Raw genomic sequence first — 140,058 nt, forward strand, 5'->3', positions numbered from 1 at the left:
TAGATCAGACACTCACTCACTCACCATGGAACTGTAGAACAGCTACTTGCTGGAGGTTCCAATGCAGCAGCAAGTGTAGGTTTCACCCAACCTCCGAGTCTCACAATTCTAATATTCTCTCTTTCTCGGCTGCCAAATAAGTGGACTGTTTTCTGGAAATGTGGAACGTGTGTGTGCAGTTTCACAGCCCTGGTTCTTCTGATTCTCCCAGGAGTGCCATCAGCCCTGGTCCCTCTCCTTCCCTTTTCCCTTGTTGAAAAGAAGGAACGCTTTCACACTTCAGTGTGAGCCCCTCGTGTGGGGAAATGAATGTTTTCTGGTGCCTTCTGAGGCTGGGTGCTGCTGGAACCTGTAATCACTGGCCATCCTTTATCACTTCATTCCTTCCCCGTGGCCTCTGCCCCCTCTCAGCTATTCTGGCAGCTTCTACACATTGTTTCCATCTGCAGCTTCTCTCTCCCTCCTACTTACACTGAAAATGCAGGGTTCAGGGCATGAAGTTCATTTTTTGTTTCATTTTTCTGGTTTCTCTTCTGTGACTTCCGAGAGAAGCAGGGAGGGTTGCTGTCTAACATGCCCATGTTCATACTAGATGTCTGGTCTTCCAGGGTTTTTTTTTCCTTTTTCTTTCTTTTTTTTTTTTTCCTTTGGTTGCACCACACGGCATGTGGGATCTTAGTTTCCCGACCAGGGATTGAACCCGTGCCCCCTGCAGTAGAAGCATGGAGTCCTAACCACTGGAGCACCAGGGAATTCCAGGATCACTTTGCTGTACACCAGAAACTAACACAACACTGGAAATCAACTATACTTCAGTTTTAAAAAAAATTTAAGGAAGGGTAGAAAAGAGAGAGAGAGACCAAAGACGGGAAAAAAAAAATGCACCAAAAAGTCAGAGAAGTTATTTCTAAAAGAACTCCAGGTGATTTACAATATTCTTTTTAAAATTCTATGTTTTCTAAATATATATTACTTTTACAACGAGGAAAAACTATTGAAAAAGCAACTTGCTCATTATTTTCTCCCACTTGACCCTGTTCTTATTTTGTTCTCTGTCTCGGTGGATGGCAACCCCTCCGGCCACCACAAACTGGGCAGGAATCCCGAGTCATCCCATGCCCTCCCTTTCCTTATTCCCCACCCCAAATCACTTTTGGCCCTACCTCCTAAAGAGCTCAAACTCCCCCACCCTCACCAGGATTGTTGTAGCTCTCTGTCCTCTGGGCTCTTGAGTTGGTTCCCATATTCGTCTCCTCATCCCATCTTGAAACCACCTTCTGTATGAGCTGGACCACTCCCAGCCTAAACACTTCCATGGCTCACGGCAGCCGCAGAAGAAAAATCGGTATACAAGTGCTCAAGGCCAGCCCCAGTCTGGCCTGACTCTACCTCTCCCAGGACACACCTGTCACACTCCAGTGTCTAGGTAGCCTGCATTCTGGCACAGTACCTGGAGGTAGGAACAATCATCAAATTATGTAATAACTGGCACACAACAGACTCCAAACAACCAGAGCACATGCCGGCCGTGCCAGCTGCGGTGGGCTGACTGGCTCTTCCCTGCTGGGAATGGAACAGGTGTAATGCACGAAGCGTACAGGAAGAGATTCAGCCTGGCACCCAGTTCCAAAGAGAACCAGTTCTCAGCCATGCTAGAAAAATGATGATTTGTCCTGGTTTAGGAGTGTGAAAGGGTAGGAATCTCAGATTCCTACACGGCAACCGTGACAATATCCAATCCGTGTTTTGATTGTTTGAATAGCATTCGGTTTGAATAGCATTTTCTGTGTCACCTCTGCACTTTCACTATTTCCTTGGATTCTTTGGTCACCTGATCAAGACAGCTGGAGCAGATGACAGCCCTGTGTTGTAAAAAGCGGAGGGTCTGTCGGGTCAGGGCTTTGTTTGGATACTTTTCCAGTGAAGCTATTCAAATTCACACTCCACTCATCAGTGGATGAAATCAGTCACCTGACTGCTGTTAATATTATTATTTGTTAAATCCTTGCTAATTTTGGAGGCATCTGCTTATTTGTAAGATTCATCTTTTTCTTCTGTGTATCACACATTTTGTGAACTGTCGCTTCTTTTGTTTGGCCCATTTTTCCCTTGGGGTTTCAAGTTTGCTCTGCCTTGAGAGCATTAGTGCTTTACATCACCCGGGATCTTATTAAAATGCATGCTCTGATCCTGTAGGTCTGGGGCTGGGCCTCCTGACAAGCTCCCAGTGACGTGATGCTGTTCCGTGGGGCCCCTTAAGTAGCAAGGTCTAGATAACACCCTCTCCCCAAACCCCACCATCAGGAAACACCCTGCCTGGGTACTGCCTGTCCTTCAGGCCCCAGCCCGGCCTCATCTCCCCCTGGAAGCCCTCCAGGTCCCCCTGAGATGGGATAAAAACCAAGCACTTCCCCCCTGATGATGTTGGTCAGCTTGGCCCATGTCCTGGCCTGACTGTCATCTGCCAGGAAGCAGGCAGTGGAGGGGGTCGGCACTGTTTCACCAGAATCCTGCTCTGTGCCTGGCTTCCGGAAGAAAATAACTTTTCTGGATCCGTGAATGAATGGTTGCCTGCTTGTGTTTCTCTGTGCCTTTTACCATCTCACTAAAACATTTTGAATCCTCAGACAGTAAACATCTTAAGTGTAATAGGTGTGTGTGTTGAGAGCCATTTCTGTACCTGCGCTTGGCAAAAACCTGTCAGTTTTCGGAATTCCCTGGCGGTCCAGTGGTTGGGACTCCGGGCTTTCACTGCTGAGGGCCCAGCTTCAATCCCTGGTCAGGGAACTGAGATCCTGCAAGCCATGCAGCACGGCCAAAATAAAAAAGAGAAGAAAAACACATGTCAGTTTCACTCTTGGAGAGCTGCTGTGAGCTTCCGGTGAGCTCACCTACGCCCTCCAGCCCCTCCCAGGCGTCCATCTGTGGACCGAGCAGGGAAAGCACTTTGAACTTTTCTAGCCCCTCCAGGATGGAGAAGGCCATGCGAGTGGGTCACACGTGCGGTGGCCCGGGCGGCTGGTCTCATGATTCCTGAGCCAGTCGGCCTTGCGTCACTCATCAGTAAGGCCTGTGTTTCCCTCGTCCCGTGAAACTAGCTCACGTGCTGAGCCTCAGGCCTGCTCTTCTAAGGCTTCCATGGGGCAGCTATGTGACCGATGTGGGCAGGGCCCCTCTGACAATCCCCTCCCTATAAGATCCGGATGCTAGCGGCCACCTGACCATGGGCACTCAGGTTTGCATGACACAGGCTATGCTTATCTTTCTGTCCCAGCACTTGCCGTGTTGCCTGACAGGTAGTAGTAACTCAGTTGATGTTCTTTCATTGAATATATGAACAAATGAATGAATGAAAGCATTCACTAAGCTGAACTCTTCAAAGCAATAGGAGGTGTGAATAGCAGCAGTTTTTAACATCTTTAAAAGAGAAGAAAGTGAATCCAAGCAACAGAACTCCACCCCCCACCACGAACAGCAAAATTGAGGCTTTCTTGTGGGTCCTTTATTGGGGATACCTCAAGTAGATTTTTAAAAAGCAGGTAAATATACAGTCAATCAATTCATCACGGGGAGAGGAAGAAGGAAGAGGTATTCCCTGCAGCTACGGTTAAAACAAACACGGGGCTTATCTATTTGCTCGGTCATTTGTCCAGTCACTGAAGAAATATTTAGGGAGTGCCAGCTGTGACCGGGTCCTGTCCAAGGCCCTGGGGATTCCGCTGTGAACGGGTCAAGGGCCCTATCTATCGTCGCGGAACTTGTGGTCTCGCAGAGAGGATTACACTCCAGATGACAAGCCAGGTAACATGAAAATGCCTAAACTAGAGTAAGTCCCCTACACGTGAACGAGTTCCGTTCCGAAAGCACGATCGTAAGTCCAATTTGTTCGCAAGTCCAGCAAAGTTAGCCTAGGTACCCAATCAACACAATCGGCTATAGAGTACTGTACTGTAATAGCCCTATTTGCAACAGTGCCCAGGTTGAATAACCCTACATACTAACTCAGTAGAACCTAGTTCTGTCTATACCCTGGAGCTACCTAGAGTTCTTCTAAAAATGTCAGTTCCTGGGCTCCTTTCTGGACAATGACATCAGAACCTCAGGGGTGAGGCCTTTTGGTTCTGCAGATGCGCCTTGTGATCCAATGTGCGTCCCCAGCTGAGAACAGCGGCCTCCACCAGCATCGACCGTAATGGTGGAAATCGTGGGCTGGGGAAGAAGGCTGGTATTTGGGGACTTTTTACATTTCTTGCTATTGCCCAGCATACATTTTTTTTCTAACACCGGCTGCCAGTGGCAGGGGGTGGAGCGGGGAGGAGCCTGAAGATAAGGCGCTTTTTGTGGTCTGCTCAGTGCCAGGGCCTCCCTCTGCGTGCTGGTGGTTTCCAACTCTGCCCTGGTGCCCAGGGAGCAGGCCAGGGCTCTCTTCTGCTCCCTTTCCAGAAGCCTCACTGGCCATTTACACTTGTCACTATTAGCTTCAAACCCCACAGGAACTGCAGGTGAGTTTTCATTTCATCTTTATGAAAACTATGGAGGTAGAGGGTTAATAATAATCATCAACATCATGCTGTCTTACAGGTGAGAAAACTAAGGGCTAGAAGAATTAGGGGAACTAGTTGGAAAAATGCCAGAGCTGGGATTGGAACGCAGAATTTATCAATTCAAATCCAACACAGTCTTCACTTTATTCCATTGCTTTCCAGAGTCCATTTGTTCGTTCATTCATTCATTTGTTCAGAAGGCAATGAAAATTTGCTCTGTACCAAGTATGGTTTTAGTTGTTGGATAAACAAGTCTTAGAGAGTTCCTGTCCTCCAGTAAGGGGAACAGATCATCGGGATACAGTGTGATAAATGCCCCCGGAGGAGCATCATGGAAGTCACAGGTCTGAGTAAGGGTCTGTTCATTCATTCACCGCTCTGTTAACATCTTGGGGGAGAGAAGGGAGGAAGGTGATGACCATGTGAACCCGAGTCAGTGAAAACTTCTCTTGTTTCTCTCCTTAGGAAGAAGGCAGACATTTTTATTAAACGAGTTTTTAAGTTTTTTCTTGTTACCTCTTGAAAAACATGCGTGTGTGTGTGTGTGTGTGTTTAACTACTTGTCACTCCACTGGTCACTGTTAGACTTCATGAGGGAAAAGCAGCTTTTGGCTTTTAAAAGGGACGTTTCCATCACGAGAACAGAGTAAGCCAGGTTCCTTGGCACAATCGCTATAAGGCTATGCAACCAAGGAGGTTTTGCTTTGCATTCCTCACCAGGTATTCTGACTTTTTTTGCCGCCCTCTGAGGTCAAGAACTAACTGTGAGAATGATTTTTATGTTTTTATTTCTCTCAGGAAACCTCTCTTCTCCAGCCAGATCCTGTGTTGATCAAACACACCTTAGCTGTCAACACTGATGACTGCGATAATTGGAGATCCGATTCCTCTTCCTGATCCTGTGGCCTGAACTTGAATTACAGTTACTGCTAGGAGCCAAAAGCATTGTTTTATGGAATAAATGTCCATAAATACAAGCTTATTATCACTCCCAGTTGAATCCAGTTCGAGGCCCTTGAAGATCAGGCCTTCAAAGAGATAAGATTTGTACATAACACATAGGTGTGGAGACATTGCCATGGGCAAGTCACTGAACCCATACGTATCAACTTCCTTATTGGCAAGATAAGGGTTTGGAGAAGACCCCCCATAAGAGGTCTCCTTCCAGCTCCCGGAAGGTCGTGTAACCCCAGGTTTGGATTATCACTGCTTGTGTCCCCCCACCCCCCGTTCATATGTGGAAGCCCTAACCTACAGCATGATGGTGTTTGGACGTGGGATCCCTGGGGGTAACTGGGTCTAGATGAGGTCATGAGGGTGAAGCCTCCTGACGGGATCAGTGTTCTGATAAGAAGAGGAAGACACGCCAGAGGGCTCTCTCTCTCTCAGACACACACACACACACACACACACACACACATGCACTCTCGGTCATGTGAGAGGTCAGCTGTCTGCAAGCCTAGAAGAGAGAACTCACCAAGAACCTAATCTGCAGGAACCTTGATCTTGGGCTTCCAGCCTTCAGAACTGTGAGAAAATAAATTTCTATGATTGAAGCCCCCCCCAGCCTGTGCTATTTTGTCACAGCAGCCCCAGATGACTTACACAACTGCACTGGGATTAAAATGCTCGGAGGGAGTTGAACTAAGTGAAGCCTGGACTTTTCACCTGCTCTGCATTTTCAGAGGCATCCATCCGTTCAACACATATTTTATTCCTGAGCGCTTCCTGGGTGCCCCACCTGTGCTGGGCGCTGGGGACGTAGAGAATAAACACAGTCCCAGCCTGCCAGGATCCTACAGGCCAGCAGGTGCGACAGCCATGGAAAGAAACCATTAACCCGGCTTTATAACAAATAGAGAAAAGAACCGTGAGGGGCACGGGTCAGGAGAATGAAGGGGAGGTAGGGAGCATTTTCACAGAAACATTTTAATATGGAAGTTAATTCTAAAGCCCTTCAACCAGGGCTCCTCATACTTTTTTTTTTTTTTTAATGAAACATGATTATAAAGGGACAGAGGACCAATTATAAAGGGACAGAGGACTGCAGTGGGGAAGCCAAGCCCTGACGTGAAGAAGTGGCGAGGATTGTGCTGGTGGACAGAGCACTGAATGGGGGCTTCCTGGCTGAGGGAGCTCATACACTTCATACCTGAAGTGGGCCATTTCCAACATCCAGCCCTTTTATTTTTATTGAAGTGTAGTTGACTTACAGTGTAGTGGCAATCTCTGCTGTACAGCAAAGTGACTCAGTTATACTCATATAGACATTCTTTTTTTAATATTCTTTTCCATTATGTTTATCACAGGATATTGAGTATAGTTCCCTGTCCTATAGATTAGGACCTTGTTGTTTATCCATTCTCAATGTAATAGTCTGCATCTACCAACCCCAAACCCCCAGACCATCCATCTCCCTCCCCGCTTCCCCCTTGGCAACCACAAGTTCATAGCGACACAGGCCTTCATCAGAAAACAAGAAAAATCTCAACTAAACAACCTAACCTAGCACCTAAAAGAATTAGAAAAAGAAGAACAAACAAAATGTAGAGTCAGCAGAAGAAGGAAATAATAACGATCAGGGAGGAAATAAAATAGAGATTAAAAAAACAACAGAAAAAAATCAACAAAACCAAGAGCAGGTTCTTTGAAAAGGTAAACAAAATTGACATACCTCTGGCTAAGCTCACCAAGAAGAAAAGAGAGAGAACCCAAATAAAATAAGAAATGAAAAAGGAGAAATCTCAACTGATACTGCAGAAATACAAAAAAACCATAAAAGAATACCATGAACAATTACATGCCAACAAATTTGACAACCTAGAAGAAATGGACAACTTTCTAGAAACATACAGCCCACCCTTTTTGAACGCACTCCCCTTCGCCACGGGAACTTGGCTGTGGGCATCCCACGGAGCAGCCTCATTTGGTGGAGCAATTTCAGAAAACACAACCCCAGGCAAGCCTAAGGGAGTGGAGGGGCCACCAGGCAGGGCCGCCTTAGGAAGGGCGCTGTGGGCTCCTGCTTCTCCCTGGGGTCTACCGGGCAGGGAAAATGGTGTGGGCCCAAGGGAGCGCGTGGAAGGGACAGGAAAGGCGGTGACGGAACCCGGGGAACACGCGGGGAGGTGCGTGGGGGGCAGGAAAGGCGGTGATGGACGCAAAGGCCACACCCACAGCCGGCATCTGCGACGCAGAGAGGCTGTAGAGATGAGCGTTGCTTCACCTGGCGTCCGGCGGGAGGGGAAGCCCGCGCGGATTCGACGTGCGGCCCCGGAGCGGCGGGAGAGCCCGTGTGGACCCGGTCACGGGTACGCGGCGGTGGCGGGGATGGCGTGGGCGCGGCACCGACTGCTCCCAGCGCGCGGAGACCAGAGGTGGCCACGCGGTGAGACAAGGGGCGCCGCTCCGGCTCGGGAGGGGCCGGGGGCGGGGCGGGACGGAGGCGGGGGCGGGGTCAGGGCCGAAAGGAGACCCGGGAGGGGGGGCGGGGCGGGATGCTGGGCGGGACGGGACCGCGGGGCCCGGGCCGGGGTCGGCTGGGACGCGGGCCGCCATGCAGGCCGCCGAGGGTGGGAGCGGCACGCCAGGGGCTCTCAGGGACGAGCCCGAGGGTAGCGGCGCGGCTGATTTCCGGGGACGGAGAGCCTCCCGTCGGGGATGCCCTGCAGGGGTCGGACTCCACTCCCCCGGGCCTCCTGCTCGGCGCGTGGGACACCTGCGCCCGCCTCCGTCCTCGTCCCCCGAGGGGGCCTGAGCGCGAACACCACTTGACCCAGGACCTCCCGGCTGGCTGCCACCTGCGCCCCCGACCCCACCTGAGCGGCCAGGGACCGCGCCCCCCAGCAGAGGCTTCCAGAAGCTGCCGCGGGGGAGGGCGAGCCTCTGCTGTTCCCCGAAAGCATCGGCAGGCATGGGGATTCCCGGGGGGGGGGGGGGCGGGAAAAGCGGAAAGGAGCGGTGGCAGCAGGTAGGGGGACCAGTGAGGGCTGTCAGAGTGACGTCATGAGAACCGCGTGGCTCGGGGGCCCCAGGGAATTCTGCGCTGGTGACTTCTGCAGGGTCTCGTCCCTCCCTTTTTTCACTCCGTATATCTTCGGTTCTCCAACAACTCCCCGAGGAAAAGTGTTCAAAACGTTGCGATTCCAAGCTTCAACCTGAGGCGACTCCTGGAAGCGCCCCGGGCCGGGTGGATGTCCGGAGGGCTGCGATCTGCACAGGAAAAAGGAAAAGAATAGCGGGTGCTGTGATCCCTGCGGGGGTCCAGGCAGTATGCTCTTGGCTTGATAAGGGGTGATTGGGGTTCAGGAAAGGAGAAGGGCGGTCCTACACAGCTGAGAGCTGTGAACATGTTGCAGCTCAGTCCATCTCACCAGTCTCTGCGTTTCAGAAATATTTTCCGTGTCGTTCCATTTAGCGGTTTTGGACTATTACGTACATATGCTGTTGAGATTTTTTGTTTAGTTTTCTTTCCCGAAGGATTTACATTTTTTCTCTTTGGAATATCCTAGGACAGCTGTCATACAGTGTTTCTTTGGTAGTCCCTTACGTTACTTTTTTCTAAATCAAAACTGAAATGCAGCTAGATTTTCTCTTGATCGCTTATGATAGTGAGAGACAAAATGACCCATGAAGATGATAATATCAACCATTTGTGGGATGCCTCTCCTGCATCCAGCATTGTTCTAGGTTCCTTCTCTATTCTGTCCTCTGAGGTGTTGTGCCCCCTCCCCCGCCATTGGCTCACACCCCAGACCACCCAGCTGCTGAGGGACAGAACTAGGACAACCGAGTCAGTCTGGTCCCGTTTCCATGCTCTTCCTCCTAAAGATTTCAGCCACTGAAGCCAACAAAAATAGTTTCATAAAGAGTGAAAACCAGCAACAAAGGAAAGGAACTTGGGCGTTGGGTTTTTGTTCTTGTTTCTCACACGTCTTGCGCTCCAGGTGGGGTGCGTATAAGCAGAGAACTGATTCTCAGATGGCAGAAGGTCGAGGAGGGAGAGGCATGGCGTGTGGGTCCCACGGCCTCTGTGTGGTCAGTGCGTGCATGTGCATTTCCCCTCGACCCTCGAGGACCTGGTGACCTCGGTTTAGATACATCTTTATGAAAGGGGGCACGACGCTTCAGGAAGGCGGGAGCCCCGACTGCAGGGTCCCAGGTTCTAGCTGAGTGGCTGTGGACGACTATCGTCCACCTTGCGCACTCCAGCTGCCTCACCCTACAAGGGGGGCGGCCGGGGATCTGGCCTTGAGCACAGGATTTCACACTGCTCAGGGGGGCTTACAGCATTACCCACGCCAAGGACTAGACAATTAGATGCCCCTGTAAATTATAGTACTGGTGTATATTACACTTTTGGCCAGAACTTCTTTTCCAGTCTCCAGATGGGCCCTCCCTTCAGCAAGTGGGCAACAGTCACTCCAGCCTCCCCTAGGAGCTCGTCACTCCCTTCTGTATCTATCACTCGAGTTCATGAAAATCGGGTGCTTTTTCTCCCCACAAACGAGTCACCTGTGAAGCCTAACTTCCGCTTCAGCTTCTCACTGTCTCGCTGTGTCAACCACGGCAGCGTGATGATGCCGAAAACATATAGGAAACATCTTAAACCGTGGGATAAAAACACCCCCAATCACAATTACAGGGATCAAAACAGTCGAAAACTTTGGACTTTTCCCAATACCTTAAGTGTTTCAAAGTGGATTTCTGCAGCGAAGGGCGGGACCCAGCTCTTGGTTTCTGCAGGCAAAACCTTTCCCAGTGAAAACTCCAAGGTCACCACGGATTATCTGCACAAACACATCTGGGGCCTTTAGGAGACTGTCAGAGAAACAGTCTGCAAGTAACAACTTGACAACAAAAACAAGACCTGTTCCAAGTGTCCAGATGCACCGCTCTGGACACACCCACTAGTCCTTCCTACGAGCAGTGGCTGTTCATAAAGAAACCCCGGGTACGGTCAGCGTGGGACCTTCACGTGTGCGTTACCATCTGGCCCATCCAGGTTGCAACCCAGAACACAGGGGAGCAGCCCAGAATGGTGAGGGAAGGGAGGTCAGAGGGGTGTCCTTACACTCTCGGTTCACCGTTCCCGGCTTCTTGTGGCCCCATTCAGACTCAGATGTCTACACCTTCTGCCAAGCCAGAGTCCACAGACCCTGGATGGCTCTTCCTCCCTACCCATTGCAGACCAGGAAGCTGCTGACGGAGTTCTGATAAGGAAGAGGGTTGAAAGTTTTCGCCCAGGAGGTGCCTTCCCCAGCCTCGGGCTTCTTCCCTCGCCCTCCCTCTTCTTGCTCCAGGGCAGCCCGATGTCCCGCTTGTCATCACCCCTAGCATCCCTGGCTCCGGCGTCCCGACATCACCAGTGCCTCCCCACAGCACACTGCATGACCCCCTGCACAAGAGGCTTTACAGGTCACTGTACGTACTCAGCCCCTCTACCTTGCAGAGAGTTTTCCTTTGGTCCTGCTCCTGTCTGCAGGTGGGTCCTCCTTAGGACCCTGTGTTGCTGCTTCACTTTTTATAACTTTGCACTAAAAGGTGAGCTGCCTAAGACCCAGATCTTTGTCAGTTTTGTCCCCTGATGCATTTGGGGGGCTTAAATAGTGCGTGACATCTAGTAGATCCTTCATAAAACATTTGGCGAATTGAGTTGGATTGAACTGAGACCTGTAACTCCGCAGAGCTGCTCTGTCTGGGTTTCTGGCCCCTCGAGAGGTGAACACTTCCTCCCGCAAGGTTGGAAGAGCTCTGAAGGGTCAGCCCTTCCACCCTCCTATGGCCTTACAGGATGTGTTCCAGGACATGAAGAGCCTTTGCTTTTCTCGTAGTTGATCAGCTGGCCAGGGTCCTGAACTTCGCTCCCAACTCAGCCGAGTCTCTGGCTTCCTCAAAGCCCTATAGGACCAAGTGCAACATGCATAAATAATGAAATGTCCGGGTGCCTACTAGCTGCAGGTTGTCTGCGCTGGTACATTCCATGCCTTAGCTCACTTAATCACAGCAGCTCTGAAAATGGTGTTATTCTTACCATTTCACAGGTTAAAAATAAAACCCAGAGGGACTTTCCTGGTGGTCCAGTGGTTAAGACTCCACACTCCCAATGCAGGGGGCCTGGGTTTGATCCCTGGTCAGGGAGCTAGATCCCGCATGCCGCAACTAAAGATCCCGTGTGCTGCAACTAAGACCCGGCGCAGCCAAATAAATAAATTAATTAAAAAAACCCAAAACCCTGAGGTTTAAGGATATTAAATTAGTGGCTCCAAATCCATTAGTGCAGTGTGGGACACTGGTGGAAACCCAGGTCTGTCTGACTCCAAATCCAGCATCTCTGGCCCTTTCATTTCTAAAGGGTCTGCTCAGTATTTTAGTCAGACAGCTTAAAGCAGCCATCCTCAAACTTTTTCATCTCAGGACCCCTCTGTACACTTAAAAGTGACTGAAGACCCAGAAGAGTTTTTTTTCTGTAGGTTATGCATTTGAAATTAAAAGTGAGAACATTTAAAAATACGTGTTAACTGATTTAAAAATAACACTAGAGTATTTCATGTTAACATAAATGTTTTTATGAAAAATAATTTTACTTCCCAAACAAAATATCTAGTGAAAAGAGTGGCATTGTTTTACACTTTTGCAAATCTCTTTAATGTCCTTAGCAGAAGACAGCTGGGTTCTCATAGCGCCTTTTGTATTCAGTCTGTTGCAATATGTTGTTTTGGTTGAAGGACTGGCAAAACTCTGGCCTCACATAGATATGTAGTCGGAACAGTGTGGAGTATCTTAATATCCTTCTCACATAATTGTGGACATCCTTCTTTGATACTATGCCAAAATCCAACAAATGGTAGTTTCTTAAAGATGAATTGCAACGTAGAATCTGAAAATGAATGTTTCTTACTCTGTTACATGAAAATGTACTGGTCTATTTGACACTTGGAATGGGTCTTTTGCCCTTGCATGATTTTTTATCACTCTGCATCCATCATTTGGAAAATGCTGGTTCACTGAGTCATGCAGACCTTCTCAGTGTACGGTGGAAAGCCCCACCATACACTCCTGGGAGGATGAGAATGGAAAAGGCAATTAATGTTATAGTGTATACGTTTTGACCTTGCAAATTCCCTGAACGGTCTCATGGACCCTCCAGGGGTCCCCTGACCATACTTTGAGAACTGCTGGTCTGTAGTATAAATTGAATGGTCATTGACCACAAAGCCCTGTGAGAGGACACAAAAGAAATAAAAAATTAAATCCAATGATCCTAACACTTAAAAAGAAAAGTATGTTTAATTCAGTATGTGAAATTAAGGAAAGGCAAAAAAAAAAAAAAAAAAAAAAAGTCAGTGAGCACTTAAAAGCAGTAAGAAAAACCAAACACTCTGGGTCTCATTCTCTGTTTGTGTACATATGCGTGAGTAATGATGACCAATCCATGCAGCTACTCATGACCCCAAGTCACACCCATGCCATGGCTCCCAGACCAGCCTCCTGTGAGCGGAGCGTAGCTGGAGAGTCTGGGATGACGAGAAGCATGTGGGGAAGAGAGGCAGCAGCGAGGAAGAGAGGCTTGGTGGAGGCCTTGAAGGAAGAGCAGGATACAGTGTAGTGGGGGAGTGTGTCCAGGTTGAGACAGGACCACAAACTGTTCCCTCCAATCTCCCTGAAGAAAGGTGAACACAGCTTGCAGCGTGGGCAGCCAGTCAGAGCCAAGGGCAGGCTTCAGAGGGGGGCAGGCTTCAGAGGGGGCCACTCCGGGTCTGAAATGGCACTGGACCAGGGTGGCTTGCATGTGCTGCGTTGGCCAGACTGAGCTGTAAATGTGCTTCTATGGCACCGTCCAGCTCTGTCATCTCTCCCCTACAATAAACCTACTTCATTGAAGTATGCTTTATATGCGTAATATACACACATGGCTCTATAGCTTCCACCCAAATAAAGAACTTATCCATCGCACCAATAAGTTTTCCCCGTGCCCTTTCCTATTGAATATCTTTCCACCCCTGTGCTCAGAGGAAACCACTATTCTATCTTTGTTCACCACAGATTAGTTTTATCCACTCTTGAACTTCATCTAAATGTAATCAGTCATTCAGTAGGTATGCATATTGTTTTTGAGAGTTATCCATGTTGTTGCACTTATCAGCAGTGCATTCTTTTTTTTTTTTTTTTTAAATCAGTGAGTATTTCACCCTAAGTATACCACAATTTGTTATCTGTTTTCCTGTTGATGGACTTTTGGGTTGTATCTGGGTTTTGACTATAATCTTCTGTGGATACTGTGAACACAAATGCATGCAGTTTGTTTTCTAGGGGATAGCCTTGGGATAGAGTTGCTGCGTTGTATGCTAAGTGTATGTTTAACTTTATTGGAAACAACAGCAGAATACACATTCTTCTCAAGCTCACATGGAATGGTCACCAAGATAGAACACATTCTGGACCATAAAGCACACTTTAACAAAGATAAAGTAATAGAAATTGTACAACATCTGTTGTCAGACTACGATGGAATTAAACTAAAAATAACAGAAAGATATCTGGAAAATCCAAAAATACCTGGAGATTAAACAACACACTTCTAAATAACACATGGGTCAAAGGAGAATTCTCAAGAGAAATTTTAAAATATTTTGAACCAAATGAAAATGAAGACACAACTTATCAAAATTTGTGGAATGCAGCCAAAGCAGTACTTAGACAACATTTATAACATTGAATGCATGTATTAGAAAAGAAGAAAGATCTAAAGTTAATAATCTAAGTTTCTACCTTAGGAAACTAGAAAATGAAAAGCAAATCAAATCCAAAGTAAGTACAAGAAAAGAAATAATAAGAGAGCAGTAAAATAGAAAATAGGAAATCAATTAAACCAAAAACTAGTTCTTTGAAAAGATCAATAAGATAAGCCTCTTGATAAGCCTCTAATCAGACTAAGATAAAACAAGAGAGAACATAAATTACCAATATCAGAAATTAAATTGAAACCATCAGTACAGATCGTATGGACATTAAAAGGATAATAAAGGAATACTGTGAACAACTTCTATGCCCACAAATTTCATACTCTAGATGAAATGGATGAATTCCTTAAAAGACACAATTTAGCAAAACTCACACCAGAAGAAATAGCCAATTTGAATCAGCCTATATTCATTAAAGAAATTGAATCAATAATTAATAACCTTCCAAAACAGAAAGTACCAGGCCCAAATGGGTTCACTGGTGAATTCTGACAAACATTTAAGGAAGAAATTATAATAATTCTCTACAATCTCTTTCAGAATACAGAGGGAATACTTCCAACTCATTCTGGGAGGCTAACATTACCCTATTATCAAAACCAGATAAAGACATTACTAGAAAAGAAAACTATAGACCAATATCTCTCATGAACATAAATGCAAAATTTCTCAACAAAATATTAGCAAATAAAATCCAACAATGTATAAAAAGAATTTTACACCACAACCAAGCAGGCTTTATCTTAGCTATGCAGGAGTGAATCAATATTCAAAAATCAATTAATGTAATCCATCACATGAACAGGCTGAAAAAGACAAATCACATGATTGTATTAATAGATGCAGAAAAAGCATTTGACAAAATCCACCACACCCACAACACAGAGTTCATGATTAAAACTCTCAGGAAACTAGAAATAGAGAGGAGCTGCCTCAACTTGATAAAGAATATCTACAAAAAAACCTACAGCTAACATCGTATTTAATGGTGAAGAACTCAAGGCTTTCCCACGGAGATCAGGTACAAGGCAAGGATGTCCCCCTCACTACTCCAGTACTGGACGTTCTATCTATTCAATAAGACTAATAAGCAAAAGAAAGAAAAGGTATACACATTGGGGAGGAAGAACTAAAACTGTCTTTGTTCACAGATGACATGATCATCTATGTAGAAAATCCAGAAGAATCAACAAAAAAACTTTTGGAGCTAAGTGATTATAGCAAGGTTGCAGGATACAAAGTTTATCAATTTGACATAAAAATCCATCTTTTTTTATATATCAGCAATGAACAAGTGGAATTTGAAATTAAGAACACAATACCTTTTAATTAGCGCCCCCCAAAATGAAATACTTAGGTATAAATCTAACAAAAGGTGTACAAAATCTATATGAGGAAAACTACAGAACTCTGATGAACAAAATCAAAGAAAAACAATAAATGGAGAGATATTCTATGTTTGCAGACAGACTCAATATTTTGAAGATGTCAGTTCTTCCCAACTTGATCTATAGATTCAATGCCAACCCAATCAAAGCCCTTATTTTGTGCATGTTGGCAAACTGATTGTAAAGTTTATTTGTAGAGGCAAAAGACCCAGAATAGCCAACACAATACTGAAGGAAAAGAACAAAGTCAGAAGACTGTCACTACCCGACTCCAATACTTACTGTAAAGCTACAATAATCAAGGCAGTGTGATATTGGTGAAAGAAAAGGCAAATAGATCAAGGGAACAGAATAGAGAGCTCAGAAATAGACCTGCGTAAGTATAGTTAACTGATCTTTGACAAAGGAGCAAAGGCAATACAGTGGAACAAAGATAGTCTCTTTAACAAATGGTGTTGAAACAACTGGACATTCACGTGCAAAAAATGAATCCAGACACAAATCTTATACCCTTTACAAAAATTAACTCAAAACTATAAAACTCCTAGAAGTTGGCATGGGAGAAAACCTACATGGCCTTGGGTATGGTGATGCCTTTTTAGATGCAATGCCAAAGGTACCTTCCATGAAAGAAATCATTGATAAGCTGGACTTATTAAAATTGGATACTACTACCCTGAAAAAGACAATGTCTAGAGAATTGTAAGACAAACTGCAGACCTTTAGCAATCTGGTGAAGGACTGTTATCCAAAATATACAAAGAACTCAAAACTCAACAACAAGAATACAGACAACCTGTTAAAGTGGGCCAAAGACCTTACCAGACACCTCACCAAAGAAGATATACAGATGACAAATAAGCATAGGAAAAGATGCTCCACATCATATGTCATCAGGGAAATGCAAATTAAAACAAAAATAAGATACCAAAACACACCTATTTGAATGGCCAAAATCTTGAACACTGACAACACCAAATGCTGACAAGGATGTGGAGTAACAGGAACTCTCATACATTGCTGGTGGGAATGCAAAATGGTCTAGCCACTTTGGAAAATAGTTTGGCAGGTTCTTACAAAACTAAACATATGCTAACCGTACAGTCTAGCATTTGTACTCCTTTGTACTTACCCAAAGGACTTGAAAATTTATGTTCATACGAAAACCTGCACCCAGATGTTTATAGCAGCTTTATTAATAATTGCCCAAACTTGGAAGTAACCAAGATTTCCTTTAGTACGTGAGTGGATAAAGAAACTAGTATGTTTAGACAATGGAATATTTCAGTGCTAAAAGGAAGTGAGCTATTAAGTCATAAAAAATATGGAGGGACCTTAAATGTATAGTACTAAGTGACAAAAGCCAATCTGAGAAGACTATATACTGTATGGTTCCAACTACATGACATTCTGGAAAAGACAAAACTATGGAGACAATAAAAAATCAGTGGTTGCCAGGGAGTGGGATGGAAGGATGACTAGGCAGGGCAGAGGGGTTTTAAGGCAGGGAAATTACTCTGTATGAGTCCATAATGATGAATATATGCCATTATACATTTGTGCAAACGTGTGCAAAACCGAGAGTGAGGTCTAATGTAAACTAGACTTTTGGTGTTTATGATGTGTCGGTTCATTGTAATGATGTGTATGTAGGTTCATCAGTTCTAACAAATATACGCTCTGGTGGGGATGTTGATAGTGCAGGACAGGAGATATATAGGAAAGTCTGTATCTTCCCCTCAATTTTGCTGTGAACCTAAAATGGCTCTAAAATTTTTGTGTTAATTAAAAAAAAAAAGACATCTAGTATGTGTAGGTCCCAAGACTTCAAGGTGTGGTTGAGACCATCCTCTGCTCCGAATGCCTTTCATTTGTAACCCTTGTTGGAAGAAGGAAACCAAGATTGGTGAGGTTGGTCTTTATTACCTTTAATTGGATGAGTCCTTCCCTGTTTCTGATCTTCCCCCTTTCCCAGGGTCCTGTAGATCCTCCTGTTTCCTGGGCTCTGCCCCTTGCGCGGCCTTCTGGCCCCTCATCTCAGATCAGCTTCATAACCCCACTCCCCTCGCAGGGTGCTGCCGCCTCCTGACTTGCCGTCTCTTACCGTGGAATCAGTGGTTTGCGCGTTATCCACGTGTTCACCAGAGACCTGTGAAGAAGGCCCTCTGGGTCAGGCTCTGTTCCAGGCGCTGGGGTCCCAGAGATGTTCACAGTGAGGCCCTGCCTTGGTGGAGCTTATATCCTGCTGAAGGAGACAGACAGTAAACAGCCCCCCAAACAAGGAAAAGAGTTTGGATGGGGAAAAGAGCAGTGAAGAAGGGCCATGGGGAGTGACGGGTGGGTCCAGGGAAGCCCTCTCGGAGGACCCCCCTTTGTGTGCAGATGTGACCGTCAGGAAGGAGACATTGATAGCCTCAATCACCGGTCTCAAGGGTAGTCTGAGGGCCTTTTGATGTCCTCTTCTCCGTATCTTTTACATCTCCTGCTTGTTTTCCTCTTTCACTGTACCGTCCTTCTAACACCCCAGCATCCTGGGGCTCTCCACCAGTCTGAACTCACCATCTCACTGTACCCCCAGGGATGCGCCCCCCCAGGCCTGTGGAAGCGTACCAGGAAGCCACATTTTACCCAAGGGCACTTGTTAACCCCCCGAGTTAGAGCTAAGGAGTCTGACAGTAGACTCTCCACACTAAGTAATCGGGAGCCCAACTCCATTGACGTAGACGTTAACCTCAAGTGAACAGCTTGTGTTGAGTTATATCCTATTTGGAATTGACTGGGTTGTCCAGGGATTCTCAAGCCTTGAATATATACAATTTTAAAAGATGGTCCCGGTGTGGTAATGACTCAGACCCCTAGCAAAAGCAAACACAAATCTTTTCTGGAGAAAATTATTTTCACTAGCCTCAAGACAGTCCTCTATATAGTTTTTAAAATGCACTCTCCAGTGCACACCCAGGAAAACAGCTTCCAAGCATTTCAGACAAATCAGGATCACCAGAGGTAGGCTGTTTACTAGGTAGGCTGATTATGAGTAATGAACTAAAAGCAGTCTTTGAGATGCCTTCAGGAAACAGAATTTTATAAAAAGTCATTAACAGCTTTGAAAAAGAACCCAATAGAATTTCTAGAAATAAAAAAATACACAGTAACAACAGCAACAAACTCAAGGGACAGGTTTAGCAGCAGATTCCATAGAGCTGAACACATAATTAGTGAACTGGAGGGAAAGTCAGAAAAAGCTACACACGGAGCAAATAAAGACAAAGGGTGAGTGACGTTAGGGAGACCCGGTGATAAGGTCTCACAGCTGCGGAAGGAGAAGAGGGGAAGTTCGTTTCCAAAAATTTCTGGACATTTCAATGCATTTAATCTCCAGCTGTATGATAAATAAGAAAAAACAGAATTGACTTCATTGTAAAGACGTTAAATCTAATTATGTAAAAAAAATATTTTTAAGTCTTAGCATTTTATGTGCTACAGCTTTTTGAGATGGAGAATTAAACTTAGGAAGCAAGGTTATTCACAGACACAAGGAGATGGAACTTAGGGACCATGACTATTAAAGTACTATTATTAGAGGCCCTGGAGTTGTCCTGCTGCTGTGATTTAAGCGAGCAGATAAACTCACAGAGGGAGTAAGTGTGGAGTCACTTGGAATCCTGGAGAATCCTCGCTCACTAACTGATGAACTTTGTGACATTTGATGTTTCGCTTTGCCATTGGCAAAATGGTTCAGATGTCTTCCCTTTAGCCTATTGTGCGGTTGAAAAAGATTTCTCAGTGAAACGTCCGGAACAGAGCATGTCCCGTGGCGGGGGGCTCCATGGCTGGAGGGCGGTTACTGTCACAAACAGTCAGCTGAGTTCAAAGTGCATGTGGAAAGTAAACATGAACTTATTTACAAAACAGAAACAGACTCAACAGACTTAGAGAACAGACTTATGGTTACCAGGGGGGAAGGTGGGGTGGAGGAGGGATAGATTGGGAGTTTGGGATTGACATGTACACACTGCTATATTTAAAATAGATAACCAACAAGGACCTACTGTATAGTACAGGGAACTCTGCTCAGTACTCTGTAATAACCTAACTGGGGAAAAAAAATTGAAAAAGAATAGATACATGTATATGGATAACTGAATCACTTTGCTGTACACCTGAAACTAACACAACATTGCTCATTAGTATACTAATTACGAATATACTCCAATATAAACTAAAAAATTTTTTTAAATATTAAAAAAAAAGTTCATGTGGAAAGTAAACACGCAAGAATCGCTAGGAAATACCTAAGCAGAAGGAAATAAGGTAGAAAGAACAGAATATAAAGTCAGACATGGACACGATTACACATGGGACTTAATATGAGGAAGGAGCATTTCAGATCAATGGAGGGAGATTTTCATTCAACAAACAGGGAACAACTGGCTGGCCAGCTGGAGGAAAATAAGTTTGGATTTCCATCCAAATTTAGTCTAGAGGGATCAAATATTTTAATTAAAAAATAAGAAAACATGGGGAAAGGGAGGGAGAAAAAGGCCTTTCTAAGCAAAACAAAGCTCAACAAACTGTAAAAAGAAAAATCAAAAATTTTTTAACTGCCTAGGGGGAAAAATTTCGTACTCAAAAACAAACAGGGAAGAAGATTTTTTATTACCTACAATAAGGAACTAATAAGTATAGGATTGTAAAAGCTATAATACACAATTTAGAATTATATATCCATAGGTACAGTAGATGTCCCTTTGTGTAGAAAGCAGGGGCACTTTACACTATATTTATATATGCGAGGGTGTCCCTTCCCTTCTCAGCTCCTTGCTGTTTTGGTTGCTTCGCATCGAAGTGTTTTAAGGAAAGCCTCTTCTTTTTTTTCTTTTTTTTTTTTAAACACTCCACACTTCCAACACAAGGGGCACAGTTTTGATCCCTGGTAGGGGAACTAAGATCCCACATATCACATGGCATGGTTAAATAAAAAACAATAAAAGAAGAGAAAAAGAAAAAAAAAGAAAGAATGCTTAATTGAGACCTCAGAGTACCATCCCCTGACCAGCCGTGCCAACTTGGATTGATTTGTAGTGACTGTGGACACTGTATTGAAAAGGGTTCTATGATTTCATCCAGACTCAGTGGGAAAGATGCTCAGTTTGGAACTTCCCTGGTGGTGCAGTGGATAAGACTCCACTCTCCCAATGCAGGAGGTCCAGGTTCGATACCTGGTCAGGGAACTAGGTCCCACATGCATGCCGCAACTAAGTTTGCCTGCCACAACTAAGGAGACTGCGAGTCGCAACTAAGGAGCCCTGGAGCCACAACTAAGGAGCCGCCTGCCACAGATAAGACTCGGCACAACCAAATAAATAAAAATCAATCAATTAATTAGTATTAAAAAAAAGAATCTTGTAAAAAAAAAGAAATGCTCAGTTTCATTAATGATATCTGTCAGGGATAGGGAGGAGGTAGAGTGCAGTGGGAAGCATGGATCTATATGCCATCCATGCTATAGATCAGTGTCACCTGAGGGCTTGTTAAACCACAAACGGCTGTGTTTTAATAAGTCTGGGATAGGGGCCCCAAAATGTGCATTTTGGAAAGCCTCTTCTTAAACGGCAGTGCTTTCCCAAAGTAAGCAAGTAAGGTGAAAATCAAGCAGTAAAAAATTATCCTTGAAAAGCCTTTTTTTTTTTAATTTTAAAAATATATTTATTTATTTATTTATTGGCTGCTTTGGGTCTTCGTTGCTGTGCGTGGGCTTTCTCTAGTTGTGGCGAGCGGGGGATACTCTTTGTTGCAGTGCGCGGGCTTCTCGTTGCGGTGGCTTCTCTTTGTCTCAGAGCACAGGCTCTAGGTGTGCAGGCTTCAGTGGTTGTGGCATGTGGGCTCAGTAGTTATGGCTCGCCGGCTCTAGAGTGCAGGCTCAGTAGTTGTGGTGCACGGGATCAGTTGCTCCGCGGCATGTGGGATCTTCAGGACCAGGGCTCGAACCCGTGTGCCCTGCATTGGCAGACGGACTCTTTTTTTTTTTTAATATAAATTTATTTATTTATTTATTTTTGGCTGTGTTGGGTCTTTGTTGCTGCTCACGGGCCTTCTCTAATTGCATTGAGCGGGGGCTACTCTTCACTGCAGTGCGTGGGCTTCTTGTTGCGGTGGGTTCTCTTGTTGCGGAGCACGGGCTCTAGGCGCGTGGGCTTCAGTAGTTGTGGCACGTGGGCTCAGTAGTTGTGGCACACGGGCTTCAGTAGTTGTGGCTTTCAGGCTCTAGAGCGCAGGCTCAGTAGTTGTGGCTCACGGGCCTAGTTGCTCAGCGGCATGTGGGATCTTCCAGGACCAGGGCTCGAACCCGTGTCCCCTGCATTGGCAGGCAGATTCTTAACCACTGTGCCACCAGGGAAGTCCCTGAAAAGCCTTTGAAATGAAACATGCACAAACACAGCTGGGGGGCAGGGGAGTGGGGTATGTCAGTGAATGCAACATCCATCCGGGTCTGTTTTGGCAAAATCTCAGGATTACCAGTAGACAAGCCCAGCAGTTCTTCTAGGAATTTATTTATTTACTTGTTTCACATAAGTGAAACATTCTATGTGAGAGGTTTTCATTACAGAGTAGTAGTCCTAAAAAAAGGTGGAAAAGAAACAGCTGGTAAATTGTGGTTCATCCTTGCTGTAGGATGCTCTGCAGGTGTGGAAAGAATGAAGAAGAGCTCTGTGTACACAGGCAGCTCACTCTCCAGGGTATCTGGAGAAGCAAGATGTGGGTCAGAGCGAGAGGACGTTACAGTTTGTTAAAGTGTGGGGGGAAGATACTCTTATTTGTTGAATATGTACAGAGAACTTCTGGAAGGACACCCAAGAAATGAATAACCTTGGTTCTCTATTGGATAGAGAGGATGCAGGAGTAGGGAGGTGTTTTATCACTACCTACCTTTTAATATACGTTTAAAAATTGAACTATGTATATGTATTATCTAGTCCACAAATTATTTCTCGAGGCTACTATAATCAGAAAAAAAAGGCTAACAACTTAATAGAAAAATGGGCAACGTATGTGACTAGATAGATAGTTCCTGGAAAAAGAAATATGCACAACATAGGGAACTCTACTCAGTGCTCTGTGGTGACCTACATGAGAAGGAAATCCAAAAAATAGGGGCTATATGTATTGCTGTACGTACAAACTAGCACAATATTGTAGAGCAACTATACTCCAATAAAAAAAAATAAAAAATTTAAAAAACAATAAAAAATTAAAAAAAGAAATAGACACAAATCACAAATGGCTTTTAAACTTATGAAAGAATGCCAAGGCCATCACTTTAATGAGAGAACCAATTAGAACAATACTAAGATTTTTTTTTTCAATAATAGATTAGTATAGATCAAAAAGTTGGATAATACGGTGTGTTGGGAAGGGTATGAACAAATAGGCATTCTCATATGCTGATGGTGGGCGTGTAAACGGGTATAACTTCTCTGTTGAGCTGTGGGAAATATCTGATAAAATTCAGAATTCACATACCCTTTAATTCAGTAATTCACTTCTAGGAATTTGTTTTAAATCCACCCCAATATTTATGCCAAGATGGATGCACAAAGGTGTTCGTTGCGGCATTATTAATAGCAGAAAAGACTGAAAATAACCAAAAATGTCCTTCTGCAGCCTATTTAAAGAATAGGTTCATGCAACAATAAAATATGTGGTTAAAAGATCCACAATCCAACAGTAAAAGATGGTTCATCAAACAATAAAAGAATAGAATAATAAAAGAATAGAACAATAAAACAATAAAAGAATCCAGTGGTAGACTAGAATACAGGAGTCAAGTAGAGCAGGCCAAGTCTGTGTGTGCTTATGTACTATGCTCTCCGAGATATTATAAATAACGTAAAAGGTAAGTTGTGAAATACCATGTACAACATGATATCTTGTGTGTAAAAAGGATGAGGGAAATATATATGGGCTTGCGTAAGCAGAGAATAGCTCTGAGGGCTTTAGGGACAGTGGCGGTCTCTGAGGAGGGAACTCTGGACCTGGGGGTGGGGGGCACGTACCTGTGGAGGGGACTCCTATGAAACAGGCTTGCTGTGGGGCGAGGGGCTGTTAGAGAGAGGAGAGCTTTGAAGATAAGCCAGTGGCCCAGGGAAACATGAGGTTGGGAGGGGGAGTGAAGCAGAGGGTATATTATTTTTCAGTGCACGTTTATTTTCAAAATTTTAAAAGTAATGTGGCTTTATAGTATGCTCAGGGAAATGCAACAGCTTGTTCATTTTTATGTGTTTCCAGTCTTTTTATATGTATCAATGTCCACTGGATGTTCCTGCTTTTTCACTTACATGCATTTCATGTACATTTTTCATGTGTATTACAAGTAATGTTTGCCCCTGATACCTATCATTTTATACACTGAGATATCACCCACATCCTTCAGGATGACTACTATAAAAGTTTTAAAGAACAGAAAATAGGGGGCTTCCCTGGTGGCGCAGTGGTTGAGAATCCGCCTGCCAATGCAGGTGACACGGGTTCGAGCCCTGGTCTGGGAAGATCCCACATGCCGCGGAGCAACTAGGCCCGTGAGCCACAATTACTGAGCCTGCGCGTCTGGAGCCTGTGCTCCACAATAAGAGAGGCCACGATAGTGAGAGGCCCGCGCACCGCGATGAAGAGTGGCCCCCACTTGCCGCAACTAGAGAAAGCCCTCGCACAGAAACGAAGACCCAACACAGCCATAAAATAAAAATAAAAATAAATAAAAATAAGCAAAATTAAAAAAAAAATAGAAAATAATGTGTTGGTGAGGATGTGGAGAAATTGGAACACTTGTGCACTGTTATTAGGAGTGTAAAATGGTGCAGCCACTATGGACAACGGTATGATGGTTCCTCAGAAAAATTAAAATAGAATTACCATATGATCCGGCAATCCCACTTCTGGTATATACCCAAAAGAACTGAAAAGATATTTACACACCCATGTTCACAGCGGCATTATTCACACTAGTTAAGTGGTGGAAACGACCCAAGGGTTCATCAAGGGATGACTGGAGAAACAAGATGTGGTCTATCTATACATGTAATGGAATATTATTCAGCCTTAAAAAGGGTTGAAATCCTGTCACGTGCTACAACATGGATGAACCTTGAGGACATTACACTAAGGGAAATAAGCCAGTAGTAACAAGACAAACAGTGCATGATTCCACTTATATGAGGCATCTGAAGCAGTCAAAGTCTGGAAAGAGAAAAGAGAATGGTGGTTACCAGGTGCTGCGGGGAAGGAGATGGGGAGTTGGTGATTAATAGGAGCAGAGTTTCAGTTTTGCAAGATGAAAAAGTTCTGGAGTTCTGTTGTGCAATAATGTGAATATCCTTAACACTACTGAACTGTACACTTAAAAGTGTATACTTTTTAATTTGGTAAAAGGTGATAAAGTTTATGTTACGCACTTTTTGACCACATTTAAAAAAAAAAAAAAACTGAAAGCAAACCCAGAGACAAAAGCTCCATCTCTGAAATGAAGTGAACTCAAGACAAAGGTGAGATTCTTGGCAGATGAAACCAACACTCCCTTTAAAGAGCTGATTCATGTGTTTAATGTAATTGCTAGGAATAGTTGGAGAATGACTCCTGAGTATTGCTGTAGAGCAGCTCAGAAAGGCATCCACACTGAAGCAAGCCACGCTCGGGCCGGGTACTGTTCTGAAGTCCCGGGGAAGGATTCCTAATTGAGACCCCTCTCTTCTGTTCCCTCTGATTTAGAAGACAGCAGGCAGAGGGTGGCCTAGAAAAATAAGGCCACACCGTCCACAGGGCATGTGTCCCCAGGCCCCCTGGATGGCACCGGACGGGAGCTTCTCAGGAGGCCAAGACGGCGGTAGAAGGCGGGTCCCAGCCAAGCCCCCCCGTGACACCCCAGGGTACTTTGCGTCACGGTGGAAGCCTCTGGGCTTTCTCGGGGGAGCAGAACTGCAGGAGCCAGTGGACACCGAGGGAGGCGACCCTGCCTCTCTGGAACTCTTTTTCCACAAAAGTGACCAACTGCCCTTGGAGCCTTAACTTACCCTTGGGAGCCTGAGGCCTCTGTGATTACAGTGGCTTCAAAAGCTCTGTAAAAGCTGACGGATGTCTGCAATGCAAGCCCACATGTGGCGCGGAGAAGCAGCTGTTTGGACGTGGGCCATCTTCGGGGAAGCCTAACTCCCACCAGAGCCCGGCCTCCTGTAAACCCGAGGACCTGCAGGCCCGCCACCCTGACCACGGGGCCTGGGACCTCGTGCCGCCCTATGTTCCCTGATCAGCCAGGAGCACAGGAGGAAGCCCGCTGGGCTGAGCAAACAGCAGCGGGCAGGAAGTGAAACAGCCGTGGAACTGGGACCTGGACTTCGAACCTGGATTTCCCTGGGACTTGGCTTTGACGTCTCAGAGACTCAGAATATGCCTAATATGCCTATCTTGGCGGTCACTTGACTTTGTGAGACATTCGATTGGGGTCTGGGGCCGCCAACCGTAAAGGGACGACGGCGTCCTCCCTTCAGAGCAAAACCCGCCCGTTGTCGCTGGTCCCCAGGCAGCCTGGACCGCAGAGCCGGAGCTCGAGGGCGCCTGCAGCGCACCTGCCCCCGCGCACCTGCCCGCCCTCCCCGCCGCCGGCCTGCCCCGGGGCGTGTCGCCCAGGGGTCCGCCCAGTCCTTGCGAGGCTGCCTCGGTCGCCCTGAGCTGCGACCCAGGGTCCGGAGGGTCCGGAGGGTCCGGAGCCGCAGCTGGAAGATGCGCCCCGCGGCTGCCGGTGAGTGCGGGAGGAGGGAAGGGGGACCCGGCATGGGAGACTCGCCCCCTCGCCCTACCTGGCACCTGGCACGCTGAGCCAGAGGTGGAGGCGGCACGGGGCGGGAGGGAGGGTCCTCTCTTAGACCTGGGGTCAGGAAGGCGCCACGCGAATCGAGCAGGGGCAAATCGGCTGGGGTTTCCCGCCGCCCTCCTGCCGGGCGCCACCGCCCCAGCTGCGTGCAGGGCCGGAGTGCGGGCAGATCAGTGCCTGGCGTTTCGCCTGGAAAGTAGGTGTTGGCTGAGCGCAGCTAGAACAGCACCCGGTGAGTCCCAGGGGGAGAAGGCTCCCTCCCGCCGAGCGCAGGTGCCGGCAGGGGCGCGCCCCGCCCCCATCTCCGACCTCCTGGGCCAGGGTGGGGGCTGCCGGGCGCCGGTTAGAGGCACTTGTGGACTCCAGCTGGGGCTCCTCGGGCTGCCGTCAGAGGTCATTCGCCGCAGGTCCACCTGACCTGCCAAGGAAATGATGAAAAGTGCGGAGACAGGGGGACAACCCCTTGTAAGTCACCAGCCTGTGGGTGGGTGAGAAGTGGGGACTCATTAGCATGGACTGTCCCATTGTGCCTTATTATAACCGTTCCGGTAGCATCTTTTTATAAGGCTTCCCCCCGCCCCCCACACCATTCTATCAAACTACTTGAGCCTGAGAAGATTTGGGGGAAAAAGCAGGAAGGAGGAAAGAAAACCTCCGACTCTTTCCCGAGCCGGTTCATCTCCCAGTGGCTCGCCTTCCTGACGGTGGCCTCCGTGTGCCTCTCCTGCCTGCCTGCCTGCCTGCCTGCGTAAGCAAGGCGCTCTGGGGTCCCCGAACCGACGGCCTCTGACACACATTCCCTTCCTAATTGGTTTTGCTGTTTCTTCCTATAATCTGAGGCATCTGGATTCCTCCCAGGGCAAGGCAGCGTATTGTGCAAAAATTAAAAGTTCCAAACTGGGAAGTTCTCTTGGCCTCTCTGGAGACGAGCGCCCCACCTCTCAGTGGCAGGTCATTGCCTCCAGGTGTGTGATTGACTCTGCGGTCTCCTTCCTTCCTAAGTGGCGTCCTGGTTGTGTGGTCACACTGCAGAGAGTTCTGAGCACCCCCTTTCTGCTCCATCCCCAATGGGTAGGAAAGCCAAATTTTAAGACTTTTTATTTGTGTAAAATATTCAAGTTTTCTGCAAAACCATTTATTTGTGAACAGTACTGTCTCTGGTAACTTGTGTGCATCGTAGGATAAATGCAAGGAGATACATCTCTCTTCTCTTGGGAGAAAAGATCTCCCTTAGGGCACTGACTTTCATTACAGCTATTTTGGAAGAATTGTTTTCATTATGCCTGTATTATATACTTATCGTCCAATTTTACTGCTCACTTGGTGGAAAACGCTGAATATGATCAGATGACTTTCCCTGCACCCACAGCTTTTCCGCATGCAGCCTAGCGATTCATTTATGAGCTGTGTGGTCCTTTCACATCGAGGTTTGAGGTCACACCAGGTTTGCATGTATCCGGGTGCGTGGCTGTCAGAGAAATTACTCACAGAAGCTCAGGGCCACATCGCTTTTGATTCTGTGAGCTCAAGATTAGGTAACGCTCGTGGCAGCAGCGTTTCCCTCGATGCTTCAGTCAAGCCCCAGGTCTGTCCCAGGTAGGGACACAGCTCACAAGAAGGACATTCAGACTAAAGGGATGAAGTAAATTAAGCCACCGCCACCCTTCACAAGCTGGAGGAAGCTTCCCAGAGCAGTCACCCTAATTCCTCAAAATTAAGGGCGTTGGCATGTGAACTTTGGAAGGTGGGTTACCTTGCAAACCTGCTGAGGTGTTCAGCTGTGACACTTCCCAGCCCTACTGCCAAAAAGCCTCCGTCAGCAGGACAGGGACAACCGTGGACACTGGGGCCAGCAGAGCCTGGAGCCACGAAGCAGCTGCACCCCAAGTCTGGCTTATCCACCCCTCAGGGACGAGAGGTGCAGGTGGGGCCGCCTCAAGGCGGGGGAACGTGGGTTCCTGTGGGGAGGTGACCAGTGACAAATCTCATCACCCACTTCACGTGGAAGGAAGTCCCTCCAAAGTGTGTCCTTATGGGTTCAGAACGGCCCTCTGCAGCGCCCCTGGATTGGATGGGAGGGGGATCCCGGAACCCCCCCTTACCTGTAGCCTGCCTTCGTGTACACTGGCTTCAGGACTGCTTTGTCCTCCAGCCCAAGTGAAGTGTCAGGGCCAGCCTGAGACCCCCAAGAATCTGAGGGTGGAGTGAGGGTAGGATACACACACATGCGCCCTACAAGAGAGCCTCTGGGGAGGGAGTTCCGGCTTCCTACCTGTGCTCGGGATTGGCCTTTGCTCTAATACTCACGGCGCCTGCTGGGTGGAAGTGCTTAGGATGTGTCCGTGGGCTGATGTCGACTTTATTACCTTATGAGAAAAGGCCGGATCCTGGTCACAGAGCCACAGAAGGTTCGCGGACTCTGTGTACTTCCTCTGCCTCCCCCCTCAACTCTGAAGCTGCTGGACCCCTTCTTCCAGGGCAGCCCTCCCCCCACCACCTCCAGAGCTGTCTTAGCTGAGTCCCTGAACCCTCGCCTTTCCCAAGACAAATCCTCCCCCGTGCCTGCCCCATCTCGGGTGCAGGGTCCACCGCCAGCCCGTGCCCCATCTTCTCACGCTGAACTGGCCCCAGTACGCGCTGCTGGGCCTGCCTCCCTCCCTCCCCGAGCTGGTTCTGACTCCAGTCAAGGCTTCCGCAGCCACCGCAGGAAACCTGGCCTGGGGGTCCGCCGCTGCGCCCCTCACCCGTGGCACAGACGCTTTGTAGCCTTCCCAGGAGCCCTGGAAAATGTCCAGGGAGGGGTGCCTGTGGTCCCACAAGCCCGGGGTTCACAGTGCTCCTTGTGAGGACGCGTGGGCTTTTATTCTCTCCTCGTTGTCTTCCCTGTCACTTCCACCCATGTGTCCTTGTTCACCTGGGGACCAGACCGTGCCTCCCTTGCATGCGGGGAGGAAGGTATCTGAGAGGTGACATCGTGCTCCCTTTCAGTCACCTCCGAATCAAAAGCGACTCTTCACTCAAAGATCTCACGTGTGACATTCAGAAGATCTGAATAATCTCTGCTTTGCCAATTTTCTTCAAATACGACACTTGGATAAAATAGTCTGGCTGTGATTCGACACACAGGACACTGCACTATTGTCTTTGAACCTGAGGCTCTTATCGATGCTGAATCCATGTTTCCAGCAGTCAGATCACACTGTTCACTCAGGGTGCCTCCAGCGGCGTTTTCCGGAACATCCTGTGACCCTCGCACCATCCTAGGTATGCGGGCACAGACCTGGAGGGGAGAGCCATGGTGGGCAGCACCGACAAGGCGTGTGAAGGGCTGACCTGAGGGTGCCTGTGCAGGCTTCACCCAGGAGGCCACAGAGCCGCACTGGAGTCCTTGAAGGAGGGGACAGATGGCCAGGGGTCTGGAGGAGAGCGCCCTGGGGGCAGAGGGACAAACTCGTACCCAGGGTACAGCAGGGAAGGGCAGCCACGGCGGCGGGTCACCACGGCTGGAGCACAGAGCACACAGGAATTTCCAGGACAGCACGCCGGCTTCACCTGCTGTTCTCATTGTGTTTCCTGTGGCTGGTTTTTCCGGCTCGGAGATGTCCCTCCATCCTAGGAACCGCAGCGGCCCGCGCTGTCTCAGGCATTTCCCAGCAGGAAGCCATCTCTGCATTACGTTCTAACCATCTTAGGGACTGCATAGTTTGGCAAAGAGAAAGAAATAATTGATGTTGAAATACGCACTTGAAAAAAGACCGAGTGGTCCAGGTGAGACAGAGGCATCCCATTTCACCAGGATGACTACCTAAGCTAACCAGCCGCCCCCCAAGCACCAGCAAATACTGACCCGATATAACCTAACCAGTGGGGGGAACCTCTAGGTGCTAGGCATCAAGAGAGCCTGGATCCAGGGCTCAACACGGCCGGACTGACAGACAGAGGTTTGCGTTTCATCACCGCCCGGAGAGAGAGGACGCCCCGGGCTTGGTGCTGGAAGGCTGCGGCTGCACGCTTGGAAAGGGGGCCGGGGAACACCCACTGGTCTCTGCTCAGGGCTCTGGGCGGGGAGACACCAGCCCTCTGACACCAACTGGGTGTCCAGCCATTCAGGTCAGCTCCGACACTCAACACCCACAATAAGCTCCAGAGCCCAGGGGTTAAGGACAGTGCTCTCCACGAGCTGCCCTGTCTTCAGATGCCAGCCACGGGCTTCGGGGGCCGCCCGCACTTCTGACCAGCTGGCTACAAATCTGGGGGTTCCCACAATTCCTGGGGGGTTCAATAATTTGCTAGAACAACTCACAGAAACACTGAAAGCATCACTCTGCATAAGATTACAGTTGTATTCTAAAGGATACAAGTCAGGAGGACCAGCCAAATGCAGGGACATACAGGGTGAAGAGGAGTTCCGTGCCCACAGCCCCGGGAATCAGGGCGCATCCCCCGCCTGGCTCACCAGTGTGTTCCCCACCAGGAAGCCCCCCAAGCTCCTGAGTCCCGAGTTTCATTGGGGGCTTGTTCTGTCATTGGTCACAGGACAGCTTGCCTGCCCTCTCCCCTCCTGGAGGTCGGGGGTGGGGCTGAGGTGTGGGCTGGGTCTTTCTGGGCTGGCTGGCCCCTCCCCGGAAGCTATCCTAGGCCCCACCCTGAGCCACCTCATTAGCATAAACTCAGGCGTGGCCGAAAGGGGCCCCTTATGAACAACAGCCCACACTCCTATCAGGAAATTCCAAGGGTTTTAGGAGTTCTGTGCCAGAAACTGGGATACAGATTAGATAGTCTTTATTCTACCCCTTTGATAGATAAGCACCCAACACGGGGAGCACGTAGGTTCTCTAGCAGCGAGAGAGAAGAGCTGAGATGCTGCGGGCTTGGGGAGACCGAGGCTGTAGAGATGAAGCAGAGTCTCTGGAGGTCACCCCAGCAAGACTGGCCGGTGGATCCCACTGAGGGCTGGCAGGGGGACGTATGGAATCAGGAAGAGGCCTGGACATCTGACCCTGTCCTGGGCAAGAGGTGGGGCAGGAACAGATTCGGGGAGCCGGGGAGAATCCAGGGTTTCATCTGGGACGTGCTGAGTGTCAGGCCCTGCGAGACATCCCAGGTGCTGAGAGGGGTCAGCAAGGGGACAGCTTGTCGGGAGCTCAGAGGATGGCCTGGGTCTCAGTTCATCGGGGATCCTGCGGAGAGACCCAGGCTGCACCGTGTGAGCGAAAAGCCAGCAGAGACAACGTGGGAGACACCCCCAGCCCGCCCCGGGAGGGTGGGTGCTGCCCAGGGGGGACATGGACGGGTCAGGACCGTCCTCGGGGGCCTGGGGCTGGCAGCCTGGAGGCTTTGGAGGCCTAGACCAGCACAGCTGCCCTGAGCCGTGGGTGGAAGGTGAGGCCTGGAGGCTGATCCAGAGGACGGTTGTTTCCAGATGCCTGGCCTGAGAGGGGACAGAAATGAGGCAGCCGAGGAGGGTGTGTGGTCAGGTGGGCGGGCTCTTCCTCTCCCCTCCCCTCCCCTCCTCTTGTTTTACCCTCCTCCTTCCTTCCTTCCATCCATCCACCCATCCGTCCTTTTCTTATTTCTTAGGACTGGACATATCAGTACACAAACGCTGATGGGGCCATCCCTGAGGTCCCTTTACGCAGGGCCTTGGGCCATCCCTGAATCTTGGCAGTTTTGGTAATCCTGCACAGTCCTGATCTGTGAGCTATTTAAGGAGTAAAATCTGAGAGACCCGGGGGCAGATTGTCTGTGAAGGGACAGAGCTGTCGCCTAGGCCTCCTGTAACCCAGGAGCGGGGCAGTGCCTCTTCCTGCAGAATTGAGAGGCAGGTTCTGGAGTCGGCAAATTCTCTGCAGGGACTTTCTGCCGCCAGGAGCCTTGGGTGTCCCCGCAGCCGTGTCTCTGAGGATACTGACAGTCTGGGGACCTTTTCCAGTGTCACGGGGCGGTTGTGTGCTCACGGGCACCAGGTACCGTCCTCAGCACTGCTGACACAGCAGTAAACGAAACAGAGCTGCCCCCGCCGCCCCCCCAGAGCTTCCCCCGCCGCCCCCCCAGAGCTTCCGTCTGCTTCCAGGAGCTTCCAGCGGCTCACGAGGGAAGGGCCGCTTCTGTCCTTAGGCCCCTGTCAGGGCCGCCTGATGAGTCCTTGACCTGAGCCTTTGAGGAAGCTCTGAGACTCAACACAGCAGCAAATAGGGAACCTCAGCCTGGACCGCTTTCACATCCTGTTCTTGGTACCCGTTCTTGTGGCCCCACTGAGTGGCCCCGGGCCCTCACCAGCCCACCGTCTCCCAGGGTGATTCCCCTCAGGGCATCCTGCTGACACTGGTGCAGGGATGCCATCCAGGGAAGGCCGAGGAGGAGAGGGTCCGGAGGGGAGGCGCCCGACGTGTCTTGTCTCATCTGTCCACAGGCACCCTGAAGGCAGTGTTCTTCATCTTCGCCTCCCTGTGTGCCTGGTATTCTGGGTACCTGCTGGCAGAGCTCATTCCAGATTTGCCCCTGTCCAGCGCCGTCTACAGCATCCGGAGCATCGGTGAGAGGCCTGTCCTCAAAGGTGGGTACCACAGTGGGGTCCAAGCAAGGACTCCCAGCCCAGCTGCTGTGGTGAGACTGGGCCCTGACCTCAGCTCTGCCCCTACTGGCCATTTATGTTGATGATGATGGGGAGGGGGAAGGGGAGGGAGAGGGGAGGGGAAGGAGGAGGGGGAGGGGAGGAGGGGGAGGGAGAGGAGGAGGGAGAAGGGGAGGGGAGGGGGAGGAAGAGGAAAAAGCCTCTCTGGTAGTTCCCATACTATTCCAAGGTAGGTACCCCTCCTCATGCCTCATGAGACCCCAAGGCAAACCATGATGTTAAGAAAACAAACTTTATGGGCAAGATGCGTTAAATAAAAATATGTGTTGGAATTAGGAATGAAGTAAATATAAAATATCCACTAAAAATTACACTGGAAAATGTGTGGGACCCTAAAGTAGTCATCTGCATCCTTTTTCACAATCTCATGGTAAATAAGTGTGCTAGTGTATTTTTAACACAGAAATAAACTATACAGAAGGAATTTGCACAAGTATAAAGAACTGGGTAATGATTTTAAAAATTTGTAAGAAAACCATTTAATTACCTTTTGTGTCCAGGAAAAAAAAAAAAAAGAACTTTCCAGAAATCAACTATGATTGGTGTTTTCATTTTAAATAAGGTTTTCACAGTGAATTTGCTTGTAATCAGATAGATTATTGCATATGGACTGTGGACGAGGCCCAGTACCGCGGGGGAGACCCCATGTGTGGAGGGCATGGGAGCTGCCCTCAAAGGGCTTGCTTTCTCATTGTCTCCATTTTTACACAAAAGGTGAACTTGGTCCTGGTTACAGGCTTGCCTCTAGGAGCTGCCTCTGACCTGATGATTTTAGAAGGACTCGTTTACATGGTTTCTGATTCCCACCAGTGGGGGCCGGGGAGGACCTGTCACCCTCCCCCGTGACTGAAGCACATCAAGCTTTGGGAACCCAAGGGTGGTGGTGAGAGCCGGCCGTGACACTGCATCCTGACACCCGCTGGCTTGGGACCTCCACTCTGGGGGGACACGTGACTGCTTGGGGGCTGGACTCAGAGTTTGGAGGTTGAGTCTTTGATTCATACTCCAGTGCTCACATGAACGAGAGGATAAAAGGGGACAGCGTGGTGCATGGGGCCAGGCTGGCTTTGCGGCCAGCCTTACCCCGTGCTGTCATCAGCAGTGTGGCCGGGGAGATGCTCCCCAGGGACATGTGCCCCTTATCCAGGTGCTGCCCCCCTCCTGTGCCTGCCAGACAGGCAGGAAGAGGGTGCTTTCCCCGCCTTGGGACCAGGCTCCAGGACGAGCTCAGCTTCTGCAGGCTGCAGGGCTCTGGAGCCCCTCCGCTACTCCGGCCCTGCCCATTGTTCTACGTTTCTGCAGTCCCCCAGGCCACGTGCGGGGGACACATCCGCTCAGAATCGGAAGCAAAGGAAGGATCACGTTGAGACATGAGATCAGTGTTGGGCTCTGAGCAAAATGAGCCTTGGATACCGAGGCTCTGAGCACTGAACCCCCGTGGCCGAGGCCCCCCCGAGTGAGACGACCCACTCCCACCTCCTTGGGCTGGCCCCCCTTTATCCAGGTTTAGCTTTTTCCACTTCCTTATCTTTTCTCTTAAAATGGCCCATTTCTTGACTCAGCTGTGGAGGCCCTTGATCTTGGCTTCCGATTTCCATGAAGTTAACTCTTACCCTGCAAGTCCAGCTCTCCTGGGTTCACCCCGTCTGTCCATAGGTTGGATGTTGCCTCCCCTCCGTTTCCACGCGATTTGGCACTCATGGGCAAGTCCCACTGGCTCGTGCTCATTTTCTAGACGTGGCCCGACTCTTCCTGGTCAGGATCCTTGGGAGCTGCTGGAATCTGCGTGGGCACCAGCTCTCCCTGCTCTGGCCTCCCTGCCTCTCCCTGTTCCTTGTGTTTCATGGGGGGGGATTAGGTCTCACATTCAGTCCCTCGACTTTGTGGAAGGTTCTGTGCTCACCGCCGGGAAAGGACAGACGCACGGTCTCCCTCCCCCGGCAGGGCTCAGCTTCCCAAGTCTCCCCTCCTCGGACTACCTCTCCCCCTTTTCTCCCCATTGGGCTGCCCCCCGCAGGCCTACAAGCCCTGCACTTGCCCAGCTTCAAGACCCAAGAAAGTGCCCAGAGTCAGTAACGCAGACGTCATTGGTCAGATGGATGGGGGAGCTTGCACGTCTGGAATGAGGTCCTGGAGCGACACCCCACTGTGGGCGCCAGAAGCGGGCAGGACCTGGCCGCAGTCTTTGCTCCTAGGGGCAGGGGGGAGTTTGGCAGTTACAGGGGGATTGGCCTCAGGTTGGCTCATCAGTTACCAGGGAAACCAGCAGAGCACCAGGCCCCTCACCGCCCCTCTGATAAGAACAATCACTAGCTGAGCCTGGGGCAAGCATGTAGGGAGGTCAGTCATGCGAGTGGGGTGTCGGTGAAGCAGGCCCTGGTCAAGCAGGGGATGGGCAGAGAGCAAGAGGATAGCCACCTCGAGTGGCCTGACCCCACTCCCGATTCTCACCTCTGTACCAGGGCTGGAGGCAACCTGCCTGCCACGCCATCACTGCCACGGCCCAAGCCTCCCTCATTTTGTTGATTTCTCCCTTTATCTCCACTTCCCTCTCTGACTTCTCTCCCAGCGCTCGGAGGCGTCTAATGACACCTTTCTGTTTGAACACCTAATTGCAGACCAGGCTGTCCTGTTCTGCCAGCCTGCATTCCGGTGCTCTTACAGACCTGGCTCTTGGTGTCACTCAGCGCCATGCCCAAGGCCCCGTCGTGCTCTGGGTGCTCCTCCTCGGAAGCTGCTCACAGCTGCATCACGCCGGGGCACGAGTCCTCGCATTTTCCTCCTCTTTCCCTCTTGGGGGCTGGGAGATGGCTCCGCATTCCCTCTAGCTTATCACCACACAGGTGCTGTGCGGGGAACGCCCTCACCTGTCTCCCTGTGGACCTGGCTGAAACGTTCTTTGGGATTTACATACGCAGGAGTGGAGCCATGGCGAGCGTGTCACCTTCAGGTGACTCAGTCGAGCCCGACGCCTTTCCAGAATGGGCCTGCCTGCCAGGCTTGTGTCTCCCACCGTCCTCACCAACACTCGCGTGTCCCAGCTTTCTGAGTTTGCCAGTCAGACAGGCATAAAGTGGCAGCTCACTGCTGTGACGGGCATTTCTCAGGTTTCCAGTGAGTTTTGGAACACCAAGCCGGGTTGTGACTACTACAATCACCCCCCCGCATCCATGGGGGATTGATTCCAGGACCCCCGCGGATATCAAAACACATGGATGCTCAAGTGCCTTATATAAAGCGGTGCGATATTTGCACATAACCTACCCACATCCTCCCATATACTTTATTTTTTTCTCTTCTTTTTTTCTTCCAATCTGATTGAGATATAATTGACATACAACGCTGTATAAGTTTAAGGCATACAGCATAATGATTTGACTTACAAACATCAGGAAATGATTATCACAAGTTTAGTGAATATCCGTCATCTCATATCGATAGAAAATTAAAGAAATAGAAAAAAAAATTTGTGATGTGAACTCAGAGGATTTACCCTCTTAACAAACCCCCCTGCACACTTCAAGTCATCTTAACAAACCCCCCTGCACACTTCAAGTCATCTTAACAAACCCCCCTGCACACTTCAAGTCATCTCTAGATCACATACAATGCCTAATACAATGTAAATGCTATATAAATCGTTGCCTGCAGGATGCAAATTCAAATTCTGCTTTTTGGATCTTTCTGGAATTTTTTTGGAATCTTTTCAGTCCCTGGTTGGTTGAATCCAAGATGCGAACCCTCGGAAAGGAGGGAGGGCTGGCGATGTTTCTTTCTGACGGGCAGGAGGACGGACAAGGGACAGCTGAGCGGAAGAACGCAAACTCCCTGGAACCTCCGTGTGGCTTGATCCCGTTCCCTTTGTCTCCTCCGGCCACGCTTCCCCACCCCACCCCAGTTTGGAACCTGCTGCCCTGTCTTAGGCCCCTGTCCTGGAGGTGCACTTAGAGATCATACTCAGGGCTCACAAGGCCTGTTGGTCCCGGTGCCAAAGAAAGAAGGGCAAGTAATGAAGGGCAAGTTCAGCTTCACAGCTTATTTCTAGGCGAAACAAACTTTATATTGATATGTGTGTGTGTGTGTGTGTGTGTATCACTGAATCACTTTGCTGTACACCTGAAATAAACATTACCTAGAAACCATATATCCAGGACTTCCCTGGTGGCGGCAGTGGTTAAGAATCCGCCTGCCAACGCAGGGGACACGGGTTCGAGCCCTGGTCTGGGAGGATCCCACATGCTGTGGAGCAACTAAGCCCGTGTGCCACAACTACTGAGCCTGCGCTCTAGAGCCCGTGCTCTGCAACAAGAGAAGCCACCGCAGTGAGAAGCTCACCCACTGAAACGAAGAGCGGCCCCCACTTGCCGCAGCCAGAGAAAGCCCACGTGCAGCAACAAAGATGCAACACAGCCAAAAATAAATTAAAAAAATAAATAAATTTATAAAAAAAGAAGCCATATATCCATATATATATATATATATGATTACAAGAGACATAGGCTACTTCTTGGTTCACCAGCACTCTTAGACCCAACTAATCTTTCTTTAATTGGAATACAAAAGACTATGCCTTGCAATCCAAGAATGGCAGTCATGACGATCAAGAGTGATTCCCAACCCTTCTGAAGTTGTTCTGCCTACTCAACATCCCCTCCCTTTGGCATATTTGCTATTTGAAGACAAAAGCAGGTTAAATTAACTTTGTGTCTTCCCAGTTTTCCCCCACTGCTACTGGGACTTGCTGGTGTGAAGTCTTGGGACAGAACAGCTGCCGTTCACAGTCAAGCAGTGGGTTCACCTGATCAATACTGCATGACGCTAACTGTTCTATTCCTGTTCGTTACAGCCCCTGCCCCGAAAAGGCAAAAATGTGACCACTGGACCCCGTGTCCCCCAAACACCTACGCCTACCGGTTGCTCAGTGGCGGTGGCAGGGACAAGTATGCCAAGATCTGCTTTGAGGATGAGGTGTAAGTACTACAGCGGGAAAAGAAAACCTAGCTCTCCCACTTGGTCCTTTCCCTTCTCTGAGGCTGAGCAAGCAGCAAGTCTGCCCCAGGAGAGAAAGCCATCTTCTTGACGTCAGGCAGAGGCTGGGGGGCATCCGAGGGGAACTGAGAATGCCCGCCATGCCGAGGGTGGGGAGATGGGACCCGTAGATTGGTTTTATGTGTCCCGTGTTGAACTTTCATTTGACAGCAGTTAGCAGAAACCTTAGTACATATTTTGTACTCTAGCCCTTCAAAGTCAGGGAAACATCAGAACTCAGCGGACACGGCTGTCCTTGCATCTGGGTTTTGATCCTCACCCTCACGGGTTAAAGCCGGTGTCATCTCTCCCTGCAGCCCCCACCCCCTACGTAGCTCGGTTCAGGCTCTGTGCGACTGCCTTATCCTTGACAGCCCAATAAACCCTGGCACTTGGAAGTGTCCTAGCCCAGTGTATTCCATGGCTAGGGCTGCCGTAACAAAGTACACAGACAGGGCATTTTAAACAAAAGACATTCATTCTCTCTCAGTTCTGGAGGCCGGAAGTCAAGATCAAGGTGTGGGCAGGGCTGGTTCCTTCTGAGGCTGCAAGGGAGAGTCTGTCCCATGTTCCCTCCTTGGCTTGTAGATGCCGACTTTGCCCTGTGTCTTCACAGCGCCATCCCTCTGTGTGTGTGTCTCGATCCAATTTTCCCCTTTTAAAGGGGACACCAGTCATTTTGGATTAGGGTCACTCTAAAGACCTCATTTTAACTCAGTCATCTCTTTAAAGGTCTATATCCAAATAAGGTCACATTCTGAGGTTCTAGGGGTTAGGACTTCACCATTTGAACTTTGAGGGAACACAGTGCAACCCACAACACCGAGCTTAAGGATGGTTTGGGTGATTAAGTAATTATTACAAATGAGAGAAACTGTGGTCTGTTCCTAACGCTGAGTAGGAAGTCATTCCCAATTATCCCACCATTTGCCCCAAACCAGGCACACCTTCCCTTTTTTTGTTGGTTGGCTGTTGCCCACAGCACTTGGCACTTGCTGCATTTCCACCCCTCCACTCTCAGTGCCTTGGTCTCTGCACGTACCTTGTTCTCCCAAGGAGCGGGCAGCGCGCTCAGAGAGGGTGTCGGATTCAGCTTCGTACACCTTACACAGTCCTGGCATATCCCCTCATTCAATATTTGGGAGTTAGGTAGAAAGAGCCCCTTCACTCTGCAGGTCCATCATGTCTCTAAGGCTCCCTTTGCTACGCCGGACAGTTTATTGATAAACATTCACCCACCGATGAACTCCAGAGGGTGAGGCACTCAGCAGAGGGACCATGACATGGAACACGTGGCTCCTGCCCAAGGAGCTGACGTCACAGTTCAGGGTTCTCCACCTCAACCCCATGGACACCCTGCATGGTAGGGGCTGCCCTGGGCATTTCAGGGTTAGCAGCACCCCTGGCCTCCACCCGCTAGATGCCAGAGAACACCCATCCTCCCCCCCAGCTGTGACAACCACACAGGTCCCAGACATTGTCACACGTCCCCTAGGTGGCAAAATCCTACCCCTCACCCCATTAAGAACCAGTGGTATAGTTGGAGAGAACAAACAGAGTTTGCAAATGCCCATAGTAAATGCTGTATGGTAATTGTGTGTGTGTGTGTGTGTGTGTGTGTGTGTGTGTAATTTCAGAGGTGATGTCCTGATGAATGGGATTGTCAGTGAGGTACATTGAAAACTGAGCAGGATCCCTTGGCAAGGAAGAGGCGGGAAGACCTGGGAGGGGTGGGGACAGTGGGAGGGGGTCACTCATCTAGAATCACATCGCCAGAAGGGGATTATTCAAGCTCAGATCCCAGAGCCCGGGATCTGCCCTGCTCCACAGTGCCTGACACCTTCTCCCGACCATGGCATAGGAGCTACTGCATCTTACCTGGTACAAACCAACTCACTTATACTTTAACTTCATAGAACTCTGTCTGAGGTAGGTACCATTATTATTCCCATGATACAGATAAGGCAACTGAGTCACAGAGAGGTTCAGTCACTTGCCCCTCATCACACAGCTGTTAGTGACGGAGCCAGGATTCCACCCTGGCAAACATAGGGTCTGCCGGGTGGACCAACTTGAATCCAATAGTCTAAAGGAACAACTAACCCTCTATATGAATGTGTAGAACCAAAGGTAGCTTGCCTGCTTCAAACAGTATTCTAGATGTTTTTCAGAATTCAGTGCAGAATAAAGCAGGATAAGCACAAACAAAAGCAAATTAAAAGGAACAGGAATCAATGAGGCCAGATGCCAAGACACTTGCTGTGGCTTTAGCGTTGTGTTTTCTCCTAACAGGTCCCTGGAACAGAAAGTATGGGATGCAGAGATCTCGTTGTTTTACAAATAAAATATACAGGTTTGGGAATTCCCTGGCAGTCCAGTAGTCAGGACTCCACGCTTTCACTGCCGAGGGCCCGGGTTTGAGCCCTGGTCAGGGAACTGATATCCCACAGACCACGTTGTGGGGCCTTAAATACACACACACAGGTTTATGTAGAAAGACAAGAGGTTTTTTGCCATTTGCTTCATCCCTACAACCAGCATGTCCTGGGCACCTGCAAATGTACCTCCCCCAGGGACAGCCCCCTCCATCTGTCAGCAGAGTCTCCCTACTCACTCACACCCATACCTCTAAACAGCGGGTTTACATTACAACTTCCTTGTTTCCCATTTTCAGCATTATCTGCTGCCTTGCCCCTCGGGAGGTCAGCTCTTTTCCACTATCACACAATTCCTGTCCTCTTTCCTTACCATTGTCCTGATTAAGTTACTACACTGTCATCACGGTTTGAGCAAAATTCATCATTTACATGATTATGACTGTGAAAATAAAATTCAGAGAGTTTACTTGATAGGAATATTTTACCAAGGGAGAACCCAACTCCTGGCAAACAAGATTTCCAAATGGAAGGCGGTTAGGCAGCGTGGCGCTCCGTGGCCACGGCTCGGCTTATAAAGTTTGAGTAAGTACAGTGTTTTCTAGTGTGATTTGATACTAGAAACTTATGTGCCTTTGCATTGCATGAGCTGACTTGTTCATAACTGCAAGGTCATGCTGACATAAAGAAAGCTTAGGTTTTGTTTAAGGTCAGAGTCAGCATTTGGGGGACATTGGGGCAGTTTTAAGTTTTGGTTGTGTGACTGTGAAGGTCCATCTAGGGATATATTCAAGCTGGGGCCTCCAGTTTCGTTTTTTTTTTTTAATACTTATTTAATTAATTAATTTGGTTGCACCGGGTCTTAGTTGTGGCAGGCGGGCTCCTTAGTTTGTGGCATGCGAACTCTTAGTTTCAGCGTGCATGTGGGATCTAGTTCCCTAACCACGGATCAAACCTGGGCCCCCTGCATTGGGAGCGCAGAGTCTTAACCACTGCGCCACCAGGGAAGTCCCTCCAGTTTGGTTTTTTTCTAACGGGACTAAGCAGAGGTTCTTCAACTGCAGCATGTTGTGTACAATAATTACGTTTTGTTCGTTTATTGTTGGCTCGCTTGGTTTTCCATGAACTTACATCATTTTAATCCTTAAACTTTCCTCTGGTTAAAATAAATCTCTCACATCAGATATCTACCAACTTCACCTGTGAAGCTTCTGTCCCTCTCCAATCAGCCAGGTTACCCTGCAGCTACTGTGCGGCTGTCATTCAGGGACCCCTCTCCACCACCACTCTGGGGGTGACCTTTGCCTCCCTCTCTGTTGTTGGAGTCCTTGTTTCCTGGATACGGTACCTTCCACTTTCTTAGTTTCCACCCTTGTTCTGCTGGAGCACATCTTCCAATAACATCGTGAGAAAAGGGTACAAGGGGAGGTAATATTTGTAAAGATTCTTCATGTTTAAAATGTATTCATTCCCACCAACGATTAACTGATAGTTTGGCTGAGGATAGATTTCTCAATTATAAATAGCTTCCACTTTGAATTTTGAAGTCTTTGGCCTGGAATTAAATGACTCTCACTCTGGCAACGTTCGAGTGTGGTGACCGTGAGAATGCACTTCTCAGGCTTCTAGTGGCAGGTAGTTCATTGACCAAGAGTTCCAGTTGCTGCACTGTGAAGTCCATAGTAAGTTTGCTGGAGGCCGGGCTTCCCCTGGCTGCTCCTAGCCAGTGACTGAGACCTGTTACAGAAAAAAATATTCATGACACTTCGTGCAAATGGTCAAGCCGACTTTATTCAAGGGGCAGTAAGTTTGGGACCACTCCTGTGGGGTCTTGCAGGGGAGAGAGATTGGATTCAGCTCCAGACACATCATGGGCAAGAATTTACAGCCAAGGAGCAGGGTGGAGATTGTGGATAGAAAATTACTAAGAGGAAGCATCAGGGTTGAGGGGATTCTGGCTAAACAGGTTAACAAGATTCTTGTTGAAGGTGGGACAGGGCAATCAGACACCACCTGGAGGGCGGAGGAGGCTTAAGAAACTGATTGAATATGGATGGTGATCAAATATCAAAGGTGGGGCTTTCTGCTTAAACTGACTTAGCAGAGTTCTTGATAAAATTGGACAATGCAGAGATGAACAGAAGTCCAAAAGTCAGGTCTAGTTTAAAAAGAGCTTGAGGGGGCCTGAGTAGAGTTTGGTCAAGGAGAGAATCCTTATCAGAACCTTGAGATACCAGGCAGCCCCATTCCTGGGCCACACAGGCTCAGCTGAAGCCCAGCTTGCGTTCCAAGATGCCCAATGGCCTTGCCGAAGTCTCCTGAGACTGCCTGGCAGCCTAGGACATGCCCACCCCCAGCTTTTTCCCTCTCCTCCCCTTAGGGTCAGGCTTGAGTTGGGGTCTGACAACTCGCCCTGCTTAACCCCACCCCTCTCATCTTCTCTCATAGATATTTCCCCTAATAAAAATTCTAGTGCATTTAACCCTGTTTTGGCATCTGCTTTTCAGAGGACTCAGATTAACACAATGAGAATGACTGTTTCCTCACAGTCTGTCCAGCAAGGCATGTTGACTAATATTTTGATTTTTGCCATTCTGAGAGAAGAAAGTTAGTCTTCAGATTAGTGTTTTATTGCTCTTGCTGTGAGTGAATCCAGGGTCTTTTCATGCTAAGAACGGCTGTACAGCCGGCCCGCCCTCTCCATAGGCTCCACATGTGTGGATTCAACCAACCATGGATCACATACTATGTTTATGATCCACGGTTGGTTGAATCCACTGGTGCAGGTCTTACAGATACGGAGGGCCGGCTATGGAACTTGAGCACCCGTGGATTTTGGTATCCGTGGCAGGTCCTGCAGCCAATGTCCTGCAGATATGGAGGGATGACTATATTTATTTTCTGTGAACTGTTTATATTTCCTGCCCATTTTTGTTCCTATCACTGGCCTTTTTTAATTGATTTATAAGATTCTTTATGTATTAAGGTAGTTAGCCCTTTTGTGTTATAAAACTGTTCTCCATATTTTGTCTTTTCATTTTTTAGGTGACATTTTAAAATATGCTTATGCTTTAGTTAATACCTGACCTTTAACAAAGCAAAGAAAATACACACCATATAGTGAAAGCAAAAATTAAAAAATTTGAAAAGCAGCAAAACCAGAAAACAACCCAATTATGAAGGTATCACAAAGAACAAATATATCTCACATATATTAAGTGGCCTGTAAAAATGCCAATTAAAAGGAGGCAATTCTTAGATTGAATCACAGCACATAAACCCCAAATTATGCTGTGTATTAAAAATGCATACATACAAGAGAATTGAGGTCACAGGGCAAACCACCACCCTGAAAACTGGAGAGACAGGCAGATTCATCAAATCACAGATCACCCGGAGCAGGGAGCTCAGCTGGATCCAGCGTCCGGTAGGAACCCTTAAAGGGTAAGTGACTAATTGCTGGAGACTGAGCTTGGATGAGCTTGAGAGATTAACTCCTGGAGGCCAAGCCCTGGAGGAGCTCCTACACCTTCCTGAGTTTCTCCTCCAGGAGCCCTACCAGGCTTTCAGAGGGAAGACTGAAGAAAAAAATCCCCTCGTGCTTCTGGCAGTGGTAATGGGAAAGTAGCCATTTTTGAAATACATCCACAGTGTTCTGTTCTTCTTAGCAGGCCTGCCTTCAAGGGAAACTGTTTTACCAGAGTCTAACCAATGAAGGTTTTACCAAAGACTAGCCAACCTGGGAGAAGGAAATACCCAACTCCAGGCCCCTCTGGCCTTCCTGTCTCCCCTAAGGAGTGAAAGAAAAAAAAAAAAGCCACTTGTGAAGGCCACAGCTCAGGGGCACAGGCTCACTAAAAGACTGAGACCTGATCACAGGACTATGGAACACTTCCTCATTCCTGACGTCTTACTACCACATAATAGGGCTCCTGTAAAATAACAAGGGATTACTGCTGAAAAGAACTGAAAGTCTCAAACCCAATGTAAAAGAGTCTATAGGGATACCCAAGAAAGAGAGGAGAAATGTTAGCCTCTGACACCTACAGCAAATAGTAAACAGAGCCTAACTCCCGGCCACATGAACATAACATTCACACTAAAGACCTATTTACCAAGTATACCATGTCTGGCTTTCAACAAAAAATAACAAGACATACTAAAAGTAAAAAAACCACAGTTTGAAGAGACAGGGAAAGCATCAGTACCTTGCCCAAATATGGCAGAAATTTTGGAATTAGCATACCAGGAATATAAAACAGCTATGATTAATATGCTAAGAGCTGTAATAGAAAAAGTGGACAGAATACAAGAACAAATGAGTAATGTAAGCAGACAGATGGACACCCTAAGGAAGAATGAAAAAGAAATGGTGGAAATTAAAAACACCATGACAGAAATGAAGAACCCCTTTTATGGGCTCATTAGTAGACTGAACACAACCAAGGAAAGAATCATTGACCTTAAGGATATGGCAATAATACCTCCCATACTGAGAAAAGAGGAAGAAAAAAAAAGAATTAAAAACCTGAAAAATAAAAAAGAACAGAATATCCAAGAACTGTGGGACAACTACGAAAGGTATAATACATGTAATAAGAATACCAGAAAAAGGAAGAGAGAAAGAAGCAGAAATATTTGAAGTAATATTGTTGAGAACTTTTCAAAATTATCCACAGACCCCAAACCACAGATCCAGGAAGCTCAGAGAAAACCAAGCAGGATAAATACCCCAAAATGTACACCTAAGTAAATTGTATTCAAACTAGAGAAGATTAAAGACAAAGAGGAAATCTTGAAAGTAGCCAGAGGCAAAACCAACAACAACAACAAAATAAAACGAAACAAAAAAAACACTTTACTTATAAAAGAACAGGATAGGAATTACATCAGGCTTTTCTTCAGAAACCATGCAAGCAAGAAGAAAGTGGGGTAAAATATTTAAAGCAAAGTGGCTGTACCATTTTACATTCCTATAAGAGTATGAGAGTTTCAATTTATCTGCCACTATATTCACCAGCGCTTGGTATGGTCAGTCTTTCTAACTTTAGACATTCTAATAGGTAGGCAGCAGTATCTGACTGTGGTTTTAATTTGCATTTCTCTAATAACTAATGATGTTGAGCCTCTTTTCATGTGTTTACTTGCTGTATGTATATCTTACTTTGTTAAGTGCCTATTCAAATCTGTTCATTTTTAATTGGGTTGTTTTCTTATTATTAATTTTGAGGTTGGTTTATATGTTTTGTATTCAAGTTCTTTATTAAATATATGATTTTCATATAGATTCTCCCAGCTTGTTTCATGTGTTCTTCTTCTCTTAACAGTATTTATCAAAGAGCAGAAATTCTTAATTTTAATGAAGTCTAATTTATCAATTTTTTCCATTTATGGAGCATGTTTTTCATGTCATATCTAAGAACTTTTTGTCTAACCCACAAAATTTTTCTTCAAAGCTCTCCAAAGTTTCTTCCAAACTTCTAGAAGTTGGATAGTTTTAGGTTTTCCACTTTATATGATATACCCATTTTGAGTTAATTTTTGCAAATGGTGTGAAATATGAATTGTAGTCATTTAAAAACATGGCTACTTAATTGTTCTAGCACCATTTTTCATAATACTGTCTTTCTCTACTGAATTCTTTTTGCACCACTGGCAAAAATCAAGTGACCATATACGTGTATATCGAATTCTGGACCGTCTGTTCTCTTCCATTTATCTGTTTGTCTGTCTCTTCACTATATGCAGTAATATTGATAACTATAACTTTACAGTAAATCTTGAAGTTCAATAATATAATTTCTTCAATTTTGTTCTTTTTTTCAAAATTATTTTGACTATTCTAGATTCTATTTCCATATGAATTTTTGAATCAGCTTATAAATGCCTACACAAAAGCCTACTGGCTTTTTTCTGTTTTTTCTTTTTTTCTTTTTGAGATTGCATTAGATCTCTAGATAATTTGGGGAGAACTGACATCTTAGCAATATTGAGTCTTTTACTCACCTCAATTTATTTAAATCTGATTTGTCTCAGTAATGGTTTGTAGTATTCAATGTATGCATCTGCAGATACTTTTGCCATATTTATCACTAAGTATCTCATACTTTTATGCTATTGTATATATTTTTTAATTTAAAATTTAAAAGTTAAAAAAATTAAGTTTAAAATTTCAATCGTTAGTTGCTAGTATATAGAAATACAATTGACTTTTATATAATGATCTTGTATCCTGCAACCTTGCTAACGTCACTTATTAGTTCTAGTAGCTTTGTTGTAGACTCCACTGGATTTTCTACATAGGCAATCATGTCATCTACGAAAAAAGAAAAAAAGGCAGTCATAACACTTCTTTTCTAATCTGCATGCCTTTGACTTTTTATGAAGATAACGTATCATTGATTCTAAAACTTGACAGAGGATGCATGCACTCATACAGATGCACACACACACACACACACACACACACACACAAGATCTTCAGTAATATTTCACATTTCCAGGAAGTTCAATCTTCTTCCTGGTTTTAGGACACAATCCCCTTGAAGCTGGCATTTCATATTATCCAATTTAAAAGTAAAAATTAAGTGAGGTAGTTTAAGGGATTTATTTAAGGAGATAAGCAGGGTTACATTTTGTGGTTGGATAAAAGCATCTCCAGGTGTCCGCAAAACCTCTGTCAGAGCACTGATGGGGAGAGGACGCAAGGAAGCTGATACCAGAGTTGGGTCAGACCCATCTCTTATTCATCCACCTCTTGTACCTCATTTTATTTCCAGCCAGCCGGTTTGAATGTGTCCTTCATGTTTGTCAACGCTTCTCTTGTGTTCCTCTCATCTCATCAATTGTCGAAGCCCAGCAAGTATACATCTTCAGTATCTCTTCACTTTGCCATCTCCTTTCTCATCCCACTTCTCATCTCCTTGTTCATGGTCTAGTAAGCTTCATCAGACTATGAAAGTAACTAGGTTGTGTGTGTGTGTGTGTGTGTTTGTCTCCAGACTTTCTGGCTCCTATTCCATTCTACTGGTTGTTGTACTCCATATTTATAAAGTGGGAGAATGAATGCCCACCCATGAGGAGCTTGAGGATTCAGTGAGAGAATGTTTGCAAAGAGCCTGTGCTAAACAAACACTGGTGTTTCTCTCCCTGGCCATTTGTATAAATTATAAGACTAAATGCAGTTTCCAGGTTCCCTGAGGGACTCAGGCTGTAGAGATGTGTGGGGATGGATGTGTGTGGAGCGAGTGTAGGGGTGACTTTCAAGGGAGCTGGGTCAAGGCCAGTGCGTATCTACAAGGAAATGGTAAGTGACAAAGGATGGACGGTGATTTTGCCAAGAGAGGATCTTACAGGGCAGGGAGGGCTACTCACTTCTTGGTGAGAAAGGAGTTCTTTGACCGATGCTTATCTACATTTCAGGCTCATAGGAGAAAAGACTGGGAATGTTGCAAGGGGAATAAATATTGCCATTGTCAACTGTAAGTTATTAAATGTTTTCTTTAAAACTCCTCTAAAAGCTCTGTGATTGGATATTCAGTGGTACCTTGGGTTTCTTTATGATTTTTGCACACGATCTAGTCTAGGTTTATATTTTAATGCATTTTAAGAGTATATATTTAACTATTTTTTACAGTGCCTCACTTTAGAGATTTGTGGTTCTACCAAAAAACTGAAATCAAATATAAACCGATTTTAAAAAAACAAAGAAGGACCTGCAGAAGTCAGGGCTAAAACCAGATCAGCAGACCTGGGGGTACAGACACCCTGGAGTTGGGCCTCACGTTTGCTCTGATTCCTGGTGGCCCAGCAGAAGGTGACACCAGTTCCTACCTTTGTCTGATAAAAGGGCCTCAGGGGAAGCACAGCCTGGCCTCCTCTTAGGCCTGGAGAAAGAAACATCTGTCACTGTTGCCAATGGCAATAGTAAGAACTGTAGCAGGTTTAGGGAAAGGGTTTCCCTTGGTGTCTGTCCCGATGAGCAAGGTGAGCACATAGCCCAGTGACAGAGGGCTGCAGGAACCTGAGGAAAATGTGCCTGGTCTGCAGGAAAAGCTACAGGGGGCAGCAGAAAGAGCTTCTTGCCCTTTCTGCCCACCTCCCTTTACTTTGCCCTGGTGTTTGTGGGAAGAAGCAGGTGCGCTGGGAAAGAACGTGGGCGTGGATCCAACCGGAAGCAGGCGGGAGGGGTGCCCTGGGCAGCCGGTGTGAGCCCTGCCTTCCTGACCCGAATCAGTGGGGCCCCCTCCAGGGAAGGCGGTCCTTTCCTTCAGGTGGGACCACGGCAGTCATGCTTCCCGGAAAGAGACAGAGAAGGGACACGCTGTTTTCAGAATGTGCCCTGAGTCCCCACGTACCTTCTTTTAAAAACTGTTTCTCCCATTTCCAGATGTGACTGGGAAAGTGACAGCAACACAGTATTTTGATATGTACGAAGGAGGTAAGGAAACTCTTTTCCTCTTAAAATTAAAATGAATTATACACATAAATTAGGATAAAAAAAAGCACAACCAAAAACGTCAAACATTCTTATTTTGGCTACCAAAAAATTTGCCGGAAGCAAATTTTTTCTAGAACTGTCTTACATAAATCCTTGTAGTCTCTGAGCTCATGTATTAAAGTTTGAAGGCATTATCTAGAAAACGTCTTTTCTTTGATCACACTTGTCCTGGATCTTTTCCTTCTGCCCCTTCATCAGATGATGGGAAAGAGAAAACATCTCTTTCTTTTTTTAAACCAAACATGTAGAATAATGTGATCAGCATCCAGCCCTGAACGTCATCATAATTACTGCTGTGTTCACGGCGCTGGGCGTGGTACACACATTCCTGGAGCCCAGGATGTCCATCCTCCTCCAACTGTCCCTCCATTCTGGACTCTGGATCTTGACTGCAGTTGCTTTTATTTAACACTGAGAATTATCTGAAACAAATCTTTATAAAGATAACGGAGAGGAGCAATTAAAAGTGCCCAGATGCACTCGGGAACGATGCCGTTAATCATAACTACAAATACAAGCCCCAGTGGTAAATAACAGGGTTTGAGCTGAGCCTTTATTTTCTCCCTGTGAGAAATTGAGGGGTCTCTTAGCAAGGACTTACCCATCCCGGTGTGGTCTGTATGTCTCGTATTTCTCATCAGTGTCCTGGAGCCACTCGGCTCTTAGAGGGTCATGCCCAGGTCCGGTGCTTTCTTATTAATTGCAAAGAAAAGCCCACCTGTTGCCAAAGTCGTTGCCGGTTGGTTTCAAAGCTGATCACTAGAATCTTTATGATCCGATCATGCTGCTTGCCTCACATTGCCCCACCGTGGAACCCACAGGCCATTTACTACGAAAGCGCTAAAGCATCATTTGCATGGTCGAGAGACAGTTCTAGAATCAGAGGATTCAGAGCCCAGGGCACAGAAGCTGAGAGCAGAAGCACAGCCTCTAGGGCCAGAGTGTCAGCTGACAGAGAAGGTCCTAAGACTGATTTGCATTGACCCGGCAGATAACTCCGGACCGATGACGAATTTTATTCAGAGCGCTCCCTCGAAGTCCCTGCTCTTCATGGTGACCCACGATGATGGTAGCAGCAGGTGAGCGCACAGACTTGTCACAGCAGGGGCGAGAGTCAGGGAAGCCAGCGGGGGGAGGGCAGAGCACCAGACCTGTCAGGGTCCCTCAGTACATCATTTAGGAGAGGACAAAGCTCCAAGGAGCGGGATGCTTCTTCAAGGAAAAGGAACGGGAAACCATGATGAACAGACTGCATTTCTAGAAAAATGACAAGCTGGTGGAGCACATAAATCCTAGAAACTAAGGAATATTTCCAGGTAGCAAGACAAAGCCACCACTGACCATAAATAAAATAGCAAAGCTAACCCTTGGCCAAAGAGCTAAACCCAGGGTGGGACTTATACACACACACACACACACACACACACACGCACACATACACAATGCTTTCACTAGGGGGAAAATGACCTGGTCAGTGCTTCTCCAAGTGTGCTCTCCTAAGCAAACGTGTGCGTCTTCACTGCCTAACTTCCGAGAACGTCAGAGTGCGTATTGGCATCGTGAATTTCCGAGATGGGTCTACTGAACATGGCATTTCCCAGATTTGTTTGAATTCAGATCTTATTCTCTTTTTTTTTTTAATTATTATTTATTTATTTATTTATTTATTTTTGGCTGTGTTGGGTCTTCGTTTCTGTGCGAGGGCTCTCCCCAGTCGCGGCGAGCGGGGGCCACTCTTCATCGCGGTGCGCGGGCCTTTCACTATCGCAGCCTCTCTTGTTGCGGAGCACAGGCTCCAGACGCACAGGCTCAGTAGTTGTGGCTCACGGGCCTAGTTGCTCCGCGGCATGTGGGATCTTCCCAGACCAGGGCTCGAACCCATGTCCCCTGCATTAGCAGGCAGATTCTCAACCACTATGCCACCAGGGAAGCCCACAAATCTTATTCTTAAAAGAGCATCTTCCCAGATGGAAGTTCTTTGACATGTGCTTTGAAAGACTCAGATTTAACCCATTTCGGAAAATCTGAACTTATTTTTTCTTTTCCTTTCTGCCCACCTCCCTTTACCTTGCCCTGAATTGCACCTTTCTACAACGGTAGGATTCTTTAGGTTTTGTTTTTGCTTTTTTTCTTTTTTGCTACTGACTTTTCTGAATAGGAAAGGGACAGTTTTGACATTTGTTTTCATCTTTCAGCAACTTCTGTCCGCTTTATTTTGTGGTCAGTAGACAGGAGAGCAGCAAGGACCGAAAACTATGTCGGCTGGGGATGAGGAAGACTGAACCCCAAGACCCAGGGCTTTTCAGAATCGAGAATTACAACTCTGTGCCCCAAACTGAGTCTAAAAGAGTCCTGGAGGTGGCCTTATGTGTAACTAGAGATGTGACACACTCAGCCAGCGTGCGTGTTTCCCTCCTGCCCTGCACCCCAGGAGGGCAGGCGCTGCTTTAGAAACCTGTCCTAGGACAGACTGTGTCCTAGCGCCACATACCCGAGTCTGCAGGTGAGACATTCACACGCTTCCCCCTTTGCCCCGCAGACTGAAGGAGGACGCTAAGAGGGCCATAGAAGCCCTGGGAAGTAAAGAGATCAGGAACATGCGGTTCAGGTCGAGCTGGGTATTTCTTGCAGCAAAAGGCTTTGAACTTCCTGCAGGAATTCAGAGAGAAAAGGTGAGTGGTTGCTAAACATCCCTTCCTGAAAACCAGTTACCATATGTCCTAGCAATTCCACTAATAGATACATAGCCAAGAGAATGAAAACATACGTTCACACAAAAACTTGTACAAGAATGTGCTATTATTCATAACAGCAAAAAAGCAGAAACAACCCAAATGCCTGATTAATAGATTTAAAAATATGTATATAAAATACGGTATATCCACACACCGGAATATTATTAAGGCACATACAGAAATGGAGTACTGATATATGCTATGACATGGACGAACCTTGAAAACACACTAAGTGAAGAAAACCAAACACAAAAGGACACATGTTGTATGATTCCATTTATATAAAATTTCTAGAATAGTCAAAATCCAGAGACAGAAAGTAGATTAGGGGCTGCCTAAAGGCTGTGGAAGATGGTGAGTAGATTCGAATGGGTATGTGCTTTCTTGTTCCCGGGATGAAAATGTTCTCAAATTGAGTGTGATGATGGTTGCATGTCTTTGTGAATATACTAAAAACCATTGAATTGTACACTTTAAATGGGTGAATTTTATAGGATGTGAATTCTGTCTCAGCAAAGCTGTTATATTAAAAAGAGATATAAAACTAGGATTCCAAAGTTTAGAATGCACATTCTTCTTCTTTTTAAGCATTAGTTTAAGGTGCTCCATTATCTGTGAAAGAATTGAAGATGGAAAGCCTTAAAGTCAAATCAACCTGAACAAGGAACAAGTGTTCCTTCTGAGCAAGGAACACTCCGATTACCCTGAAAAAAATATATAGTCCTTCTCCCAGAGAATTGAAAACCAGACTTGAGAGTTGTGCCGTCCCATATGGCAGCCACTCACCAGATTTGCAGATTACATTTAAATTGATTCAAGTTAAATAGAATTTAAAATTCAGTTCATCAGTCACGCTAGCCACATTTCAAGTATTCAGTAGCCAGATGTAGCTAGTGGCTACTCTGTTGGGCACGTGGATTAAAGGACACTTAAACCATTGCAGAAAGTCTTCCGCGTGTTGAATCAAGTTGCTTCAAGTATTGAGTCACATTGAGAGGCAATCACGTACCCTGAGTAGGTTGTAATACATCCCATCCTAGGAAGTGATTCTCTTTTGATGACTTTGCTCATAGCTGGCACACTAACCAGCTAGTTGATTAGATGAATGGATAAATTAAATCCTTTTCTTTCCTTTGCACAGGTCAACCACTCAGATAATGTGAAGAACAGGTATTCGGGCTGGCCCGCGGAGATCCAGATAGAAGGCTGCATACCAAAAGGACCAAGCTAACGCTGCCCGGCCTCAATAAATGTGCTTTTTATAGACAAATGCGTCCCGAATGGACCACAACTCTTATCCAACTGTCAATATTTGATGAGTATTTTGGGTTTGTCGTCAACCAACCGACCAAAATATTTGCCAGTTGTGTAAAATCTTGTCACACAGACTTTTTTACGCCAGTGTTTATAGAGTGAAGGTAATGAGCCGGACAGCTGAAATGCATGGGAATTGTTCAAGGGGATGCAGTGACTTCACCTTGAAAGGAGAGGACTGGGGGGAAGCAGCCACTGCTTGTGCAGCTGTGGAGCCATTTTACGATTGGATCTATGTTTGGTCCCTGTGGTCCAGACAGCTCTGCAGAGAGAAAACCTTTATTCCCCGATCACCGAGCACACCCTCCTTTCGGACGGTCACCTCTCAGGATAAGCAGCAGTCAGAGGGCTTAGCCACCTTCCTGGGTCAACCCCAGGTGAGCTCTTGAACTCCCCCTGCAGGTCCCTGAACTTATTCATTCCACAAATCTGGGTGCGCCTAACTCGGGCACCAGCGGTGCGATAGTGAGGAGATTCCGTGTCCGCCTCCATGCTGGGGTGTCACTCCAGTGGCCGGTGGGACCTTGTCTAACAGGGTGGGGGAGAAGGATCTCTGACAGGTGAGCAGGGTCTGCTCTCAGGAGAGCCACTGTACACCCCAGGCTTCCTAGGAGACACATCATAGATCTACGGACCAAGATACCCAGGGACTTGGGGTTAAGAAACTCAAGTCATTGCCAAGTGCCCATTCTAACCTCCCTCCCAAGCCTGGCTACCAGAAATGGTAGGAGACTTTGATACCAGCTTAAGAGTGCTTCTCTGAGCCTCCAGTTTCTCATCTATAAATAGAGGGATTGGGATAGACAAATGATTTTCAAGCACTTTTATCGGCAGGCCTCCTTTGAAAAACATGGTAGCACGTGGCACACTGAATTTCAGCACCGTTGCAGGATCAAGCCACCCAGATCTCAGTGGCTGACAACAGTGCTGAGGTCTCCTTCGTGTAGTAGGCGGCTCGCGGGGCAGCCGAGGCGCAGCTCTGGGTGCCCGGAGCCAGGCTGAAGGAGGGTCCATCTCAGGCATGGAAGCCAGAGAGAGCAGAAGTCCAGAGGTCCCCCAAAGCTCCTGCCAGGACACATGTGAACCCTCATCCTTGCACCACTTTGCCAACCAGGGGGGACATCAACCTCATGGGGGTGGGGGGTGACTGTCGGCCCCTCAGGGAGCCTGGGCCTCTCTCTCTGCAGAGGGGTCTGCAAACCACTGGATAGGATTTTGGCTGGGGCCCTATTATGGGCTAGATTCTGTTCCCCCCAAATTCATGAGTTGAGTCCTAACCGCCAGTACCGCAAAATGTGACCTCATGTGGAAACAGGGTCATTGTAGGTGTCATAAGTTAAAGCAGGGTGACCCTCATTCAGTATGACTAGTGTCCTAACAAAAAGGAGATGTTTGGACACAGACAAGCAATCAGAGAGAACTCCTTTCCGGGTTCTGGATCACCTCGGAGGAGGCCTGGAAGAGGCGTCTGGAGAGCATTAGGGCATCGCTGAAAAGGCAGCAGCACGGAGACCCCTGAGGGGTGATCAGGAGGACCACAGAGGACTCTCCTCTGTAGGGGACTGTCACAGTGGCTGCATGTCATTACACGTTTGTCCAGACCCATTGGATGTATAACCCCGAGAGCGACCCCAACGTAAACCGTGGACTCCGGGTGATAGTGTGCGGTCGTGGATTGTGACGAATGTGCCCCTCGGGTAGGGGGTGGTCAACAGTGGGGTAGGCTGTGCATGGGGGGAGGGCAGGGCGTCTGTGGGAGCTCTCTGTACCTTCCCCTCAATTTTACCGGGAACCTAAAACTGCTCTAGAAAATAAAGTCTGTGACCAGAAAACAAAACAAACCAGAAGTTGCCAAGGAAACCGAGCCTTAGATGGGCAACCACCCCTGAACATCTGTCCTCATTACACTTAGGTGACCCTAAGCCCTCCCCGCCCCCGTGAGCTCTCCCAGGTGCGCAGACCTGCCCCTCCCCGCGGTGGGTTGGGGGGGGGGCCCTGGAAGGGCAGCCCCTCCCACAGAGAGGGGAGGGCCTCTAGCCTCTGCCCTGGAAAAGGCAGGCACTTCTTGAGCTCTCAGCATCCCTATTTCCTAGATGCTTGGACTTCTGGCACCACAAAATCAGGAACACGGCTCGTTCCTGACAGGAAAGTGTGTCACCAGCTAGGACCCTCCATCGCGCTGCCCACCCCAGGCCTGTCCTCCTAGCATCTGCCCTGAGGTGGGTCACCATCGTCACCCTGATTGGAGAAGTTGGGGCCCAGACAGTGAAGAGTCAGGGGGTTTCCACCCCCAAGCGGCCTCTGCTACTTCGCCCCACTGGCACAAACACACACTTAAGACTCTTGTCTGTCCACAGACTCCTTGGTCCCTCCATCTCCTTAATCCATTAATCAGGGAGACATTGCATGGTCTCCTCTGTACGGCTGAGAAAGCAAACTCAGAAGGCTAGGTCTGGCTGAGGGTGGGTGCATTCTGGCTCCAGATGGCTCGGGGCTGTAAGAGCACTCAGGCCAGCCCTTCCTCAGAGGGTCAGTGGGCTGAGAGGGAGGAGGGGCTCTGGCCGGGGATCGTCATCAAGCTCCCCGCAGCTCGAGACCCAGCCCAGCACTTTGATGCCCTCAGGATGAGGGGCGTGCCGAGCGGTTGCTGCCCCGGGGTGCGGGGTCCTCCCGCTGCCTCCACGGAGGTGGGTGTCGCTCTGTGCGGTGCCTTCACTTTAACTTTCCTGGAGCACAGACGCACCCGCCCTGTGACACAAGACATTGGCGGTGAAGTCGGCTGCCCAGTTCTTCCCTCCATCCTTCACCTCTGCCCAGGGCCTCTGGATGATCCGGGCAATAGATCCCGCAGGACGCAGACCCCGGAGACCCTCCCTGTAACTTCCTAATGCCAGGGTTTGAAAACCACTTTTTTAGCCTCTAAATTTCTTCTTTAAAGGGAAATTTGCCTACAAGACAAGTGAATGAGCAAAGAACTGCTCAGGCTTTATTTTCTAATTTATAATATTATTTTTTGTTTTGGAAAGGATCGCGGGAGTGAAGCCGAAACTGAGTCCGGCTTCCCCCGTCCTGTGCCAGCCCCGCATCTCGGGGGGTTCCTCGGGGTTCCCCACACTCTGGTGATGGGAATGCCTGACTCATCCGCCCCCCTTTAGTCACAGTGCCGCCACCGGCGCCGGGAGACCTTTGGGGCCCCCTGGGGTGCATGCCTGTAGTATTGCAGGTGAAGTAACCCCAACCTAGGACCAGAAAGTGGGGCTAGCTCAGGGCTGAGTTCCCAGCAAGAACTCTCCGAGAGCAGAGAGATCAACCGAGGAAGAGGGTACGCACTGCACAAGTGGGTTACTGCGGGGAGCTGGGGACGTCCCTTTTTGGCGTGTTCAGAGCTTAACACGGGGAGAGAGTGACAGCACAGAGAATCTCAGAAAGTCCTGCTGGAGAGCGCTGTGCTAAGTGACCGGATCTCCAAGGGTAGTCCGGCTCCCACCTCTCTGAAAACACGTTAGCAAAGCAGAGTCTCGGGCATCTGATCCCAGGTGTGGGTGGCAGGGCAGCCCCCCGTGTGTTTACAAGCCCACCAGGAAACTCAGACGCAGACTGTCACCCGGAGTCTGAGGACAACTGCGTAAGTCACCAGGAAGCGCATTGAGTCTTCAGTTTCTTTTCTGTGGCGGGCCATTAGTTTCATTTCTCTTGCTGCTGGAAAAGGAGGAAGCAAGGGGAGGAGCCGTTTCTATAAAAGGGAAGCGGGGGAAGGGAGAGAGATGGTGATCCGCCGGGTCTCCACTCTGCAGGTGCTCAGGTAAGAGCTGGGTGGGGGCACGGAGGGATGCTTCACCACGTCTTCATGCAGCAGACACGCTTTCCTTTTGAAAGGATTTTCTGGTAAGCATAGCTTGGGCCAGAAGGCTGGAGACAGAAAGATAGGCGTCTGAAGCTGCCTGTGCTGGTGCTGGCCTCCAACCATCCCTGCAGGCAGAGAGCACGTTCTAGAAAGAGCAAGGGGGCCCGTCTCCCCAGATCTGGCCAAAGGCCTTGGGGACACAAAGAAGTGGCTTTGGGAACTTCCGTGGAAGGTACACATCTCGGGGTGGGGAGAGAGCTTTGTGCTCTGTGATGTTGTGATTTATAATAAGAAATATATTAACTATAGTCACCGTGCTGTACGTTACATCTCAGAGCTGATGACGCTGTATCGCATTTTTGAAAGTTGCTAAGAACGTAGATCTTAAAAGTCCTCATCACAAGAAAAAACTGTGAGTATGAGGGCAGATGTTAACTCGTCATGGTGACTATTTCACAATACCTACAACTGTAGGAAAAAAGAGAAATATATTATTTGGTCTGTGTCAGTTCCTGACGCGGCGCTCCTAAAACCCTTGGGAGTGAAGAGAGCATTGTCTTCTGTTATGTTAATGAAGGGACTTCAGGTCGTAGTGTTATGTTAATGAGATGGGAGCCGGTTGCCTGGGGAAACGATCCTGTGACCTGAGGGCTGAAATTTTCAGTCCCACCCCCAGCCTCCGGGAAGGGAAGAGGGGCAGGAAGTTGAGTTCAGTCACTGACGGCCAATGATTTAATCAATCAGGTCTATGTAATGAAGCCTCCTTAAAACCCAAGCGGGTTTGGAGAGTTTCTGGTGAGCACGTGGAGATTTGGGAGCGTGGTGTTCACAGGGAGCATGGAAGCTCCCCACGCCTCCCACGCCTGCCCTCTGGGTCTTTCCATCTGGCTGTTCTTGAGTTAAATCCTTCTATAATAAGCCTGCGGTCTAGTAAGTAAAATGTTTCTCTGTGAGCCGCTCTAGCAGATTATTCAACTCCAAGAAGGGGGTCATTGGAACCTCCGATTGATCTATAGCCAGAAGCACAGGTGACAACCTGTACCTGCTAGCCATTGGCATCTGAAGTGGGCAGTGTCGACTGGGAAAAAAAAAAACGCACAACGTGAGAGTTGTGAGTTAAGTTTTATTGGGGGCAGAAATGAGGGCTACAGCCGACCGTCAGCGACTGCAGTGGAGGGTGACTTCATCCTTGTGGAGGCGGGTGGCAAGTGACGATTTGTAGCTGACAGCAGGATGGGGTGGGAGCTGTTGAGTAGGGCTGAGCCCCCTCTGATAGCCCTGTGACACCTGATGCCATGTCCTGGTAAACAGGATCAGAATTGAGTTAATTGCTTGGTGATGTAGAAAAACACACGCATTGGAACCGGCATCAGAATCGAAGCCCCAGAGCCTGGCCTCAGAGCTTCAGGGGCCCTCTTGCCCATGGCAGTGGTGGCCACCCTCCGTGGTGTCCTGGAAAGCTGGCTCTCCTGAAGGGCGAGGACACCTGATTTCTAGCATTTGCTGATTCCCCTTGTAGCATGTGACGGTACATGATTATGCCTTCAGAGTTTTACTTGAAGAGAGACAGGTGCCGATGCCAAGTCTGCCCAGCAAAGAAACGTTACGTCAGTGTCCTAGGGCTGCCATGGCAAAGTACCCCAGACTGGCGGGCTTAAATATCAGAAATGTATTCCCTCCCAGGTCTGGAGGCTGGAAGCCTGAGGTCAAGGCCTCAGCAGTGTTGATTCCTCCTGAGACACTGAACAGAATATCTCAGGATGCTGAGGTCACGCAGCCAGCAGGAAGAAAATAATCCAGGCCACATGGTCAGCCGTGACCCATGACCCATTCTGGCAGATTTTACAGGACAAGCAGACATTGAGCTCTTTCCCGCCCGCTCACACGGAGCCAGGGGCTAAGCCAAGGGAAGGTTTAGACTTGGATCCGAGAGTAATGACATCTTTCTTCCTCTTTCCTGGAAACTGTGACGAAATCTCAGTGAACCAGATTTTTGTTGTTGTATTCTGCTTTTAGGAGAAATTAATTTCTATTTACTAGGGAAGGAGATGAAATATCCCCACAGGTCTGTGTGAGGGGTCATACAGATTCAGCACAAATCTGTCAAAGGAGGAAGTTTTAAATGAATTGCAGGGTTCTCCACGACGCGGGCGTGAGCCTGCCCAGCTGTGGAACATCCCAGCAGGATCCAGGGCCGGTGCAGGTCCTGGAGGCCAGACCCAGGGGCCGGGGGATGGTCACAGGGAGCTGGGATCCAGGCTCCTGGGACCAGCGACTCCTCTGGGACTGACTGAAGCATGTAGAAAACTGGAAACACCGGAGAAGCAAAAACAGTCCCAAGGAAGAGGGCCAGGGAGGAGGGGCTGGTCTTCAAGATCGCGTTTCTGAACTCTACCCATGACTAACGGTAATGCTCTGCCTTCAGGTTTCAAAATCAGAATGGTGTTACTGTTTCCTCATTATCGAAGTAACACACTATTCATGAGAGTCCTGAGTCTGTGGGTTTCTAGCCGTGGGACGGTGTCTCGGATGCTTAACTTGTCGGAACCTCACTTCCCATCTTATAGAAAAATAGGGAAAACAGAAATGAAATCCGACAGCACGTGTGCACGTGAAGAGCACAAAGGAGACACCAGAGCGGTTGCCGAGCCCCTGGGAACTCCACCTGAGCCTCTTCCTGGCCTCGCTCCCTGCCCAGCCCTTCCCAGCCCGCCTGGCCACGTGCCTGGCCAGCTGTCCCATCACCCCGTCCCCATCCCCGACTCCTTCCTCAGCCTGTTTCCACCCACACCCACCCTCATGGTGCTTCAGAATCTCCCCTTCGCTCTCATAGCAGATGTTGCCAAATTTTCTCCTTCCTGGGCACCCTGACTGTCTCAGTAATTGGTTCATGGTGCCCCGACCAACAGACACGCCTAATAGTTCTATTGATTCATGAGTTAGGTCCAAAGAACTCAGTAATAGTAGGTAACGTGGTGGCCAACAGACATCCCTGTGTATCCTGGGAAGTTCTGATGACCCCAAGTGTAGCTGCCGGTTTGCTGAGGTTCCCCAGGATGCCTGGGCCCCCAGTTTGGGAACACAGTTTTACAACCTCGGCTAAGTCCCTTTTTTCACCTGTTCATCCCTCATGGGGCTTATCTGTGATGTTAGTAATCTCATCACAATTTGGGGGTGTCTTCAACAGAGGGGGCGCCGTCGCCATGGTCCCAGCTGTCCATGTTGGGGTGAATTCGCTCTCCCAGCTATTCCAGGGCTGGGTGGGCCGGAAGGTGGTCAGAAACGGGGGGATGGTCCAGTCTGGGGGGAGGTGGGAGACTGGGCTCGGCTGCACGGCTGTGCCGCTGTGTGTGGCCAGGCCGGCCGACAGCTCTGGGCTTCCTGACGTGTCCTCAGGTTGAGCCACAACCCCAGCTCTGCCCTGTGAGCGTCTTGCATCTGGCTGGGACTGAGTTACATCCTTTTGTAATAAACTGTCCTCTGCCGGGACGGAGATCAGCACAGCCTCCATCCTTGCAGGTGATGGAGGACACACAAAGGGGCCAGGGATGACTCACAATGATACTCTCCTTCCCCTTCAGTGGTCCCTCCGTCCATCTCCTCCTCCCATCTCCCTCCTCCCATCTCCCTCCTCCCATCTCCCTCCTCCCATCTCGTCCTCCTCCCATCTCCTAGTCCCATCTCCCTCCTCCCATCTCCCTCCTCCCATCTCCCTCCTCCCATCTCCTCCTCCCATCTCCTAGTCCCATCTCCCTGCCCGCATCTCCCTCCTCCCATCTCCCTCCCCCATCTCCTCCTCCCATCTCCCTCCTCCCATCTCCTCCCATCTCCCTCCTCCCATCTCCCTCCTCCCATCCTCCTGCCGTGGTCCTCTCTGCCAGTCCACCCTTTGTCCACTCCTGGGCTGCTTCTTCCCCTGGGCTGCTGGTCACGCTCTCGTACGTGGACACAGCCCTTTGCCCCTGCACAGATCTAGGTGGGGAGTAGGGGCAGGCAGGGTCCCTCTAGAGTGCTTTGGGTCCTGCCCCGTGAGAGGGAAGGCAGGAAACCCCCTCTCTGCAGCTGACCTCAGTGACACTCGTGTGGGACGGGCCACCTCTCTCCTGCCCACAGCTGCTCTTATGCCCTTAGCCTCTTATCTTTATATTATTAAAGAGAGCTCGGGGCCCGTCACTTGATATGATCCTGCTGCCCCATCCTGCCACACAGATGCCCTGACACCAATACTCCTCCACGCTGCACCTCCCAGCCTCTCTGTGGAACCACTGCCTCTTCAGCTGCAGCCTCTCCACCCCCCCACCCTGGATCCTCCAACTCCCACCCCCTCCCCCCAGAAAAGGCAGAGGACATACAGACTCGCCGAGACTAGCTCTTTCACGCCCTGCTCTAAGTTGTTTTAAAAAGTGCCACAGTCAAACCATAACACTAGAATAATCTTTGTTAAGGCCTTGGGGACAGGAGCCAAGGCGCAAAGCCAAGCCAGAGGCAGCTAGGGCCGCCCACAATTTGTCCTGAGCCTCCTGACTCCCAAGGCCAAGGTTGCGTGGGACAGATGGTCTCTTTCCCTCTTTGACAAAAAGAAGCACTCGATTCACCAGGAGAGCAAACTCCTCCAGCTGGGCCCTCTGCAAAGGAATCTCTTGAGTTTTTATATTAAGGAAGTTAATATAATTTTACTATAATTTCCTTATATTAAGGAGATTGAATAAATCCCTGGATATGTTCTTTTTTCTGGGGTTGGGGGGGAGGGTGGGCCGTGCCACTCATCTCAGTTCCCCGACCAGGGATTGAACCTGGGACACAGCAGTGAAAGCACCGAATCCTAACCACTAGACCACCAGGGAACTCCGCTGGATATGTCCTTTAGGGCAATTTTATTAATTAAAAAAAAAAAAAGCAGAGATATTTTGCATGAGATCATATTTTCTCTTGATACTTGCTGGAAGGCTAGGTATTTTGTAAAACGAATGATTTCACTGGGGAGTATGGTAGCGTGGGAGACTGTGAGATACGGAACACATCAAAGGCTAAACCTCAGGGACTCAGAGAAATGAAGAAGAACGGGAAGATGCAAAACAGCTGTAAAAAACCCAGATTTATTTTTGGTCCCCAACCAGAGGGAGGGGCTGTCTGAGAGCCTTTTCCACTAAAGCTGGCTTAGGCCATGGGGCACTCCAAGGGCTAGGTGCCAGCGGTTCCTGGCTGGGTAGTGCCTGCGTCATTCCCACGCAGCCCTGAACATCGGGATCGGCTGACGGGCTGGCTGTGAGGTTGGCCTTCCAACCAATTCCCTCATGAGTTTCTGCTGAGCGATCTCACTGCCCTTCATCCACAAGAGGGAACAGAAGTGCTGGCTTAGGATTTGAACACAGAGGTAAGGGCGCTCCTTCCACTTGACAGCCTTCGCAGGGCTCCCCAGGGAGCAGGGCCAAACCTGGGGATCCCCCTTCGCTTACAGTCTCCGGGTCAGTGGGGCTGACCACTCAGAAGAGTGCAGGTAGAAGACCTTCTCTGCCTTCTTCCAGCCCAAACCCAAGTGTCAGGTCCAGCCCTAACAATGCCAGGAAAGGCCAGGGCACAGCCCAGACAGGACGAGGCAGAGAGGCCAGCCCCCTCCCAAGAAAGGAGGTGCCCCTGGGCTGGGCTTTCTGAGCCCCCCAGGAGAAAGGGGTGCTTCTCCCAGTTCCCTGAGCTCATACTGACCTCAGGACATTTGCACTTATGTTTCCTCTGCCAGGAAGGCTCCTCCCAGGTCCTCAAATGTTTGCTCCTCTGCTCCTTCATTTCCTGTACACGGACACACCCTCAAACAGAACCCCTACCCCCTGACACCTGACCCCTGGCTCTATAAGCCACTACCTTCCTTCCAGACACTTCATCGTCACCTGGGATTAGATCGTTGTTGGTTGGCTTATTTGTTTGGGGGGTGTCCTTGACAGAGTGTATATACTGGAAGCAGGGACTTTATCTGGCTTGATCACCACTGTACCCCTATGGCAGGAACTACCTGGCACATAGTAGGTCCTTGTATTAGTTTGCTCAGGACACCATAACAAAATGCCACAGGCTGGGCGACTTAGACAACAGAAATTTATTTTCTCACAGTCTGGTGGCCAAGAGTCCAAGATCAATGGGTCATTAAGGTTGGTTTCTCCTGAGGCCTCTCGCCTGGGTGTGTAGACGGCCGTCTTCTCCCCGTGTCTTCACGTGCTCTTTCCTCTGTGCACCTCTGGGTCCTAATCCCCTCTTTTCATAAAGACAGTCAGATTGAATTAGGACCCACCCTAGTGGCTTCATCTTACCTCAATCTCCCCTTTAAAGGCCATATCTCCAGTACAGACACACTCAGGTCCTGGGGGAATAGGACTCCAACATAGGAACTTGGGGACACAATTCAGCCCATATCAGTCCTCAAAGCATACTTGTTGAATGAATGAATGAATGAATGAACAAATCACCCTCATTTTTAAAAACAGGTCAGTGGCACACACACAAAGTTGTGAATGTGCATATGTGCCGTCTGAGGAAGGCAAACTGTTAGGCCCAGCATTCAGAGATGATATAAAATATGAGAAGCTAGGTTAGGACCAAATTTTTTGAGAAGTCTATTCTGAAAGAAAACATGACAGAGGTTTTTAGAGAGGGCAGTGACATGATGAGACCAGGGGTTTAGAAGGAAAAGGGCCACAATGTGTGCACAGGGGCCGCTGTCGCGTAGAGAGGACGGATGGAGGGCTGGACTGCAGGACCGCAGCTGGACACGGGGTACAAGTGGACGCCCCAAAGGCCAGCTATGGGGGAGGGGCCACCTCAAGATTCCAATCCTCCCCACTGGTTAGTGCCCTGGGGCTGGCATAAAAAATTCCCCAAGCTCGGACGCATAAAACAAGACATTTATTCTCTCCTGGTTCTGGAGGCCGGAAGTTCCAGGTCGAGGCGTCAGCAGAATTAGTTCCTCCTGGAAGGGTGAGGGAGGATCCCTTCCAGGCCTCTATCCCAGCTTCTGGGGTTCCTGCCCCCCTTGGGGTTCCTCGGCTTGGGGCAGCATCCCTCCAATGTCTGCCTCTGTCGCCCTCTGGCCGTGGGTCTCTGGGTCTCAAATCCTCTCTGCCTGTCTCTTCTTGGATTTCGGGCCCACCCTCATCTCCAAATTCTTATCAGTTACATCTGCAAGTGGCCTTTTTCAAATAAGGTCACATTCATGTGTCCAGGTGGACATGCATTTGGTAGGGGGGTGGAGCCATTCAACTCACTGTATCCACTCTGCTGCCAGTGGAGGTCATAGCAGGAAAGGGTTCATGACCCAGAGTCACTGGCTGGTCTCTGGGCCCTGACTTAGGCCAGTAACTGGACCTCTGCGCTTCAGCTTCTTGACCTGGAAAAATGAAGATTAGGAGCTAACACGTAGGGTTGTTGTGAAAGTGAAATGAGCATCTTAGAGCAGCGCTGGGTGAGGCCGGCACTCAATACCGCCAGCTCTTTCTAGGGTGCTGACTACCTGATTATAGGCCCCATGGAGAAGCAAGAGACCCAAACAACCATTTCTCCCAGGCTCCCCAGCAGGCTGACCTAGTCTGTGTGGGAAACAGTGACGGGAGGGCAGAGGTTGGCTTCAAACGGACCCAGGAGGGGCTGCCTGTCATCTCTCCGCGTCTTACAGTCTCCTGCCCAGTCCTGAACCTCAGCTGACACGGAGCCCATCAGAAGTGACAGCGGGACATTCAGACTCTCCCGTGGAGGGCTTCCCTGGTGGCGCAGTAGTTGAGAATCTGCCTGCCAATGCAGGGGACACGGGTTCGAGCCCTGGTCTGGGAAGATCCCACATGCCGCGGAGCAACTAGGCCCGTGAGCCACAATTACTGAGCCTGCGCGTCTGGAGCCTGTGCTCCGCAACAAGAGAGGCCGCGATAGTGAGAGGCCCGCGCACCGCGATGAAGAGTGGCCCCTGCTCGCTGCAACTAGAGAAAGCCCTCGTATAGAAACGAAGACCCAACACAGCCAAAAATAAATAAATAAATAAATAAAAAATAAAAATAAAGGAATTCCTTTAAAAAAAAAAACAACACTCTCCCGTGGAAGCGTGGAGTTCGCTTGTCCCCAGGCCCTGGGGGCCCATGGAGACCCCTCTTGTGCTCTGCGCCTGCGTGTTGCCATCCGCCCCTCCTGTGCTGGGCTACCGGCCTCCCCTGTGTGCAGAGGATGGGTTGTACGGGGTTGGGCAAGGCAGAGCTGGAAAAAATGCAGCCCTGGGGAGGTCTGCTGGGGGACGTTTGGGCCACGTTCCCAACTTGTGTCTTTGTAGAGCTTGCCAGGAAGATCGGAGGTGCTGAGCAGTGGTGACCGCACCCATCTGGTGCCTGAGCCCTACGTGCAGCCCAGTTTCCTCCCAACACCGTCCAAAAGAAGAAATGAATTCCTTCCAGCAGCAGCCACTACGGCCACCGGGCGCAGCACCTGGACAGGTGATGTACCCGCCAAACTGGCAGGGGGGAGGGACGGACCCGGTTTTCCTCGCCAAGGACTTCAATCTGCTGAATTTGAACCATCAGCAGCCAGGAAGAAACAGGGACCAGCAGATGTCCAAGGTAAGTCGGGTGCAGGTATGGTCAGGAAGGGCGCATCCCAGCACCCCCCGGGGGTTGGCAGGGGCGGGGAAAGGCGGGAAATAAAACCTGCAAGTCTGGTCCAGCTCCAGGAGCACAACTGGAGTCCCCCTCTCTCCTGGGCACTTCCAACAAGCACCAGGGACAGACGCAGTCTCTGCGGGCAACAGTGGCCTTCCTGGACGTGAATCTGGGGGCTCCTTCCTGGGAGCTTTGCCTCCAGCTATGACTAACGCTGTCATCACTGCCAGCCTGCCACCCCCACCCTACCCCAGCTCGGCAGCCGCGGGCCCGCTCCTCTCCTCCCTCCGGCTGGGAACGCCTGCCCCTTGGCGCCAGATGGCCTGCTCAGACGGGCACCTCCATCTCCAGCCCCAGCCAGATATTCCCCCCAGCAGCGGAAGCAAAGCCTCCACAGGAAGAGAGCACGGGGACCTCCCTGCAGGCACATCCAGATCCACCCCTCATCCCTCCTGTTTCTAACCCAACATCAGTAGATCCATCAATTCGGCCACAAATTCCCAAAGGTGGTGGGAGCCCCATCAGAGGCCAAGACTGTGAAGTCTGTTGTGACTCTTCCAGGGGCCCGAGAACAACCTGTACAACCAGTACGAGGAGAAGGTGCGGCCCTGCATCGACCTCATCGACTCCCTGCGGGCCCTGGGCGTGGAGCAGGACCTGGCCCTGCCCGCCATCGCTGTCATCGGGGACCAGAGCTCGGGCAAGAGCTCCGTGCTGGAGGCTCTGTCGGGGGTCGCCCTTCCCAGAGGCAGCGGTAAGCTCTGCCGGGCCAGCCTCCTGCAAGCCACAAGGCATCCCGGGGACCAGTGGGCTCAGGGGAGGTCGCTGGGAAGGCCCCCGGGGGAGCAGCTCCCACAGGTCCTGGACGGCTGCGTCTGGAGCGCATGGTGTGGGCAGGGGGCCGGGCGGCAGGGCCCTGGATGTTCCTGCTGCCCGTAGTTTCTGAGTCCTCTTTCACCTGTCAGTAGCCATCGCTGGGCCTGTATCAGTCGGTTTCTTTCTAGTTATCTTTCTAAGAGTGTAGAAGCATTTCTTCTTTGCTCTTGTTAATTTGTGAGTTTCAGGTAACATGTGAAGTCTTTTTGAAGAATTTTCTCAACACTTTGAACAGCTATTAGCCAGGATCATGGTGTGATAAGACACAATGTTTCCTTTAAAAAATTTTTTTTGTTTGGCCATGCTGTGCAGCACGCAGGATCTAGTTCCCCAACCAGGGATCGAACCCACGCTCCCTGCGTTGGGAGTGCAGAGTCTTAACCACTGAACCGCCAGGGAAGTCCCTGTTTCCTTTAAACATTTTTTAAGTGTGTGTCGAGTTTAAAAGCTGTTGTACATTTCTGATTTAATAAAATAATTATAAAGGAAAAAAAGAAGGAAAGAGATGGCATCCTGTAGTGGGTAGAAGTTCCCCTGTCCTGGTTCCCTCCCTCATTCCCATCTCCTGCAAGCACTGCCCATCGGCAAAACCCAACCAGAACCCGGGGGGGGGGGGCCAGGGCTGCCTCCTGGGCACAGAGGAGGGAGTGGGGATGCCGGAGGGCTGCCTGGGCCCTACACAGCCGCCAGTGAGAGCGCCTCGGCCGGTGCCTCCTCCCGACCACAGGCAGCTGGTCCTTTTCTCCAGAGTCTCCTGTGAGTTTCCCACCTGCCCCAGTGCCTGACACGTGATGGAGTCAGAGTGGGGACAGGGCTCTTCCTCTCTGCCCTGGGTTCAGCATTTTGGGGAGAGAAACAACAGAGCAGAGAGTCTGGAGGCCAGTGTGGCCATGGCAGTCTTGTGAGGCAGGCAGGTGGCCCTGGACATACCCGCCTCGTAGGACAGGGCTGTGTGCTCCCTCCACCCCCGAATGGGAGAGGCTTGGAGGGGCCGGACAGGGTCAGGCGGATCCCGCCGCTTCACATCCTGCCTGTCCTGGCCCCGGGCTTCCACCTGGACCACGCCCCAGGCCTTTCTATGGCCCGGGGGAAAGTGTTGGGGTTTGGACTAGGCCCTAGAGATTTCAGACGAGGCCTCTGGGGACACCGGGGAGAATAAGAGCAAAGGGCACCTGTGAACGCTTCTTTTTAAGGGAAACTTAGGATGTTTGGGAAACTCTCTCTCAGGAATCATAACCAGGTGTCCGCTGGTGCTGAAACTGACAAAGCAGGAGTTCAGGTGGGCCGGGAAAATCAGCTACCGGAAGACGGAGCTCCAGTTGCAAGACCCCTCACAGGTGGAGAGGGAAATACGTAAAGGTAGGGCCCCGCGGGCGGCTACAGGTGGGCTCCTTCTAACCCAGTCATCGTCGGTCATCGGGGCCTCTCCAGCTCCACAGCAAGCACCCGCCTCTTCTTTCCAGGCTTTCCCATGTGCCAGCCCCCCTGCCTCAAATGCCATCCCTCACATGCTGTCCCTCCTCCTTGCCTGCCTAATTCCTACTCTTTCTTTGGGTCTCAGTTTACCTGCCCCTCCTCTGGGAAGTGTCCCCTACAGGACCCCCCGCCCCAGCTACCCTGGTCACTGCTGGGTGTGTGTGTCCCAAGGAGCTGCTCTAACCTAACGTGGCTGGGTGCCTGTGGCCACGTCCCTGTCCCCGTCCGATGCAGCTTCCCCCAACGCTGACCCCACCCACCCATCATTTCTGGAAGCATAGCCAACACTTGAGATTAGCCTTAGGTAACCACAGAATGATCAAAAGGCTCAGTTGCTCCTGGAATCCACTTCCGTACCTGCTCAGAGGGGACCCTGGAGGTCACCCCCTCGCAACCCTGCCCCCCAGGTCCCTGAGCATGCCCACCCCCTCCCCCAGGCTTCTCCCCCTTCCTGCTCTCAAGCAGGGCTCAGCCAGGCAGGCGAAAATTAACACTGATCATAACAGGAAACTCTGCAGCCACAGCTTCCGTTCCAGGGAGATGGGCTTCTTCCTTACTAAGCAATAAACTTAGCATCTGAGGCTGGGGTTTTCACATGACTCTGTGGGCTCAGCACCCCGAGAATCCTGTTGTCTCAGCTGGCTCACCAGAGGGATCCCTCCCAAAATAGAGAAGTACTGCCCCAATTCTAGCATCCACCCCTCAAAACAGAAACTTCTTGAGACCCTCAAGTGGCAAGTTTCCTAGCTTCAAATGATAAAAGCTCTGCACCCTCTGTGCCGGCCATGCCTGTCCTGGAATGCCTCGTGCCCGGCACATCCTGCAGCCCTGTCGAGATCTGCCCAGACTCTCTCTAGCCATGAGCTCTGTGGGCAGGACTAGGAGGGCACCATGGGTGCCAGCTTGGGTGAACATTCTGTGTAAGGATGTACAATGAGCATCTTTAGAATAGTGTCTTGGAACTCTGGTCCACTGCTGGTGGGAGGGTAAGTTGCTGTAACCACTTTGGAAAACTGGCACAATATCCACTAAGGCTGGAGGTGTGCACACCCCATGATGCCCAAAAACTCCGGTCCTGAGTATACCCCCAGCCAAAAGGTGTACCAAAAGTCAGTTTCTAGAATTTTCATAGCAGCACTCTTGCGATCACCCCCCACCCCGCCCCGCATTGGAAACCACCCAATGTCCATCAACAGTAGACTGGATCAAGGCACAGGGTGTAATAACACATGGTAATGAAAAGGAAGAGCCCTCAGCTATAAGCACCAATATAGGGTCCAGCCTGCGAAACTCACCAAGCCACGTGCCTAAGACAATGGGTACTTTCCTGTACGTATGGTACGCTTCAGTACAAAGTTACAAAATCATATCTTAGGTAGTGACCCTGAATGATAATTACGGCAGGAAAAGTTTACAAAGGAACATCCTGGTTGTCATCTCCCCGACCCCAACTTCTATCTCTAAAGAATTAGGCAATTAATCAGGGCTGTGCCCTAAGTTGCCTGCCTATTTCTCACATCAGGGCTGTCCCCAAATATGGGAGAAATATGTAGCTGCCCACAGGTTTCACTGCTTCTGCTAGGTTGGGTTGTTCATTTGGACTCTCGGTTTTTCTCCTCTCGGTCTCTGTAGCCCAGGATGCCATAGCTGGGAATGGAGTTGGCATTAGCCACGAGCTCATTAGTCTGGAGATCACCTCCCCTGAGGTTCCAGATCTGACCCTCATTGATCTTCCCGGCATCACCAGGGTGGCTGTGGGAAACCAGCCCCATGATATCGGACTGCAGGTGAGCCTTTCTGGAACTTGGGAATGGGTCCCACGCTAAGTTGGGGAGACTTCTGAGATCTCTGCCGGCAGCCCCAAGGGCTCTGGCGCACCTTCCCAGCCCTCACTCTGAGTAGTTGGGGAGGAGACTGGGGTAGGACCATCTAGGGCTGGGACCTCATACTCAGATTCTGACAAGGGCCTGGCAGGTCATGGAAACAGGCAAAGTTGACTCAGTGGCACTGGAGGTGTATAGGTGTTGACGCCCTGCCCAATGTTGCCCTGTGAGAATGCTGGCCCAGTGTTACCACTATCCCGATATTTAAAAGAAGCCGGAAATTGGATTTTTACATGGGATCTGCCAATTTTAGCAACAGTTTTTTAAACTAGCTCTACGTAAGTCAATCGGAACACAGACTGTTATCTCTGATCAGGGGCAGAAAGGCCACCACAATGCACAGGAATGAGAACCGCAGACCAGCAGTGACCCAGTACAAACCGACAGCCGCTGAGCCTTGGGCTTCTTTGCCAAAGACCTTCCCCCCTAAGGTTGCCTGAGGACACAGTCGTCACTGGGATGCCAGAGTCACACATGATCTTTGGGCTGGGTTCACCCCAAGAGCAGCCTTGTCAAGCTTTGCCAGGCCAGCTCACATAGAGGCCAAGGAGACAAGGATGGTCTCAGGAGCGGGGTTGGGGTCCAGGGTGTAAAGGGGCAAGGCAGAGGACGGGGAGAAGATGATACCCTCCTGCCCTAGGACTGGGGTCACTTAACTGCCCTCTTCCTTTTTACGGGAGGCACTTCCAGTGTTGGGAACTCAACCATAGCCCAACTAGGATTGTCAGTCCCTTCTGGATGGGGTCTCTGCTAGCTCCACTGTCTTGGGCAGTTAAATTACTCTTTCTTCCTATATCCAAATCACCATTCTCTGTCTCTATAGGAGCAGTGTAGTTAGGTCATTTCCCTTACTGCGTTAAGGGACTAATTCCACACTTCTTACCCGGCTTCATTCAGCAAACGGGTGGGACTTCCTAGGGTGTGAGAAAGATGCTTGCCTGGGGTCAGAGCACGTTGCTTCTTCCTGCCATAATCTCAGGAGTATCACAGGGAAGGTCTGTCGATGAAGGAGGGCTCTCATCTAGCCATAGGAATCAGGGAGTCTTTGAGAAAGAAGAAATATCAGTGATGAGCTTTGGAGGATAAGTAGGACATCAACAGAGAGCTCAATAAGGGCAAGTGGGTAGACATTCCAGAGGAAGAGGACAGGCTAAGCCAAAGCCCAGAAGTGTAACAACTGGGTCATGCTCTGGGATGTCTAGCCATGCTCTTGGATGACCAGAGACGTGTTCTTCCTTTGTGATTCCTTGGCATCAGATCAAGGCACTCATCAAAAAGTACATCCAGAGGCAACAGACAATCAACTTAGTGGTGGTCCCCTGCAACGTGGACATCGCCACCACGGAGGCGCTGAGCATGGCTCAGGAGGTGGACCCCGATGGAGACAGGACCATAGGTAAGAAGAAAGAACCAAGCTTCTAGAGGACAGGAAGCCAGGGAGAGACCCCTTATGTATTTAGAAGGTCCTGGAATGTAGCTCTGTTAGAGGCACCCACATCCTGCCTTAGATCCAAGTGCTGTTCCCAGGGAAGCTCCACGGGCTCGGGGTGAAGTCGAGCACAGCAGGTGGGCCACCCTCACTGACAGTCAGGGTTAGATGTGTGGCCAACATTTGGAGGTTCTTTGCCCTCCTTTCTATTGTCCCTTATTTGCATTCTTGAACCATTCTGGATGGGGGAGGAGAAATGCCTTATTTGCTCTCCCACAATGGTCCAGAATGGAGAAAGTGGCCCATCAGCTCTGCAATTCCACAGGTAAAGTTCTTGTGAGTCCTTGGTGCATGGAAAAGACTTTCCCAGGGCCTGTATGAACATACTCAGGGAACATACTTCCTGGCTTACATTGGAGCACAGATGTCTGCAGAATTTATATTCAAGCAGAACGCTTCCTGGGGCAGATGGGTTCCCTTAAATTTCTTTTTTTTTTTTAAAAGTCACTCTGGAAGGCATTATAGGGGACTTGGTTTAAGAGCACAGACTGCCTGGGTTTGAATCCTTGTTCTACCACTTACTGGCTACATATCCTTGGGCAAATAATAGCTGCTATTTAAAAATTTTTAATATTATTATTCAATATCACTTTTCTCCCAACCACTTCACCTACCCGTCGAGTTTGCCTTCCTGAAAATTTGCAAGTCATTTTCCTCTACTAAATGGATACTCAGTATATCATTGCCTTTTCCACTTTTTCCTCACCAAATGCCTAGTTTTCCAGTAAGGATCAAAATAACACTAGGGGAATACAGCTCAAGTGTAATGTGTTATTATATACCAGACTACACTTGTGCCCTGTTAGCTGCTGACTTCTACAGGTGTCTAGAACACATTGAACCAGAGAGAAAACGCAGGTTTTGGGTCACCAGTCATCATGCAGTTATAAGTCATTAGGGATGTCTTATTGATGACCACAGAAGATAATATCATCTGTTCAGTAGACTGATCTATTTGGATATCAGTGTCTCCGTAGAAATTGAGTAACACCAGTAGTAGTTTTCTGTTCTTCTCATTAGCCACAAACTCTAATAACCAAAAGTTCTTGCTAAATATTAGCTATTATTGTTATAAATTCAGCTAAGTACTATAACCATAGAGTATACACGATCTGGCCTTAGTATATTCCAAACAGCATTATAACATCAATGCAAACTTTCCATGCATTCTAGGTCAAGTACAGAAATAGAGAACAGTGTGCTAGGTTTAAAAAGGAAATGGAATATACACTCATGTACACAGCAGCCTTATTCACAACAGCCAAAATGTGGAAGCAAACCAAGTGTCCATCAAGAACATAGTCACTTGGAAATCAAAGCTTTTAGTGCAATGTGAGCAGGAAGGAGTGAGGGCAGGAACATGAGAGAGGAAGGCAGGGAAGATATCAAAGGAGGTACCCAACCAGAAGGGGCAGAGTGAGTTTGTGACAGGAGACATTAGAGAGAGGGCACAGACCCTCCTTACAGTAGGGGATGATGTGTTTTTGGAAGCATGGTGACGGAGTGGGTCGGTTCCGATGATGTATGCTGCCTAAGTGTCTGGCACCCAGCAGGCACCCAAGAGACGTTTGTTACATAAATTACACAAGGCAGTAAATGAGTTGAGTGAATGGGTGAGTGAAGAAAAGTACAAGTAAGAGGAGTGACGATGGAATGAATGAATGAATGGGCTGTCAGGCGCTGGGCAATCAAGGCTGCAGGAGGCTTTGCTGGTCATGGCCAATAAAAGATCCCGTAGCCTAGCGGCATTCAATATATTTGAGTTGAGAACCAACCTCTCCAGTGCCCTTGTCTAATCACCTCACAGGAATCCTGACCAAACCAGATCTAGTGGACAAGGGCACTGAGAAAGGTGTCCTGAAAGTCATGCAGAACCTCACATACCGTCTCAAGAAAGGCTATATGATAGTGAAGTGCCGGGGTCAGCAGGAGGTCACGAACAAGCTGAGCTTGGCCGAAGCAACCAAGAAGGAAATGATGTTCTTTCAAACACATCCGTACTTCAGGTAAGATTCTTTAGGACAACCTTGGACTCCATGGAAAGCAGCCCCGCCTACCAGAATTGGCCTAGATGATTACCAAATTATATATAAAAATTATACAATTAGCATAACCTACCCTCGTCTTTATTTCGGTGTTAAATTTATTGGCTTACTTAAACCAGTTTTTCTTGGACTCTGATGATGACACTGATTAAAAATTGTAATAGGGTATTTCATAAGGCAGAGCACACTTTGGTTTCTCAAAATGTTTTCACTTGCTTTCTCCCACAAAATCTTGAAGTCCCACAAAATTTTGAGTCCCACAGAATCTTGAAAAACACTGGGATTTTTCCCGCTGAATCAGGTACTTCTTTCCTTTCACTTTATTTAGGAACTTGCTGTTCCTGAACAGCAAGTTCAGGGGGGAGAAGGGTAATAAGATATAGAGGTCACTCCTGCTTTAAGGAGAGACAGTGGGAAAATGGTGAATTTTTGCAGACCAGGTTTGCTACTTGCTCTGTGCCCTTGGGAGATGCTCAGCCTCTCTGAGCTTTTGCTTTCTCATCCTGCTAATGCTTCACAGGATTGCGGTTAGGATTAAATAATATGGCACACGCACATGTTCTGGCCAGCACTCTGTAGATACCACCCTGGTTCCTTGTTTCTCTCTGCTCCTGCCCTGAATGGAAGAAACAGATCATTTTCAGTAGTGTTAGGGGTCACAGGGAGAGAAAACTCTGCTCACCAAGCAGAGAGAAGATTCTGTAACAATCACACCCATGGTTCTCAACCCTGAGGGAGCAGTGGAATCTGCGAGAGAGTTTGTTAAAATCCAGCTGGCTGTGCCCTGTCCCAGAGTCTCTGAGGTCTGGGGTGTGGCCCCAGAATTTATGTTTCTAACAAGTTCCCAGTTGAGGTCGACATTGCTGACCCAGGGACCACACTTTGAAAACCACTGTTCAAGGTCTCTGGGAAAGTTAAGTCTTGGATAAAAAAGTGTGCTGAAGGGCTTTGTTGTTGAACATCTGAGATTTAATCCTTGTGTGCCCACATGCTGGGACTCAGCCCTTGCAGGAAAGGCACTCACAGTAGCACTGGAAAAATGATCCTACTGGGTCCTTCGTGAATTTGTGTTAACAGCAAACGCTTAGCAACCAGACCACCTGGTGTGCGACCCTGGGCGAGGTACTTAACCTTCTGGTGCATTAGCCTTTCTTTAAAATTGGTTGTTCAGGGGCTTCCCTGGTGGCGCAGTGGTTGAGAGTCTGCCTGCCAGTGCAGGGGACACGGGTTCGAGCCCTGGTCTGGGAAGATCCCACATGCCGCGGAGTGACTGGGCCCGTGAGCCACAACTACTGAGCCTGCGCGTCTGGAGCCTGTGCTCCGCAACAAGAGAGGCCGCGATAGTGAGAGGCCCGGGCACCGCGATGAAGAGTGGTCCCCACTTGCCGCAACTAGAGAAAGCCCTCGCACAGAAACGAAGACCCAACACAGCCAAAAATAAATAAATAAATAAAATAAAATAAAATAAATTGGTTGTTCAGTGATTAAATATTTTTAAAGCCCTTAGAATCATGTAGGCGCTTAGTAAGCACCGTGTAAACGTTTTTTAAAATTTAATTTTATTGTGGAAAAAACATTTATCATGAGGTCCACCCTCCTAACAAATGTCTAAGTGAACAATGCAGTATTGTTAACTATTGGCACAATATTTTTCAGCAGAGCTCTGGAACTTATTTATCTTCCATAACAGAAACTTTTTGCTCTTTGGTTAGCAACTCCTCATTTCTTCCTCCCCCCAACACCTGGCAACCACCATTCCCACTGTCTGATTGCATGAGTTTTAGATAGCTCACATGAATGGAATCATGTAGTATTTGTCTTTCTGTGACTGGCTTATTTCACTTAGCATAATGTTCTCAAGGTTCATTCATGTTGTCACATATTGCAAAATTTCCTTCTTTTTAAAGACTGAATTATATTCTATTGCATATATCTACCACATTTTTTATCCATTTATCTTTCCATGAACATTTAGGTGTTTCCACATCTTGGCTATTGTGAATGGTGCTACAATGAACATAGGAGTGCTAATACCTCTTTGAGATCTTGATTTCAATTCTTTTGAATAAATGCCCAGAAGTGAGATTGCTGGATCATATGGTAGTCCCATTTTTAATTTTTTAAGGTACTTTCTTACTGCTTTCCATAGTGGCTGCACCATTTTGAATTCCCATCAACAGTATACAAGGGTTCCAATTTCTCCACATCTTTGCCAACACTTGTCTTTTGTTTTTTTGATAACACCATCCTAAAAGATGTGAAGTGATATCTCATTGCAGTTTTGATTTGCATTTCCCGGATGAGTAGCTGAGCATCTTTCCATGTGCCTGTTGGCCATCTGTATGTCTTTGAAGAAATCTCTATTCGAATCATTAGCCCATTTTTAAATTGGGTTATTAGGGTTTATTTGCTATTGAATTGTAGAGTTCCTTATATAGTTTGGAGATTACCCCCTTACCAGTTAGATGGTTTGCAAATATTTTCTCTCATTTTGTAGGTTGCCTTTTCCTCTGTTGATTGTTTACTTGTTGTGCTGAAGTTTTTAGTCTGATGTCATCCTACTTGTCTATTTTTACTTTCGTTGCCAGTGTTTTTGGTGTCATATCCATGAAATCATTTCCAAGATCAATATGATGAAGATGTTCCCTCATGTTTTCTTCTAGGAGTTTTACAGTTTCAGGTCTTACATTTAACCCTTTAATCAATTTTCAGTTGACTTTGTGTCTGGTGTAAGATAAGGATCCAATTTCATTCTTTTGCATGTGGATATCCAATTTTCCCAATACCACTTGTTGAAGAGATTATCCTTTTCCCATTGTGTATTCTTGTCACTATTGCCAAAAATCAGTTAACTGTATAGGCATGGATTTATTTCTAGGCTTGCTATTCTGTCCCATAGGTCCATATGTCTGTCTTTATGCTAGCATCATACTGCTTTAATTACAGTAGCTTTGTAATATATTTGAAAACAGGAACTATGATGCCTCCAGTTTTCTTCTTTATCAAGATTGATATTGCTATTCAGGGATAAATATTTGCTATAAGAAAGAAAATACTAATTTGGGCAAGTCACTTAACCTCTATGATGTTATATTTGTTTTGCTTTACCTGAAAAGATAACTTACCTCATGAGTTTATTGGGATGACAAAAAGAGAAAATAAATGTAACCTTCCCAGCACTGTGCTTGCCTAGGTATGAGCTTGCTCCATAATTATCAACTGTCCGCATTCGCTGCCTGGCTTTTCTGACGGTGTGTGTTGCCCCAAGGAGCTGAGCTCACCTATCCACTTACAAAGCCCAGTATTGGAAAATGATCATATGGACCCTTTATAAATTCATGTGTGCTCTGTCTGGTTTCAGAGTTCTCCTGGAGGAAGGAAAGGCCACGGTGCCCTGTCTGGCAGAAAGACTGACCACCGAGCTCATCTGGCACATCAATGTGAGTCAATGGGTTGAGTTGCAAGCTATAAAAATGGCAGCCTGTCCAGGTCACTTTCTTAGTCATGGGTTGACTAAGACACTCCAGTGAACTGTCCAAACCAGCAGACAATAAGCACATTCTGAAAACCAAATCTCTCCTGGTCAGAGGCTCATGAGAGAGTCCCTGAAATGGGAAAGCAATAACTGCATAACTTTGAAACAAAGAGTTGAATCTGTCAATTTGGGGGAAGCAAAGAAAGAAGGAGGAAAACTCTAATACCAGGTTAGCTGTGTGAAAAGGAGTGAATGCTGAGTTAGCAAATTTTTAAATAGGTTGTTAACAATTCACAGTATAAAAAACATTTTCCCAGCTTCAAACTTATGGGAAATAAATGTTCAGTTTTCACCAATTCTCAAAGATAGACAACCACAAAGTTCTCATGATGTCATTGAAGATAGGGGAACCGTGGCTGAGTGCTTATTGAGAAGGAGAATATTTGTAGCCACCACCCCTGCCGTCGCGGGCTCTGGGAGCGTGCGACAGCCGCCATATCTGCACACCCCCTATGAAGAGGATAATGGCCAGGACACACTGAGGAAAGAGGCAGCAGGCATCCATACTAAAAACAGCCCTTGCACCAAAAATATTAACCCTGCACAAACTACACAAGGACGCTTTCACATATAATTAGCCCTCCAAGACCTCAGTAGATAATCATTTCTCCTAAACTCACAGAGTAAGAGAAACATAAGTAAAATGAAGAAGGAGAGGAACCATTCCCACTTAAAAGACCAAGAGAATTCCCCTAAAGGAACAAACAATGAAACAGACCTGTTCAGTCTAATAGACACTGAGTTCAAAAAGGAGGTAATGAAAATACTGAAGGAACTAAGAAAGGCTGTCGACAGAAGTGCAGACTACTGTAAAAAGGAACTCGAAACTATAAGGAGGAGCCAAGAAAAATTAGAAAATTCATTTGCCAAGACAAAAGCTGAGCTCAAGGCAATGAATAGCAGAATGAATAGTGCAGAAGAATAACTAAGTGACCTGGAAGATAGAAAAATGGAAATCACCCAATCAGAACAATAGACAGAAAGCCAAATGAGAAACAGAATATTTGTCATGCTTGCTTCAACCTTTTACATGAGGTAGAACAACATGAGAAGATGGAAAATTAACCCTTAGAGCAGAGATGATCCCAGGGGCTGGACTCCAGCCCATGCTAAATTGCATGTCATGCAAAAACAATGCATTCTTTTGAACCAGAAAACACATACCAAAGAATATTTGGTTGCAAGGGGCCAGTGGTTCTCAAACTGTGTGTGCACAAAAGTTACCTGGAAAGTTTGTTTAAATTCAGCTTCCTGGGCCCCTGGCTGAGTTTCGGAGTCAGTGGGTCTGGCGGGGGCAGGGCCCGTGAATTTGCTTTTCTCAGCTCCCAGATGATCTGGGGAACACACTTTGAGGAGCACTGAGTCTAGTGGAATCCCCTCAGTTTGCAGCAGAGAATTATGAAAGACATATCCCTGTCTAAAACATATATCCCCTGTCTAACTGAGAAAAACATCTTTTTTGCAAAAACACTTTGCATTTTGATAATTTTTTTATAACATAGCTCTCAGCATTTAAATATTTCATTTTAAATTTTGAACTTAAGTTTTGTACTATTTTAAATTAACTTTAAAAATTTATATCAAGATTTAATTATGATAATTTGAAATATCAGGGAAAAAATTACTACATTTCTGCCTAGAGATACAAGTACAAACTGGAGAGAGAGAGAGAGAAAGAGAGGCTGAGACCTTATCAACTTCTTGGTACCCTAATCCACAAACTGCCTCTAAATCTCAGTGAGCTCATCCTGCCTGGCTGGCTGCACCAACGTCGTTCACACAGGTGTCTTTACCTGCAGTGTTTACCTGCTCGGACTGTACAGGTGGTGAGCGGGATGCAAAGTGGAGCTCTACTGCTTACCAGCTCAGCAATGATATTGAGCAGTTTGGCTCTCTGAGCCTAAGGTTCCTCTCTTGTGAAAAAGAGGCAATGAAGACACATGCTTTGTACCGCAGTGCAGGGCTTCACTGCGATGTGAAGGGCTTGGAATGATGCTTGGCCCAAAGATAACCCTCCTTGGTGCCCCTCTGCATCCTTCCTGCTCCTCCTCTTTGTTAAATTGTTGTTAGCAATGTTGACTGCTTAGGACTGTACCCAGCCTGACAGCGACACACAGACATAGCCTCTACCAAAGCACCATTTATCAGTTTGTAACGCTCAAATGACCACCAACATAACATTTTACTAAAGAAATCTTCCATTATATTCAAGCGTCAACTACAAATTGGCACTTGCCATCTACTTCTACAAGGATTAAATCAAGCGCTGCTGCAGCTGCTGTCTTTGGACACCCCCTGAAAGGAGTTCAGGGTGGAGATCAGGAATGATGCCCTCTGTGCTCTGGGAAAAACTGGCAGAACAGGTCTTCAGATAGTTAGATATTCTCAGAAGATTTTATGAGCCCAATTCTTGTATCTCCTCATATCTAGAAAGGCACTAAAATCCTTCATGGTGACGTCTGCTCCTCGTGACTAGCAGTAACCTTCACGAGACTAGCAGAACCTTCTGCAAAAAATATGTGCTTGATTGCATGGACTCCCCCTTCACCAGAATCACATATATATTGACCTTCCCCCCTAACTCTTTGGAGCAGTTTGTCAGAGCTATCTGAGATGCTATCTCCCAGGCTATAGTCCTCATTTTGCCCCAAATAAAACTTAACTCACATTGTTCATGTTGTGCATTTTTTTAAGTCAGCACAAGGATACTTTTTCTCTCAATGAAAAGCACTGAGCCAAACAAAACAAAAAAACAAAAACAAAAACTGGCCCGCATCTGATTCCAACCCGCTCTGGTCACTTGACAGAACTGCAAAATTCTTGACACTAGATGGTTCAAGCTGTAGTGCATAACATTGCATCCAAAGCCCTTCTTGAGCTCTTAACAGGGGTCCATCTCAACAAGCTTCACAAAATAATAGAAATTCCGGATCCCCTTCAATGTTTTCAAATGAGACTCTGCCCATACACCTAAGAAATTTGTCAGCCAATTTCATCAAGCTGCAGCGTTTCATTGTTTGCTCTTCTTTTGTTCAGAAATCGCTCCCTTTGTTAGAGAATCAACTAAAGGAGAGTCACCAGAGGGCGACAGAGGAGCTGCGCCAGTGTGGAGACAACATCCCCAGCAATGAAGCCGATAAAATGTTCTTTCTGATTGAGGTGAGGATTACTGGGGACCCCATGTGACCCTCAGACACAGAAACTGGCTTCTCCTTAGATGGTCGCATCCTTCCTGGTGGCCCTGCACATCTTGAGGTGGCCCTCCCTATATGTGAGCTTCCCCGCCTGTGGCTTGTGGGAGCCCTGCCCTGCCCTCCCTGGGTCTCACCTGGGAGATGAAGTGGCTGGTGGGTCATCGGACCCCCTTGAAGCCCCAGCTCCCACACCACACTCAGCTGTCCCAGATCCCAGCTCTGTAATATGATTACAGCCCTGAATGATGCTTTTATCTCATTTTTCAGAAAATTAAGGTGTTTAATCAGGACATTGAAAAGTTAATAGAAGGAGAAGAAATTGTAAAGGAGAAAGAGTCCCGCTTATATAACAAAATCAGAGAGGAGTTTAAAAGCTGGATACTCGTACTTGCAGCCAATACCCAAAAAGGTAATTCTGGGGACAGGGCTCCCGCAAAAGCAGCATCATGTTTACCAAGACCAGAAGCTACTTCCGGCACATGAAAAGTGTGCGAAGAGCTGACTGTGCCCACACGAGGGACCCCTTAGTATCTATAACAGCTTCCCACCCATCAGTGTGGTGCGCTGACCTCACCAATTCAACAGAAGACGATTCCACCACCTCCTTCCAGCTTTCTTCTTGCTCCTTTGCTCTGAGGCGAGGCAATTTCACTTACCCCGTCTCTTCCCTCCTCTTCACCCTTAATCCAAGACCAGAGAGGTCAATGCTTTGACAAGAAACTCCTTGCTTCCCCAAGCAGAATTCCAACTTCCATTCTGCTGCAGCCCAAATGCCAATAGGGTGTGTGCCCATGGTGTGTGTGTGTGTGTGTGTGTGTGTGTGTGCATGTGTGTGTGTGTGCACGCATGTGTGTGTGCATCTTTATTTTGGCACTTGATAAAAACAGCACTATTCCTTCCACGGTAGGAGTCCTCCAGCTGTAGTCTGGGTGTATTCTTGGGAGAGCTGTAAGTGCCATAAGGATTTTTGAGTTTCTATTTTCATTTAATTAATCAGATTCTTTTCCTACCAATTATAAACATTCAACTTCTTTCTTGGGTTGATGACTCTCAACTGAAACACGTTTAAATAGAATAAAATTTTGGTTCTTAAAAGTCAGTATTTCTCAAACTGGCATCATCAGACCATGAATATTTTTTTCATTATAAAAAAAACTCTGTTTAGAAACATTGTCATAGGGTTCATTGGGTAATCAAGACTTGAGAAAAAGTCCCTATCTTTGAAATGTCCATGAAATTATTAGAATTTATCCTGGTGGTTTGTTTTATGTTGCAGTTAAGAATATCATTCATGAAGAAGTCTCAAAATATGACAAGCAGTATCGAGGCAAGGAACTTCTTGGATTTGTCAGCTACAAGACGTTTGAGACCATCATGAAGCAGTATCTCGAACAACTGGTAGACCCAGCACTCGAGCTACTCCAGAAGGTCGTTGGTGAGGAACTCTCATAAGTGCCTTTCAAATGATCATCCCGGTACCTCCCATAGTCTCAATGCCTTGAGGGAGAGATTGGAATGGAATTACCAAACACAGCCTGCAGATGCTTGCCCATCTGGGGGGAGGACAAGAGTGTGTATGAACTTTATCTACCTCATACCTAAGCCTGGACGCCGCTGTATGAGGAACAGTCTGTTGCTAACCCTGTAGAGAACACATACCCAGGAAAGGACCAGAAATTGATAGGACCTGCTCAGGGTGGTGGTGCATTTGGCATCTCCCTTTACGGGGATTATGTACCATCCCCACCTTCTCTCTTGGTCTGTAGATCTGGGGAGCTCGGCCCTAGAATGGGGTCATTGTATCATTATGTATCCTCCCTGTGTCTTTAACCCATTTCATTCCTGCTTGCATGTTACTGATGCTTTGTTCTTTCCTTGATCAGAAATTATATGGCAAACTTTCACTGACACAGCCCAAAAAAGTTTTGGTGGATTTTACAACCTTAATCACACAGTCCAGGTAAGTGCCCACAGCTTACTTGTTGGTAGCCTGTACTACTGGCTGATTTATCTGGGTTTAACCTTTGAAAGAAGCTGGATATTTACTATCATTTGGAAACATAAGGCCAGGGTTATAATGGCATGGTTGCTGGGCTGGTGACTCCAGGAGCATCTGTCATTTTGCTTCTGCTCTGGAGAAATGCCTGGGAGAAATGAAACGGAGCACGTGACCTGGTTACCCTTTCTGCAAGATCTTCTGCAGCCTGGCAGGACATAGGCTGGATGACGATGACCATACCTAGTGATGGGCTGGTATTTTTGAATCTTATTCTTGCACAAAGGACTAGTCTTACTCCAAAATCTTTATACGTTTGACTTAAAATATTGCCACAGCTGTGTGGGTTTTCACTTAGCAAGTTAGTTATTGAACCCTTCCCTCAGGAAAGGGAAGAGAGGGGTGTTTGGCTCCCACCTGGGCTTAGATAAAAATCATCTTCCACCCAGGCCTAGACGGATGCGTCAGAAGCTCATTCCACGGGCTCAGGAGAACAAGAAAAAACATTTGTCATTTTTTCTATAACAAAAGAGTTTCTCCTTTCACCTCTTTGGCCAGTTGGTGGAAAACAAATCACACTTCTCCAACTATCCCAGGGGCTGTGTCTGAGTCCTGGGCTGGGTGATGTGCCTGGTCCTTGATCACCATTTCTCCAGGCTGGCAGCTTTCAAGATGTATGTGTCCTTCCTGGGCCTTAGTGGTTGGTCCCCTGGGTGCCCCATGCTCCTGACTACAGGACTGGTCCTCGTGAACGCCTCCCCAGCCCTGCCAGGGCGCAGAGCACTCTGATGCAAACACAGCCTGTTCTGTGGCCGAGGAAAGTCCAAGGGCCTCTGCCCCCTGTGCCATCCTGGGATGAATAAGGTCTGGGCACGGCTACCCGACACCCACCCAGACGCACTCCTCCTGGGTCTGTACCCTGTTCTCCTGAGCCACATCAGAACCAAGGGTCTTGTGTCCTCCCGTGAAACTCCTCTTGGGAAGTGATGCATAGCTCGCTTCTACTCTCAGGCCCCAAATCTGCAAGGTGGGGTGTGGTGTGGTTTGTCACGTACGTGGTTTTGGCCACATACACTCCTAAAAAAGAAGGAAAACCTGCCCTTGTGAAGCTCACAGTTTCTCCCTTCTCTCAAATTACTGTCTCTGCCTTCAATGCACAAAAGTCTGTTTGAAACTCAAAAGCCAAGAAGTGAACCCATTCCACTATGTCCTCTCTCCCTTTCCCGGGATGCCTTTGACCGTGTAGGTGACATGGGAGTCGCAGGATTTCTGGGAAACACGGATATGGAGCTGTTATCCCACTGTGCTCATTAGCCCTGGAGACATTCTTGAATGCTTGGATTCAAGCCAACTGCAGAAACAAGAGTGATGGGCATGAAAATGTAGAATAAACCATAACTGAGGAAGCAGAAATACGGGGATGTGGGAGGAGATGAAGGTCGGGGCAGAGAAAAAGAACAGGCGTGTGATCCCTTTGGCAGCACGTATACTAAACAAACAAACACACACACAGACCGGCAGTAGAGAAGGTGAGCCTGGCACAGGCAAGGGGCAGAGTCACAAGATAGGACAGGTGAGGAAGGCAGCAGAGGGTGAAGGGGGACCTCCTGAAAATCGCCATTTAAAAGTCTCAGGCCTTCTTTGACCTCGGATTATTTTTAACTCCGTGTTCAACATAATAGTACTTCCTAGGCTGTTTAAACAACGGGGGGTGGGGGGGGGGAAGAAAAAGAGAAGTAATATGTTTCTCTTTCTTATTCAATCAGAGCAGGATTGAAGACATAAAAACAAAACAAGCAGAAACAGCAGAAAATCTGATCCGGCTTCAGTTCAGGATGGAGCAAATGATTTATTGTCAAGATCAGATTTACAGCGTGGTTCTGAGCAAAATCCGAGAAGAGATTTTTAACCCAGTGGAAAAGCCTCCACAGAATCTTCAGTCGAAATCGTCCCTTTTAAATGATCCGCCTTCAGTTTCCTCCATTGTTGAGATTTGGGTCCACCTGAATGCGTATTTCTCGGTGAGCATGTAGGGGGTACAGGGACAGTGCACTGTGGTTCCTGCCGAGCAGAAAGCGGGGTAACCGTGTTGACAGCTGCTTAGCTGAGCAAAGAGGGAGAGGCCACTGCTGTGTACCAAGCCCTTTGGCTGTGAAAAACTACTCATATATAATCTCATTATAGTTTTATCGTAATCTTACCAAAGCACTTTTAATTTGCCCCCAAATCAGGTTTCCCGTGTAGCAGAGAATGCACTCAAAATTAATTCCATCTCCAAAGTTCTTTGTATTTTGTGCTATGCATAAATTACAAAATTACTATTATCAGAATACAGCAAAGCACTAACTTGACTGGTTATAGTTTAGCTTCCCTTCATAGTTCAGAAGGCACTCAGCTCTTGAAGTGCCTCAAACTTGCGAGTTCCACAAAGTGGGAATGAAAAAGGCTTTGCCTAGATTTTGCGACCCAGACGGCTTCATGGTTTCTAACACTCCATCCGTGGACTAAAGTATTAGGGCGCATAGAGAAGGAGGTAGCTTTTAAACTGCAAAGAAGCCCAACTCCTGAAGCCCTTTCTTGATCCGAATAGAAAGTAGAGTTACCCAGGTGTGGGGTCCAGCTGTCAGGCAAACTGGAGATGCTGATGAAAGGAGGAAATGAGGCGAGCGCTGACACAGGTCCCGATCGGCTCCCACATGGGACCCAGGGTTCACAGCTGGGAGGTCTCTCCAGGGAGGAGAAGCGGGAGTGGGGGTGGAGCTCCCAGAAGGGCTGGGATGTCCAGAACGTGGTATGGGTTTGCGAGCCTACAGGTGGGTTCTTCGTGCCAGAGGGAATACCTGGGCAGGGAAAACTGGGCGACCCAAATCGATCTTTCCCTTGGTTTGGTACTGACCACTGGCGTGGAGGTGGACGGGACATCAGGACTCAGTAAGTAGACCATGCATGCATCCAAGAACTTTTCTCTGCAGCCACAGGCCTTGGGCCCAGACCCCTCCAGCTGACCCTTCTTATCCCCTCTTCCAGGAAACCAGCAAACGTCTCGCCAACCAGATCCCATTCATAATTCAGTATTTTATGCTCCGAGAGAATGGTGATTACTTGCAGAAAGCCATGATGCAGATACTACAGGAAAAACAGCACTATACCTGGCTGCTTCAAGAACAGGGTGACACGACAGCCAAGAGGAAATTCCTTCAGGAGAAAATTTACCGGCTGGTTCAGGCACGGCGAGCTCTCTATGAATTCCCCCATTTAAAGGGGTAAATTCCAAAAGAACACCAGTGCTGCTGGGTTTTGCTATGCGCATGATTGTAAGGGAGTTGGTACAGGAAGTGGTTTCTCATTTGGGGCCAGACTTTTCTGTTGCTGTCTGTGTCCATCTTCACTGTGCTGCACTCAGCACCTGAGTTTATATCTGAAATCCCGTAACCCACAGAGCTGTCACCTCCACCAGGAGGTCTTCCTCGTCCTCTGTGAAGAGGGGGCTCTCCAGCCCTTGGGCCCCAGAGCCCCCAGTTACAGCATTCTTAAATACTGCTGTCATTCTTTGTTAATTTTTCACCCCTCTGCATTAGACTATGAGACCTCAGAAAGGTAAGGTCAGTTCATATTCTTTTCTATTTTCAGAATCTGGCATGGTGCCTGGCACATAGTAGCCACTTAATAAATATCTCATTGAACCAATGAATGATGGAGATTACCTGAGGCTATGGCTTAAATCCAGACTTTGGTTGTTTGGAATGGTGTCCCTTAGCTGGTCACTTTCTGATAAATTCAGTCATGCCACCTGCTTCCCCTCATTTGCTGTGATGGTGTTTCCCAGCCCCTGGGGAGAAAAGAGGCTGAGTGATTATTATTTTTAATTTGTAGTTTCTCTAATTGCAGTGAACTCCATTGCTGTGTTAAGTCTTAAAGAGAAATTTAATAAGGAAAAACATTTTTTTTAAAAACATAGAGATTCACACCAGTGGTCATCTCTTGATTGGAGGATTATGGTTAATTTTATTTTCTTCTTCAAACTAAGCTAATGACCTCACAGGAATTTTAGGAAGGTTAAGTGAAACCATTTCTACAAACTATGTGTCCCAAAGCAGGTGTTCAAAAATGCCAGCAATTTTTCCCTCCAACAAAGACCTCTTTTTTTCTTTACCTATAGGTCTGTAGAGAAGCCCTCAATTCTAAAGCTCTTCCAGCCAGTTCTTATGTTTAGTTCTTTGATACTTTTTGACAATTTTTGTATATGGTGTTAGATAAGAGTCCTTTTGCGTATGCATATCCAGTTTGCCCAGCACCATTTTTTGAAACGACTGTTCTTTCCCTATTAATCTTGGCACTCTTGTCAAAAATCATTTGACCATATATGCAAGGACTTGTTTCTGGGCTCTGTTCTATTGCATTGGTCTATATGACTGTCTTTATGACATTACCACACTGTTTTGATAATTGTAGATTTGTTGTAAGTTTTGAAATCAGGACATGTGAGTCCTCCAGCTTTGTTTTTTTTTTTTTTTTTTTTTTTTTTTTTTTGGCTATTCAGGGTCTCTTGAAATTCCATATGAATTTTAGGATGAGTTTTTCTATCTTCGCAAAAAAATGTCATTGGAATTTTGATAGAAATTGCACTGAATCCATAGATAGCTTTGGGTAGTATTTGCATCTTAACAGTATTAAGTCTTTCAATCCATGAACATAGGATGTCTTTCCATTTATTTGTGTCTTCTTTAATTTCTTTAAGCAATATTTCATAGTTTTCAGTGTACAAGTCTTTCAATTCCTTAGTTAGTTACCAAGTATTTTGTTCTTTTTGATGCTATTGTAAATGAAATTGCTTTCTTAATTTCCTTTTCAGATTGTTCATTGTTAGTTTACATATATGCAACTCATTTTTATGTGTTGATTTTATATCTTGCTACTTTGTTGAATTCATTACTAGTTATAACAGTTTTTGTGAACTATTTATGGTTTTCTACATATAAGGTCATATCATCTGTGAACAGAGATTATTTCACTCCTTCATTTCTGACTTGGATGCCTTTTATTTCTGTATCTTGCCTAACTGCTCTGGCTAGAACTTCCAATACTATGTTGAATAAAAGTGGCAAAAGTGGGAATCCTTGTCTCACAAAGTTACTCTGATTTTAAAGAAATTTGTAATATTGAACCTAAAGATTATGAGAAGACAATTTAAAAGACAAAACATTGATTTCACTTTAGGTATCATACTTTTTTTCTTTTTGGCTTTTCCCCCTCATTTTATGAATTGGGTCACATGTACAAATAGTAGCAGGGCTGAAGAAAAGAATCAAATCCCTTCATATAATAAATGCTGTTGTGAACAATCAATTCTGAGAAAAATAAAATCTGACGTTTATTATTTGTTTCATAAATTGTATAGTCAAAGCTTCCCCTAAACGTTTAATACATTTCACTCATGTGTACACATACACAGCCTCAACCAAAGCTTCTCATTTACCACCTCAGGACTGACCCCAAAACCCAGGTGTGAGGCATCCAGGGAAGATGTTTGGAGCCAGGTGTATGAGTTTCCTGGGGCTGCGATACAAAGTACCACAAACTGGATGGCTTAAAACAACAGAAGTTTGTTCTCTCCTGCTAAATGCACACAATACCTTGTCTGACCTGTTGATTCTTTCCCTAGATTAGAAGAAGTAGGAATGAAGAATTATGTAGTTAGAGAATGACTAGCTCTCTACCTCCAGCAGGCAGACCACTTGGGCAAGATGACATATGAAGAAAGATCATGAGGCGTCAGCCAGCCTGCACGCAATGGAAAATGATGCAGAGCTTGACTTCCTGCCTTGATGATTCACTGAGATTCTTTCCCCTTTTTCCCTTTAAAAACTGTCATGGCTGAGCAGAATCTTCAGAGTTGGTTTTGGGGACATGAGCCCACCTTCTCCCCAGATTGCTGGGTTTTCTGATTAAAGCAACTTTCCTTTCTGCCAATATTTGCCTCTTGAATATTGACTTCTGAGCAGTGAGCAGCCAAATCTGAGTTCAGTAACAAAGCTACTACACTTGGCTTTCCAACAGGTCAAAGCATGGAGCTAACTTCTCGACAAACACCTTAAGATCTCCACAGCTTAACACAATCCAAGGGTGTTTCCTGCTCACATCACAGTGATCCAAGGTGGCTTGGCAGGGTTCGGAGCCACGCTGTCCCTTAGGGCACCAGCCTCCTTCCACCTAGTGACCCCACCATCTCAGTGGCCTTTGATCCTCCACCACACCCTCTACATCTGGCCAGCAGGTGAGGCCAGAGAGATTGGTGAGGATTGCAAGGAAGGTTTCCAGGAGCTAGGCTTGGGAGTAGTGTACATCACTATTCCTACCCTCTATGGGCAGACGTCAGGCCTGTGGCCACACCTAACTGCAAGGCAGGCTGGGAAATGTGGTCCAGCTAAGCAGGAGGAGGAGCAAACAGGATTTGGACGTTGCCACACCCATCCCTACATTGATGGAGAATACTCCTTGAACAAAACACAGGAGTAAAGAAATAGACATGTTCCCTGCTCTTCCTTCTTATCCCAGGCTCACTCACACACACTCACACACACACACACACACACACACACTTGTTTCCTCCTCCAATGCTACTGTGGATTTGGGGTTTGTTCATAACAAATGTGTAAATAAAGGAAGACTACCCAAATGAGAATGTTGATGAAAAAAAAAAAAAAGCACAACCTAAAAGTTGAGAGTTATGTTTTATTTGGTGGACATTCTTAGGACTTCAACCCTGGAGAGACAGCATCTCAGATAAAGGCTGAGAAAACTGTTCCGAGGAGGTGAGGGGGAAACCAGGATATATAGGACTTTTCACAACAAAGGGCAGGTAGTTGGAACATCAAAAGATTGTTAATTAAAGAAAACCAGATATCTCAAGTTAAGGAATTTAGCTTTTTTCTTTGTATGGGAAGAGGCAAGGGGCTAGGCTCACTGAAATCATTCCCTTGATGTGCACCTCAGCTACATGGGGCCAGCGTCCTGTGCTTTCTCGTTCATCCTGCGTTTCCACAAGCTGCACTGTCGGATGGCTGCAGTCTGATGACTGCTAGATGGGGGGCATTTCTCGTTTCCATCCTGAGTTCCTTTGGGGCTCACCGTTGGGGTGGCTGCAATCGCTGATGACTGTGACATCCTTTGTTTACTGATGGCAGGCAGCATTCTTAGTCCACAAGAACTAGCAAAGTTACTTATTCACAGCTGGCTATAGCAAGAGGGCCCACCACCAGGGCTTACATTTTGTCAGAGACTCAACGGGCAGGCAGAGGAGTGGGAAAGCTTTATAGTGGAAAAAAAGGAAGGCTCAGATTGCTCTGAGAAACTGCTCCAAAGAGGTAAAGGAGGAGCCAGGATATTTGTGAACATTTTTTGCTGGGAAAAACATGTCATCAAGCATAAAAGGATTACTGCTAATCACAAAGGACAGATATCTTAAGTTAATGATCTCAGTGCTGTTCTATGTATGGGAAGATGCAAGAATCTGGGGTCATTGAAATTTTTCCTTAGATAGGTATCTTAACTCTCTAAGGGCTGGTATATCCAAAGCACAGTATGCCTCCTGTTTTTCTCCATCCTGAATTCCCCTCAGGTGCACTGTGGGTGGGCAACCACGGGGACCAACGGCTTGATCCTTGTAGAACTGGAATGGCAGGCAACATTTTTTTCTTTAGAGTCCTAAATTAAAAGTAAGGACAAAAAAGTAGGGACTCGGGCTTCCCTGGTGGCGCAGTGGTTGAGAATCTGCCTGTCAATGCAGGTGACACGGGTTCGAGCCCTGGTCTGGGAAGATCCCACATGCCGCGGAGCAACTAGGCCCATGAGCCACAACTGCTGAGCCTGTGCGTCTGGAGCCTGTGCTCCGCAACAAGAGAGGCCGCGATAGTGAGAGGCCTGTGCATCGCGATGAAGAGTGGCCCCCACTTGCCGCAACTAGAGAAAGCCCTCGCACAGAAACGAAGACCCAACACAGTCAAAAATAAAAAAAAAAAAAAAAAAAAAAGTAGGGACTCTATTTGATAGGGACAGAGTAAAAGGACAAAGTAGGTGCTTAAATAGCTAATCCTACTAGGGGATTATAAGTAAAGAAAAAAGTATGGGAGACCCCTGTAAGTTAATGATCAATCAAGAAAGTAGGTTTTCTTTTTTTGTTTTTAACTTTATTTATTTATTTTTAAATTTATTTATTTTTGACTGTGTTGGGTCTTTGTTGCTGCACGTGGGCTTTCTCTAGTTGCAGCGAGCAGGGGCTACTCTTCGTTGTGGTGCGTGGACTTCTCATTGCGGTGGCTTCTCTTGTTGCGGAGCACGGGCTCTAGGCACACGGGCTTCAGTAGTTGTGGCATGCAGGCTTAGTAGTTGTGGCACACAGGCTCAGTAGTTGTGGCACGCAGGCTCAGTAGTTGTGGCTCGTGGGCTCTAGAGCGCAGGCTCAGTAGTTGTGGCACACGGGCTTAGTTGCTCCACTGCATGTGGGATCTTCCCGGACCAGGGCTCGAACCCGTGTCCCCTGCATTGGCAGGTGGATTCTTAACCACTGCACCACCAGGGAAGCCCAAGAAAGCAGGTTTTCTTAACCACAAAACCAAGTATGCTTGCTTAGCAACAAAACCATGCAACAGAAGCATGAGACGTGCCCCCAAACAATAAAACAATGGTGGAATAAGACCCACATCCTGCACAGTGAGCTCAGTAACTTAATGATTCCTAGGACATGCTCCTCTGCACACACTAAAAACAAAAATATAGGGAAAAAGTGACATTATACTAAAACCTGAGATGATTTACCATTTTTAGCATATGTTACTGCCTTTTTCATCATTTCCCTTGTGCCATGACAGTCCTGGCTTGACCATGTAGGGACAAGAAAACTACCCCACCTGACATGGAGGAGGAGCTGATGATGGAAGCACGACACCTACTCAAGAATGAGGAAGAAGGTGGCCTTTTCCCCCTCCCACTTTTCCTATGATCATAAAACTGTAGCCCACTAACTTCTTGGGGACGCAGAGTGCTCTCACCCACCTGCTCGTGAGCCTCACAAGTGTCCTATTCTAATGCATCACTTCTTACCTATCACTTTGCCTCTGGCTGAATTCTTTCTGTGCTGAGACATAAAGAACCAGAGCTCCTCGGAGCCACCCAGACACCACCTAGCAGTTTCATATTAACCAAATTGAAACCATGCCCCCCTAGATTTGACAGAAACTGCTAACTAACAGGAGTTCTTGAGCCTGCCTTGCAGAACAACAGATAGGGGGTAGCTTGTAAAAACCCCTCAGCTTGTAAACTGCCTTCACCAATTAAGCTCCCTTTAGTTTTCTTCCTTCCTTCCTCCCTCCCTCCCTTTCTTTCTTTTTCTCTTTGATTGCACACCTTCCCAGCTACACATAGCCCAGTTCTACTGGAACTTGGCTCAGGTCCTGTACAGCGTGAGCCAGCTAAGGCTGGTTGGGACCACTGACCCTAAACCTGGGCTTGTGCAGGTGTCCAACATATGGCCTTCTGAGGCCAGAGGGCTGGAAAACTCCACCCTCCCATCATGTTATGCGCCTCCATTGTGAATACGCAGAAGCCAGTGATAAATGGAATATTTGTTGTCCTGTCAGGAAACAAAGGGTGTCACAGTCATCAGCAATTGCAGCTACAGCCTATGGTGAGCTGGTGAGCCCTGAGGGAACTCAGGAAGGAAAGAATACCTGCCATCTAGCAGCCATCAGACTGCAGCCACTCCCGAAGGTGAACGCTAAGGAAACTCAGGATATAAAACACAGGATACTGGCCCCAAATAGCTGAGGTGCAAATCAAAGGAAGGATTTCAGTGAGTCCAGACTCTTGCATCTTCCTATACATATAAAAGCACTAAATTCCTTAACTTGAGATATCTAGTTTTCTTTTATTAACAGTAATCATTTGTTCCTACTACCTGTCCTTTGTTGCAAAACTCCTATATATCCTAGCTCCCCACTCACCTCCTTGGAGCAGTTCTCTCAGGGTTACTTGAGTTGCTGCCTCCCAGGCGTGAAGTTCTAAAACTTCCCGCCGAATAAAACGTAACGCTCAACTTTTAGGTTCTGAATAATTTCATAGTCGACACATGTAACCCAGATGCGCCTGCGCAAGACACTGATTACCTCACCTTTTCCCCCACCTCCAATCACCTTTCCCCAACTCTAAGACCACCCTGCTTATCCCATAAATATCTCAACCTCCACGTCTTCTGGGAGGCAGGTCTGACACTTGTTCTCCCTTCCCCACGCTTGACTGCCTTGTGAATAAACTCTTTCTCTGCTGCAAACAGACCTGGTTCCGGTAAAAAACCCCGGTCCTTTGGGGCTAATTGTTACAGGAGTTATTGTTTGACTTCCTGGATTGTTGGTAGATAGCTATCTGACTTCCTACACATTGGCCTAAGGCAAGCTATCTTCCTTGGTTGGCTACTGTTAACAATGGATTGGTTTCCTGGGCAGGTTGCTTCAGCCTGTTCTGTTTTCAGACTTATGTTTTCATAGATGATCTGACCATTGACTGTGTGTATATTAAGTGTCTCACAGCACACCTTACCTGTGGGACCTTCCTTTCTCCTCTGCCTCTGGGCACTGCAGATCTGCTCCTACAGGTGAAATCTGCTTTGATCAAAGTCTGGGGATCTGCCTGTGCTTGAATACGATCCCTCCTGAAGCCGAATCCAGCTTCTCTACCCCAACACTGAATTAATTTTTGAAGACAGAGTTTTGGGTGAAGTAGAAAAGAACAGGTTTATTGCTTTGCCAGGCAAAGGGGGCCACAGCGGGCTAATGCCCTCAAAACTGTGTATCCCAACCTGGAGGGGGTAGTGAGAAGTTTTATAGTAATGGTTCAAAGTGGGCGTGATCAGCTGGTGGACATTCTTCTGATTGGTTGGTGGTGAGGTAAGTGGGAATCAGCATCACCAACCTTCTGGTTCCAACAGGTCTGGGGTCTACATGCTTGTGGGCAGCACACAGTTAACTTCTCCCACCTGCTGGGGGTCTCAGTATCTGCAAAACAGCTGGAAGATACTGTTGTGTGCATCCCTTGATGGGAACCAGGACCCTGCCCCAAGGCTGCACTATTGTTTCTCTTGACTGTTCCTCCCTTGTCTCACAACCCCTCCCGTCCCTAATTAGCATCTGTTTGAACCTGCCCAGTTAGAACTCAGGGAAGGTCATGGAGGCTGAATGAAACCTGTTTTCTGTAATCAAGAAATGGGGGACACAGAAAGGCTTTTGTGCCCAGGAGCTCCACAGCGCCCTGCTCTATATCACTCCCTCCCCTCCCTTCCCCTGAGATTCCACACTGGGGTGGAGGTGGGGTGGGGGAGGGATATTCTCTCCAATCAATGGTGCAGTGATAATGCAACAGAGAAGAACAAAATCTGACTCCAGGTTGGATCTGTTTCTTTTACTTTGACCTTTGCTTTCCACTGCTTTTGTTCTGCCTAAAGCTATAGGCATACATAAGGGCCTGCCTCAGGGAACCCTGCCCCTCTGCCTGAATGTTAAACCAAAGTGCCTTTGTTCAGCTCACAGGGAGACACCCTGACCTGTCCACCTGTGGATGGCTGCAGAAAAGAAGAAATTAACACATCCCTCCCCGAGGCTGGCCAAACCAGGAGATGTTTTGCAAGACTTAGGGCCTTTTTACTTCACTTCCTCACCTCCTCCCCCTCTCTGTTCTATAAAAGAAACTGGCATCCAGACCCCGGGAAGATGGTTTTCTGGGGACACGAGTCCACCATCTTCTGGGTCTGCCTGCTTTCCGAATAAAGTTCCTATTCCTTGCCTCAGCATCTTGTCTCCCAATTTATTGGCCTGTCGTGCGTGCGAGCAGAGCGAGCTTGGACTCGGTAACGCTTCCTGACTACACACGCACGGAAAGGCTCCTCGGGGGTCAAAAAGGGAGGGAGACGGCATCCCAAAGTAGTGATGTCATCCTACCCATAGGCCTCTTTGCTAGAATCCATCTTGGCTAAGAGATGCACCAAATACGGTCTCAGAGCCAGGCAAAGCAAGATGATTGGCCAGAGGAAACCCAGAAGAAATGCCCCATGTAAGTGATTCAACCTAGCACTAGGGCGCAACTCTCTGAGCCCGCAAGTGTGTGCCTATTCACGCGTACTCTTTTTCCTCCTAATAAACACTTTTCTTGTTTCACTACTTTCCGCCTCTTTGTGGAAATTTATTTTTACAAAGCCAACGGTCCAGGGGCCTTTTCACTGGCCACTGGCCCTTGTGGTCTAGTGGCTAGGATTCAGGGGTCTCACTGTCACGGCCTGACTTCAGTCTCTGGACAGGGAACCAAAATCCTGCTTCAAGCCGTGGCAGGCTGAGGCCACCCGAGATCAAGTCCATCTCTCTGAGCTCCATTTACTATTTGATTTATTTTTGCAATATTAGAGATCATATGTGTAGAGAAACTAGCCCAGTGCCTGACATGGTCACTCCACAGATGCTCCATAACCAAGACATGACAGTTTTAACACAGAGATACTGTGTTGGGCTCCCTCCGCTTCCTATTCCGTAAAACACGGAGCTTAGCTGCAGGCAGAGGAGGAATGAGCAGCCTGGGTTGGAATTTGAAGAACTGGTGGAAAGAACAGCCTGGGCCACTTCCTGTTACCCCCTGGGAGAGGTCCTGGGAAGGCAGGGAACACGTGCTGTTGCCTCCTTCATCGTTAAAGCAAACTTTCACCAAGTGTTGATCACCAGACGAATGCCAGACAGACAGCTGACCCTTATCCAGGAAAAAGTGATTTTGGAATGGCCCCATGTACACTAACCCTGGTCCCAGGGCCACCAGCTCAGCTCCAGCAGAGTGACGGACGGACCCTGTGTTCCTAACAAGCTCCAAGGTGAAGCCAACACTGCTCGCCCCGGGACCAGCCTTTGAGAAGCCGGGTCTATGTCACCAGCACAGAAGAGAAAACAAAACGCGGCAGTGACGCCAGACACTCGCGCTTCAGGCGGGACTGAGGGGGCGCTTGGCCGGGGAGTGCAGCTCTGCGCTTCGGCCCGGGCAGCGTCAGACCCGGGAGCATTACCCCGGCGGTTCCCGGTTACCCCGCAGCCCCGCGTGCCGCTGGGCTCCGGAAGACCTGCGTCCGGGCCTGATGCAACGTCCCAGCAGCAGCGCAGCGCACCCAGCGGCGTGCTGGCTCGACGCCTTGGCCGGCCCGGGGGCGGACCCCTAACACCGCCCCTCCCCCTAGGCGCCACCCCTTGCCCCGGACTCCGCCCCCTCCTCCTCACGCGGCGTCCTCCGCTCCAACGCGCTCCGCCCCCTCCCGGTACCGCCCCCTCCTCCTCCGGGCTCCGCCCCCGCCTCTCCCGCCCCTGGATTCTAGAGTGGCGGCCGCTGGACTTTCCTTTCTCGGAGCAAAGAAACCGAAACCGAGCTTGAATTGACTGGGAAACGCCAGATCAGAAACTGAGCGGCTTAGGGTAACTCTCCGAGGTCACGTGAGGACCACGTCTGCAAGACCAGAGCCAGTCCTCCGACTCATCATTCTTTCATTCATTCTAGAAACATTGAAATACTATGTACCAGGAACTGTGCTGGACCCCAAGTACGACAGCAGACATCACGAACTTGTCCGCGCCCTTGACGGCGTGGTGGCAGACAGGGCGTTCAAAATGGCCAAGACAGTGTGACAAGGCCATGGTCCTGGGGAAGAGGGGAGTTGGGGCGTGGGGCTCCCAGAAAGCAAGCGCACTAGGCCTGGAGAAGGACGGAGGCAGGCTGCCTTCTGGGAAGAAGCCCAGCGCGCAGGTGGAGGAGGAGCGCCCTGCGTTGGAAGCTCTTGCATAGTGAGGCGGCGTCGCATTCAGGCAATGGGCCACGCCAAGCTGAGCGCGCTGGAATACCTCCACCCCTCCCATCCGTGCAGTGGGACACCCTGAGGCACAGGGCGCCGCTCGCTTCCCACAGGTGTCTGAGTAAATGCACCGGTTTGCAGGTGGGGAGCCATGCCTGGAAGCTTGTCGGGCCTGGTTTCCCATAAGCACCAGCTCACCTCTCTTCTGCAAGGCCAGGCCAAGCAGGTGATGAGAGGGCTGGACAAGGACCAGAGAGACCTGCAGAGCCCGGGGCACCCGTGACTGCACAGGCAGCAGGAGTTCTGGGGTCAGTGTGATTGTTTGGCCCCTGATATGCTCTCCTGTGGATGCTGTGTTTTTGCCAGACACGTTTTAATGGAGTTAAGAAACGTTAGTAAGAGGGTAGGGCCAGGCGCATGCTATGGTGGGATCCCCAGGGGCTGAGATGGCTGTGCTCAGTCCAGTTAAACTCAGCCTATGATTACTAAGCACCTACTGTTGCTGGGTGGTAGGCACTGGAGGAATCCAAGCTTGATGAGAACTTTGTCGAGGTGACAGCCCCACCGAGGAGGTGGCTACACGCTCCACTATTTAGAACATCCATCTGAGACGCAAAGCATCTTTGCCTGAGCTAAGCCAGGGGAAGCGGAGGCTGGAAGAGGTGTGACCCAGGCTTAGAAGGAGCTCCCTAGGGCAGCTGCAGAGACAGGGAACATGCCGCTGGGACTTAGCAAGGGAGGAAAATGTCTCCAGGAGCCCAGGGGGACAGATAGGCCAGCAGAAGTGGGGTGCTGAGCCTGGAGGACAATTCTCAAGGGCTAAGAGTTTGACACTTATCTGTTAGAATATAGAGTCATCAATGTCTCTTTAGTAGGGAAAGAATCATCAGCAATTCAGGTGAAAGGCTGTGAGCTTCCTGAGAACAGGAGCTGCATCTTGTCGATTTTAGCATGGAGAGAAGGTGCTACAGAGCACAGGCTTGGGAATAAAAGCCTAGATTGCAATCTTAGCTCCCCCACTTCCTAGCCAAGGGGCCTAGCAGTAACCTACTTCCTTGGCCTCAGTCTCCTCATATGTAAAATGGGCCTGTCAATCTTACTTCCCTCACAGGGTGGTGGTGAAGGTGAGCTAGTCTGTCAGGCTGGCACCCAACACATACTATGGCCTGGTGCATATGAGCTCTTACTGTGTTATTATTCAGTTATACCCCAAACACGCCCCTGGGCTCTTGAGGGAACTGCCATCTAATGTGCATATTGGAAGCAGCAGGTACCAAATCCCTGGCTGGGAGGCAAGAGCGGGAGGAGTGTGAAGCAACTGGGCACCAACATTAAGGATGCACTTGACCTACTGAGAGTGAGCAGCTCCTTAAACCCTGCACCCCAGGCACCTCACTCACTCACCTGCCCCTAGTCCTGGCCCTGGCGCTGGCTTTGGCCCCAGCCAGTTTTCACTTTTGCTAGTGGCTCTTTCTGAATTCATGCCCAAACAGGAATCACAGGGAGAGCCTCGTGTGGTTTCAGGAAGTAGGATCATTCCTCAGAGTTAAGTCTTCACTCTTCTTTATAACTAGGAAGCAACCGAGGCCTGGACAGGTAAGCAGCCAGGCAAGTGTTCCTGGATAATTATTGGGGAGGCGTGTGTTCTCCCATCAGACCACCCTGGGTGGGATTGCCCAGACCCCAGCAGTGGGCCCTACAGAGCACGGCAGCCGTCAGGCCAGGGAGCTGCTCTGTGGGGCCTCCTCCCCTCCTTTTGGGTGCCACCATATTGAATTTGGTTCCATCCAAGCTTTCCCTGTGTGCGTGAAGAATGTCCCCTGCTATATCAGTAGACGAACGATGTTGTGGCCATCAGGCCGTCAGCTACTGCAGCTACGGGAGGCTGTGCATCCTGAGGGGGTCCAGCATGGAGGAAAAGAGGATACTGGCCCTAGATGGTTAAGGTGCATATCAAAGGAATGATTTCCATGAGCCCAGACTCCTGCATCTTCCCATACATAGAAAAGTGCTGAAGTCATTAACTTGAGATGTCTGGTTTTTCTTTAATTAACAGTAATCTTTTGATGTTCCGACTACCTGCTTTTTGTTACAGAAACTCCTATACATCCTGCTTCCTCCCTGACCTCTTTGGAGCTGTCCCTCAGAGCCATCTGAGACGCCGTCTTCTGGGGTAAGTCCTCAGTAAGTCCACCCAATAAAACGTGATTCTCAATTTTTAGGTGTGCAGTTTTTTTTTTTTTCTTTCAGTCGACACCTGACCACAGCACTTGGAAAGGGAGCAGGTCCTGGGTCTTTGTGTGGCGTGAGGGATGTTCTTCCTAATAATAGGGGTCTTTGTAGGGAGGAGGCTTGTTGTCAGGGCTCGTTAGCTGAGCACAGGGGAAGGGAGGTGCGGTGCCAGCTCCTTCCAAAAGGAAAGGTTACTGCCCCCTACAGAGCCCTCACTGGGAGGGGCCACTTTTTGGTCTACTTGACCGTGCCACCCCTCCCCTCCATCTTTCACCCACTCCCATCCTGAAGAAAGCAAATGAGCTAAACTCCAGGGAAGGCTTGAAGAAGATAAGGAGAATTGACAAAGGAGGATGATGTGGGTCTGAGGGGGGAGGAGGAATTGGGGTGGGGAGCTGCCATGAGTTTAGAAAGCTTAAGAATCCGTTTTGGTGCTGGAATGTTCCCAGTGAACCTACGGCAGGGTTTTAAGACACGCAGTTATCAAGCATCTGTTCAGAAGACCAGAGGTTAAGGGAGCGGCTAAGTTCAAAGCTACGTTCAGCTTTGGATGACTCAGGACTGTCAGAGCAGCGGTTCTCAAACCGTGCCAGAACCATCAGATGGGCCGGATAAAGCTCAGGTAGCTGGGTCCTGCGCCGGAGAGTTTCCGATGCAGCAGGTCTGGGTGGGCGCCGAGAATCTGCATTTCCCGCAAGCTCCCAGGCATGCTGCTGGTGCGGGGACACACCTGGGGGGCCTCGAGGAGGTTGCAGCTGGGGGCGCGGGGCGCAGGGGCCGCCGGAGGCGCTGGTGAGCCACGCATTCGGTTTCGTTTCTAATCCCGCAGCCCTGGGAACTTGAGGGTTTCGTTTCCCCGCGGCCGGGGGGGGGGGGGGGGAGCGAGGGGCGGCGCTCGCGCTGCTTAAAGCCGAAGAGCGGCGGGCGCCTGGCGCCAGTCACTGCACGAGGAAGGTAAGTGTCGCGCTCCTGGGTCTGGGCACCCTCCGCTGGCCAGAGGCCTCGGGATATTTGGGCGGCTGGCTGGGAGTTGAGCGCTCCGGGGTGCGGGTATTGCGCAAGCTAGTAGTAGTAAGAACGATCATGATTATTAGTGATATTGACATGATAATGAATATGATGATGACGATAGTAATAATAATAGCGATGTTGGCTGGGCTCAGAGCACTGCTGATTCTACTTTCCTACCGACACGCTGCTGAGGCTCCTGGGTGATGCATCAAAAACAGTCCTCCACCCCCCCCCAGACTGGCGGCTTTTCTGCCTGAGAAGGTGGGCACGTGGAGGGGATGGGGGCAAAGAGGGTCTCCGAGGGAGCTGGTTAAGAGGGGCGCACTGCAAAAATTTCACATCCACTGCTGCGTGACCTCCGAGCGCACCCCAAACGGCTGACCAAGCTTCATATATCAGTTTATATTTCCTGCTAAGGAGTGCAAACCAGACAAGTCAGCTGCCCGGGGGTTTCTTTGGAAGCGCATGCACCAGGGGTCTCCACCAATCCTTCTGAATAGAGGGAGGTTGGAGCGGAGGGTCGCTGGGAGGTTTTGCGTGCCGGAGCCGCCCTATAGGAAGCAAGGGCTGGCCGGAGAGAGGGGGCATGCGCAGAAGTGCCCTGCGCGGAGGACCCTTAGCCCGGCGGATGGAGAGATGCCCAGGGTCTGCCTTCCCCGTAGCTTGTGCAGCCGGGTGCGACGGCGTGGAGCCGGCACACTTAGTCTTCAGGATGGAGGGAGGTAGGACAGCCCTGCGGGCTGACGGAAAACCCAGGCGCTGCTGAGACCTGCACCGCAGCCCTCCTCACCCCGACCCCACCGCGGGTGACCGCAGAGCTGCGCGTGTGGGATCCTTGGAATTATTCAGTCCAATTTTAAATGAAGTTTTTGTCGGAAGTAAGGTCAAGGGATGTCAACCCTTCCCCCCAGCTCCCCCTCAGCTGTGAAGTCCCCAGAAGGCTCCTAAAATGTTCATGTCATCTTTCTACTTTAGAAGAGAGCTGCTGGCCAGGAAGTTCCCTACCCGCTGTGGACGTGCCCTCCTCCCGCCGCCCCCCGCCCCCCCGTCCCCCCCGCCGCCCCACCCCGTCCTTCTTCACTTCTCTTCCGCCCACCTCCGGATACTCGGCTCATCTTGATTTGATAGAGAGCATTAGGTCTAAAGTACAAGATGTTCTCCCTTTTAACCAAATTACCGAGTCTGCGCTCTTTCTCCTCGCTTTGGAAGAGGCCAATAAATTGGGAATGAGGTGTTGGGGGTAAGGAGTAAGGACTTTATTCGGAAAGCTGGGAGTCCGAGAAGACGGCAGACCAATGTCCTAGAGAACCCTCTTCCCAGGGTCTGGATGTTAGTTTCTTTTGTAGAACAAAGAGCGGGGAGGTGAAGAGGTAAAGCAAGAAGGCCTTAAATTGTTGCAAATATCTCTTGATTTCAGCCTGACCGGAGGAGGGGGTGTGCTGATTTCTTCTTTCCTGCAGCCATATACAGGTGGGCTGGGTCAGAGTGTTTCCTGTGAGCTGAAAAGGTATTTTCATTTTACATTCAGGCTTGGGGGCCATGATGTTTACTTTAAGCTATAGGCGACATCTCTTTAGTGATTAACTTGTAGCAAAAGGAATAGAATATAAAGCTTAAAAGTAAAAGAAACATCTAATATGGAGTCAGATTTGTTCTTCCCTATTACAATCATAAACAATGTAAATGTCAGTGAGTTTTTGGAAGGCAAAACACTTTGATGAGAAAAAGCAAATCTAAGTCCTGAGAGGATTAACTGGACTGAATTATTTGGGCAGTTTGCAGACACTGAACCCGGCATTTTCTTGAATTTGCTTGGTAGGTGGCCCTTATTTAGGGCTTAGGGGAGCCAACTCCTCCCTCTCATCCCTGCTCCTCTCTGCAAACTGGGCTGAGGAAGCTTTCTCACAAGGACAGAACTCCCCTGGGCAACCCTTTGATCCCCTCCCCGCCCTCCTCTGCAGGGGTTCTCCAGTGACACTGGGGAATGGCATCTGGGTCTGGGAGCCATAGGCAAACTAGCACTCTGGGAAATCTTAAGGGGGTGAGCAGTTTGGGGCTTCGGCTCACACGGCTTGACTCTAGCGTGGCCAGAATGGGTGAATGCGTTCAGCTCAGTTTGACAAGTGCAGCCGGATGCTGAATGTAATGAATAAGTAAAACACTGGTTTTTATTACTGAGATGGCCTTGCTCCTGAGATCCAAACTGATTTTCAAAGATGATCCAAGATAGATACAAATATTTAAGATGTACAGACAAAAGTCACAAGAATTTTGCTTTCAGGGAATGTCATTTGATGAAACAAACAGAAGAAGGGAATTTATTCACAAAGAACCCACGGTCATGGGGTGCTAGCCCTGGGGACTAATGATGCCACCTGACTGGGTACAGTAAGGTCAACCGAAGTTGTAGTCTCTAACATGGGGCCCCAGCTCCAGCCCGGGACCGCCTGGGCACACGAAGTCTTTCCAAAGGCATGGGAGTGGGTGGTGGTTAGGGAATAGATTTCCAGATTGCCAGATTCCATAAGTACTCTTTAAAATTGATCACCTTTCAAAATCGCTCTTCTCTCACTATACAAAGAACAGAATGCATCCCTCTCCCCCCAATACACTTTTTTTTTTAGCAACCTTGCCCTTTCAACTGCACCAGTATGGACCCAAAATCATATAGGCCTTGGGGTAGGGTCCCTTGAGAAGAAGCAAGAAGAGCATCACACACACACACACACACACACACACACACACACACACACACACACAAAAGTGTTGATTCAGGCCGTACATTGACAGCAAGGCTCTGTGCCTTATCCATCTACCTTAGAGTTTAAATATTTAAAGTTTACAAAAAGGACTCAGGGAACTGTGAATCTCTTTCAAAGCACATCCCCCCTTCATTTGCACCATTCTCAACAATGGGGAAGAAACTTGGTGAGTGCTGTTATTTATTCGCCTGGGTTTTGGTCTAATTTGTGTGTTTTGCCTGATTTCAAGGAGGTGTCGGAGAACAGCTCTGAATTTCTGCCGACTAGTCAACGTTACATTGTCAAGTAAAAGGAAGGTATATTGGAGGTAAGTAAGTGCTTTATATTTTTTATAACATTCATTTCAAGTCATAGGAGAAATATTTTCATTTACTTTTATCTAAGATTATTAGATGTGTAAATTTTAATATTTAGAGAATTATGGTCCCAGAAAAAAATTTTAATGAATTTCAAATATATGCGTATGTATTTTCTGGGTGCAGACAAGTATGATAAGGTGGCCAATTAAATGCTTTCAAAAATAAAATGAATGACTTTAAGATCCACTTAGGTGGGGGATATGGAACAAAAATCTGAAGTCAAGGATCAAAAGGAACAGAGTAAAAGACTTGGAGTTCATATTTTATAAAACATAGGTTTGGTGTTAAATTACCATAATATTTAGAATCCCTCATCTACACTGGAAAGAATTTTATAATAATTTTACTTTTAAATGTAAACTTAAAAATACATCATAAATTTCATCCTTTGCCACTATTTAAATTTGTGGTGAAAAAAATTTTTGATGTTCAACCTACAATCATGATGGGAAATACAGAGTTTAAAAAAATCTTTGGAGATCCGGAAGCATATCCTTGAAGACCACTGAGCTGGTTTGGAGCATTTGTCCTCATTTGACACTTGGTTCCTTGGAGTTGTCCTGTCATTTCTTTCTGAGCTCCCACTGTGTCCCAGTGTGTCTCATGGTGGGTTTGGTTCCATGATTGAATGTACCTAGCTTCTGAATTGTGTTAATCCTGATCTACTTGGTTTTAAGCTGACCTGATAAAGGAAGAAGATGGTTCATTCTGACTTGAAAATCAAAGAATCCGATTCACCTCCTGCATCCAGTCATCTGTTACTAAATGGAAATGATGATCTGGTGGGGAAAAAGGAAACAGTAAGTTGATGCCTGAAAACCACTATCCGTGTGGACATGAGCTGTGTCCACTTGCGGGCTGCCCACTGATACAGCGATGCCATTGCTGCCCAGAGATGCCCGCTTCCACATCTCTCTGAGGGCAGGATGTGGATACAAAGACTCTACTCATTCTGTTTGGGCCCTTCTTGCAGCCAAATGCAGACAGTGTTTTGCCTTAGCTGATGCCCGTTGGGGTGCAATTTTGGTCTGGAAAACCAGGCAAGGTGCTGATCGGCTAGTGTAAGAATTGACCCCAGGCACTGTGCCCGAGGAGCCCTGTGTTATCACGGGCACACATCATGGTTCGGTCTCGAGTTCAAACCTCTGAGGTGTCACTGTGACACCACCTCACAGTGAAGCCATGTGGTGTCTTTTCTCCCAGAATCGAGACAATATTTTTGGTGGGAACCAAACTTGGCTTCTGGAATCAATTCAACCTGAATTTGATTCCAGTGCTGACACTCGCAGCTGTATGATCTTGGGTGGTTATTCTTCCCTTTAGAAGCCCGATTTTCCATCTGTAAAGTCGGAATAATAATAGTATTTACTTTGTGTGGCTGTTGAGAAGAGGTAGAGGCTGGGCACTTAGGAAGAGCTCTGTTTCTTGCTGTCACGTGTTTTAAAACAGCGGATCTTCAGCCTCTTTCCAGTTGGCCCCATTTCCATAATCAATGTTTAACAATGTTTTAAACAATATTACAAACTACATTGAAGGACATAGAAAAATAAGAAGGTCCACCCACCTTTCCACCACCCTAATATAACTGTGGTCTCTCTCCTGGCTGTAACTGGCAGGGTAGAGGGCAGGAGGAACTCACAGTGCTCACACCCATATGTTTGGGTGTAGCTTAGCCCTTTTCGGCCTGGTTGGACAGGGGGTGTCTTATGACCCAGCAATTCCACTTCTGGGTGTAGACCTTGGTTCTTAGAGTGTGGTCCCCAGAGAAGCAGCACCAACATCCCCAGGGAAGTTTGACATGCAAGTGATCACCCTCACATATCCTTCCCCCAGACCTAGTGAACTAGAAATTTCAGGGACAGGGCCTACCATCTGTGTTTTAACAGACCCTCCAAGTGATTCTTCTTTGTGCTGAAGTTTGAGAAGCATTTTTCCACGTTCATATAGCATTCTTTCTAAGCAAAACCAGAAACAACACAAGTGCCCATGAGTAGTGGAACGCATACATAGATTGTGGTATGCTCATGCCGTAGAATTCCATACAGCAGTGAAAAGGAATGAGCTAGAGTTCCAGGTATCAAGATGGCTGAGTCTAAAAAACAATGGTGCGGGAGTCCCCTGGTGGTCCAGTGGTTAGGGCTTGGCACTTTCACTGCCGTGGCCTGGGTTCAACCCTGGTTGTGGAACTGAGACCCTGCAAGCCGAATGGCGTGGCCAAAAAAAAAAAACAAAATTAAAAATAAATAAACAATGGTGAACCCTAGAATCAAGTCACAGAAGAAATATACTATATGATCCCATTTATGTAAAGATCCACAGCAGGCAACCATAAGCGATATATTGTTTAGGGAAAGATGCACGGGTGGTAAAACTGTAATGAAGAGGTAAGGACATTGTTATCACGAACCTGAGAACAGAAGGACCTTCTGGGGGTGAAGTGGTTTTCGGAGGAATGTGCCTGGGGAGGGGTAGATGGAGTGTCTTAAGTACAGGGGATATGTGTTTTCTTAACCCAGGTGGTTGGTACATGCATTTTGACTAATTAGTATTCATGTTTTATAAACTCTCATGAATGGGTGGTATAAAGAAATGAAAACAAAAAGAACCCATAAGGAGGGCTAAGACTGAGGCCACTGATGAGTGTAAAGGTACAGCCAGGTGGGTGCACAGGCACCACGAGTCCTTCTGTGGGGAATTGTGCTCCAAACCTTTCTGAAGTGTTGTTATAGGGAAAAATTGCTCAGGACACTTGTTTAAAAATGGCAAGGAGGATCTTATTCAAGACTATTGCAATAGGGGAGAGAGATTGCACTCAATGTGGATACAAGGACAAGTGGGGATTTATAGCCCGCGGGCAGGGTGGAGGACAGGAGGAAGAATTACCTAGAGGAATTAGGTTAGGATCAAGGGAGGTGAGGAAGGAACTGACTGGCTGTCAAAGCTGAGGAGCTTCTGGATGAACTGGCTTAGCCCGATTCCTTGCTAAGTCTGGACTCAGTAGGTGAAGGAGAGGCCTAGAGGAGAAGGGGGCTCAAAGGAGCCCCGTTAAAGTTTGGCCAAGGGCATCCCTGTCAGTATGTGTACCCCCTTCTCTGCTGAATTTTGTCAACATTTCCCACGTATGAAATGTTGCGCTCAGGCATTCTGTAAGGCAGTGGTTCTCATCTGGGGGCAGTTTTACCCTTTGGAACACCTGGCAATGTCTGAAGACATTTTGGTTGTCACAACTCAAAGTGACTGGTGAATAGAGGCCAGGGGTGCTGCTACACCTCCTACAATGCACAGGACAGCCCGACCACAAAGGCTCATCTGGTCCAAAATATGAACACCTTCTCACAATGCTATAAAACAACTATTCCAGTAAAATTTAATTATATTATAAAGCATACACAAAAATAGGAATTAGAAAAAGGTAAAAGGTAAAATGATTTTTTCTTACTTTCTTCTCCACTGGGGTTGTTGGTTTTCTTGTTGTTGAGGTTTGAGCGTTCTTTATATATGTATTCTGGGTACAAGTCCTTTGTCAGATATAAGCTTTGCACACATTGTGCCTTGTCTTTTCATTCTCTTAGCGGTCTTTTTTAAAGATTAGATGTTTTAAATTTTGATGAAGTCCAATTTATGTGTTGGTTCTTTTTTTTTTTTTTTTTTTTAATTATTATTTATTTATTTATTTATTTTTTTTTATTTATTTATTTGGCTGTGTTGGGTCTTCGTTTCTGTGCGAGGGCTTCCTCTAGTTGCGGCGAGCGGGGGCCACTCTTCATTGCGGTGCGCGGGCCTCTCACTATCGTGGCCTCTCTTGTTGCGGAGCACAGGCTCTAGACGCGCAGGCTCAGTAGTTGTGGCTCACGGGTCTAGTTGCTCTGCGGCATGTGGGATCTTCCCAGACCAGGGCTCGAACCCGTGTCCCCTGCATTAGCAGGCAGATTCTCAACCACTGCGCCACCAGGGAAGCCCCTATGTGTTGGTTCTTTTATGGATTGTACTTTTGGGGCCATATCTAAGAAATCCTTGCCTAATCCATAGTCACAAAGATTTTCTCCTGTGTTTTCTTCTAGAAGTTCTATAGTTTTAGAGTTTGCATTTGGGTCTGTGTTCCATTGTGAGTTAATTTTTGTACATGGTGTAAAACATAGATTCAAGGTCATTTTTTTGCATGTAGATGTTTAGTTACCCCAGTATCATTTGTTGAAAAGGCTACCTTTTTCCCACTGCATTGCCCTTGTACTTTGGTCAAAAAACAGTTGTCCACAAATGTATTGGTTTATTTCTAGGTTATGTATTCTGTTCCATTCTCTTTCTCCATTTTTGCATCAGTATCACATTGTTTTGGTTACTACAGCTTTATAGTAATTATGGAAATCAGGGAATGTTAGCCTTCCAACTCTGTTCTTCTTTTTCAAAGTCATTTGACTATTTTAGGAGTATTTAGACTATTTAGATTTTCTGTGATTGTTAATGTAAGTGGGCTTGGAAAGATCATTTTGCTATTTGTCTTCTATTTGCCTTGTTCTTCATCTCCTCTTTCCTCTTTTCCTGCCTTCTTTTGAATTAATCAAGTTTTTTTATGATTCCGTTTTATTAAATAAAACTGTTTTAGGGAATATACTATATGTCCTTAACTTATCAAGTTTACCTTCAAGTGCTAATATACTACTTCATGTATAAGAACCTTACGATAGTATGTGTCCATTTCTTCCCTCCCAGCCTTCATGCTATTTTTATCATGATTTTTAATTTTATCAATATTTTAAACCCCACAATACATTGTTATTTTTGTTCAAATAGTCAAATGTCTTTTAAAGATAATTAAGTAATAAAAAAGCATAGTGGTCACCATTTCTGGTATAAATTCCTTGGTATAGATTAAGAGGTCCATTCAATATCATTTTCCTTTGGCTTGAAGGACATCCTAAACATTTCCTGTAGTACAGGTCTGCTGGTGATGAATTCATTCACTTTTGTACATCCGAAAAGGTCCTTATTCACTTTCATTATTTTAAAAGATATTTTTGCTGGGTAGAGAATTCTAGGTTGATGGTTTTTCTCAGTACTTTAAAAAGGTTGCTCCACTGTCTACTCACTTACTGTATAGCTTCTAGTGAGAAATCTGCTGTAAATCTCATCTTTGTTCTTCTGTACTTATAACATGTTATTTTCCGGCTGCTTTAAACATTTTGTCATTATCACTGGTTTTGAGCAATTTGACTATAATGTGCCTTGATGTAGTTTACTTTATGTTTCCTTTGCTCAGGATTCATTGAGCTTTTTGGATCTTCAGGCTAATAGTTTTCACCAAGCTTGGGAAAAATTTAGCTATTATTTCTTCAAGCATTTATTTCTGTTTTGCCCCCACTCTCTTTTGAGAACTCTGATCACCTGTATATATTAGGTCGATTGAAGTTGTCCATCTTTGATGGCATGTGACCCGCAGGCTATGATAGAGGTCTCCCACTCTACCTCTTCCAGGGGTCCGAGAACAACCTGTACAGCCAGTACGAGGAGAAGGTGCGGCCCTGCATCGACCTCATCGACTCCCTGCGGGCCCTGGGCGTGGAGCAGGACCTGGCCCTGCCCGCCATCGCTGTCATCGGGGACCAGAGCTCGGGCAAGAGCTCCGTGCTGGAGGCTCTGTCGGGGGTCGCCCTTCCCAGAGGCAGCGGTAAGCTCTGCCGGGCCAGCCTCCTGCAAGCCACAAGGCATCCCGGGGACCAGTGGTTTAAGGGGAGGTCTCTGGGAAGGCCCCCGGGAGGGCAGCTCCCACAGGCCCTGGACAGCTGCATAAGCACTTGCCCTCTATGTTAATCAGCTCAGGCTGCAGTAACAGAGGACCTCAGACTAGGAGCTTAAACAATAGAAATTTACTTCTCGCAGTTCTAGAGTCTGGAAGCCCGAGATCAAGGTGTCAGCAGGGTTGGTTTCTCCTGAGGCCTGTGTCCTCGGCTTACACATGACCCTCTTCTCCTTGTGTCCTCACGTGGCCTTTTCTCTATGTGCACCGACGTCTAGGATCTCTTCCTCTTTTTAGAAGGATGCCAGACGTGTTGTTTAGGGCCCCACTCTTATGACCTCATTTAATGTTAATTACCTCTTTAAAGATATACCCTATCTCCAAGTATAGTCACATTGGGCATTAGGGCTTCAACATATGAGTTTGACATGGTGGCGGGGGGAGGAGACCCAATTCATAACATCCTCTCATCACGTGTTTAGTGTGGATTGTACATAACCTACACTTGCGGAAGGTCTGAGTAAATGCATGTGGGTCCTCAGCCTTGAACACTGTGCACGTGGGTGTCCTTCCTGAGCCCCTTCCTAAGAGGTGACCCTCCATCTGGGAGGTGAAGAGTGGTGCTCTGCTTAGTGGTGCTCTTTGAGCTACCAGGCCAAGGATCAGTGAGGGCTCCAGGGAAGAAGGCAGACCTGAGCTGGGTCTTGAAATACAGGTCAGATGTGAAGGCGGGTGGGATTTGGAAGAAGTTTACAGTCGGGAGACTGTGGTGAGGTGGCCTGGTGGGGACAGTCCCCCTTCCTGATAGGAGTGGGGTGTGTGCACTGGGGGATGGCAGAGGACATTTGCAGAAGTTTGGGGCTCCCCACTGCAGTTTGCCACCTGGGCTGATGGAAAACACTGGAGTGAAGAAGGGGGTCTAAAGAAGTGGCTTTCAAGCCAGACACCACCTGAGACATACATTCAAGGTGCACATTCGTGAGTCATCCCAGATAGAATGTGTCAGAGTGTCAGAGGGTGAGACCAGAAAGTCTACAGTTTTAACAGTCTCCCCAGATGATTATTTAAAAATTTGACAACCACTGGTCTAAGACCACCATATAGGACTGTTAAGAGCAGAGTATAGAACTGATGGATAATGACCTCCTAGGTATTGTTACAAGATGTCCTCTGGTGCTGAAACTGAAAAAACTTGTGAATGAAGACGAGTGGAAAGGCAAAGTCAGTTTCCGGGACAAAGAGACTGAGATTTCAGATGCTTCGCAGGTGGAAAAGGAAATCAGTGAAGGTAAGTGTCCCATGTTTGTTTGTCATTGCCTATTTGGCTGTCTGGTCAACCGGGTGAAGTGGGTGGGGTCTGCCTGACACCATTCCCACTCTCCCCTTTCTGGGCCTGTCCTGGTCCCTCGGGAACCCTCCCTTCCCTACATCCGGCCTCCAGCTTTCTTGTATTTTCTCTTCTTTTACTCTCATTAAGACCAGTGCTTTGGACAGAATCTGACCTCAGTAATTTATTGTTTAGTATGTAAGTACGTATCTGAGCATAATGTGTATTTTGAAGGTTGTCTCCAAATATGGAGTATCGGTCCCTTATTAAAGGGCTTCCCCATCCCACAGATCTGATGGAAGAGGTATCCAGGTATGGGACCAGGGAACCCCTTCACCTATTAACCTGGTAAAAAGGCATTCCAAAATGCTGACTGGGGTATCACTGAACCCTATTCAGAAATGGGGGTCCTTTTTCTCCAGGAGTGGGGTGCATGTGCTTGCATAACCCTGGTTTAGGCTAATTTATGGCAGGGTTCTGTAAATGCAGACCACAGAGATTACATCATCGATGTGAGACGTCTGAAAGGAGAAACTTAACGCTTGGACTTATGAATGCACTCTCAGAATGGAACTCGTTCGTATGTAGGGGACTCACTGTATGCCTCATCCATGCATCACAGTGGGTGGAAGTTGCTTTCAGAGGATTCGCCGTAATGTGATATTCCATCCTAAGCTCTATTCTGTTTTTTTCCTTCCTCTTCTCTAGCCCAGGTTGCCATGGCTGGGGAAGGCACAGGAATCAGTCATGAGCTGATTAGTCTGGAAGTCAGCTCCCCTCATGTCCCGGATCTGACCCTGATAGATCTTCCCGGCATCACCAGGATCGCTGTGGGCAATCAGCCAGCCGACATTGAACTTCAGGTGAAAAGTCAGGTTCCATCCTGGCCCGGGCCTTGCGGGGGTGGGGCTGCATTAGAGCATCAGTGAGTCCAGGACTGAGCTTGAAGAGTGGGTATTAGGAGGTGGGGAATTTGGAGAGTGTGATGGTCGAAATCTACTCCGCCAAGTTGGGTGGAAGCTTCTGTGGAAAAAGGCAAACAGGCAAAGCTGGAAATGCATTTTATTTGTGTTTTATGTGGGGACTCCTTTTGGTCGTAGTTACATTTTGTGCCATATCTAAACGAGCACGTGTTAGGAAGGGGTTTTATGTGGGAGGCATAAGAGAGCATTAGCAGCAAGTCTAATGATATTCCTATATCAGTGAATCTCACCCTATGGATTCAAGATTTAGGGAATAGTCAAGCAATTCTTTTGGCATCTTGTTTTTCATTGTGACTGTCAGATTTGAGGTCTTAGGAGATAGTTAAAGAGTTAAGACCTCACAGGTTTCCATGTTTCAGCCACAGAGAACTTAGTTCCTCTGACTTGGGAAGTGCCACCAGGCTTGTGTTGTGGGCTCGTTTCTCCATAGTTGCTTCTTTGGAGAAATACCTCTGGGATTTGGAGGGTCTGAAGCAAGTACAAGGTCAGGACCTGTCTCATCTCTCATACCCTCTCATTTTCTTAACAGATCAAGTCTCTCATCAGGAAGTACATCCTTAAGCAGGAGACCATCAACTTGGTGGTGGTCCCCGCTAATGTGGACATCGCCACCACGGAGGCCCTGCGCATGGCTCAGGAGGTGGACCCCCAAGGAGACAGGACCATAGGTAAGAAGACGGAAGAATCTAGAAATAGTAGGTGGCTTGATAGTGGAAAAGCATCCCTTGAATCCAGTGGGTGCTTCCTGGCACACACGCAAGATGAGAACCTTTTGAGAACACATTGAGGCCAGATGAAATGGGCCACATTTGACTCTTGTTGGCCATGTGTTGGCTTGTAATCCTTGTCTACCTGCTTATAAGAGGCATGGTGGGTTCAGGAGGTGAGGCAAAATCAGAAAGCAGTTACGTCAGTTGACAATGCATTTGAGGTAGAACAACCCATGTGTCCCAGACAGATGAATGGATACGCAAAATGTGATGTATCAATACAATGGAATAGTATTCAACCTTAAAAAGGAAGGATAGAGGATTAACCAAGATGGTGGAGTAGAAGGACGTGCTCTCACTCCCTCTTGCGAGAGCACCAGAATCACAACTGGCTGCTGGACAATCATTGACAGGAAGACCCTGGACTTCACCAAGGAGGATACCCCACGTCCAAGGACAGAGGAGAAACCACAGTGAGACGGTAGGAGGGGCGCAATCAGAGTAAAATCAAATCCCATAACTGCTGGGTGGGTGGCTCACAGACTGGCGAACACTTATACCACAGAAGTCCACCCACTGGAGTGAAGGTTCTGAGCCCCACGTCAGGCTTCCCAACCTGGGGGTCCGGCTACGGGAGGAGGAATTCCTAGAGAATCAGACTTTGAAGCCTAGTGGGAATTGATTGCAGGACTTTGACAGGACTGGGGGAAACAGAGACCCCACTCTTGGAGGGCACACACAAAGTAATGTGTGCATCGGGACCCAGGGGAAGGAGCAGTGACCCTGGGGGAGACTGAACCAGACCTACCTGCTGGTGTTGGGGGGTCCCCTGCAGAGGCGAGTGGTGGCTCTGTTTCACCGTGGGGATAAGGACACTGGCAGCAGAGGTTCTGGGAAGTTCTCCTTGGCGTGAGCCCTCCCAGAGTCTGCCATTAACCCCACCAAAGAGCACGGGTAGGCTCCAGTGTTGGGTTGCCTCAGGCAAAACAACCAACAGGGAGGGAACCCAGCCCCACCCATCAACAGTCAAGTGGATTAAGGTTTTACTGAGCTCTGACCGCCACAGCAACAGGGAGGGAACCCAGCCCCACCCATCAACAGTCAAGTGGATTAAGGTTTTACTGAGCTCTGACCGCCACAGCAACAGTCAGCTCTACCCACCATCAGAGCCTCCCATCAAGCCTCTTAGATAGCCTCAACCACCAGAGGGCAGACAACAGAAGCAAGAAAAACTATAATCCTGCAGCCTGTGGACCAAAAACCACAGTTACAGAAAGATAGAGAAGATGAAAAGGCAGAGGACTATGTACCAGATGAAGGAACAAGAAAAAACCCCAGAAAAACAACTAAATGAAGTGGAGATAGGCAACCTTCCAGAAAAAGAATTCAGAATAATGATAGTGAAGATGATCCAGGACCTCGGAATAAGAATGGAGGCAAAGATTGAGAAGATGCAAGAAATGATTAACAAAGACCTAGAAGAATTAAAGAACAAACAAACAGAGATGACCAATACAATAACTGAAATGAAAACTACACTAGAAGGAATCAATAGCAGAATAACTGAGGCAGAAGAACGGATAAGTGACCTGGAAGACAGAATAGTGGAATTCACTGCTGCGGAACAGACTAAAGAAAAAAGAATGAAAAGAAATGAAGAGAGCCTAAGAGACCTCTGGGACAACATTAAACGCAACAACATTCGCATTATAGGGGTCCCAGAAGGAGAAGAGAGAGAGAAAGGACCAGAGAAAATATTTGAAGAGATTATAGTCGAAAACTTCCCTAACATGGGAAAGGAAATAGCCACCCAAGTCCAGGAAGCGCAGAGAGTCCCATACAGAATAAACCCAAGGAGAAACACGCCGAGACACATAGTAATCAAAGTGGCAAAAATTAAAGACAAAGAAAAATTATTGAAAGCAGCAAGGGAAAAACGACAAATAACATACAAAGGAACTCCCATAAGGTTAACAGCTGATTTCTCAGCAGAAACTCTGCAAGCCAGAAGGGAGTGGCATGATATACTTAAAGTGATGAAAGGGAAGAACCTACAACCAAGATTACTCTACCCGGCAAGGATCTCATTTAGATTTGATGGAGAAATCAAAAGCTTTGCAGACAAGCAAAAGCTAAGAGAATTCAGCACCACCAAACCAGCTCTACAACAAATGCTAAAGGAACTTCTCTAAGTGGGAAACACAAGAGAAGAAAAGGACCTACAAAAACAAACCCAAAACAATTAAGAAAATGGTCATAGGAACATACATATCGATAATTACCTTAAACGTGAATGGATTAAATGCCCCAACCAAAAGACATAGACTGGCTGAATGGATACAAAAACAAGACCCATATATATGCTGTCTACAAGAGACCCACTTTAGACCTAGGGACACATACAGACTGAAAGTGAGGGGATGGAAAAAGATATTCCATGCAAATGGAAATCAAAAGAAAGCTGGAGTAGCTATACTCATATCAGATAAAATAGACTTTAAAATAAAGAATGTTACAAGAGACAAGGAAGGACACTACATAATGATCCAGGGATCAATCCAAGAAGAAGATATAACAATTATAAATATATATGCACCCAACATAGGAGCACCTCAATACATAAGGCAACTGCTAACAGCTATAAAAGAGGAAATCGACAGTAACACAATCATAGTGGGGGACTTTAACACCTCACTTACACCAATGGACAGATCATCCAAAATGAAAATAAATAAGGAAACAGAAGCTTTAAATGACACAATAGACCAGATAGATTTAATTGATATTTATAGGACATTCCATCCAAAAACAGCAGATTACACGTTCTTCTCAAGTGCGCACGGAACATTCTCCAGGATAGATCACATCTTGGGTCACAAATCAAGCCTCAGTAAATTTAAGAAAATTGAAATCATATCAAGCATCTTTTCTGACCACAACGCTATGAGATTAGAAATGAATTACAGGGAAAAAAACATAAAAAGGACAAACACATGGAGGCTAAACAATACGTTACTAAATAACCAAGAGATCACTGAAGAAATCAAAGAGGAAATCAAAAAATACCTAGAGACAAATGACAATGAAAACACGACGACCCAAAACCTATGGGATGCAGCAAAAGCGGTTCTAAGAGGGAAGTTTATAGCTATACAAGCCTACCTCAAGAAACAAGAAAAATCTCAAGTAAACAATCTAACCTTACACCTAAAGAAACTAGAGAAAGAAGAACAAACAAAACCCAAAGTTAGCAGAAGGAAAGAAATCATAAAGATCAGAGCAGAAATAAATGAAATAGAAACAAAGAAAACAATAGCAAAGATCAATAAAAGTAAAAGTTGGTTCTTTGAGAAGATAAACAAAATTGATAAGCCATTAGCCAGACTCATCAAGAAAAAGAGGGAGAGGACTCAAATCAATAAAATCAGAAATGAAAAAGGAGAAGTTACAACAGACACCGCAGAAATACAAAGCATCCTAAGAGACTACTACAAGCAACTTTATGCCAATAAAATGGACAACCTGGAAGAAATGGACAAATTCTTAGAAAGGTATAACCTTCCCAGACTGAATCAGGAAGAAACAGAAAATATGAACAGACCAATCACAAGTAATGAAATTGAAACTGTGATTAAAAATCTTCCAACAAACAAAAGTCCAGGACCAGATGGCTTCACAGGTGAATTCTATCAAACATTTAGAGAAGAGCTAACACCCATCCTTCTCAAACTCTTCCAAAAAATTGCAGAGGAAGGAACACTCCCAAACTCATTCTATGAGGCCACCATCACCCTGATACCAAAACCAGACAAAGACACTACAAAAAAAGAAAATTACAGACCAATATCACTGATGAATATAGATGCAAAAATCCTCAACAAAATACTAGCAAACAGAATCCAGCAACACATTAAAAGGATCATACACCACGATCAAGTGGGATTTATCCCAGGGATGCAAGGATTCTTCAATATACGCAAATCAATCAATGTGATACACCATATTAACAAATTGAAGAATAAAAACCATATGATCATCTCAATAGATGCAGAAAAAGCTTTTGACAAAATTCAACACCCATTTCTGATAAAAACTCTCCAGAAAGTGGGCATAGAGGGAACCTACCTCAACATAATAAAGGCCATATATGACAAACCCACAGCAAACATCATTCTCAATGGTGAAAAACTGAAAGCATTTCCTCTAAGATCAGGAACGAGACAAGGATGTCCACTCTCACCACTATTATTCAACATAGTTCTGGAAGTCCTAGCCACGGCAATCAGAGAAGAAAAAGAAATAAAAGGAATACAAATTGGAAAAGAAGAAGTAAAACTGTCACTGTTTGCGGATGACATGATACTATACATAGAGAATCCTAAAACTGCCACCAGAAAACTGCTAGAGCTAATTAATGAATATGGTAAAGTTGCAGGATACAAAATTAATGCACAGAAATCTCTTGCATTCCTATACACTAATGATGAAAAATCTGAAAGAGAAATTATGGAAACACTCCCATTTACCATTGCAACAAAAAGAATAAAATACCTAGGAATAAACCTACCTAGGGAGACAAAAGACCTGTATGCAGAAAACTATAAGACACTGATGAAAGAAATTAAAGATGATACCAACAGATGGAGAGATATACCATGTTCTTGGATTGGAAGAATCAACATTGTGAAAATGAGTATACTACCCAAAGCAATCTACAGATTCAATGCAATCCCTATCAAATTACCAATGGCATTTTTTACGGAGCTAGAACAAATCATCTTAAAATTTGTATGGAGACACAAAAGACCCCGAATAGCCAAAGCAGTCTTGAGGGAAAAAAACGGAGCTGGAGGAATCAGACTCCCTGACTTCAGACTATACTACAAAGCTACAGTAATCAAGACAATATGGTACTGGCACAAAAACAGAAACATAGATCAATGGAACAAGATAGAAAGCCCAGAGATTAACCCACGCACCTATGGTCAACTAATCTATGACAAAGGAGGCAAAGATATACAATGGAGAAAAGACAGTCTCTTCAATAAGTGGTGCTGGGAAAACTGGACAGCTACATGTAAAAGAATGAAATTAGAATACTCCCTAACACCATACACAAAAATAAACTCAAAATGGATTAGAGACCTAAATATAAGACTGGACACTATAAAACTCTTAGAGGAAAACATAGGAAGAACACTCTTTGACATAAATCACAGCAAGATCTTTTTTGATCCACCTCCTAGAGTAATGGAAATAAAAACAAAAATAAACAAATGGGACCTAATGAAACTTCAAAGCTTTTGCACAGCAAAGGAAACCATAAACAAGACGAAAAGACAACCCTCAGAATGGGAGAAAATATTTGCAAATGAATCAACGGACAAAGGATTAATCTCCAAAATATATAAACAGCTCATTCAGCTCAATATCAAAGAAACAAACACCCCAATCCAAAAATGGGCAGAAGACCTAAATAGACATTTCTCCAAAGAAGACATACAGATGGCCACGAAGCACATGAAAAGATGCTCAACATCACTAATTATTAGAGAAATGCAAATCAAAACTACAATGAGGTATCACCTCACTCCTGTTAGAATGGGCATCATCAGAAAATCTACAAACAACAAATGCTGGAGAGGGTGTGGAGAAAAGGGAACCCTCTTGCACTGTTGGTGGGAATGTAAATTGATACAGCCACTATGGAGAACAATATGGAGTTTCCTTAAAAAACTAAAAATAGAATTACCATATGACCCAGCAATCCCACTACTGGGCATATACCCAGAGAAAACCGTAATTCAAAAAGACACATGCACCCGAATGTTCATTGCAGCACTATTTACAATAGCCAGGTCATGGAAGCAACCTAAATGCCCATCAACAGACGAATGGATAAAGAAGTGTGGTACATATATACAATGGAATATTACTCAGCCATAAAAAGGAACGAAATTGAGTCATTTGTTGAGACGTGGATGGATCTAGAGACTGTCATACAGAGTGAAGTAAGTCAGAAAGAGAAAAACAAATATCGTATATTAATGCATGTATGCGGAACCTAGAAAAATGGTACAGATGAGCCAGTTTGCAGGGCAGAAGTTGAGACACAGATGTAGAGAATGGACATATGGACACCAAGGGGGGAAAACTGCGGTGAGGTTGGGATGGTGGTGTGCTGAACTGGGCGATTGGGATTGACATGTATACACTGATGTGTATAAAATTGATGCCTAATAAGAACCTGCAGTAAAAAAAAAAAAACAAAAAAAAAAAAAAAAAAAAAAAAAAAAAAAAGGAAGGATATTCTGACACCTGCTACAATGTGGATGGATCTTGAAGACATTATGCTTAATGACGTAAGCCAGGGCAAAAGGACAAATACTGTGTGATCCCACTTATATGAGGGATCTACAGTGGTCAAGTTCATAGAGACAGGAAGTCAAACGGGGGGAAAGGGAGAAAGAAGAGTGGGTGTTCAGTGGTGACAGAGTCTCAGCTTGGGAAGAGTAAAAGGTTGTGGAGATGGTTAGTGATCAAGGTTGCCCAACAATGTGGAAGTGCTTTATGCCCCTGAACTGTGCACCTAAAAATGGTTAAAATGGTAAATTTTATGTTTTTTTTAAAAAATTAATTAATTAATTAATTAATTTATGGCTGTGTTGGGTCTTCGTTTCTGTGCGAGGGCTCTCTCTAGTTGCGGCAAGCGGGGGCCACTCTTCATCGCAGTGCGCGGGCCTCTCACTATCGCGGCCTCTCTTGTTGCGGAGCACAGGCTCCAGACGCGCAGGCTCAGTAGTTGTGGCTCACGGGCCCAGTTGCCCCGCAGCATGTGGGATCTTCCCAGACCAGGGCTCGAACCCGTGTCCCCTGCATTGGCAGGCAGATTCTCAACCACTGCCCCACCTGGGAAGCCCTAAATTTTATGTTTTAAGAAATGCGTTTGGCTGTAAACAGCAGAGAACCTGAGTACAGTGGCTGAAACAAATGGCGATTTATTTTCACGCCTAACCAGAACTCTGGGCACAGGCTGCTTCCCTTGGGACCGCTGTTCAGTGACGCCGTCAGGACCCAGTCCCTTCCACCTTCTGCCTCACCATCCTTAGCTGCAGGCGCTCATTCTTTGCTTGTCCTGCTGCCTGTCATGCCTGGGATGGGAATCTCTGGGCCAGGGCAGCAGCTACCAGTGGACACGATAAACCTCAGGGTTAGTCCTGGGCTGGCTTCGCTGGACAGTCCCACGGGGCCCCGCACCTGGAAGGGTCCACACCTGGAGTGATCCTCTGATGCTGCCATCTTGCAATACTCAACGTTTGAACAAGGGGCTCTGCGTTTCCATTTTGTAATGGGCCCCGCAAATGATGTAACTGGTCCTGGCTGGCCCAGTGTTCCTCCAAGTGTGAGCCAGACCCCACCTGCCCCAGAAATAATCGGAAAATTTTTAGAAATGCAAGTCCCTCGATCCCACCGAACCTCCTGAATCCGAATCTCTGGGGTGGGACCTGAGATTCTGCATTTTAAGACCTACCTTAAGGTGGTTCAGATGCACAGGAAAGTTTGAGAGTGAACTCCTCCACTGGACAGAAAGAACACAAAAGGGCCATTACACGCTGCTGTCTCTTTGGTGTGAGAGCCGAGATCTGGGTGATGTGAGCTTGGGGAGAACACAGGGGCTGAGCCTCACACCTTCGCTCTGCAAGCCCTATTGTCTGCCCTCAAGCAGGGTGGGAGGAAACCAGGGGCCAGGGGACCTGCCTTCCCAGGGGCAGAGAGCTGTCCTTACTTTTCACTCTGCGAAGCTGTGAGCATTCTCTAAGCAAAGTCTCTGGGTCGTAGGAATCTTGACGAAGCCCGACCTGGTGGACAAAGGCACCGAAGACAAGGTAGTGGACGTGGTGAGAAACCTCGTCTTCCACCTGAAGAAGGGCTACATGATCGTCAAGTGCCGGGGCCAGCAGGACATCCAGCACCAGCTGAGCCTGACCAAGGCCCTGCAGAAGGAGCAGGACTTCTTTGAGAACCACGCCCATTTCAGGTAGGCGGGTGGTGTTTTCCGAGTGTGAACCAAAATTAAGGACCTCCGTCCTCACGGGGAAAAATGGATGCTGTCTGAGATCAGATTTTGAGAATATCCATGTGTGTTTGTTCCTTGACAATGACCGTGGAATTTGCCTGGAAGAAAAAAGGAGGAATTCACAAAGTACTGCAAAGAATAAATTTAAAACATTAAAATAAGGCAGAGATTTTTGCAATAACTGAAATAGTATGGTTCTGGAACCGGAATATAAACATAAGTGAAACAGGATAGAAACAAAGTAGGAAACCCAGAAATAAGACTCAGATACATATATTTGGTCTGTGATAACTGTGGCATTTCAAATCCCTGGGCTATGTCAGTTTGATCATCAATCAGTGGCATTGAGATAATTGTTTAATATTTGGGAAAAAATTAAATTGTGACCTTACTTAACATGGGATACCAAAATATAATAAATATCAGTTGAAGTTTAAAATTAAGTACAAGAAAGGCACCATAAGCATCCCAGAAGAAAATATAGACAGAGAATTTATAATCCCAGGATAAAAGTCTTTCTAACCCTAATGCCAAAAATGAAATTTTTTAAAAAGGAAAAGACTGATAAATTGGTTAGATTTGAAATAATGAGAAGATGTAGAGTTGGTGGGAAAGGAGGGGCGTGGACCTTCACCTGTGCTGCTGAGAATGTGTGCTGAGGTCACATGCGAACCGGTCTGCATAGGTGCGTCCCCGAGGTTGAGTTTCATTTCTAGGAATTCCACCCAGGAAAGTAATCAGAGATGTATCCACTAATGTTGGCTAAAGGATGTTCAGCACAGGTTTGTTTTTTTTTTTTAGGTTTGTTTTTTATTTAAATTTTTATTAGAGTATAGTTGCTTTACAATGTTGTGTTAGTTAAAGGTGTACAGCAAAGTGAATCAGTTATACATGTACATATATCCACTCTTTTTTAGATTCTTTTCCCATATAGGTCATTACAGAGTATTGAGTAGAGTTCCCTGTGCTATACAGTAGGTCCTCATTAGTTATCTATTTTATACATAGTAGTGTATATATGTCAATCCCAATCTCCCAGTTCATCCCAACCCCCCCCTTCCCCCTTGGTATCCATAAGTTTGTTCTCTACATCTGTGTCTCTATTTCTGCTTTGCAAATAAGTTCATCTGTACCATTTTTCTAGATTCCACATGTAAGCAATATTATACAATATTTGTTTTTACAGATTTGTTTTTAATTGTGAAAATTTGGAATCTAAATGTTGAAAATCATGGGATTTATATAAATGAACCAGAATAAGAGATCACAGTGTTGGCAACCATTAGAGTGCTGTGCAATGAGATGCCAATAAAAAGGAGCTTATAAGATGTGGAGAAAAAAAGTGACACAGTCACTGACATCCCTTGTGTGCACACGTGTGTATGTAGGTGGAGACCCATGTCCTTCGTAAACATTATCACATTTGATGCTCCCAGAAGCCTGCAGAGACATATAATTCAGGAGAGATACTTGTACACCTGTGTTCAGAGCAGCATTATTCACAATAGCTAAAACATGGAAGCAACCTGAGTGTTCATTGATAGATGAATGGGATAAACAAAATGTGGTCCATCCATACAGTGGAATAGCATTCAGCTTTAGAAAGGAAGGAAATTCTAGCACATGTTGTGACATGGATGAACCTTGAGGACATTATGCTCAGTGAAATAAGCCAGTCACAAAAAGACAAACACTGTATGATTCCACTTATACGAGGCCCCTAGAAGAGTCAAATTCATAGAGACAGGGCCTGTGGGAGGGGGAGGGGGAGATGTTTAATGCGGACAGAGTTTCATCTGGGGAAGATGGGATAGTTCTGGAGGTGGATGGTGGTGATGGACGCAAAGCAACGTAATTGTACTTAATACCACTGAATGTGCGCTTACAAATGACTGAAATGGTGAATTCTATGTTGTGTATATTTTACCACAATTAAAAAAATTGACAGGTGTGGAAAGTGAAACTTAGGTATGAGTGTACTCTTGCAAAGAGGTGTGTGAACTCATGCTTCCTGGCTGCCCTTCATCCTAAAAAGTCCCTTAATATATAGAAAATCATGTAATAACTCACCCTGCAAACACATATTTGGAAAGAGTGAGAGAAGGGCTTGGCTTCCTTCCTCCAACCAGCCCATGGTTTAACTTCTCCTCTTGGGGAAGGGTGGGTCCCCCAGTTCAGGGTTCATCCATACACCTGTGTCAGTATATTTTCATGAAGCTCGATACTGATATGCATTACGTATATAGAAGGGCATGTGCATGTTATGAAAATGTATCTAGAGGTGACTGTATATTTTTATAAAGACCATTTCTGTAGTCAAATGTCATGAGACACAATATATCAGCTGGCAGGGGTCATTCTATACCATTTTTGAAATACCCAACGTTACTGAAATTCAGTCAATTCTATGCGATCCAATTCTGAACATTTGTTGGGTACCAGATGCAGGACATTCCATCCAGTGGGATGTAACTGGATTTGCCTTGGCTTTCCCCAGCAGCAGAGAGCCGACTTGCATTTTCTGGCTAGACCCAGATGGACATGTACGTTGTCTTCTCTTGCAGGGATCTTCTGGAGGAAGGAAGGGCCACGGTCCCGTGCCTGGCCGAAAGACTGACCACTGAACTCATCACGCACATCTGTGTAAGTACTTGCAAAACTGTCCAATCTCTGAATAGAATCCTGCAAACACAGAGCTTAACCATGTCGGCTAACAAACGTCAGCACACGTGGATCTCCTGTGCATCTTGTGAAGGTGCCGGCTCAGATTCAGGGGGTCTGGATGTGGCCCGGGATTCTCCCAGGCGGTGTGGATGCTGCCTGCCAGAGGACCACACGTTGAGTGGGATGCTAAGAAACTGTCCACTTGGCCTAATTAAAAATCAGCATCTTACGAGCATTGGACTAACTCTTCCTTTCCCATCATCGCCAACCTTGACTCGTTCCCTCTTCATATTTACGTCTTTTCCACTGTTTTCGATTTTCCTCAGAAATCTCTGCCCCTGTTAGAAAATCAAATAAAGGAGAGTCACCAGAGAATAACAGAGGAGCTACAGAAGTATGGCTTAGATATCCCGGAAGACGAAAGTGGAAAGATGTTCTTTCTGATAGATGTGAGTATTGCCAGGGGCGCCAAGTTGGAGAGTCACACTTCACCGTCCACAAAGGGATCGTGCATGGGCCTTGTGCGCATCTCTCTTCACTCCCCTAAAGCTGATCCGGACTCATTCTGGCCACTTAGCACCAGAAAGGGGCTGGGGTTGGGGGATGGTGGGCAGGGAGTGGTAGACCATCCCATTCACAGCATCGCCTCTTCCTCAAGCGCCCTCACCCGAGACCCCTGGGCAGTGAGGGGAGTTTGGGGTTGTCTGCTGCCAAAGCCTCTTCTCTCCTGTCCTCCCTCCCGGGCCCGTAAGGCAGCAGAGAAGGGCTCGCCCACCCTCTGCATGCATGCGACCGCCAAACTACTTTGCTTGTATTTGGAATATCTCCGCTGATACTTGTGTTTTTCTTCTTGGCAGAAAATTGATGCCTTTAATAAAGAGATCACTAATAAAATAGAAGGGGAGGAATTCGTGGGAGAGTATGACTCTCGGCTGTTTAACAAAATGCGAACCGAGTTCTACAAATGGAGTATTGTGGTTGAAAAGAATTTCCAAAAAGGTGAGTCCAAGGCACCATGGTAAACCCTGCAAGTCAAGTTGAGTCCAGGGCCGGGGGGCTGGGTGATGCAGTTGATGAAGGACGCCCAGAGTAAGGAGTTAGTGGCGTGAAAGCCACACGTGCTGTTTCATATCCCTGAACTCTGGCCGGCAAGCATCTAGTACTGATTTCAGAGGACACCTAGAGAGAAAATGCAGATTCATTGGCCCATATCAATCATGACTCTTAGAATAATCAGCACTCCCTCATCAGTGAGCAGGTTGACATGTCATGTGTGTCACGCTCTTTTTTGTTACCAATGGTGCTGCCCCTGAAGTAACCCAGTTTGATCTTGGTTAACCCACCAAGGCCTTGAAGCCTGATGTGTCTCGTAATGGATCTTATAGTTGCAGCGATGAAAAGAAAATACAACGGCTTGCTAGGTACCAGCCTTGCATCGTGAAATCCTCAGGAGTCCGAAAAAAGTAGAAAATGTGATCTGAAATTTATTTTTTTACTCCTTTAAGAAGCCTAAAGTAAATCGTATATTGACAAATGATAAAGCTACAGCAGCTGCGGGAAATTTCAAGTAACTTTGCTTTTATTCCAACAATTTGGTGGCAGGGGAGTAGGTGGAGTGGGGCTGGTTCCATAATTTATTTCAGCTGACCAGGGCTGTTCAAATTGACAGTCCTCCTTGGCTTCGAGTAATGAACATGGGAAGAGAAATCATGCGAGTTTTTGCAGAATTCAAAGGCTACACCTTTGTTCCTTGGCAGAGGGCATGCAGGGTGGGACTGGGTAAATAACACTGAGCCTTGTTGGAGAAATGTCCAGGAAGCTCATTCCTGGGGCCGTAACTTGTCATGTGTCCACAGTCTCCGTGCTGCTTACAGGAACTAAGTCCACGCACAGAGGGTTGTACGCCTGCTGTGTGCTCATGTGGAGGGAGGGCCCCGCTCTGTCCCTCTCAAGGAAGACAACAGTCCTTGGCTTCCAGAAACCCCCTCACGGCATTGCCCAGCCATGTTTTTATGGCATAAGTGCTTATGGCAGTCAGCCTGTGAGAAAAACAGCTCATTTTTTAAAATGCTAAACTCCTCCCAACAAATTATCAGTTCCGTATCACTGGACACCCAAATGTAAGAGAATTAATTTGGACCCCTAACTCACCCCCTATCCAAAAATAAACTCAAAGTGGATCGAAAACCAAAGTGTATGAACTGCAACTGTAAAACTCTTAGAAGAAAACATAGGTTTAAAACTGTGTGACCTTGGATTAGGCAGTGATTTCTTTAGCTAGGACACCTAAAGCACAAGCAACGTAAGGAAAAAAGAAAAATTGGACTTCATCAAAATTTAAAACTTCTGTGCATCAGAGAACACTATCAAGAAAGTGGAAAGATGCCCCACAGAATGGGAGAAAATATTTGCAAATCATATATATCAGCAGTCCCCAGCCTTTTTGGCACCAGGGACCGGTTTCGTGGAAGACAATATTTTTCCACGGACGGGGGGCTGGGGGGTAGGAGGGGGCGGGTAGTTCAGGCGGTGATGCGAGCGATGGGGAGTGGCAGATGAAGCTTCACTCACTCGCCTGCCACTCACCTCCTGCTGTGTGGCCCGGTTCCTAACAGGCCGCAGACCAGGGGTTGGGGACCCCTGATGTATATGATAAGGGGCTAGTATCCACAATACATAAAGAACTCTTACAACTCAACAACAAAAAGAAGAGAAATAATCCAATTGAAAGATGGACAAAGGATTGGAATAGACATTTCTCCAAAAAAGAAGATTTACGTGTGGCTAATAAGCACATGACAAGATGCTCAGCATCATTAGCTGTCAGAGAAATGCAAATTAAATCCACGGGGAGAGCCCATCTCACACTTACTAGGATGGCTACCATCAAAAAGACAGTTCACAGGAAGTGTTGACAGAAATGTGGAGAAATTAGAACCCTCATGCACTGCTGGAGCAAATGTAATGGTGAGATGCTTTGGGAAACATTCTAGCAGTTCCTCAAAACGTTAAACAGATCGTTACCGGATGACCTGGCAGTTTCATTCACAGGTGTATACCCAGGAGAATGAAAATAGGTGTTCACACGAAAACTTGTATATGAATGTTCTTATCAACATTATCCATAACAGCCAAAAAGTGGAAACAATGCAAATGTCCGTCAGCTGATGAATGGATAAACCAGTTGTGGTATATGCATATGTATTAATTTGCTAAGGCTGTCACAGTAAAGTACCACAGACTGAGTGTCTCAAACAACAGAAATTTATTTTCGCACAAGGCTGGAGGCTGGAAGTCCAAGGTCAAGATGTCAGCAAGTTTGTTTTTTTCTGAGGCCTCTTTTCTTGGTGTGTCAATGGCAGCCTTCTCCCAGTGTCTTCACGTGGTCGTCCTGCTGTGTGTGTCTGTGTCTTGATCTTCTCTCCCTATTAGGACACCAGTCATATTGGAGTCTCCCCTCATGATCTCAGGTCAACTTAACTACCTCTTTTTAAAGGCCCTGTCTCCAAATGCGGTCACTTACTGAGGCACTAGGGGATAGGACTTCAACAAATGAATTTGGGGGAGACACAGTGCAGTGCCCAATGGAATATTATTCACCCATAGAAAGGCATGAAATCCTGACCCGTGCTACGACATGGATGAACCTTGGTGGCATTATGCTAAGTGAAAGAAATGAGACACAGAAGGCCACAGATTGTCTGATTCCATGTATATGAAATGTTCAGAGTAGGCAAATGCATAGGGATAGAAAGTTGATTAGTGGTTTCCAGGGGCTGAGGAGAGAGGGAAATGGGGAATGACTGCTGTTCCGTGGTGTGATGGAAACGTTCGAGAATTAGGTAGTGGTGATGTCTGCACCACTTTGTGAATATACTAAAAATTGTACACTTTAATAGGGTGAATTTTATGGTAAGTGAATTAGATCTCGATTTTTTTAAATGCCTCTGAGAAAATATCTCCTGACCAAAAGAGGGCAACCAGGCTACCATCCCTGGTTAGTTCTTCAAAAAAAAAAAAAAGAACCATAGCCCTTCTGCATTTTTACCCCGCAATGGAGGTGTTTCTCCACACTCCAGTTTGTTGAGAGTAAAAAGAATTTCAAGAATATAAAGAAAAAATTAAGTGCTTTATGTAGTAAACAGTGATACCATACATATCACATTAATAATCTAACTATATTATCCCTTTGATTTATAAACACTTTCTACTCCTGCTACAGCCCAGGAATATGTGCTGTGTCACTGATTCTAGCTGGTGTTATGGTCATTTCTATTTTTTAAAGGGTCTGCAATCATAGTATTCTGTGATACAATTTTTTTTAAAAAAATCGAATTTGATTTACAAAATTCCCTACTCAGGTACCTTTTCAAGAATCTGTCTTACTCTACGTTCCTGCATTTGCTGTTTTTTGACGTCCTACCCTGGCTCTGTTCTTGCCGTCTTGAGATGACTAAGGACAATTATCTCGAGATCTGTTTCTTTACTGCAGTCCTTGAATCTTTTTCGATTTGAAAATCAGATTTGATTTTTTTCCCTGCCCCTCTGTACTTTCAGAAAGTTTAGAATGGTATTGTGTTCAACAAAACCCACAAGGCCATTTTTGTAAAATAATTCAGAGCTGTTCTTTCCTTCTGTAGGTTACAACGCCATATGTAAAGAAATCCAACAGTGTGAAAATCGGTATCGTGGCAGAGAGTTGCCAGGGTTTGTGAATTATAAGACGTTTGAGGCCATCATAAAAAAGCAGGTCGGAGTTCTGGAAGAGCCGGCTGTGGACATGCTGCACACAGTCACTGGTGAGTCCTTGCTTTTGCTTTTAGGTATTTTATTTCTCGGACAGGGTCGAAGCTAGTACTTCCTGCTGGGGTGGTTTCCAACACAACAAGCCAACCAGTCTTCTTCTCCAGGCACCACCTGGGTGTCTCACAATTCATTCCCGTTCTGACACTAACTGCTCGGAGTTAGCACAGACCCCACGACTTAGGGGTCAGCCCACAAGACCACCCACTTCAGACGGCAGCTCCATGTCCGAGCCTCCTGTACTTCTGAGTGACCAGCTGTACATCAGAGCTCCCACGACCCCCTCCTTGGGCTCCATCCTCTGCTAGAACAGCTCACGGTCTCAGGAACACACGCTACTTACCTGTACTGGTTTGTTATAAAGGATTTGCTTACCTTTACCAGTTTATTATAAAGGATAGTACAAAGGTTGCAAATGAAAGAGATGCATAGGGTGCGGTCTGGGCAGGTCCAAAGTGCAGGGGATTCTGTCCCGAGGCGGGGCGGCGTGGGGCACCACCCTCTCGGCACGTGGCCGTGTTCCCCAGCCTGGAAACTCTTCGAACCCTGTCATTAAGGGTTTTTATGGAGGTATAATCCATTATCCTATGGAGGCATAATCAAATTTTAACTCAATCTCCAGCCCCTCCCCCAGCCCCCAGAGGTTGGGGAGAAGGGGGAAGATTGGGCTGAAAGGCTTCTAAACAAAGGCTTGGTCTTCCTGGTGACCAGTCCCCATCCTAAAGCTAACTAGGGCCACCTCATTAGAACAAGAGATGCTCCTGTGTCAACCAGGAAATTCTAAGGGATTTAGGAACTCCGTGTCAGGAACCAGGGACAAGAGCTGAATGCATATTTCCTATCACACCTCACCTTCCTCTACTCCATTGCTATGAATACTTTGCAGTCTCAAAATACTCTGTTTATTTGAAATCTCTGAGAAGTAAGGTTGATGACTAAACAGCTCTACATTATGCGAGTGTCTTGAGCCTCTAAAGTGCTGTATGAACCTAGGGTGGTGTCACTGTTGTCACGTGCAAATGGGAAACTATGTCCGCACCGTTGAGGAGAAATGCAGCATGAAGCGGTACGGACCACTCCCTTCTCCGTGAAATGCTTTGCTCCTCGGTTTCCGAGAGATCCCTGAATCTCTTCTCTTCATCGCCACCTTGGCTGACCCCCTTCTCACTCAGGCTTCAGCTGTCTCCTTTTAGCACTAAGTGATAGTCTTTCGTGGATCCACGACCTAGTAGTGGTGGGGGGGGACAGCCTTATAAGAGTTTCTAAGGCATGTATTTCTAATTAAATTTTACCTTTAAGCTTAATAGCTATAAGCTGAAATCTGTAATTGTATTTTGTTGATCAATTGTGCATAATTCATTCGGTCCTAAAGAAAATCGTTAGTACTTCAAGGCTTCAAGTTACAGATAACATTTATATATATGTGTAATAAATATATATATATATATATAGGTATATAATATATATATACCTACTTCTGAAACATGCAATTTGGAGTCAAAAGATTTCCAAGCATAAGGATGCTGTATGTCATACTAAGATAACATTCTGTGAGGAAGTCAAGTGGAAATATGGGTCTCAAAAATAAAAAGAGGCTTCCCTGGTGGCGCAGTGGTTGAGAATCTGCCTGCCAATGCAGGGGACATGGGTTCGAGCCCTGGTCTGGGAAGATCCCACATGCCGCGGAGCAGCTGGGCCCGTGAGCCACAGTTACTGAGCTTGTGCGTCTGGAGCCTGTGCTCCGCAACAAGAGAGGCCGTGATAGTGAGAGGCCCGCGCACTGCGATGAAGAGTGGCCCCCGCTTAACACAAGTGGAGAAAGCCCTCGCACAGAAACGAAGACCCAACACAGCCATAAATAAATAAATAAATAAATAAATAAATAAATAAATAAATAAATAAATAAATAAATAAATAAGAAACAATGTAAATTTTCTGATTGAAATAAGAGTTTGTTCACCTCTTTCTTTCAAATGAATTAGAGCTATTTCGATTCCATTGATGTATTTAAAAGAGTGATGTGTTTTACTATAAATATTAATGTATTTATAACTTACCAGAAATTGCATTCTTTGCAACTATTTATATTTGGGATGACAATTTAAACGTCAAGTAAATATGCCAGGGAACATTTAGCTTTTCAAGTTCCTCCAGGGAGTTTTTGAGCAAAAAAGCATACGTTCCTCCTTCAGTGAGAAGAGAGGAGGGGAGGGAGGGGGGAGGGAGGGAACTGTTTCCTGCTGTTTTATCCTCTTAGTTTTTACAATCTGTGAAGATCGTGGATCCTTCTAGCAATACTGGACTTCTTTGTTTTTCTTTCACCAGATATAATCCGGGCTGCCTTCACAGATGTTTCAGAAAAAAACTTTAATGAATTTTTCAACCTCCACAGAACTGCCAAGGTAAAACCCACCAGATGTTACTTAAAAAAAAAAAAAAAGAATGTAAGCCTGACACTAGAAAATAGATTTCTTACATTAAGACTGTTGAACCTTTATTATGTATTTGGAGGAGCAAATAATCAAGATCAATAGTGAATCTAGCGATTTGACCAGGGATGTCTGGCTAAAGGCAGTAAGAGGGAGCGAGAGAGTGAGAATTCGGAAAGGAAATATTTAGTCACAGGAACAAAAGAGAGCTGTAGTGAGTGGGGAACACTGTCACATCTGAAGAAAATGGCCCTGAATCCCAAAACTCATTGAGGAAGCCGAATGGAAAAGACTTGTCCAATCTCAGAACAAGGGCTCCCCCTCGTCCTGCTTGGGCGACATAACTAATACCACGGCAGACATTTACTTCTCACCGTCCAGGAGGCTGGAAATCCCAGCTCGAGGTGCTGGCTGACTTCTCACTGTATCCTCCCATGGGTGGCGGGGGGAGACAGCTCCCTGATGTCTCTTCTCAGAGGGGCACCAATTCATTCGTGAGGGCTCTACCCTCATGACCTGATGACCTCCTAAAGACCCCACCTCCAAATGCCATCCTATTGAGGATTAGGCTTTCCATGTATGAATATGGAGGGGATGGAGACCCAGTACAGATGGGAAGACTGGCTCTGCCTTTCTCAAGCCAGAGATCTTGGGGCTACTTAACGTGCCTGGGCCGCCGGCTTCTCATCCACGGAATGGGACTAAGAATGCCTTCTGCAGGAGGTTGTAGTGAAACAGAGAGGAAAAGGTTTAGGACTGCACCTGGCATCGTGCGTCACGCTCAGTGGCACTCAGTGAAGTCTGGGGGTCCAGATACTTTCTGTGTGAAGGGTCTCCTCCCTGGCTTTCTGGCAGCCAGTTTCTCTAAACTCCAGGAACGTGAAACATACGGAATTTGACTGATTGAAATCTAGCCTCCATCTTATCCCTGTGAGCTCTCTGGTGGAAAAATACTCCTCCTCCTCAGATGGAAAAACGTGTAAAAGAGAAAAGGAAAAAGCTGGAGATCAGGCCCAAGAACAGAGCCCATGCGGGTTCCCAGGCTCTGGGGATGGAGGGTCTGCTCACATGTGTGGCTTACGCTTCCTGGGAAATTCTGACCCTTGGCTGGGAATGGGAACCCCGCCTCCCCATGCCCAGATAAGCCGACATAGGGACAAGACGCTGCTCCAAAGCCACATGCTTTTTTCCAGTTGGCACTTGCTGGTGGAGGTCTTTGCAGAGGACCTCTCTTCCTGTGACCCAGTGATTTGTTTCTAGAAGGAAATTTTGTGTTTCTCCTTTGCCATAGTCCAAAATTGAAGACATTAGATTAGAACAAGAAAAGGAAGCTGAGAAATCGATCCGACTACACTTTCAAATGGAGCAGATCGTCTACTGCCAGGACCAGGTTTATCGGCGTGCGTTACAGAAGGTCAGAGAGAAGGAGGCAGCAGAAGAAAAGAGCAAAAAGCCAAACTCTCCTTTCCAACCACAGAGCCTCTCCGACCCCTCCATAGCAGAGATCTTTCAGCATCTGATCGCCTACCACCAGGTGAGTCTGCGAGCGCCTCAGAACGGCACTTCTCATCTGTCCCCTTTCTGTGAGTGCCTCTTTTCTGTCTTGCCACTGTAAGATGACTGCCAGCTCCATCTTTAGGCCTCTGTAGAAGCAACTCGATCAGAGAGGTGAGAAGGGTTGTTACTTACAGCCACTGGAATCTGGTTTTGGCTGGCTGTGTGGCCCTGGTCAAGTTACTTAACCTCTCTGAGCCTTAGCTTTCTTCTCTGTAAAGTGGTACCTCCTCTCGGGGTTCTTGTGAATATTCAGTGTGAGGAGTGTGAGTGAACCCCTCCCCGCAGCTTTGGAAGGCGGCGGCCTCTGGCCACAGACAAGCTGCTCGCAGAGATAATGCACTTTGGTTGCTACCCTCCATTTCAAATAACTTGAAGGGCCATCAGATTCATCCTGGGGAAGGATGCCCAACTCAGAGCCCTTGGGATATGTGAAAGTCTGGACAGGAAAGCAAATGGCAGTCTCCTGGTTTACCAGATGTCTCCATCACTTTGGGCGGAGCTTCTCACACTGACCATGCTCGTGCATGTACAGGATCCTGTGGAAATGCAGAGGTGGGGCGTGGCGGGTCTGAGGTGGGGCACGATTCTGCATTCCTGACGGGCTCCCAGAGGATGCCACGCTGCTGGACAGGGGTACACTCTGAGCAACAAGGCTCAAACTGTGGGTGGAACTCCGTGTCCTGCAGACCCTAGGATGTGTGAGTGAAGCCAGTGAAGGGCAAGGCGGGGGCACCTGTGTGCCCCTCGGCTTCTCCTGCAGCTAAGCTCAACCCCCTTCATCTGCTCACCTGCCTGGCAGAGCCTTTTAGAGTGAGTAATGCGCGTGCACGCACGTGCACACACACACACAAACACACGCACACGTTAAGGCCTTCAACTGATTGGGCGAGGCCCACCCACATTCTAGGGGATGATCTCCTTTACTTCAAGTCAACTGATCGGCGCCATCAACCACATCTACAAAATACCTCCACAGTAATACCTAGATGAGAGTTCAATTGAATAAGTGGGTCTACAGCCCGGCCAAGGTGACACATGAAACTGACTGTTACACCTGGGGAAAGGATAAGGCTTGTTTTATACTGATAAATATAAGCAAAGGAATTGGCTTATATGATTGTGGAGCCTGGCTGGTCAAGTCCAAGACATGTAGGACAAGCCACCAGGAAAGCCAGACAGGAGACTCCTGGGTAGGAGCTGAGGAGTGCTGAGCACAGGCCGAATTCCTCCTTCCTCAGGAAAAGTTCTGTCTGCGTTGGAAGAGCTGACATCTTTGTGACTTTAAATTTCCTATTCAGGAACATCAGGGGTCTTTCCTTCTTAAGATCTCCTTTCTGGGGGCCTTAGAAGTGTTCTAAAGTTCTCTTTGTGTAGATCGTGCGCACTTCTGGAGTTTTATTCCTACATCTTTTCTCGACTTTGTCCCTCCCGGAAACGAGCCTTTTCTTCCATTATATCTTCTGTTTGTTGTTAGTAGATAAGATTTCTGTATATTGTCTTATACCTGTTAACCGTACTGATTCTCTTTTTGTTTGTGGTAGTTTTACAGATGATTCTCCTGAGTTTCCCTAGTGGACACTCATACCTCTGCAAATAGTGGTAGCTTCACCCTCTCCCTCCTCTTTCCAGTTTTATACTTCAAACTTTTCTCGCCTCATTTGGTCCCTTCGATGCAACTCGAAACGATAGTGAGCCAACAGACAACCTTGCCTTGTCTCTGACTTTAATGAGAACCCCACTTTTCCTATTAAGTATGACCCTCACTGGCTAAAGTCAATGTGTCAGCGGGCTGTGTGCCTTCTCGAGGTTCTAGGGGAGAATCTCTTTCTCTGCCTTGTCCAGCTTCTAGAGGCTGCCCACATTCCTTGGCTCGTGTCCTCTTCCTCCATCTTCTAAGGCCGCCAGCCGTGTTGCATCCCTCCACCCTTCTGCCAGACTCACGTCTACCCCTGACCCTCCTGCCTGCTTCCCTCTTTTGCACTGGGCCCGCCAGACTCTCTGGGATGACTCCCTCTCTTAACATCAGCTGCTTAGCAATCTTAGTTCCATCAACAACTTCAGCTCGCCTTTGCCATGTAAAGGAACGCGTTTGCAGAGTCTGCGATTAGGACAGGGACATCTTTGGAGCTGTTACCCTCCCTGGCACACCCATCATGAAGTGTGTTGGATTTCCCTGGGGCAGTGATTTGCACAGTATCCCCGGGGAAAGGGCCCAGGGGAGAGGTCCAGGGGAGCTGATTTTCACTACTCAGAAATTTCCTCTCAGCTACCAAGAGATGGTCTCATGCCAGCGTGGCCCTTCTGTGTGATTCTCTGTGTGGCCCACCACCTCAGCTCCCCACACCCACTTGGTCAGGAAGAACTCTGCACCAGCCCTGCTCACTGGGCTACTGTGCTCACCAGGTAGCTCCCCGGCAGGAAAGGCTTTCCCTCTCCTTCCCTGTCTGACCCATGCTGCTCCCCTCCCCCTATGTGGCTCTGCCTGACCATCCCTGCTTCTGTTACACGTGGGTCACAGGCTGAACATTACCCATCTCCTACTTCACCAAAACTAGGGATGATTTGGATGATCTCCAGGACAACGGGAAAATGACTTTTGCAGCCATGTTCATACCAGACTCTCAAAAGCTGTTTGGGTGTGTGGTTTTGTCGGTCAGACAGACCAGCCCTTCCTTTCAGCTGGTGTCCATTCTCCAACATCAGACGTCGGTTTCTTGGCCCCAGCATCCCCCTGGAATACCTCTATCTGCCTGTCCCTCCTCTCCCGCCCTGCATTGGTGACACTGGCGGTCCCATCCCTCACCTGCTCTCATCCTGGGGCACGGAGCGTGTGTTCCAGCTCCATCTCACTGATTCCCTCCACTCACATACCCTGAGTGCTTGCTCCACGCCTGGCATCTTTCTAAACTTTTATTTTTAGCTCATGTAATCTTTTCAGCCTTCCCATGAGGCCAGGTGCTCATACTATAGAGAAGGAAACTGAAGCACAGAGATGTCGCAGAACTTGCTACAGTACCAGTATATATCAGCTTGTTGAGAGATCAACTTACCTTAGGAAAGAGAAACTTTGCAGTAGCAGGTGGGGTGTGGTGATGTTACCCAACTCAGGTTCTGCTTCTCATTGCTCAAGAATCCAGTACTGAGAGACGAGTATTGGGTAAAATGAAAGACAGCTTTATTCAGGAAGCCAGCAATCCTGGGGAGAAGGTGGACTCATGGCCCAAAGAACCAATTCCCCATTTTCCAGGTTTTGTTTGGAGATTCTATAGGGAAAAGAGGAAGGGTTATGTGCTGAAGGGAGGGTTGTGAGATGAGTGATGAGCTCGTAGACATTCCTCTGATTGGCTGGTGGTGAGATCACCAGGAGTCAACATCATCAACCCTCTGGTTCCAACCGATCTGGGGTCTACGTGATTGCGGGCAGCATATAATTAACTTCTTTTACCGGGCGGGGGTTTTAGTATCTGTAAAGCAGCTCAGAGGACATGGCACAGGACATTGTCTGTAGCCCTTGAGGAAGAACTAAAGGTCCTTGACTTTGTTTAATGGCTAAACTATTATTATTTTCTTTTGCTTGACTGTTTTCCTTTGTTGCTGCCTTTTTTCATTTCTCTGATTAAATTTATTCTTTGGATACTTTTTTTTTTTATCTAGAGAAAGGGCAAGCAGAGGACCCCATAGGGACCTGCTCAGTTACAGAGAGGGAGAAAGGAAGGGTGAAACGAACTTTCAACGTGCCTAGAACTCAGAGAGCTCCCTCCGTGGCTTTTGATAGCCCAGCTCCTTTTCTGCTAAATAATTTTAGCCTAAAAGGTTATAAAATCTTTGGGGCAGAGTTGTAAATAACTTAAAAATGTAGTTTTTGTACTCAGTCTGCCCATTTACCTTTCTAGAGCACATTTTACCCTCTTGCATCAGAAGTAAGCACTTAGTGGTCAGGAGAGGCTGGTGGGAGCCCAGGCTCGGGGTTGGCCCCCGACGCGGTGCCGCCTGGAGCACAGAGGACGAGGGTGCCTTTGAAACCCAGGTGGGGAGCTTGCGCCCGCCAGGGCTCGTCCCTGCCGGGGCTCCGCGGTGACGTCAGGGTCTCCGGGCGGCCGCAGCCCCTCACCCTCCTGTGAACTGCCCCTCCCTTCCTGCCAGGAGGTCAGCACCCGCATCTCCGGGCACATCCCCTTGATCATCCAGTTCTTCATGCTCAAGACGTTCGGCGGGCAGCTGCAGAAGGGCATGCTGCAGCTGCTGCAGAGCAAGGACGAGTACGACTGGCTGCTGAAGGAGCGCAGCGACACCAGCGACAGGAGGAAGTTCCTGAGGGAACGGCTGGAGCGGCTGACCCGGGCTCGGCGCCGGCTCGCCAAGTTCCCCGGCTGAGCCCGCCCTCCCGCCGTCCCGCCCCAGGGTCTCCAGGGAGCGGACGACCGGCATCTCTCCCTGCCAGCCTCGCGTCATTCGCTGACCATTTCACGGTTGCTCCAGTGGTTAGTAGTCAGACTGCGGCCATCATCCCTGCTGTTAGTGCATGACGACCTAGCAAGAAGCTGTGATGGGCACGCTGGCTTCAAGCATCAAGCGACTTACATAGGGGGTCCACGCCTGCCCTGCCTGTTCCCTGAACTCTCTCCATAACTTCAGCAGTTACCGATGCCCACACAGCATCCTAAAAGGGTCATTCCAGTTTCTGTAATAGCCTTTCACACCCGATGTTTTAGGGGCATTAGTGCCACGTGTGTGAGTGCACATAGAAGCCTATTTCCTTGATTTGTAATAAACTCGTTTCGACCAGACATTTCTCTGACACCTTCTTTATTTGGGGGGAGAAGTCTGACGATGACAGCAGGCGAGAACGCGTGGAGCGGTCGGTGGGCACTACCGCTTCCCTCCGTGCTGGATCAGGTCACGACGAACAGTTGAACAGAGGAATGTGGTCGGTTACTTATGAGAGGCTGAAGGGAAACGGGGAATACAGTTAAAGAAATGGGACAGCATGGGAAGCAGTCGGCGTTCGTTGTTTATAACGTGTGCTGATCAAGTGTCCAGCCTGCTAAATCGCTGGCCACCTGGCATGAGGCTGAAAGGTAAAAAGCCCAAGTCCAGAGAGGTCACAGCCCACCCAGTGGGGTCTTACAGGCAAATGCAGGTCTGGGGGGCAGAGAAGGTAGACTGTTAACCATGAGTTGACCAGAAGGAGCACAGCACGGTCCTGACTGTCCTCCTTGGACTGGGCAGGGCTGGGGACTCGCACAGACACCCCGCCAGAAAGGGAGTGGCTGTCTCACAAGCTGTCCACTCCCAGGCCCAGCGGGACAACCGCTTGTAGGGGGAGGTGGACTAGCTACACTGTCCCCTCCCACTCAGCCCCCACCGCACCTGCACCCCCATCCCAGGGCCCTTCTGACACTCAGGACTCCGTGATCCTCAGTGCTTTGGGACAATATGAAAATTCATGTACGAGAGGGGATGCTCTGGACACTTGGAGGCTGGCGCCCCCTCGTGGCTCGACCGAGTAACTGCTCCAACACCAACAAGGGACCAGAATCAGAGGTGTGTTGCCAAGGGTTCTTCTTTGCTGTTGCTACGGTTTTCGTGGAGATTCCTAGACTGCGTGGAGGAAGAAAGCTGATAGTACTTGCTCCAGAGAACGGGAATTTCCCCAGGGAGCAAGCCTGCTGGAGACTCACAAGGTGCTCGTAATCACTTTCCTTTTACCCAGAAAGAACCCCGGTGTCCAGGAATCCCTCAGGCCTGTTCCGACCAGCCATTGATAGGGGAGAAGTACACTGTCTCTCCTCTCACCTGTTCAGGACTCAGGGAGAGACAGCCCTGGAGTTCACTCTGTGTGATTCCTTCACTCAGAGGGCGGAGAGGCTCAGGCAAGGGGTTGAACTGCCCCCGCCATCCTCCATCTCCCATCTCCCATCTCCACCCATGAGGGGCACCACCGGAATCAGAACCTGCATCTCCAGAGTCTGCTGCCTGCTCTACAGCATCAGCTTGAAGGTCCATCAACCCGTGCAGAATATACTAGAATAGCAATGATACCCACTCATGGTCCCTCCCTCCAGGCAAGCCTGGGCTTCAGTTGATCCCATAGGATGGGGCTGAGTCTGGAGCAGAGCAAGGAGAGGGGCCAGATAACATTGAACTGACCGAAGTAGGAAGCCTCAGTTTTCCAGAATGCAGGGTCTGCAGGTGCTTACTAAATGCTGTGAGGGGTGGAGTGGGCGTAGGAGATGCTGGGCACTTGTCCAGATGACTTGCTGGGTGCCTATTTTCTAAGATGGTATGGAGCACCTCCCTTTATTTCTCTCCTTCTGGAGCAGAAAGCAAAGACAAAAGCAGCCAGCCAGCCAGAAAAGTCCCCATGGTCAGTTTTTGTTTGGGAGGAAAGGAATCCAGTCCCAGGGGCAAATCATCCACCAGGTAACCATAAAAGCAGCAAAAGGGGCACTGACCTTGAATCCACTCACCTTCAGTGGATTCAAATGGATCAGTGGATTTTCAGGGGATTATAAGTTCAGGTTCTTTAATCACAGCAACGCAATGGCTCAAACACCCATGTTTATGGGGTTAATTCATTTAAAATGAGGTAGCTGGTACAACAGTGAATGTTTTAAGTGTTACTTTGGAAGTAGCATAAATCGCAGCCCTTAAAACACTGGGTGCATTGGGAGAAGAGCTCTGGCCTGTGCCACATCACCTTCTCTGTGTCCAAAGCAGCAAAGGATTTGACTTCAACCAGGGGTGTGTGTGTGTGTGGCTCTTTACAAAGTCAGGTTCCAGGGTGAAGCCTTGGTCATAAGGAAGAAGTCTCTGAAATCAGAGCCAGGTCAGGGAAACCACAGGAGAACCAGAGAGAAGGAGCTGAGAACAGACCAGGGACCTGAGTTTAAGGTAGGACTGTACCCCGACCTCCATAACAGCTCAGCAAGAAGTGAATCAAAGTTCATTCATTTTCCACGCTGCGAACTCACCTACTGCCCCAGCTGCAAGAAGCCACAAAATGATCAACACAGATTCCACACTTTCATTAATACTCGTTTCCACTTTAATTACTATTTTGGGTTAATTTATATTAAGCAAATCTAACCTATGTCTTTTATAAAGGTTTAAGTACAAAAATATCAATATTTTCAGCATTCTGGCTGGACTTTTTAGGTGAAATCAGCCTCATCCAAAAGTAAAACCATTCATGAGGGGACTCCAAAATGAAAAATATGACTGGAGAGAATGTCAACTGCCTTGCCCACATGGACGTTTTTAGGTATACAATCTTTATTATTTGCAGATCCCTTATGGGTGGATTCACCTACTTGCTAAAATGTATTGGTTCCCCCCAAAATCAACACTAGCAGCACTTGTGGACGGGGCAGAGGGGCAAAAAATTTGAGTAGCTGAATGAGTTTCAGCTCAGACTGTAAAGAAGTATCATTTTCAGTCTATTCAGTGCAGTGTTTTTTTAGCATTTTCGTACTTTTGAAATGGCCCCAAGCAGAGTGGGAAAGAGCTGTCTAGTGTGCTAAGTGCAGGAAGGCTGGGCTGTGCCCTATGGAGAAGCGTCCTTCGGGAGTGAGTTTTAGGGCTGTTGGCCATAAGATCAATGTTAACGAACCAACAATATATACCCATAAGGTGTCTTTAAACAAACACGTACTGAACAAGGTTATGTAGTGATGGGTTGACAAAGACCAGTGGCTGGCAGGCACCTGCCCCTATTTGTCCCTTAGGAGCCATGATTCAATATTCACTAATTCAGGGTTCGCGATGACTTTGTACAACATAATTGCCACGAGTAACAAGAATCAACTGTATTTTTGAACGTTATCTTACAAAAACATGTGCTTTTCTTTTTTAATTACAAGTTTTTCCATAATTTTAACACAAATTGACATGATGAAGACAATGGCCATTTTCTCCAATCACCTGTTACCTTTTGGGACCTGCTGGATTTGGAGAATTTGAAGAATGAGGATGGGTTTTTGTTCCAGGCAGGAAAACATTTACCCAATCTCTCTCTCCCACTTGTGGTCACAACTCCAGGGACGGAGATGCTTGCTAGCTAAGGAAGCAGCTCTGCCACCGTGAGCTCACGGGGATTTTAGGAAGACAGCTTTAGGGGAAGAGATGCTAGACTCATGTTTGGGAAGGCAGGTTCTGAAAACTCTTGGGACACTGGGCAGAGAGTTCTAGAAGAGATTTGGGTCTCGGGGTCTGAATCTGGGAGAAGTGGGAGGTACAGGCGATGCCCATTCAGGAGCTCACCAGGGGTCACCTCCTACAGGACAGGCCGGGGGGCTGGCAGGGCGACCAGAAGACCACATCCGCCCAGTACCCACCCCCTCCCCCCGGGCCTCAGACCCACCCCCTTCCCCCCTCCCCCTCCCCACGCCTCAGACCCCCCCCCCCCGCCTCAGACCCGCCCCCTCCCCCCCCACCCCGCCTCAGACCCACCCCCTCCCCCCGGCCTCAGACCCCCCCTCCCACCCCCGCCTCAGACCCACCCTACCACGCAGCAGCTGCTCCAACATCCCGGCCCTACAAGGTAACGCAGATTGGCTCACGGTGGCGACACATCGCCAGAGCCTCAACACACGTTTGGAAAAAGAATGCATAATTTATTTGTACAATTTTTCACACTTGAATTTTACAGTTTAAAAAAGATACAAAACAGAAGACAAACAGTGGTCACATAAATTAAGAGAAGCACTAAAGAAGGAACGCCTTCTCACCATGACAATGCTTTTTAAAATCCGCCTCGGGGAGCAGGCACGTGAGGATGGTCCCTGCGGTTGCTGCTGCCCGAGCATCCTGCGAGTGGATCGTATAGCCTTCCGTTCCGAGGTTAAGTCCCAGCACAGAATCACTCAGTTTGTTCTTGGAAACACCAGTGTGTCTGAGGGGGGGCAGAACCTCACGGCCCTGCGTTTATGCTTCACACTTGGCAACTGAAACGTGACCTTCCCTCCAGGGAAACTTTAGGGGCTGGAAGGGGCCACAGGGAGTCCAACACACTCCTCTCTCTCCTTCGTCACAAGCACAGATGCTGTGCTTTAGCGTGTCGTTTACAGAGCATTAAATCCGGAGCCAGGCACTTTGTAAAAGCAGCTCAAGTCCGCTGCTGTTCACACAGGCAAAGACACAGTAGTTTCAGAGAGCCAAGTGTAGAGCTACTTAGAGGATCACGGCTCAGATTCCATGAGCACTGAGGTAGTAACATGTAGAAACTTTACAGGAGACAGTGTATCTTTAATCAGCATCCCTGATTGCCCTGGGTCACCTCAATTTCCACGTGATTAGCAGGACTTAAGAGGGTCAGCAGGCACCCCACTCGGGGTGGGGACCACAGTAGGGGGTGGGGTGTAGCACAGTCTCCGGGGAGAGGGACAGGATGGAGACATGGGGTAAGGCTGGTCTCCCTGGACAGAGCCCCACCCAACAGGCAGGGGCCCCTGCCCCAGCAGTGCT

General features: G+C 47.5%; 3 protein-coding genes across 14 annotated transcripts; all 3 read left to right on the forward strand.

Annotated features, from left to right (window-relative positions):
- Nucleotides 1-7,750: 7,750 nt before the first annotated feature.
- On the forward strand, nucleotides 7,751-53,589 carry FAM3B (FAM3 metabolism regulating signaling molecule B). Of its 2 annotated transcripts, none has more exons than XM_036849598.1 (8): nucleotides 7,751-7,932; nucleotides 32,949-33,092; nucleotides 38,017-38,140; nucleotides 47,996-48,054; nucleotides 48,963-49,013; nucleotides 50,065-50,152; nucleotides 51,613-51,745; nucleotides 52,950-53,589. In XM_036849598.1, exons 1-8 carry the CDS (start codon nucleotides 7,755-7,757, stop codon nucleotides 53,037-53,039), a joined length of 867 nt encoding a protein of 288 aa, XP_036705493.1. In that variant the 5' UTR covers nucleotides 7,751-7,754; the 3' UTR covers nucleotides 53,040-53,589. The 2 variants fall into 2 exon arrangements, with proteins under 2 accessions (XP_036705493.1, XP_036705494.1); XM_036849599.1 differs by lacking the exon at nucleotides 7,751-7,932 and adding an exon at nucleotides 26,042-26,464.
- A 3,102-nt stretch (nucleotides 53,590-56,691) lies between these two features.
- MX2 (MX dynamin like GTPase 2) lies at nucleotides 56,692-86,584 on the forward strand. 6 transcript variants are annotated; one of them, XM_036851489.1, is made up of 15 exons: nucleotides 56,846-56,924; nucleotides 65,269-65,428; nucleotides 65,516-65,551; nucleotides 66,152-66,344; nucleotides 67,694-67,825; nucleotides 69,575-69,729; nucleotides 71,083-71,221; nucleotides 73,122-73,320; nucleotides 76,721-76,799; nucleotides 79,931-80,053; nucleotides 80,356-80,497; nucleotides 81,365-81,523; nucleotides 81,972-82,048; nucleotides 83,851-84,105; nucleotides 85,112-86,584. In XM_036851489.1, the coding sequence occupies exons 2-15, from the start codon at nucleotides 65,375-65,377 to the stop codon at nucleotides 85,349-85,351; spliced, it is 1,983 nt and encodes a 660-aa protein (XP_036707384.1). In that variant the 5' UTR covers nucleotides 56,846-56,924; nucleotides 65,269-65,374; the 3' UTR covers nucleotides 85,352-86,584. The 6 variants fall into 6 exon arrangements, with proteins under 6 accessions (XP_036707382.1, XP_036707384.1, XP_036707385.1 ...); XM_036851490.1 differs by having other exon boundaries at nucleotides 65,519-65,551; XM_036851487.1 differs by lacking the exon at nucleotides 56,846-56,924 and adding an exon at nucleotides 56,692-56,747 and having other exon boundaries at nucleotides 65,269-65,551.
- Nucleotides 86,585-99,059: 12,475 nt separating this feature from the next.
- On the forward strand, nucleotides 99,060-135,380 carry LOC118894818 (interferon-induced GTP-binding protein Mx1-like). Of its 6 annotated transcripts, none has more exons than XM_036851439.1 (16): nucleotides 99,069-99,131; nucleotides 100,606-100,695; nucleotides 102,180-102,257; nucleotides 102,987-103,109; nucleotides 107,782-107,974; nucleotides 109,194-109,331; nucleotides 110,079-110,233; nucleotides 110,883-111,021; nucleotides 118,903-119,101; nucleotides 121,705-121,783; nucleotides 122,131-122,253; nucleotides 122,662-122,803; nucleotides 126,445-126,603; nucleotides 128,933-129,009; nucleotides 130,328-130,570; nucleotides 134,737-135,380. In XM_036851439.1, exons 4-16 carry the CDS (start codon nucleotides 103,008-103,010, stop codon nucleotides 134,965-134,967), a joined length of 1,980 nt encoding a protein of 659 aa, XP_036707334.1. In that variant the 5' UTR covers nucleotides 99,069-99,131; nucleotides 100,606-100,695; nucleotides 102,180-102,257; nucleotides 102,987-103,007; the 3' UTR covers nucleotides 134,968-135,380. The 6 variants fall into 6 exon arrangements, with proteins under 6 accessions (XP_036707338.1, XP_036707334.1, XP_036707337.1 ...); XM_036851442.1 differs by having other exon boundaries at nucleotides 99,114-99,131; nucleotides 100,606-100,658; XM_036851441.1 differs by having other exon boundaries at nucleotides 99,122-99,131; nucleotides 100,649-100,695.
- The last annotated feature ends 4,678 nt before the right edge of the window (nucleotides 135,381-140,058 follow it).

The sequence above is a fragment of the Balaenoptera musculus genome, chromosome 4 (assembly GCF_009873245.2).
Source record: "Balaenoptera musculus isolate JJ_BM4_2016_0621 chromosome 4, mBalMus1.pri.v3, whole genome shotgun sequence".
NCBI classification, from domain to species: domain Eukaryota; kingdom Metazoa; phylum Chordata; class Mammalia; order Artiodactyla; family Balaenopteridae; genus Balaenoptera; species Balaenoptera musculus.

Bases quoted from the DNA above. Each gene is read 5' to 3' on its own strand.
- FAM3B (XM_036849598.1), top strand. From the start codon at position 7,755: ATGAGCGTTGCTTCACCTGGCGTCCGGCGGGAGGGGAAGCCCGCGCGG. The intron at 7,933-32,948 runs GTGAGACAAGGG...ATCTGTCCACAG, and splicing joins AGACCAGAGGTGGCCACGCG to GCACCCTGAAGGCAGTGTTC. The intron at 51,746-52,949 runs GTGAGTGGTTGC...TCCTTTGCACAG, and splicing joins CAGGAATTCAGAGAGAAAAG to GTCAACCACTCAGATAATGT.
- MX2 (XM_036851487.1), top strand. From the start codon at position 65,375: ATGAATTCCTTCCAGCAGCAGCCACTACGGCCACCGGGCGCAGCACCT. The intron at 81,524-81,971 runs GTGAGGAACTCT...TTCCTTGATCAG, and splicing joins GCTACTCCAGAAGGTCGTTG to AAATTATATGGCAAACTTTC. The intron at 82,049-83,850 runs GTAAGTGCCCAC...TTATTCAATCAG, and splicing joins ACCTTAATCACACAGTCCAG to AGCAGGATTGAAGACATAAA.
- LOC118894818 (XM_036851443.1), top strand. From the start codon at position 103,008: ATGGTTCATTCTGACTTGAAAATCAAAGAATCCGATTCACCTCCTGCA. The intron at 126,604-128,932 runs GTGAGTCCTTGC...TTCTTTCACCAG, and splicing joins CATGCTGCACACAGTCACTG to ATATAATCCGGGCTGCCTTC. The intron at 130,571-134,736 runs GTGAGTCTGCGA...CCTTCCTGCCAG, and splicing joins ATCTGATCGCCTACCACCAG to GAGGTCAGCACCCGCATCTC.